The sequence below is a fragment of the Trachemys scripta genome, chromosome 1 (assembly GCF_013100865.1).
Source record: "Trachemys scripta elegans isolate TJP31775 chromosome 1, CAS_Tse_1.0, whole genome shotgun sequence".
Taxonomy (NCBI): Eukaryota; Metazoa; Chordata; order Testudines; family Emydidae; genus Trachemys; species Trachemys scripta.
This window is the reverse complement of record NC_048298.1, coordinates 311362357-311501221: the sequence shown is the minus strand read 5'-3', so window position 1 is coordinate 311501221 and position 138865 is coordinate 311362357. Positions and strand designations below refer to the sequence as shown.

Genomic DNA, 138865 nt, shown 5'->3' with positions numbered 1-138865 from the left:
GGGGGGGGGAGCTGCCGGGGGAGGGCGCCTCAGGGCAGAGGGAGGGGGAGCTGCTGCGGGCAGGGGTGCCTCAGGGCAGGGGGAGGGGCGGGGAGCTGCCGCAGGGCTGGGGAGGGGTGCAAGGTGGATGTTTCGCCTAGGGCGCGAAACTTCCTTGCACCGGCCCTGAGTACACAGACTTGATTCTTACACCACCAACTTCGGGGGTCTATTAACCTCTACGTAGCTTTTACAGATGCCTGTCTTATAAAACACCGACAGTTGAGTGGAGTGAGGCACTACCTGTAATGGGGCTGCTATGTGATCAGGACAGAATAGAGAATTTGAACACAGAGTGGAATATCATACGATGAACAAATGAAGATTTGATTTCAACTTCTTTATCATTACTAGTGGTTCAACCCAATTTTTGCGTTATGTTTCCTGGGATGAAAGAAGTAGGAATTCATCTCTTTCTACTCCCAGTCACAACAGCTACAGTTGAGCGTTCTTTTTCCTCATTGAATAGAATTTTGTGTTCTGAAAGAAGTCACCTTCTGCCTGATCATGAGCATATCATGAAGGACTGGAAGTACCGAACACATGAGAAGTCACCAAAAATGAATGCACTGCATTCGAGAAGTTCATTAACAGAGTTTTGCAAAATTGCAACAAGAAACCAAGAAGGATGTAGATACAGTGCTTCACTGTAGGCTTGTGTAGCCAACTTTAATTTGTGTAATGATTTAAAAACATGAGTTAAATCTAATGGTCTCACCCCTCATCGGTCCTCAGCCATCCTCCTCCTCCCCCCCCCCCTCCAGAGGAGGAGAAGGCGGTACATCTTCAAGCAATGGTGGTAGGAGGCGTGTTTGTGCTAGAGGAAGCCAGGGAAGCCCTGGGGCCAACAGAAGCACTGGGAAGTGAGGGTTGCCCTCACCAGTACAGAATAGGTGTAGCAGGATACAGTCCACGCAATGCATGGCTTTTCTGGGGTGCTCAGTATAGCTGGCAGTGCCTTCTGCTCCTACCCATTTGCCGCTACCTATTTGTAAGTATTTAGGCAGTAGCAACATTATGGCTTCCACATGCATGGGAGTGTTTTGGGAAGGCAAAGGACTTCTTGGCCTTCTTTCACCTCCACCACCACTAATGCCTCTGTGTGATTGCAGCCATTTTTTGACGCAGTAATAAATAGACAGGAACTGCTTCTGCCAGGAAAAATTTCAGGTGAGCACAAATGATCCTCAGTAAGGGAAATAGGAAATCCAAAATACTTCTCTCTCCTTTCTATCCAGCCCCCAAAGACTAAAATATACCTGCATGGAGACAAACCCATCTGGCTCATCTTTACCCTACAGAGTTCAAAATCTCTTTCTGAACAAGCCCTTTCATCTCCAGTGAAATATTACCCCAGGAGCTTGCTGGAATCTACGTTCCTTTTGATCAGAAACCTTTCTCAGTCAAGGCAACAGGACAAGTTTATTGCTGCCTGTGCCTGCCTGATGAGTTGATGAACTGTAATGGACAGAGATCGCTCCAGCATAGAAATATATTGAAGGCAAACCCTAAGGAAATTAAGAGTTTAAATTATCCTCCACATGTCCTGCATCCCACTAAAATGAATCCAACACACAGGTCACTTGGACAGAAGTATCAATGTCAGGATGCTATATTGTTAGCACAGTAAATGAAGCTGAAAAATAAATTACGTTTAATGACCTCACTCTATTTTTACAGTCCTGTATTAAGAGGTAATTGATACATATGTACTCCATGCAGGGTCATTTGAAAGCTGAAGACTTTATGTTTCATCCCACACTTCTGTCAAGTTTTAGCAAATTAGGACAAGTCAGCAAATAAGAACAACCTTAGGTATCAGTAACTGCTACTGGTAACAATTCACTACCTCTGTGCCAGAAGACAGGCGAGAGGTAGCAAATACATGTAGCAAATTCCTACATATCGCAGTGTCTTGCACCATACAATGTGAGAAATTGCGATCTGTAGGAATTTGCTACATCAGATAGCAGTTTTTTACAATCCCTTACATATTAGTAACTGCTACAGGTAGCAAATTCGAGCACCGGGGTGGCATAGCCCCAGTGCCCTGGGACACCCAGTGTTGGGTGGCCCCAGCCACCCCAAGTCCTGGCTGTCCTAGGCCCAGCACGCTTCCCTAAAGAGGAGCAGCCTGCCTGGGCTGGGGCCAAGGGGGAAGGGCAAGCAGGAGGGGGCTTCGTGGAGGAAAGTGGACGGGGCCACCCGGGGCTGTTTGGGGAGGCACCCATGCAATGTGCCACCCATGATGGGCTCCACCCTTCCCAGCAGAAGCAGATTTGCTCTTTGAACCATAAGGCCAGGTTGCTGCTGGAAACTGTGGGGGAGGGTCTGGCATAGAGCACCGCCTGCTGGCTTGGCCCACTCCTTCAGCACCCAGGAGTCAAAAGCAGAGCAGGATCCCGCTGCAAACTCTGAGTACCTTGGGTAGCGGCCTCATCAGGCCATGTTTTCTGTCTGCAAACCTACCCTGCAGCATCCCCCTCCCATTATTGGTAATCCCATTGGAGAACCTCATCAGTCTTAACCAGGAGCTAACCACTCAGACAGCATAGGGGGTTAGCCAAAACCTTCACAAAACACGGGCTGATCTTTAATGACCCTGAAAGAGTCAAAGATCTGCATTCCTGTAGCATAGTCTACCAAGGAGTAAAAGAGGCCACTCTGGAGAGATCAGTTTGTAGAGCCATACATGCCTGACACAACAAATCCTGCATCTTTGCAGAGGGTTAGACTAGACCCTTGCAGTCCCTTCTAACCCCATGAGTCTATACTTGTTAAACAACTGAATAATAGCCCACCTATGCTGATGCAATTGATATTTTAGTAATAGTGGGGAAATTTTGCAACATTTCCCTATGTAGACAGACTTACAAGAAGTCCATTATTTTAGTGGAATGCATTATGTCAGGACATGCAAAAAGTAAGGTTCACATAGAAAAGTTAGCTCAATCATTTCACACATGTGTACATGGAACAAAATAAAAAACAAATTACATTTTTAACCAGAGAAGCAGAAATCGAAAATATTATCTTTACATACATTTACATATATTTGTAATAATGGACATTAGGAACTGCTATTTATTATATATTATATACCCTATAACAAGGGTCAGCAACGTTCGGCACGCGGCTCGCCAGGGTAAGCACCCTGGCGGGCCGGGCCAGTTTATTTACCTGCTGATGCGGCAGGTTCGGCCGATCGCGGCCCCCACTGGCCGCGGTTCGCCATCCAGGGGCCAATGGGGGCGGCGGGAAGCCACGGCCAGCACATCCCTCGGCCCGCGCCGCTTCCCGCCGCCCCCGTTGGCCCAGGACGGCGAACCGTGTCCAGTGGGGGCCGTGATCGGCCGAACCTGCCGCGTCAGCAGGTAAATAAACTGGCCCGGCCCACCAGGGTGCTTACCCTGGCGAGCCGCGTGCCGAACGTTGCCGACCCCTGCCTTATAATTTAAAACCTCATTAAATAATTTCAAGTAATCAGATTGTGCACATAGCTGGTTTGTATAGCCATGTGCTCCTGTTATAGTTACCTTCATCTTCCCCTATTCCCTCCTTTTTTTGTTATTTTCACTCATGCCTTGTCTTAATATAGATAAGCTTTCTAAGGTGGTGACTGTCTTTTCTTATGTTTGTACATTGCTTAGCATGAGAAGGGCCGAATTGTGATCTGAGCCTCTAGGTACAACTGAGCAATAAATACAATAACAAATATAGGAGATCCTGTAATTGGATCTATGCAGATGGGCCCTTATTTCCATATGGTGTCACACTGAAATCATAGGCACCACAATCCATCTGCTATAGAATTAAGGCCCACATACATTATAATGCTAACTTAATGTTTCTCTAGAAACTTTACATTTTGCATTTATTTGAATTATGCAACCTGAAAGTTGTATTAATGCAGGATTTTTTGCATGTGAAATGTTTAAATAGTAAATGTTTTATTTATACTTATATTTAACAAGATGAAGATGTAATGTAAAATAGATTACTCTGATTTTAAAATGCTGCTTACCTGACCGCAAAGTGTCATCCCTTTAAGAGAATTTCGGTGAGCAAGAATGTTTTTGTGGAGATTAAGGTTAACAATCCTACAATGCTGCTGCTTTCCTTTTGTCCCCACAGCCACATCATATATATCTGGCATTTGCCCTTTGCATTATATTCTGTTGCCTTGGTAACACTACACTGGGTGCTGATTCTGTTGCACAGGGTTGTAACAAATCATTTATTTGATTAAACTTGCCTTATTTTCCTCTTCAAAATGGTCCACAAACAGAGCATGATTTGCACAAATGTATTTATTATCAAAATGATTTTCTCACTGAGTTCTGCAAATACTTTTTGGATGGTAGATAATTTTTAAATAGTCCTTTAAACACATGCAAAGTTTAGCATTTGAAACTGAAGCTGCTTTTATTGGACATGTAGGTTTTCTGATTGGATTCATCTGGTTTCTGGTGTGAATACTTAAAATTAATTAAAAATTGCTCTTAGTTAATGTTCTGTGGTGTTAGCTAAAAATGTGTAGTTTCAGTGAACAATCTGGAGAGTAAACTTGCCTGCTAGAATATTTGCAGAAAGCAAACACAGAAAGGGTATAAAGAATCATAATGTACTTCTTTATAAAGTTGGTGAATTATTTCTGTAAAACTTTTGCACCATTTGCCCACTAAATTCAATATTAGAAAAATACATTTAAAAAAGATAGCATGGCAAAAGTCGGGCTACCAAGAGAGGGTCACACTATTTCACATATGTGATGTTATGGCATTAATAAATGCATGCACCTAATTCTGCATCATTTCTCACCAATGGACATATATAACATGAACCAAGTTTTAACTCCCAGGTGTTATCTGTATATTTATAATGCCTTGAAACCCCATTCTCCTAGATGCTGTATAGACACATAGGATGCCAAGCTCCCCATCCCAAAGACCTTCCAAACTATTTAAGACTGGACACAAATGAAAATAACAGAAAGGTAGAGAAAGAGAGGATGTGGGTAACAGTAATTACATTCTGCTTCAGTCCATCTGTCAATTTGATTAATTGAATGGAGCATTTGAAGATACACTGATTTAATTGTAAGGCGCTTAGATACTAAGGTGATGAGCACCATAGAAAAGATGATAAATAAATAGCACATATTTGCATATAGTATCTATGCACATAATTTAAAAGGGCTCCTTTCCTCAGAAACTGAATTTGAGCAGCTGCTGTGCCACCATTGTAGAATTGTTTATATTATCTATTTGTGGAAGAAGCTGGTGCCAGCTTTCCGTGTGTTCCACAATTGTCTGCCTTCAAAAGTAATCTGCAGCCTTGCTGCTTACAGTACAGAACAGCAAATTATCATCACTGTGAAATTTGTTCTTGCCAAACTCAGTGACATGGTCTTTAGGGGTGATTTTTAAAGCTTTCTGCAGCTTTTCATGACTTTAATTACTCACATCTGGAGGCTGAAGTGAAATTTGAAATGCATTAAAACATGAACCCACTGTTGAGTAACCTCTATACACTGGAAGCAGTTTATTGGAGTATGTTTAGCTATGTAAATTTAAAGCACATTCAAATATCAACCACAAGAGGGGGAGATTGCATGCACTAAATAAGTGACACTGTTACCCTAAAATTTAGACGCCAATTAAATTATGTATAATCTACATATGATATGATGTTATCCTTATTGAGCATTTTATCCCACATCTTATTCACATGCCTATGACAAATAGCTGGGGAGTTATGAAAACCCTGGGAAGTTCTAGTGAAACAGAACTGTCATCTAATTACTGTTTTATTGCATGTATGGGACAAGCCCAGCCCAGTCTCACAGGAACAAAGGACACTTGCCTAGGCAGCAACAAAAGAATCTGTTAGACTCTTGAAGGAGTCACCCTACTCCCTTTGGTCAGTTTGGGATTACGGTGAGGTAATGCTCACCTGACTCTGAAGGAGAGGTAAAGCCAAGAGGGGAAGAAAGAACATGGTAAAAGGGAGAGATGTTTATCATGCTCTTCCTCTCTCTTCCACCTCCATCTACAGACATCACCACCAAGCGACTGACACGTTGATCAAAGGAGAGCCTGGCTGAAGGGCAACCAGCCAGCCTGTGGTGAGAAGCATCTAAGTTTGTAAGGGCACTGAAAGTGTTAAGATCAGCTTAGAATGCGTTTTGCTTTTATTTCATTTGACCAAATCTGACTTCTTGTTCTTTGACTTATAATCACTTAAAATCTATCTTTGTAGTTAATAAATTTGTTTGTTTATTCCACCTGAAGCAGTGTGTTTGGTTTGAAGTGTGTCTGAGACTCCTCTTAGGATAACAAGCCTAGTACATATCAATTTCTTTGTTAAATTGACCAACTCATATAAGCTTGCAGCGTCCAGTAGGCATAACTGGACAGTGCAAGACAGAGGTTCCTAGGGTTGTGTCTGGGACTGGAGACATTGGCTAATGTCATTCGGTTGCACAATCCAAGCAGCGGCTGGCCAAAAGTGCCCACTCACGTAGCTGGGAGCAGTTTACATGCCAGAGGCTGTGCGTGAACATCCCGGGAGTGGGGGTTCTCACAGCGGAGCAGGGTAAGGCTGGCTCCTAGAGTCCAGGATTGGAGTGACCTAGCAGATCAGGGTCTAGATAAACCAGGGGAATGTCACAGTGGCACAGCAAGCAGGGTGTATGTGCAGCTTGTTACTCCAAGTGGAGTTCACACTTTAAGCACTGATATTTGTGATTTTAAGTGAGTCTTAAGTGCAATGGCTAAGAACAGTCAAGAGGAGGTTACAGTTTTGTTATTTTCTGTTTGTTTATTTTGGGTGAGGGAAATAAGTACAAGAAAGCAGAAAAATGACTACCAGTGAGGCAGCTAAAAAACTATAGCTGGCCAGACTGGAAGCAGCAGAGAAGGAAAAGGACCGTGAGTTTCAAATGTGGCAGGCAGAGATGAGGCTCAAAGAAGAGGAGGCTGCACACCAAAGGGCTATGGAAGAAAAAGAGAGAGGAAGAGAGAAGAAAAAGAGAGAGAGAGAGAAAACACCAACTGGACCTGCTAGAACCAGAAGCCCCCGACCCCAACGACTCCCATCACTCCAAAAATCCACAAGTGGGAACACTTATGTCCTGCATAAAGTGAGCAGGAGGATATTGCTGAATATCTGACTACCTTTGAAAGACTGTGTGTAATACATGCAATCCCTGATGATAAGAGAGTTCCTATCCTGATTGCGAAATTAACTGGTAAAACTCGAAATGTATTCAATGGAATGTCTATAGAAGATACTTTAGACTATTATAAATTTAAAGATACTGTTTTGCGAAGTTTTCAGATTACCCCTGAAACATATATATCCCTCTTAGGAATGTTAAGAGGGATATTGGTATGAGTAATGAGGAATATGTAAACAAAATGAAAGATTTGTTGGGAAAATGGGTGAGGGGTAAAGAGGTGGCAAGTTTTGAAGGACTGCTTGATCTTGTTGGTCAAGAGCATTTCCTAAGCATATGTAAGGCTGATGTAAAGCAATGTCTATGGGACAAAGACGTAAAGTCTGTGGATGAGATGGCTTTTTTAGCTGATGCCTTTGAACAGAATCAGGCGTCTATTGAGGGCAGGCCACAGAAAGAGGGGTTTAAAACTGGTGGGAAGGGAGGAGCCCATTTTGCCCCTGGGAAGAGAGAACTGGGTTGGGAGCCTAAACATTCTCTTACCCAAAAACATTCCTCTAACCCAGTGGTTCCCAAACTTTAACAGCCCGCGAACCCCTTTCACTAAATTGTGAAATCTTGTGAACCTCCTCCTAAAAATGAATATTTTCAGGGATTTAAGTTTAAATTTCCTCAGTGTGATGGATGCCCCAACTGCCGGGCCCCGGAATCTATGAACCTCTGAAAAATATTTTTAATTGAAACTTTTTTTAATGAACATAGAAAAATCAGAAACCAAAAATGTTTCTGTAAAATGTTTTTTTTGGCTTTTGTTTAAAAAAAATGGTTTCGAATAAAAATAAATTCAATTTGGTTTTCAAAAATCAGAAAATGTTTCATGAAAACAGTTTTTGAAAATGGACCATTTTTCCGTTTCAGTTTTTTGTAAATTTTTGTTGGGGAATTTTGAAAAATGTGAAAAAAATTCAAAACTTCCTGTGAAAAATGCTTGGTATTTTTCACCCACCTCCAGTTTTGGGTGAGGTTGTGGCTGGTGGTAACAAGGAGGGCTGTGGTTCTGGCTTTAGATGAGATTTGGCAAACTACTGGGATTCGGGCTGCCGGCTCCCCCGCTGATGCGGGCAGGGCTTGGGCTGCCAGCCCCTACTGCCTTGGCCCCGCTCTCCCTGGGGCTCAGGCTGCCAGCCCCACGCGGAGCGCTGTGGTTTGAGCTGCTGGCTCCCCCCTCACCTGGGCAGGGCTCGGGCTGCTGGCGGCAACTGCCCAGCCCCGCTCTCCCTGGGGCTCGGGCTGCCAGCCCCACACAGAGCGCTGTGGTTTGAGCTGCTGGCTCCCCCCTGACCTGGGCAGGGCTCGGGCTGCTGGCAGCAACTGCCCGGCCCCGCTCTCCCTGGGGGTTGGGCTGCCAGCCCCGTGCGGAGCGCTGGGGTTTGGGCTGCCAGCTCCCCAGCTGACAGGGGCAGGGCTCAGGCTGCCGGTCCCAACTGCCCGGCCCCGCTCTGCCTAGGGCTCAGGGTGTCTGCCCTGCAACCGGGTCCCACCTGCTGTCCCCAATACCCGGGGTCCTCTGTCCGCCATTAGTGAATTTTTTCTGGCGAACCCCCTGTAACGTTCTGCGAACCCCCAGGGGTTCGCGAACCCCAGTTTGGGAACCACTGCTCTAACCCTCATCCCTAATCTCCTGTAAAAGCAGAAGAGCCCAAAAGGTGTTATCAGTGTAATTCCACTGATCACCTGAGGAATAAATGCTCTGTGCTAGGAGGAAGCAGGCAAGCAATAGCTCATGTTAGGTCTGCTGTCCTCAACACAGTAACCCCCCAAGCAATTGAAATCTATCATATTGGTTTTGTGAGGTTAGCCTCTGCAGAACCAGATATGGAGCATGTTAAGGCTGTCCAAATGAATAGCAGGGAGTACTTGGGGCAGAAGAAAACAGGAGCCCAGATCTCTCTGTATTAAGCAGAGTGTGGTCCAATATGTTAAGCAGAGTATAGCCAGTATGTTATCTGGCCAAATGGCAGAGATTGTGGGTGTGGGCGAAAACAGATTCCTCATACCACTAGCTAAAATCCATGTGATCTGGGAAGGTTTGCAAAGTGTTTTGACTGTTGGGCTAATAGAACACCTCCAGGTGACAAATTACTCACCAAGATCTTAAAAACCTGTCTTTAGGGGGGGGGAGGAATAGCTCAGTGGTTTGAGCATTGGCCTGCTAAACCCAGGGTTATGAGTTCAATCCTTGAGGGGGCCATTTAGGGATCTGGGGCAAAAATCTGTCTGGGGATTGGTCCTGCTTTGAGCAGGGGGTTGGACTAGATGACCTCCTGAGGTCCCTTCTGACCCTGATAGTCTAGCTGACCTGCTCCTTAGTAATGACTTTTTCCATGTAACTCAGATTAAAGTATTTGCCTGCAGCAAGAGGGAGTTTTATGCTGGGACCCCAAGGGAAAGGGTGAGGTCTCAGGAATGGCTGAGAGAATGAGAGAGAGTGTCCTTGATTCTTCTGCAGTGGGGGAAGCCACATGCTTCCAGGTGGGAGGTTGGTTGAGACCAACTCCTACACTACAGCTGGAGGCAACAACACATCAGGAAGGGATGGGGGGTGGGGGTGTAATGCCTGCCAGGGAGAGAACTGTCCAGGTTGTTAGCTGCCAGCAGGTTGAAGCTGAACCAGAGACAAACCTGGCTCTAGGGAGCATAGAGAACTGTGTCCCAGAAGAGAGCCCAGAGAAGGGGCAGGGAATCTCAGAAACCACTGAGGTGGGTGAGGATTCTTATGACTCTGTAACACAGGGAAGCAGTGTGCTTCCAAGTATGGGAGGGGCTGAGACTAGCTCCTTTCCAGCAGCAGGCAACATGCACTCAGGTGCAGGGGCAGGAGCGGTGTTGTCAGTGATTAATGAAACTGTCTCAGTTGTTAGCTGACAGAGTTTTGCAGATGAACAAGGTATAGAACCCTTCCTAGGGAGCACAGAGATATGTGTCTTACGAGGGGGCCCAGAGGAGGAAACTGGGGAAGGAATAGTAGGGGTACAAGAATGTCTCCTCACTAGTCGCTTGGAGCAGGATGCCCAGGACACAAGGAGGATGGCTGTGTCAGCATCTGTGCACCCAGGCACTCAGCCTGTGACCCAGGTTTTGAGAAGGAACTGTGTAACTGACCTCCTGGAGGGGAGCAGTCACACAGCTGACTTCTCAGGGACAGAGAAAGCGGTGGCAGAGGGTACACCAATCCAGGTCCCAATTTTTCAGGATGCTATTTCTGATAAGTTTTTGGAAAGTAACCGTGTCTCTTTAAATCAAGATGCAGCTCCAAAACCTGTGATAACAGAGGAGTTGGGACCAGGAAATTGCCAGGTGGTAGATTGCCAGAATACAAATGACCCAACTGAGAGAGAAGGGGGTGTTTTCCCCCACGCTGGTGGGACACAGAGAACAGTTATGGGAAAGCTGCTGGGAAAAGGTGGATCTGATCAAAGGGTAAACACACCTAGCCCACAGAGCACAGATCACAGCCCTCTAGGGGACAGGGAAGGACTCAGTGCTGGGAGGGGGAAACACAGGGTAAACCCAAAAGGGAAGCTGGATTTTCTGCATATGTACAGTCCTGGGGTGGGAGACCGCTCGCCAAAGGGCCAGCTAATGTGCAGAATTCCCCTGAACACCTATCTTGCCTGAGGCACCAAAATTCCAGAAACATGATTAAATTAAGAACCCACACAGAGGGGAACACTGGAAGGAAAGAAAAGCCAGTGACTGATTACATGGAAGAGAGTGAAAGGACACCATGGATAATGAACAAACTAGCCTCAGACTATAATATCTGAACAGAGGGTGTGGTATCATAAAGATACTTATAAATGCACATCTGAGATAAAAAATTTGGTATTAATGTTAAGTTTTGGGGATAAGAATTTTGACATGGATGTTAAACCTTATGATAATGTTACTTTTCAATTAATTCCTGTAAACAAGTTTAAAGCTTATCACAGCAGAGAAAGCATAAAAAACCTGGTTTCCTGTGTGTGAATGGGGAAACTGAGGCACACTGCCTCATGGCCTTAATGGCTGGATACCAAGAGAACTATAACACAAGCTGCCTTCAAGATAGTCAGTGACTTACCCTCTTGCAGTAAATTAAGGGGGGAGGTGTTACCCCCCCTTGTATTCCCTGTACCCCTATGTTCGTCCTTATAATATGACTGTGTGGTATCCAATGCAAAGTTTGTCATGTCGGGTATCTTCGGAAGGCTCATGATGAACTGAGCATGGTTGTTATAGTAATGTTATAAGTTGTAATTTCATGTATATAGTTATGAGGCTGAAAATGTGTCCCCATGGCTTAAAACAAGCTCAGGCAAAAACTCTCCAAGAGCAGAGGGGCAGTTCACACCTCATCAGGGCATGTATGGGACAACCCAGCCCAGCCTCACAGGAACAAAGGACGCTTGCCCAGGCAGAAACAAAAGAATCTGTTAGACTCTCGAGGGAGTCACCCTGCTTCCTTTGGTCAGTTTGGGATTACGGTGAGGTAATGCTCACCTGACTCTGAAGGAGGGGTAAAGCCAAGAGGGAAGAAAGAACATGGTAAAAGGGAGAGACATTTGCCATGCTCTTCCTCTCTCTTCCACCTCCATCTACAGACATCACCACCAAGCGACTGAAGCGCGGATCAAAGGGGAGTCTGGCTGAAGGGCAACCAGCCAGCCTGTGTGAGAAGCATGAAAGTGTTAAGATCAGCTTAGAATGTGTTTTGATTTTATTTCAGTTGACCAAATCTGACTTCTTGTTCTTTGACTTATAATCACTTAAAATCTATCTTTGTAGTTAATAAATTTGTTTGTTTATTCTACCTGAAGCAGTGTGTTTGATTTGGAATGTGTCTGAGACTCCCCTTAGGATAACAAACCTGGTACATATCAATGTCTTTGTTAAATTGAACAACTCATATAAGCTTGCAGTATCCAGTGGGCATAACTGGGCATTGCAAGACGGAGGTTCCTAGGGTTGTGTCTGGGACTGGAGACATTGGCTAGTGTCATTCGGTTGCACAATCCAAGCAGTGGCTGGCCAAAAGTGCCCACTCATGTAGCTGGGAGCAGCTTACATGCCAGAGGCGGTGCATGAACATCCCGGGAGTGGAGGTTCTCACAGCAGAGCAGGGTAAGGCTGGCTCCCAGAGTCCAGGATTGGAGTGACCTAGCAGATCATCAGTCCAGATAACACCAGGGGAAAGTCACAATAGTTAATATATGCTTTTATTTTTTCATGAAATGTAAAAGTTAAAGATTCTCTGTAAAAACACAAATTCCACGTTTTTCTGTGGCAAATGGATTTCTAGAATCCCTGGTAATAACAGAACTTGTTGGAACTAAGTGTTACTGGCACATATAACATGGGGCAAGGGAGGGAAATTACTTTTGTATCTAAATGCAGAAGTGACAATAGCAGAATACGAAGGACAAGAGAAGCAGAACATGTCATTCCCATTATCCAGCCATAAGTTTAAATGTGACAGAAAATGGGTTTAAAGACTTTTAAGATCATAGAAATATTTGTCAAAAAAGAAAAACAAGGTTTTTAACAATGAGAACATAGTACCATAGCATTATCAGTGATGACAGTAACTATCTCATTATTTCAAAGCAAATTGTAACATAGTACAGCAGTGCAGCCCATCTGCTTGGTGCCAAGGACATGTAAAGTCATATGGTCATGCAACAAATTGATGACAGAAAAGGATTGCTCTGTCCCTAAATGGCTAACTTAATTAACTATGCTGTAGGTTCTCTATATTCTGAGATGCACCTTGGAAGAAAGTCATACCAAAGGAAGATTCAAACGTTCAATGCTTTTATTTCACAAATGCATGAATATTTCAGCAAACATGTAGTATCACCACTAAGGCTATGTTTTAGTCATGGGTATTTTTAGTAAAAGTCATGGACAGGTTACGGGCAGTAAACAAAAATTAATTGCCTGTGACCTGTCCATGATTTGTACTATATACCCCTGACAAATCTCGGGGAGGTAGGATTGCCTGGGGGTGCTGGGGTGCTGGGGATGGGGGCTGCTGGTGCTGGGAGGGAGGGTGGGTGGCAGCGCACAGCTCGGGACCTCCGCTGGTAGCAGCAGAGGCAGTTGGCGGGGCTGTCTGGCTCCCTAATTGGCTCCGTGCCTCCCCGAAAGCGGCGACATCCCCCTTCACTCAGCTCCTAGGCGGAGGCATAGCCAGGCAGCTCTGCGCACTGCCACCATCCCGACTGCCAGCTCTGCAGCTCCCATTGGCCAGGAATGGTGGCCAATGGGAGCTGTGGGGGCGGTGGCTGCAGGGAGAGGCAGCATGCAGAGTTGCCTGGCCACGCCTCCACCTAGGAGCTGAGGGATGTCGCTACTTCCAGGGAGCCTCCCCCCCAAGGAAAGCACTGCCCAGAGCTCTCACCCCCTCCCGTGCCCCAACACCCAGCCGTGAGCCCCCTCCCATACCCAAACTCCTCCTGCTGTTGGGGGGTTGCAGTGACCAGAGACTGCCCCAGTAGCGGTCAGTGTGACTGGCCCGGGGGCCGTCCGAGCTGCTCAGGCAGGCCGGGCCTGGGCCAGCCACGCTGGCCGCTGCAGAAGTCATGGAGGTCCCAGAAAATCGTGGGCTTCCGTGACCTCTGTGACAAAGTCTCAGCCTTAATCATCACTAATATTTTTTCCATACAGCAGTGAGGCCCAAAGAGCAAATAAAACTATGGCATATTAGTGTTACTGACTTATACTCTTTATCAGATGTTGAAAAAGAATTGTAAAGTGAAAAAAAAGTTCAGATATAAATATGCACCAAATCTATTCCTGGTGCAACTTCATTGATTTTAATGAAAAAAAGTCTCAAAGTATTTCAATTTGGGTACCTAAATACTCAAGACACCCAGAATTAGAGGCCACCTTTGAAAATTTGCCAACATATCTTCCTTGTTGTGCCAGTCTCTCCCATCGATATACTGTGGTAATATGTACTTCTCATGGGAATTAAGGCTTAGTTCATGGAGTCACATGAAGGAAAATTGACCCAGTAAAGCTACCCTGACTTGAAAATATAACTAACCTTTAACTTGTAGTTAATGGATTACTAACATTTATTTATAATACAGAAAATAATATATAATTAAATAAATACAATAAAATACACCACCAAGGCTGTGCAAACATAATGGCTCAGTATAAAATAAATATTAAATTTTAATATTGACATTTATGATGACCACTAAAATATAAACCCTTTTATGCTGGCAACATGTCATAACATTTAAATATCATTCCTAAAATATTAAGATGGTTCAATAAAATAATTAATAGATATTAAAGAAATTACATATGTTAGCTTACTGTATATTATATTAATCATGTATGTTAATTTATTGTCGTACAATATGTCAATATTATAAATTACTTGTTTCGGTTGTACTGTTTAATGTTAAATACAAATAAGACCATATACATTTACATGCAATTGATATTCTTTCAGACATGATAGTATAATTCTGTGAAAATACAGGTAATGTTTATTACTCCTTAGAGCAATCACATTCTCCAGTTTAGTTCTGGGCTTTCTAAAAGAATGTGCTTTCTTCATAATGTATTGAGAGTCTACAGAAGTCAAAAGAAAATAATTACAAAAAAGTATTCACATTAATTTTTGTAATTTTTGTAATTAACAGTTTTATAAAGCATACTCTTACTCATAAAAGTAATTCCTATTTGAGTAGTCTCATTGACTTCAATGAGATTACTCACATGACTAAGGACTACTCATGAGCAAGAATTGCAGGAATGTGGTCCCTTATCTTTTGAAGCCATGTTTTTAGTTTAACATGCCTAACCATTGAGCTCAATTCTGCTCTCAGATATCACTCTCTGAGTGCAGGAATTGGGCCAATTAACCTTTTTCTCCAGTACCATTATAACCCTAGTAAATTGTACAGCTATATAAATATCACACCATATTCTAACAACTCTTTGGAGGCAAGGCAATGGAAACTGTAAAGTAACTGACACTACCACATTATTCCCTGATCATTGGATAATTCTGCAGTCCTTAGTTAGGCAAAGCCCCCATTGAACTCCATGGGAGATACAGCTGATTAAGTACTGCCAGATCGGTTCCTTTGTAATTATTTGTCACCAATGTACATATATCAGGATTCTGTGTACCATCATTGTTAGTATCTGCAGTTGTATTATTGTGGGCTGTGATTGTATGTAACCTCTCGGGGGGAGGGAGGAGCTATGACAGGTGTGAGACCAAGAGGGGTGGTGGTGGTATTAAAGGACTATATTGAACAATGTGCCAGACAAAACAGTCTTTTGGAACACATGTTAAGTGGTTTTCCTGGGCAATAGCTAGGAGAAGTGAATGCAAATTCCCCACTTCCTGTTATGCAAAAACCCAGTCTTTTGAAGTTATACCCTGAGGCATGAGCCATTGTCTGCTGATCAGCTGTTATATGAGGCCAAGATCAAAGGCCCAAGTTATTATAAAGGAAAGACTGAACTATTCACGGCTCTTCTGGTTCTGAACCTGGGACAGTTATGAACTTGTAACACACAGGGTAAACTCAGTTGTGAATTCTGAACATGTATATAGATTCTTTTATGTTTTTATATTTTTTCTGTAATGCTTTCACTTTAACAATAAATGTGCTTGCTTATAAAGAGCTGTATGGTAACTTATAATTTTGGACAATTATGCTGTTCATAACCTCTGGAGAGAAAGCAAAGTGCAGAAGTTGGCCTTTGGCCTTTTAGGTGGTCTGGCTTGCTGGGGATATCACAGTGTAGGCAGGGAACTGTGCAGCCTAGAAAAGCCTCAGTCATAAGTAAGAGAAATGTGGGTCTTTGCCTGAGGAGCTGGGAGCCTAGAAGGGGTGCTCTTAAGGGTACCATGGAGGGGGAATACAGGTGCTGTGGCTCTGACCTGTGACAGATGTATGAAATGTAAACATTTTAAAATAGTTGAGTAGAAATGACTGAGAGAAATGTTGCTAATTCATGGGATAACAGAAGTGGGGAAACTAGGAATAAAGTCAAGGCATATGTTAAACTGACAAATTATCTTAACTCACACATCCATTTTTATTACTGAAACATTGGTGTCAGAAGGGCAGAACAAAAGTAACTTCTTAACCAAGCTACATGTCTTACATTTGTCCTCTCCATGCCCTTGTGTAACACTGATGTCTCTAAAGGTAATTGCTACTCCTCTGATAGGATGCATTGTGTAATTTACTAGTTGTTTGTGCTTTAAGGACAGCAACGTGCTCGCCATAGATGAGGAAAAGTTAAAGCCACTTAATGCACAGGTGTAAAATGCTTTATGATCTTTAGGCAGCACATAGCATTGTACATGATTTAGCCTGGAACAGTGGGTCAAATCATTTTCTGGTATAACTGCATTAACTTCAGTGTAGCTGCAATAGCAGACAAATTGGCTGGCTATTTTAAAACAAACAACATTCAATTTTTAATGACTGCATCTACTACCACCTCTTTTTTATCTGTGCCTTAAATTTTGCTTTCCTCTTGAATTATAGTTATGAGCAAAAAAAATCATTTCAGTCAGCTCTTTCACATGGTTTCATTCTCATAAATTATACATAGGTTTTGTTTACAGATATTTTATTGGATTTAAAGACATTTCTTAGTCATTGTTAGATATGCAAAATATAGCACAGCTTTAAGAAAAAAATTAAAGGAACATATCTATTTTCAAATAAAAATCTGAGTGAAGCATCACTATATATATATTTGACGAAATACAGATATAAATAATGGCGAGAGTTTTACCATGGGTTATGATTCCATCAGATGCCCAAAGCAAAACAGGATTAGACTTAAACAGTGCTTGGAGAGAAGACCGCCAAGGAAAGTCAGATTGCTATAATAAACACTATTTGTGATTCTGTTGGTGTCGTTCTTTCCCCTGACTCAATGCTGACTGTAGCCCACCAAGTGATAGTTAAAAATACTATGGGCCTGATTCTCTATTCCCTTGAACCTGTCATTTACACCTTGATAAACTGCACATCCAACATGTCCTAGCATTTTACATCAATTTTACTCACTTTACATGGGTGTAAACTACTAGACAAGGACAAAGCAGTGGAGAATGAGGCCCTGTATTTTTGATGAGACGTGACAATTAAGTTGTAAAAAAAGACTCCACCCTAGATTTTGCAAGAATAAGTGTTAGCTTCAGTGTCCTGATCAAATCTGAAACTGGGTTATTATACTATATAGTTACTTATATTTTTTTCTTGCGGTTTCATTTTGATACTTTTCACTTTTCCTGAATTGTTCTGAACATTTGCTTTGCATTAAGAACAAACAGCTGTGTTCTAACCCAAGTGACGGTTGCTTTCAGTGGGAGGATTGTGAAGTACATCATATTTAAGCATAGTTTGTAAATAATTTGGGGATTATCTAGGGAAAAAAAGTAGTATAAAAGTAGATGTTACCTTCTTGACACTAAAATCTCTTGATACCAATAGCAAACTGTTTACTATTTTTTGTTAACAGAATTTGACCTAAATCTTATTACAAACTACAGATTTATTTAAAGAACAGGCTCTTTAAATTTACAAAATTTCATTTATGTTCTTACGAAAGTCATCTTAGTAAATGTTGGCTAACTTCATCCGGCTTGTCTAATACCAAATTATTAAGCCACTGCTGTTTTTGTCTTTATTTCCTTGTAATAGAGCAGGTAACATCTGAGAATACCTGGCACTGACTGGTGCAATCTTGATCTAAGACTGATATGTTAGGTTAAAAGTGGCCATTATGGCCTGCACATATGGGAGATGTCAATTGCAACTAGACTCATGGGGATCTGGTAGGTTTAACCATTCTATAGTCACATGCACTGTGTCTCACTAAAATCACAAGAATCCAACTGAAGAATTAAAATCTTATTTCTGCCATCTCAAATATTAGAGAAAGACAGTGTATATTAGGCACTTCTGGAAACACTTTCACTAGGATGTATGCATGAAAGCATAAGATTCTGCTTTTACCCTGCTCTTTTTTGCAGTTAGCACTGGACTAAAAATATTAATATAGTTCTATGAACTACCTGTGTTAAATCCCAATCCTAAAAGGCTCAGTTGGGCAGACCCATTCACCAGCACAGAGCCCCACTGACTTCAATGGTGTGTATGCATAGCCAATTGCAGGATTGGGGGCTTATATTGTATAGTGTTTGAAACAGAAATATTAGCCACAAATAATAGCCACAAAGAGAGAGTCAATTCCAGACATTAATACTGACTTGACTTTTCCAAAATGCCAGCCCAATGCACATGTGGTATTTTCTAAAATTATCCAGATAGTCTCAACTATCAGAAAAGATTTCTATAGCTTTTCCCCCTGGAATTTTAATTTTTTTACATTGCTTAAGAAGAGTACATGCTATAGCCAAATGCTTAGTATAATTCTGTCTAGCATAGCATGAGTTTACTGTTTCAAATATATTGTCACTACAGTATACATTATGGCAAATTCAGACCCCAGTGTTCGGACCAAGTAGCTGGGCTGAGCACTGGGAACAAAAGGAATCTTTCCCACCCATGTTGTGGAAAATTACAGAACCCTTCTGTGAAGGCTACTTTCAGGCCAGTACCCCTTCACAGGACAGATGTCTGTCTCCCTTCCTTATTTCCAATCTCCCCATGCTTGTCTCTGTGCGTGGAACCCAGCAACCCTAATTAGCACCTCTTCCTCTGTGAAAGATCCACTTTGGAGGTGGGGGGCTAAATTTGCCCCAGGAACTATATGTAGATGAATAGTAATACTAAAAATCCATTGCAAGTTTAACATTCTTATTATAATAGCTTACTATGTTAAAAAAATCTAAGCAATATACTTAGTCTAGTGGTTACCATATAGTATTTCTACACCTAAGGTGGATTGTGAGGTACAAAGTGAAAGTACATAGCTTGAAGTGTCTTTTAGTTCAGTTAAAACACGGACTATTTACAATTTTTTAAAAAAAATCCATTACTTGACTTTAGAAATACTTGTCCACTTTGATTTTAAAAGTGTGGGGTTTTGGGTATTTTTCAGTACTGTATTTGGTATTTTATATGCACTGAAACACACACACACTTCCAATTTAGTTAATTGAAGCAATAATATCTAGAATTTGTGATACAAACTACTGAAGAGGCTAGCCCAGTGACTTACGGCTGGTCTACACTAACACTGTAAGTCAAGCTAAGTTACGTTACTTCAGTTTAGTAAATTACGTAACTGAAGTCGACGTAACTTAGGTCGATTTACAACAGTGTTTACACCGTGCTATTGTTGACGGGAGACGCTTTCCCGTTGACATAGCTTCCACCTTTCGGGGAGGTGGAGTACAGATGTCAATAGGACAGCACTCTCCCATGGACTTAGCGTGTCTTCACCAGACTCACTAAATCAATACCGCTGCATTGATCGCAGCAATGCTGATTTAGCCAGTAGTATAGACATGGCCATAGTATGTAGCACTATACACTTGACAGATGGAAGACCAAGGTTTGAGAGCAACCTCAAGAATCTTGCTCTTTTGGCCTACTTATGTTTGGCAACACTACCGAGATGACAATCTGCAAAGGTGCAGGAGGTTGCTGTGTGAATCACACACCATACAGCAATTGCTTACTGAATGGTGTCAGTCTCAGAGGTTGTCTGACAACAGCTTCAGGATGAAGACAGCAAGTACAGGAGTAGGGAAAACAGGCCACAATGAAATAAAACTGTAAAAATCATTATTCCCTTCACACTAAATATCCAGAGTCAATGCTTTGTGAATGTGAAGGCCTCTTTGGCATTTGCTCTTGCTGTTGTCAATGCAGCAAGGGTAAACTGACACAATGATGTTTACAGCTCCTCTGCTAGGGTTAAACAAAAATTAATCATATTTCTACTCCATTAGTTATGAAGGAAAAATATCAACACAATTTTCTTGCTCAGTGATTTATCCACTGGGGCATTCATGAAGATACAAGTAACAGTGCATAGATATTACAAAATTAAACCCCTATTACTTTACTTCTTGAAAAGTGATGTTGCTCTGCAAATTATTCAAATGACATCTGAAAAGAAGTTGCATATAAACCCTATGTAAAAGTTGATATACATGATTACCATAAAAACAAACAATTCTACAACATAAGTTATCAATAGAACATGTTTATAATATAATATACACTTTTTGCAAAAAACTATAGCAACAGCTAAAAATAATATGTTTTAAATACTTGTGCATTTAAGTAGACTGTTATAACTCATAATGTTTCAAAATGCTCCAGAGTACACTGCCTTACAGATGACCATGGGTCTCTGTATTTATTAAACTGAATCATCTGACAATGAAACTCAGTTAAGGCTCTTGGCATTGGTGTGACTTCTTCCCATTCAGACCTGTTGCTATGGTAGACTTGTACTTCATCTGTAATTTCATCTGGAGCATAGTCACCACCTAGTATGTAAATTTTATCTTCTATTCCAACTGCTCCTGCATTAAAGCCAGCACATTCAAAAGATCCTTCCCCTTTCCAAACACAAGTTTCTGGACAAAAACTATAAACCTTGTAGGTGGAAAGGTCACATATATACAATGTGCAGTTCACTGGAACAGCTTTGATTAAAGTTGCATGAAAAAACTGCCCAAACTCTGCTACAAGCTCAGACCATTGATCAGTCATAGCATTGTACTTAAAGAAACAATCCAGAGATGGATTAAAGGCATCAGTAATCTCTACTTCAGCACCAAGGACATAAATTATATTTTGACATGCACTTGCTTCTGGATAGTATATGCCTCTTGGTAACGGGCTTACAGATTTCCATTCTTTGGAGAGAGGATTGTAAGATTCTACATCCAAAAGACTTCTGATGTCCTGAGCTCCTTTAGTCTTTCCACCTATTATAAATAACTGATTTAGAGTCACGACAGATGTGTGCATAGTCCTTGGTTTTTTCATAGTTGACACTATGGAGAAATCATTGCTGACTGGGCAGTAGCACCAAGTCTGATCAGTGGCATCATGAAAGGGTTCAACAATATGAAGTCTAACAGTCCTACAGCAGTTCCCTTTGCACCCACCAGTTATAAATATTTTTTCTCCATAACTAGATAAACTTGACCCTGGCAGATCAATGATGTGTGTGGGGGGCAGTTCTCTCCATTTATCAGTTTTGCTATTATAGCAAAATGTGTGTCTGTTTTCCCCATTTTCTTCAGTCTTGTGAACAAATATATATTTTTCTGTTGTTGAAGGACGAGCATCTGGAAATAGTCCACTGGAGTTTTGTACACTTTTAATTGCATCATTGATTATTCCTAAGCAGTCAGTGCTCTGAAGCAAATATTCTTCAGAATGCAACAAGTCCTTCAGTGTCTTTTCAGATAACTGATGTAATCTCACTTTTTTAATCAAGTGATGGAGATGCTTCTGTCTTGTTTCTAAATTATGTTTGGTCCACAGCAGGACAGCTTTCAACACAGATTCTTCCTCCGGGACATATAGCTCATCTGCTTCAATACATTTCTGTAATATCTCAAAATTCATCTCCAAGAAATCACTAGATTTGAGTAGCAAGGAAAAGCAGTGCTGTGCAAATTCTAGTGCATGATCAAACAAATGAACAGAACCATAACTTTCTGATATAGACAACAATTGTAAACAGTTCCCAAGATCAACACTTTCTATTAGAAATTCACTGCAAGCTTTGGAGAGGTGTGAAACTTGAAGAAATGATGACAACTGGAAGAACATTTCCACATTATCATTTGTTATCTCAGTTTTTCCTGTATAGGCATAATCGAGAAAAGCCTTCACTGCCTTGGGTGATAAATTACTAATAGTAACATTCCCATCATCTCTTTCTTTCATGTTAACCTCAAACATGGCTCTGCAAGTAAAATATAGGAGACATATACACAAATTAAATAACATTATAGATCTAGCAAACAGAAAACAAGAAAACACTATACTGAGAGGGAGAAAAATAATCTAGATCAGTGGTTCTCAACCCGGGGTACACATACCCCTGGGGGTACGCAGAGGTCTTCCGGGGGTACATCAACTCATGTAGATATTTGCCTGGTTTTACAACAGGCTACATAGAAAAGCACTAGTGAAGTCAGTACAAACTAAAATTTCATACAATGACATGTTTATACCGCTCTATCTACTATACACTGACATGTAAGTACAATGTTTCTATTCCAATTTATTTATTTTATAATTATATAGTAAAAATGAGAAAGAAGCAATTTCAGTAATAGTGTGCTGTGACACTTTTATATTTTTGTCTGATTAAGTAAGCAAGTAGTTTTTAAGTCAGGTGAAACTTGGGGGTGCACAAGACAAATCAGATTCCTGAAAGGGATACAGTAGTTTGGAAAGGTTGAGAGCCACTGATCTAGATGGTGTAATAAAATAATACAGGAGATAAACTGAGTGGGGCTAAAATATGAAGGGCCTCAAAGGTCAAGACAAGAAGCATATGTTAGATATGGTGGAAAAGGAGGAGCCAATGGAGGAACAGAGAAGGGTGACCTGATCAAAGGGATTGGCCAGGAAAATGATCTTGGTAGCAATATTTTCAATAGATTTATGGCGGGGGAGGGAAAAGACTGCAGCTGTCAAGACCGGAGAGGAGGAGGAGGTTGTCATAGCCAAGACATGAGATGGTAAGAACCAAGATGAGCTTTGACAGTGTGGACAGAGAGGAAAGGATCAATAGTTTAAATATTATGTTGGAAGAAGCAGGATTCAGGCAAAGCCTTGATGGTGGGTTGAAAGAGAGGGCTAATATCCAGGTTACAGGCCTGAGCAACTGGGCAGACAGTGGTGTTCTCCATAGTTATAACAAGGGGTTGGGGATGGTGGAAAAAATCAGGAGCTTAGCTGTGGCCTTGTGGAATTTAAGTTGACATCCACAAAGAGATGGCAGAAAACGAGGTTGAGATGCAGGATTGGATGGAGGGAATTAAACCTGATAGCAGAAAGGTAGATTTTGAGTCAGTGTAAAGATGGTAGTTAAAGCCATGAGCAGGTATCACCAGTCAATAGGGTATAGGAGAGAAAAAATGAAGGGACTAAGGGCAGAGCCTTGTGGAACCTCTCCTCTCATCTGATCCCATGATACATTATCCTAAATGATTTAAATGTAAAATGTCACTGCGACAGATGGGGCTGTTCCAGAACCCACACACTGATATACCCAGGAGCAAATACAATCCCAAAATAAAGCCCTTCTCTTCTGAGATACAAGCACACTCCCATGGTAAATGTTCTTACGCTGAGTTTCTGACTGACAGTCTCCTTCTGTAATAAGAACATCCTTTCCCCCATTCTCGTCCCTGACTTCTTTGCGACTGGTTTATAAACCAACTGTGTCTGGTTGTCTGACAGTCCCAGAATCTAAGCAACTTCCTGCGTAGCCCCTATATTCTGCCAAACAATGGAAGGGAGAGATTTTTTTAATATGATTCTTGTGTGGTCCCAGTGTCCTGTGTCCCCTAGAGAGGGAAGTTAGTATGGACCCAGTCACACGTATCTCATAATAAGATCACAGCTCCAGCACTGAACCCTCCATACACGCACACTTATTGTCACCAAGAGCATGTCTACACAGTAAGCCTCCCAGCCTGGGTCAACAGATTTGGACTCATGGGGCTTGTGCTACCATGGTCAAAATATCTGTGTAGACAGTGCTTTAAAGTCGCATCTGGAGCTCAGAAGCCTATACCCTTCCCTAGGCTTCAGAGCCCAACTCGCAACATTTATACAGCTATTTTTAGTGAAGTAGCATGAGCCTGAGTCCAACAGCTGAATTTGGCTCATGGTATTCTGCAATATTTAAAAATGACATTCTTCAAATTGTACTGTAACTTGTTTTGATTATATTTGGATTACTCAATACATACTAGCTATGGATTAGTGAGATGCTAAGGTGGGGAGCCTGGGATCAGTGAAGTTTGCATACTAATAACTGCTGGTGAAAAGACAATGCTGGTGACATCACACTCCCTGTAAACCAACAAAGAACCATGGAAATGTAGAGCAGGAACATATCTCAAGAGTCATCTAGTTCAGAGATTCTCAAACTGGGGTCAGGCCCCTCTGGGGGGGAGGCGTGAGAAGCTTTAGGGGGAAAAAAAACTTACTGAGCACATTTTACCCACAGCAATGAATAACTAGCAGAGCTGATTGCTCCAGACATATCAGACCCTCAGATGACACTGTGCATTTTGATGGATATCTTTTAAGCTTGCATAGCATTATATGAAGTCATTGCCATCTGTATGTTAATCCATTTGCTATGACATGGTGTGCACATTTCATTGTAAGCAGCGACCACAGTTGCAGTTTTGCTCTTTTTACAATGGATCATTGGCTCTGTTGGAATCAATGCCTTACTGTTTTTAATATTTAGAGAGAGTTGCATGTTGATTTTTTTGTATTGGTATATGTACTTGTGTGGTGGGAAGGTGTGTGTGTAAACTACTACAGACACAAAGAAGGGACATGTGAGCAAATAAGCATGAGAGCCACTGATCTAGTCTATTCCTCTTTGCTGAGGCAGGACCAAATATACCTAGACCATCCCTGACATGTTTGTCTAGCATGTTCTTAAAAATTTCCAATGAGGGGGATTCCACAACCTCCCATGATAACCTGTTCCAGTGCTTAATTATCCTTATAGTCAGAAAGATTTTCCTAATATCTAACCCTAATCTCCCTTGCCACAGATTAAACTGATAACATTGTCCTAACTTTAATGGACACGGAGAACAGTATAAACAAGTCATTGTCTATATGAAATTTTAGTTTGTACTGACTTCACTAGTGCTTTTTTATGTAGCCTATTGTAAAACTAGGCAAATAACTAGATGAGTTGATGTACCCCTGGAAGACCTCTGCATACCCAGCCTGCAGACCTCTGCGTACCCAGCATGCAGAGCTGCCTGGCCATGCCTCTGCCTAGCAGCTGAGCGTGGGGAATGTTGCTGCTTCCGGGGAGCCAACCAGGTAAGCACCGCCCAGAGCCTGCCTCACCCTGTCCCATGCCTCAACTTCCTGCCCCCTCATACACCCAAACTCTGCTGTTGAGGGCGTGGGGTGGCGTGCGGGGGCCTGAGACTGCCCCAGCAACGGCTAGAGCGACTGGCGCAGGGGCTGCCTGAGCTGTCCCTGAGCCAGGTGCACCGGCCGCTGCAGAAGTCACGGAAGTCATGGAAAGTCATGGAATCCGGGACTTTTGTGACCTTCATGAAACTCACAATCTTTCTTATCACCCTATTATCTTCTAGGTGCTTACAAACGGCTTAATAATTTGTTCCAGTATCTTTCCAGCAACTGAAGTTAATCTGACTGGTATGCAATTCCCCAGGTCTTCTTTTTCCCCCTTTTTAAAGATAGGTACTATGTTTGCCCTGCTCCAGTCCTCTGGGACTCACCCATCCCTGAAGAAAATCACTAATGGTCCTGAAATTGCTTCAGCTAGTTCCTTAAATACCCCAGGTGAATGTCATCAGGCCCAGCCAACTTGAATACATATAGCTTATCTAAATATTTTTTAACTTATTCTTTCCCTATTTTGGCTTGTATTCTTTCTCCCTTGTTGTTAATATTAATTGTGTTAAGCATTTGGTCAATATTAACCTTTAGAGTGATGACTGAAGCAAAATAGCATTAAACACCTCAGTTTGTGCTGTCCATTATTAGCTCTCCTTCCCACTAAGTAGTGGATCTACACTTTGCCACGTCAACCGCCTGCCCCACCTAGGTTCTAAATGAAACCATGAAAAACTAAGATATTTAGTGTTGCTCCTTTCTATCCAGGTCTACAATACAAACTTACATCGGTATAACAATGTTGCTCAGGGGTGTGAAAAATCCACACCCCTTAAGCAACGCAGTTAAACCAACCTAACCCCTGATGTAGACAGTGCTCTATAGATGGGAGAGTTTCTCTTGTCCCCATAGCTACTGCCTCTCATGGACATGGATTAATTACACTGATGAGAGAAGCTCTCCCATCGGCACAGTAGCATCTTCACTGAAGCGTTGCAGCATTTTAAGTGTAAAACTGCCCAGAGGCTTCTACTGCTGAGAGGCGGTAGGATAGTTTCAGGCAGTCACTGCTCCTGTAAGCAACTCAGCTGTAGGAGTGAAGAGGATCCAACTGGTGGAGAGAATAGAAAGAAACATCCCCTCTCTTATCACTCCTCCCTTCTTCACCAGTAGTTCTTGAGAAACATTACTTCCTTTGTGCAGAATTCAGGATAGCTGAGGGAAAGAAAAATATCTTGAACATCAGCCTTATTTTTGCTGAAAGGGGAAGAATGACCCATAGCTCCTTCAGCTTCTCATTCTCTCCCCATCTTTGCTTATTCCCATCACTAGCTTGAATGTAGAGAAGTGCAGGGGTAGCTATCTTAAGAACTGCTGCAGAAAGAGGCAGGAAGTAGGGTTACGGAGGCAACCTTTCTAAAGGTCTCCTGCTACACTTAAACAACAAGGAATCTGGTGGCACCTTAAAGACTAACAGATTTATTTGGGCATAAGCTTTCATAGGTAAAAACCTCACTTTGATGCATCTGAAGAAGTGAGGTTTTTACCCACGAAAGCTTATGTCCAAATAAATCTGTTGGTCTTTAAGGTGCCACCAGACTCCTTGTTTTTGTAGATACAGACTAACACGGCTACCCCCTGATACTTGCTACACTTAGTGTGACCAGCCAATTCCTCTTCAATCTTGTAGGAGCTGGAATGAGAATTTGTTTTCAGTTAAAGGAGCAAGGGGAGAAACTGGCAGGAGGGACAATCAGCAGTAAGTATCCCAGGGCTTGAGTTTATGCCATGGCAAGGCTGGGCAGCAATGTTACTCCTCTTTTGATCTCTGGGAAACGTAATCTCACTTGTACTAGTTTTGCTTTTCATAACAGCAGAAGTACTGAAATTTTCTGCCTCAGTGAACAGTAAACCTAGAAATCTTTCAGTGTAGATATGCAGGTTTGTGCCTTACTGAAGCACAGGTTAGCCAGGGTCTTTTGGCAATGAAGATCATCCATATTATAATGGAAAGGATTACATCCTATACATAGATGAGTGTTAGTTATTCATTAATTAATTTATGGCTCCAATTACCACAGGGAAGGCCACAAATTTGAGGCTGGATTTTGCGTTTAGTTGAAGTTTTTGAAAAATTGCTGGGATTTTTGTTTTTTTCAGTCATTCTTATGGCATTTATAGATCTATTCATAGATCATAAGGCCAGAAGGGACCACTGTGATCATCTCATATGACCTCCTGCATAACACGGGCCACAGGACCTTCCTGAATAAATTCTTATTTGAACTAGTGCATATCTTTTAGTAAAACATCCAGTCTTGATTTTAAAATTTGCCAATGACACAAAATTCAACACAACCCTTGGTAAGTTGTTCCAGTGGCAAATTACCCTAATAGTTAAAAAAATTGAACCTTATTTCCAGTCTGAAAGTGTCTACTTTCAACTTCCAGCCACTGGATTTTGTTATAGCTTTGTCTGACAGATTGATGAGCCCATTATAAAAATTTTGTTCCCCATGTACATACATCAAGTCACCCCTTAATCATCAGTCTACTGTCTACTTATCTGAGAAAGCCCTTGTGAACTTTATTCCATAATCTTATGGAAAAACGTATAATAATAAATATATTCATGATCTACTTGTGGGCATTCTACAATAAGAATGTACGAGGTATAGGGTTTGGCCCTCCCCACATTAAGTCAAACCATATTTTGTGTTGTGGGCATTCAAATACAGATACAGAAGACATGCACAGTCTTCCCAGTGCACAATATTTAATTAGGATTCTACATTTACATTTTAGAATGCAGACTACTGTATGCACCTCAGACAAAGGGTCACTCCGTTTTTTGGTAATATGCATGACTGGACCTGAGTTTAATATGAATGATTACTCTGCTCAAAATGCTGAGGATAGATATGTCACTTTGATTTATCTTAATTTCTGTGGTTATATTTTCCCACCAAGAATTTAAAAATATCCATTCTCTTCAAAATTACATTAGAAGTAGGCTTACCTGAAAAAGTCACTGCATGCTGCTAGTACACAACGATGACAGGGGATTATTTCATCTTTCACAAGTATTTTAAAATCAAAAAAGATATTATTTTTTCTGAAACTTTGCAATACATTTAGAATTTGCTGACCATGATCTTCAGCTACTAAGGAGTTGATTTTCTTTTCAGGAACAGAAATTCCACTGCAAGTTGAGATGCTAATGAAATCCTGTTGATTGTCCATGGTTTCTTCAATATATTCCTAAAACTGAAATGGAAAAATAAGTCACCGATTTTATAATGTTCAAAAACAACTTAATGCCACAAAAAAAAAAAATCTGAATGAAAGATTTAGTATGTAAATAATGTGCATCACTGCTAAGATTTGTCCATTAATGAGCTTTTTCACTGGGTTTAGATTGAATCTAATAATTTTACTCCACAGAGTTGATACATATTTCATTAAATGAATCAGGCAATAGTTCCTACATGATTTTCCTTTGTATTAGTTTATAAAGTTGGAATTTTCTCATTTCTATGGCAAATGAAAATGACACCGTATAGTCCAGATCATGACTATCTGCGCACCCATAGAGTAGAATAAGGTGGCAAAAAGAGCCCCTTACAACTCCGCATTTGCTAGGCTTATCATGCAGGTGGGTGCAGTGAGCAGCTGCACCTAAGCTACTTAATCCCCTCCTGCTCATGCAGAGGCAGGGAGTGGAAGAAAACTTATTTTGCCCTCATGTGCTAACCAGACCCTGTTAAAATCATCTTGGTTTTTGACATTGTTCTTTCCACTCAGCCCTGAGAAAATTCAAGCAAACTTCATGGCTATTCCAAAATTTTTATGTCATAAGGTAATAGCTATACTCAGTGTTTTGCCTGCAGAAATATACTAGGAAGGGTATTCCAGATTTTTATTGCCATTAAAAAAAAATGACAAACAGGCCTCTCTCTATCCTGAAACAAACTTTTGATTTGAAGAACACAATTCAGAATGAAAAGCTCCTTCTTCACCTCTCTACTGTTCAGATTTTGGAGAATCTCCTGCATATCCCAATCAAGAAATAATTCCTGAAGTTCACAGTGCACATTAATTTTATGAACTAGCCTATTGCTGTCATCCAGTCTTTGCCAAACTGACTGTCACTCTGATCTCCAAAGTAAGGTCGGGGGCTACACTGGAAGCTTACATCAGCATGGCTATGTCTCTCAGGGATGTGAAAAATTCACATCCATGAGAGACGTAGCTATGCAGACCTAGCCCCCCGGTGTAGACAGCGTTAGGTTGACAGAAGAATTCCTCCTTTCAGAGAGGCGGTTTAACTAAAGCAATGGGAGACTTCTTCCTGTCACTGTAGTGAGTGTCTAAACTGACGCTCTATGACAGCGCAGCTGCAGCGATGCCACTGTAGCATTTTAAGTGTAGACATAGCCTAAAAGATGAAGGAATACAGATACACAACTACTTGAATGACTAAGGCCTGATCTACACACCAAGTTGCACTGGTTTAATCACAGACATGTTTTTAAACCAATTTAGTTAAAATGGTGAAACTTCGGCCTGGTCTACACTGGGGGAGGGGGGGTATCAATCTAAGTTACGTGAATAACATAGCTGAAGTCAACGTACTTAGATCTACTTACCGTGGTGTCTTCACTACGGTGAGTCGACTGCTGCCACTCCCCCGTCGACTCTGCCTGCACCTCTTGCCAAGTTGGAGTACAAGAGTCGACGGGAGAGTGCTCGGGGATCGATTTATCACATCTAGACTAGACGTGATAAATCCCGATCCCCGCTGGATCGATCGCTGCCCGCTGATCCGGCCGGTAGTGAAGACATACCCTTTGTGTGTGGACTTGCTTAGTCTATTTAAATCGGGTTCATATTGGTTTAGTTGCACTGTAAAATTTAGAGTTGCAAGCTAAACAGCTTCCAGCAGTTTTAAAGTATCATAAGTACCATACATATAGATGCATCTGAAGAAGTGAGCTGTAGCCCACGAAAGCTTAAGCTGAAATAAATTTGTTAGTCTCTAAGGTGCCACAAGTACTCCTGTTCTTTTTGCTTTTGCGGATACGGACTAACACGGCTGCTACTTTGAAACCATACATATAGTGGTTTGCATTGGTTAAATTAATTTAACTTAAATCAGTGCAACCTCTGTGTAGACAAGTTCTTACTGGTGAAAGCCCTAACATTCAAGCAGAGTGTCCTTAACACACCCTGGGCTTGATTCTCATGGCAATAAGACCATTTTACCCCACTCTGGCAGTGTAAATGGTTAAATTATATTTATACCTACTTTAAGGCCTCTTTATGCTGCCAGAGAAATGCAAGATGGCCTTAGCGTAAGGGTATGTCTACACTACAGTGGCACAACTGCTGTGCTGCTATAGTATAGATGCTTCCTACATCAACGGAAGGGCTTTTTCCATGGATGTAGGTAATCCATCTTTCCAAGAGGCAGAAGAATTCTTTCATCAATCTAGCTGCATCTACAGTGGGGGCTAGGTGTACCCCAGGCTTAAATGAGAATCAGACCTCCTGCTTAAAGCTTAATGCTATAGATTTTTTCCTTCAAGATTTGCAGGAGACCTCCACAATGTTGACTGAAAATGACAACAGATAATAGCCCACCTGAATTGCCACAATGGAATAAAATATTCCAGACTAAACCTGGAACCCACAACAAATCTGAATATTTTGGGTGCAAGGTCTTATCCACAAGGTCATATATCCAAGCTAAGCCACCCAGCAGTCTTCTCAACAGAAGATATCTGCCACAGAAGAGGAGGAGTTGGACCAATCTATATTTTTATCTACAGTCAGTCAGGTGGCTCCAACGACAAATAGATCTCTGTGGCTCCTGGAACAGAAGAGATCCACTGATCTTGCTCCCAGCATTGTCACCCTTGCACTTGGAAAAAGGCATCTTCTCCTTTCCATTCTAAGCCTGGGTTACTAGGAAAATATAGAAGAACAAGACCACTATTTATTGTGATAACTCAGAGAGCCCAATGTCCACAAGCCATAGAGGCACTTTTTGTATGCTTGGGCTCTGGATACCCAGATTGTTAGAGGCTGAGATTGACAGCCTGCCATCTGAAAGACTAAATCTTCAGGGATGCAGGTATTCCAGTGAAATGATAGACTTCCCACTCAAATGTAGAAAACCATGCAAGCAAATTTGGAGGACTTGTATAGCCTGGAATAAAATACATCTCTGAGGTTGCCTGGTTATGTTCCTTAAAAGCAAGTGTAGCATTCCTTTTGACAAAGAACTTTATCAAAGTTCTTTCAGAGTTCAGGCATTCACAATACGATCCTTTCTCCCTCTGCATAAAGGAAATAGCCTCCTATTACACCCACACATACTTTAAGGCAGACTCTCAGCTACTGTTTTCTTTCACCAATAGGTAAAATATAATGGAGAATACCACTGGAACCAGCAGCAAGGAAAGGGAATATTCACTCAAACTAGTAGTATCTTTTCTACTAACAAAAGGTAAAAGAAAATGTTTAACTGCACCCAATATGTGTCCACTGATCAAAGATCAGAGGAAAAAATGGAATTCAAATACGGTTTTACAAGCAATGATTAAGCCACCATTTCAGCTCTTATAACAACAGTGAGAAACCTGAGGCCCAGGGGCTGCATGCGGCACACCAGAGTAATCTGATTGCAGGCCATGAAACATTTTGCTGATGTTGACCGTCCGCAGGCACGGTCCCCCTCAGCTCCCAGTGACCGCGGTTCACCGTTCCCGGCCAAAGGGAGCTGCGGGAAACGGTGGGCCACCGGTTGCCCACCACTGCCTTAGAAATACCCTTTTTTTTGCTGACACTCAAGTGCTCTTTTCTAAGCAGAATGACAACAGCTACAAGAGTCAGTGGTTTGGGAGCTCTTTGTGAAAGAAACTTTATTTTCTATATTTCATCACATCACTTTGCAGACAATCACTCAGATGTTCTCCTGATTTTATAAATATGAGGAACACAATTCTATTTACATCAGTTTATTTCTTTATGCTTTTTCTGTGTGCAAGCCAAAATACTCATTTGAATATCAACTTCATATCCTGGATAGAGATACGCTTTTAGATTTTACATTAACAAAACTTGAATATGATGAAAGACAGACACTCAGGCTTATACAGGAGTCAGAAAAAAGTTGAAAGGCATCTAAGACAACCATCTCCAGATAGATCACAATGGAAATACATCAAAGTTACAATTCCTCCATCAAGCCTCCTGCTAAGAGCAATGTGATCCATTCCACAAGGTCTACTACAACAGTGGAAATAAACAGAACTTTAGACTGAATTTTTTGGGGGTAGAAAATGTTTCTTATTCTATTTGCACAGAGCCTAGTACACTTGATCTTAGTTGAGCCATCCTAGGCACTTCCGTAATACAAACAAACAATCTGTAACTCAATGTTGTCTTTCATAGATACAGCTTTCAAAGGTTGGGCTCTTTAGGGTAGGTCTACATTACTATTAGACACCTGCAGCGTTCCCATGCCAGCTGACTCAGGTTCATGGGACTCAGGCTAAGGGGCTGTTTAATTGTGGTGTAGAGTACACATTTCAGGCTCAGGCTGCAGTCTGAGCTCTGGGAGCCTCCCATCTCACAGGGACCTAGAGCCTAGGCTCCAGTTTAAGCCCGAACGTCTACACCACAATTAAACAGCCCCTTAGCCCAGGCTCTGTGAGCCTGAGTCAGCTGGCATGGGACAGCCATGGGTATCTAATTGTAGCGTAGACATACCCTTAGACTGCCTTTACCCTATAATATACTACAAACAAACAACCCCGAAGGAACCACCTTTTCCTTTACCCCAGAGAATATTATAGCCTAGAATGTATTCTCTCTTTCCTGGTTGGTGAAAAAAAATCACTTTACTGCTTGAGAGTTCCCAGCAGCTGTCTGCTCCACACAGGTGGATATCTTCACTAAGAGAAACAAAATTTATTCACAAAGACACTTCCTCTGTCACTGAGCCTTCCACCAATCTCGGGGACCCTTCCTATCAGATATTAGTTTAATAAAAAGTATTCTTAAATGCTGATTGTGGCACTCTGCACCCCAGATTCATCATAGTGGTATGATTATAATGTAATTATAACATAATTATGATGCACCTTGTACATAATGTGTCATGTGAGGTGTCATTGGAAAAGTTATGATTTACTGAATCCTTCCTTCCTTGGTAGTCCATCGATCTGATGATGACAAATCTGTGCAGATCATCTATTGTTGGTCTCATGGTGTGCCCTCTGATGACTATACAAACCAATTCTAGAGGTGTACATTTTGCTGCAAATGGTGCATGGGAAGTTTGCAGTCAGTGGATTATGCGCTGCTGATGCTCTGTGATGTCGTTCGCGTGCCTCTTGTAGACACCGACAGCAGTCTTCCTCAAAGGCGATGCAGGTATTTCTGACTGTTGCATGCCACTCTGTTCTGTCGCTGGCGGCGTCCTCAAGGTCCCTAGGTTTGATACTGCTGTACTGCAGATTGGCTTTGATGGTGTCCTTGTAATGTTTCCGTGAACGACCTATATGCCGGATGCCCTGGGAGAGCTCACCATACAGAAGCTGACGGGGGATTCTGTTGACATCCATGCGGCTAACATGACCGGTCCAACGTAGCTGTGACTTCATGATCATCATTTCGATGCTTGTCATCTGAGCTCTCTCGAGGACCTCGAGATTGAGCACTTTGTCTTGCCAGCGGATCTTCATGATGTTGCGGCAGCAGTGCATGTGAAATGCTTCGAGCTGCTTGATGTGACGCCTATATAGTGTCCATGTTTCGCACCCATACAAAAGAGATGAAAGAACAACAGCTCTGTACACAAGAAGTTTTGTTGACATCCGGATGTTGTGGTGATTTAAAACTTTGACACGCAGTCAGCCAAGTGCCTGGCTTGCTTTGGATATTCGTGCGTATAGGTATTTAAAGTTCTCCACTACTTTCAGCTGAGTGCCATCAATAGAGATACTAGGGACAGAAGCATTTGATCCAGGTGCAGGTTGATGGAGAACTTCTGTCTTTCCGAGGCTGATAGTTAGTCTGAAAAGTTGCAAGGCCTTAGCAAACTTGTTGATAATGTGCTGAAGATCATTTTCAGTGTGAGCCACGAGGGCACAGTCATCAGCAAAGAGTGCCTCAAGAAGGAGTTTCTGCACTGTCTTAGTCTTTGCATTCAGGTGAACCATCATGCCGGTATTTCAAGTATATACCTCAGTCCATATCTTTCATTGCATGTTTAAGGACACATGCAAAGAACAGGTTAAATAGGCGAGAACACATCCTTGTTTCACGCCGTTGGTGATGTTAAAGGGAGCTGATATGGCTCCATCAGACAATATTTCGCCTGTCATGCTGTCATGAGAAAGGCGTATAATCTGGGCAAATTTTCTTGGGCAGCCAAGTTGTGTTAGAATGGTTCAAAGGGCTTCCCTGTTGACGGTATCAAACGCCTTTGTCAGATCTATGAAGACAGCATACAGGTGCATATTCTGTTCAATGCACTTCTCTTGTATTTGTCTGACAGCAAACACCATGTCGACTGTGCTCCGGTCAGGTCAAAAACCACATTGACTTTCAGGTAGATTTGCCTTGGAAATATTGGCTATTAGGCGGTTCAAGATGATGCGGGCGATGATCTTCCCTCCAACGGAGGGGAGGGATATGCCTCTATAGTTTCCACATGCTGCTTTGCTGCCTTTGTTCTTGAAAAGAGAGACAATAATAGCATCGTGGAGGTCCTGTGGTATGTTTTCATCCTCCCAGATGTTGATGATCACACTGTGGAACGCTGTTAGTGCTGCTGGACTTGCTGCTTTGTATATCTCTGCTGGTATCCCATCTTTTCCAGGAGCTTTCCCTGAACTCATCTGGCTAACAGCTTTCTTAATCTCAACTATAGTGGGCGGAAAGTCAAGATCTGTCAGAGCAGGTTGTTGTGGAATCTCATTGAGGACAATATTATTCACAGTTGATGGTCTATTGAGAAGGTTGCTAAAGTGTTCTCACCATCTTTCGTTGATGCCTTCTTTATCTTTAATCAGATAAAGATAAATGTTGTCTAATGAGAGCAACGGAGTGGTCCTTGGTTTAGAAGGTCCACAGCCAGTCTTAATAACACTGAAGAACATCTTTAAGTTGTGGGTCTCAGCATAGTGCTTTGGCTTTGCTCTCCCACCAGTTATTTTGTATCTGACGGAGCTCTTTCTGTGTTTTGCTCTGAAGGTACTTGAAATGGTCTCGCTTAGAGACTGAGGAGGGGTCATTCTGCCATTCGATAAGACGGATAAAATAAGATTTACTGAATATGATTATCCTATTTGTACGCGTGTATCATTTTCATATCAGGAATTATGAATATTGGTGATGTATCTGTATTTCAAATGTGGTTACACCTGGGTGACACCCACTAGGCAAGATGCTTTCAGTCTAGACAGCTGATTGTGAAGGACCTATTCAAGGTAATGGGCCATTAAGGGAAACAATAGGCCATAGAAGAAACTTATCCCCCACCTGGTGAGCCTTCCTGGGAACACTTCAGACAGTCTACGGATAACAGCTGCTATGACTCAGCAAAGCATATGACCAGATCACATGACACTGAATTCCAGTTTCATATTTGTATTTTTCTACAAACTGGGCTGGGAACTTAGCATGGAGGTAAGGGTTCCCACCATATGGAGAGACTATAAAAGATAGGGCGTGACATCATCTCTTGATCTCATTTGCCATGCAAGAGAACACTGGAAACACCTGAGGAACAATAACTGAACTGGGGGAGTGATAAAGGCATTTCTAGCCTGTGAATGGGAACTTGGTAGACTGCTTGTATCATCAGTCAGGGTGAGTTATTGCTAATTCAAATCCTATCTATCTAGTATATTAGGCTTTATTTGCTTTTTTGTTTAATTTCCTAGGCTTTGATCTGTTTGTTATAACTTGATAATTACCTGTTCTGTTCATTCCCTCTGGGGCACCTGCATTGGCTACTGTCGGAAGACAGGATACTGGGCTAGATGGACCTTTGGTCTGACCCAGTATGGCTGTTCTTATGTTATCTCCTATAATCACTTAAAATCTATCTTTCTGTAGTTAATAAACCTGTTTTATATTTTATCTTAACCAGTGTGTTTTAAGTGAAGTGAATGGGAAAAATCTCAATTTGGTAAACAAAGGCTGTTGCACATCTTCCCCACATGAAGGGGGGGAGCGAATGAATTACTAAGCTTGCATCATACAGATCTCTGTGCAGTGCAAGTTGGTATAATTCTGGGTTTATATTCCAGTAGGGGTTCAAAGCTGGGGAGCTGGGAAGTTGGGTAGGGGCCTCCAGTTTGTCCATGAGTGGCTTAGGTAAAGTACTCAGATAACTCAAGTGGGTATGTGGCGCCGCCTACTGTCGTGTTGAGTGATAACAAGGACTGGAGAGGCTGGCTGGGTCACCAGCAGAGCAGTGTGAGAAAGGCCAACCCAGTTGAATAGTTAGGGGGCACAGAGGTTCCAACGGCTCCCAGACTTCACCCCCAGGGTCACAACCTGTCACACAGATAACTTACAGTTTTCTATATCTTAGGGGAAAAAGAAATGCCACCAAAGAAACCAGAAATCTGCTGGGAATTTAGAGAAATATCTACACTTTATGTAAGATGGGGAGAATTTTAATTTTCTCTTCTTCTTGGTCCTCCTATTTTAATACCAAATATCATTGCAAAGTACAACGAAGGTTATTTAAACATATTTATTATCTTATTAAAGCATAACTGCCTTTGCTGCTGCTAAAGGTAATTTTATAGAAACCCGTAAGTCGCTCTATGGGACTCCAACACTTTAAAACCTGATACTAAAAACAGACTATTACTACAATTTTACAGGATATTTCTCTAAACTACAAATATTAAGTCATTTTTTCAAAATGTAAGTTTTTTAGAAGACTGATTTCCTTGTTTTGTGCCAAATATTAAAAATTGCTTTACCGTGGTATGAACTCAGTTACTTATATGTAAAAAACAGCAAACGTCCCCATCATCTCTTCATAAATAACGGAACTTTACAGGCAATTAATATTGTCAATCATTTTTTTCAGGTAACAAAACATATATTGGTGACATTCTGAGATATCTGAATTCACAAAATGGCATTTATCAATATTACATGTTAGATTTAGTATTAGACAGAAGGGAAACAGATACGCTTTAAAGCTTTTGGATATTTAGAACTGCCTGAAGAAAACAGCATGGTACCAGTATGAAGCACTGAAATCGCATTGATTCCTGGTGGTGTTGCAGAGATGGAAGATTTCCTCTCTGCAAGTAATGATCTTTAATTGCATATCCTAACATGATTATATTAATCCAATGGGACGAACCTCCCCCCTTGCTCCCCAAGTTAGACATATTTGGAGAGGGATTAGATTTGCTTGTACAGCTAAATTTTCTCAAGTTTAGACATTTTAGGGTTCCAGGGGGAGGAGTTATGCAGCAAGTCCAAGATCTAGGAATTAAGAGTATAAATATAATTTCACAAGGAAGTTCCTTTGTGGAATTACACCATTAGTTTTGGACTCCTGCTCTGAAGAAAAAAAAAACTCCTCAAGGGGGGAAACTTACTGTTTTTAATGGGTTTTGTAGTCTTGCCCTACTTCATTTGATTTAAATATGGAAATATATTAAAAATGTACATAAATTCACTATCTTTTTATAGTATTTTGTGCTCATTTTATGTGCAAAATGCAATTTACACAAAGTAAGTTTTTCAATGGATTTTCTTTAATAAAAAAGTATGTCCATAATTAGAGAGACAAGGTGGGTGAGATAATATCTTTTATTGAACCAATTTCTGTTGGTGGGATTGACAAGCTGTCGAGCTACACAGAGCTCTTCTTCAGGTCTGTGGAAGGTACTGAGGCCTTCTCTACATTACAGAGTTTTGTCAACAAAAGTTATGCCAATGACCAAAAAGTGCTAAAATTACATCATTTGTGCATGTTCACATTACGCTCCGTAAGCCGAGCAAGTCCACACTTGGTGCTCTAGCATCGACAGTGAGGGCAGTGCACTATGGATAGCTATCCCACTGTGCTACCTGCCACCTTCTGCAGCTAGGTGTTGTGGAAAGCGGAATGGATCACAGTGCATCATGGGTGCAGGCTCAACGTTCCATGATGCAGTTTTTTCTATCTCAGCATTCCATGAGATTCTGACTGCTTTTTGTGACATTTTTCAATGGCCCCCATTTACTGTTCACCTGCCACCTCTGTATGAAAGGATGGATCCCACACTACTCTACTGTTGTAGTCATTGTGTATAATCACATTGCAGATGGTCATGTGGTATATCATGAGCTCCCAATCTGAACAGGAATCAGAGTTGCCTAACCGGCGATGTGCCATGGAAAGAAACACCAGATTACTTCTGGCATTCATGGAGCAGCTGAACACAGTGGACTGACGCCTTTGGGCTTAGGAAACAAGCACTGACTGCTGAGATCGCATTGTTATGTAGAGCTGGGATGATGAGCAGTAGCTGCAGAACTTTTGGATGTGGAAAGACACCTTCCTGAAACTGTGTTCAGAGCTCGCCCCAGCACTTTGGCAGAAGAACACCAAAATGAGAGCTGCCCTCTCAATGGAGAAGTGCATGGTGATCACGGCGTGGAAGCTGGCAACTCTGGACTGCTACTGGTTGGTCAGTTTGGAGTCAGTAAGTCCACGTTGAGACAGCATTAACGCAAGCGTGCAGGGGCATTAATTGCATCCTGCTACGAAGGACCATGACTCTTGGCAATGTGCATGAAACAGTGGATGGCTTTGCTGCAATGGGATTCCCTAAATGTGGAGGGGCGATACACGGCATGCATATTCCAATTTTGGGCCTGGACTATCTTGTGACTGAGTACATAAATAGAAAGGGGTACTTCTCTATAATATTGCAGGTGCTTGTGAATCACCGTGGGCGTTTCACTGATATTAAAGCAGGGTAGTCCGGGAAGATGCATACATCTTCAGGAACACTGGCCTGTACAGAAAGCGGCAGGCAGGGACTTTCTTTCCAGACCAGAAGATTCCAGTGGGGGATGCTGAAATTCCTATAGTGCTCCTGAGAGACTCAGTATACCCCTTATTCTCATGGCATGGGAAACCTTGACAGCAACTAGGAGTGCTTCAACAATAGGTTGAGCCGATGCAGAATGTGCCTTTGCCAGATCAAAAGTGTGCTGGCACTGCCTTTATGGCAGGTTAGACCAAAAAGAGGAAAACATTCCCATGGTCATAGCAGTCTTCTGCGTGCTCCATAATATTTTTGTGAGACTAAATGTGAAAAGTTTCCCGCGGGATGAAGAATGGAGGCAGATCACTTGGCTTCTGAATTTGAACAGCCTGATACCAGGGCTATTAGAGGGGCATAACGGGGGGCAATTTAAATTAGGGAGGCTTTGAGGCAACAGTCTGACAATGAGGATCAGTAAAGTGCCTTTCCATACAGCACTCTGCCATGCTTTGTTAACTTGCCACCTTGCATGAAAATTTTGATGATTCCTAACCATGATTTGTAGTCAGCAAATTATCAAATTGCCACTGTGTATTAATTCCAGCCACAACCCACTGTATGGGGAGACAAAGACTCATTATCTGTCAGAAAAGGGAGATAATCGTGAAGGGCAGTGTAGCCAGCTATCATTTTGGAAGCTGTCGAAAAGGTGGAGTGAAAAGGGTACCGAAACGGGCTGGGTGATTGCAAGGAATGTGTAGGAAGAGTTTGGGGAGGGCATGGAAAGCGGTTCTATATCAGCTGCAGGGGGGACAAGCACACATCTCTTCAGCCTGGAGAGTGATTAGGGACTTCAACATCTGTTTGCGCCTCCAATACTTTCATCATCTGCTCCTGGCCTTTGAGATTGTGCTCCTCACTTTCCTTTCTGTCCTGCCTTTTTATTTTAAATTTATCCTTGAGGGTCTCTCTCCATTCCCTGCATTCTCTTTTTTTGCTCTCTAAGGATTGGAGGGCCTCTCGGAACATGTCCTCTTTGTTTTGCCTTGGTCGCTTTTTTATCTGGCAGAGGCGCTCCACTGGTATGTAGGGGGTTCCCCTGAAGGCCACATCTGCAGAAGCACAAGAAACAATATACAGAAGCCTGATTGTTGGTTCATGCCGGGCATTGACTCATTATAGTAAAATACACTTCTTGTAACATATCAATCACTTTCTCACTGTCCCGTGGTAAGCACACATCTCAGCAAACACCCGAAACATAGCAAGTTCAGCCTAGGTGGGGGTTGGGCATTCAAGATAGGACAAATGGTCCAAGTGTTTTTTTTTAAGTGGATCAGTGAAGGTGATTAGGGACAATATTGTAAACTCTACCACCATTTTCCACAGGCGGGGCATGGGGGTGGGGGGGTCACTGAAGCCGATATATCACTCCTGAGGGTGAGCAAGGATGCAAGGGTGTATCTACTATATGCATGTTCCTTCAGACACAGTGCCTATGTTGCTCACCTGTGTGCTGCTTTGGTCTGTGTAAAGTAGTGGGGGAAAGTTCCCTGCTCTGCCAAGGAACCTTTGGAAGAAGATTGGCAAGTACCACCAGGGAATTTTCCTAGAGATCTCTCTGGAGGATTCCAGTGAAATCTTGGTTTTAACAGTGCATTAACACACAGTTCCACTACACTTCTTATCTGCAGCAGAGAATGTAGAGCACGCTCAAACACAGCTAGTTATGCACATTTGTATTCCTTCACCCACTTCTACAACATACAGAGCAAAGCATAGCTACACCTCACATAACTGAGCAGCATCAACTCAAAAAGATCACTTACCAGGGCTCTCCTCTTCTGCATCATGTGCGCCAGAGATGGACTGTTGGGGCTGGCTAGACCCCTCCGGAGTAGAAAAAAGGTGCTGACTCACCATGCCACCGTACGACCCTGCCATGTGCTCTACATTGTCCTCCAAATTGACCTCCTCCAACTTGACTTTGTCCTTGGGGTTAGGTCTACTATCCGCCACCCCCAACCCTGACAAAGTATCCACGGGGCTCTTGGCAGTGGAGGTGGGGGTCGCCAACAAGGATGGCATCCAGCTCCTTATAGAAGAGGCAGGTCTTTAGCACAGCACCAGAATGATGGTTTGCCCCCCTTGCCTTCTGGTATGCTTACCTCAGCTCCTTTATCTTCGCATGACACTGCACCACGTCCTGTTCATAGTCCTTATCCAACAAATCACGAGAAATTTGTGTGTAGGTATCTAAGTGCCTATGGCTGGAGTGGAGCTAGGGGTGCACAGCCTCCTCTCCCCACAGTGTCAGCAGATCAAGCAACTCAGCTGTGCTCCAAGAGGGAGAGTGTTTGCTGCATTGAGCCACCATGGTTAAGATGCATTATGAGCTCTCCACACTGAGCAAACAGGAAATGGAATTTCAAAAATTCCCAGGCCTTTAAAGGGGAGGGGGCAGATGCCTGTGTATCTGGATGCACAGGAGCAGATTTCAAATTGCTGTCCAGAGCAGTTAGGATGGGCATTGTGGGACATCTCCTGGAAGCTATTAACAGTGACAAAACCAAGCGCAGCAACTACACTGACACTTTGTCAATCTAACTTTGCTGCAAAATGCTCTATGCCTCTCAGGTGGTTTTATTTTGTCGGCAAAGCATGAGAGTTTTGCCGGTGGGAGGAGCATTGTAGCGTACACCTCCAATGTTTTGTCAACAAAAGCTGCCTTTTGCTGACAAAACGGTGTAGTGTAGCCAAGGCCTTAGGCCATGTCTACACTGCGCACCTTACAACGGTGCGGATGTACCATTGCAGCTGCGTCATTGTAAAGCAAGCAATGAAGCCGCTCTTCATCACCAGAGAGCTCTCCTGACAACAAAATAAAACCACCCTGAAAGAGGGGCGGAAGCTTTGTCACCGGGAGAGCATCTCCTGCCGACGAAGCCCTGTGCACACAAACACTTTTTGTTGTTAAAACTTTTGTTGTTCAGAGGGGTGTTTCACACTTCTGAGCAACAAAGGTTTTAATGCAGTGAAAATGCAGTGAACAAAAGTACAGTGAAGACATAACTTCATATCTCTGCCAGAGATCTTGCGTGGGGAAAAAATGATCATACACTTGCATCTACAGAGATAGATTGTGAAGGCCAGAGTTGAAACACACCATGTTGCCAATGGGCTTCAGTTTCTGGAGCTGTCAATCTGGACCCTGTCAGAACTATTAAATTCATTCATTTTAAACAAAGAAACATGATCTTGAGAAAGTAGCAAAAGGTGCAATCATTCATCATCCATTTTCACAGGTACCTCCCTCCCACAAGTCCAATGCTGGCACTGGGCTTGATGAACGCTGCTTTTCTGCTCCCTCAGAAGGATGGATCCTGCAATAGCAGCCACTCGGGGGAGGAAGCAGCTCTGGGATTATCCATCAGTAAGGTTAAGTTTTTGTCATGGGTATTTTTAATAGAAGTCAGGGACAGGTTGCAAGCAATAAACAAAACTTCACAGAAGCCCATGATCCGTCCCTGACTTTTACTAAAAATACCCGGGGCAGGGGACAAACAGAGCAGTGCTGGGGTTTGCAGCAGCTCCAGCCCCACTGCTGCTCCTCCTGGCCCCCAGTCAGCTGTTCGGTGGCCCTGGGCTGACCACTGGTAAGATGTTTAGCACTCGGGGCTGACTGCTAGTCAGCTCTTCTGGTGGCCACTGCTCCAGCAGCACTGGGGCTGACAACTGCTCCAGCCCTGCCACAGAAGTAGTCCCGGAAAGTCCCAGAATCAGTGATTTCTGTGACCGAATCATATCCTTTTTCATCAGAAAAAACTGGTAGAGTGAAGCATTACAAGGCAAGATGGTGCAGGTGAGTGGGAGGGACTCTCTACACTTGCACAAAAGTAGGGAGCGAGGGTGGAGTGGGCAGACTAGAGACCGATATCCCCGGGACTTGTCGTGGTTGTGCCTCTCCCTGCCCCATGTTACAACAGCACTGTGTCTCATCCCCTCCCCACGTCCGTTTGGTGCCCAATCCTGGGGGCAGCCATGGAGAAGGGCAGGGCTTGCACACCTGGCCACGCACCCATGCTTGAGGACAGTGTGGGAGGCGGGGGTTTTTCTAGGCACTGGGTATTCCTGGGGGAATTCTGCACCACTGCACATGCGCAGAACTTATGTCCCCTACAGATTTCTTTGCTTCCCCACAGAAAAATGACTTTCTGAGAGGAAAGCAAAGGGAAACCACAAGAGCGGTCATACAACCCTCCCCAGCAGTATGTTTCGGATACCCAGGGCAGCCAGCCGCAAGGTAAATCACTGTGGGGCAGGGGGTGGGACTGGGAAAGACCTGGCTGGAGGCTCCTCTCCTGCGCTGGGCTCAGCTGCTAGTCCCGGCGGGGCTGGGAAGGATGGGACTTTCTCTTCCCCTGCACAGCATCCAGGGCTGGGTCACACCCACCTCCAGATTTCTCCCCTGGCTTCAGGAAGCTCTGCAAACTGCCCCCTCTACCCCGTGCTTCCTGCACCCATCGCTCCTCAATTGCAGGGGAAGGTATCACTGTAAAGGGAGCTGCTCCCCCATGCACCCAACCCCCATGTATCCAGACCCCCTCATACCCAGACCCTCCCACTAAGTCTTGCCCCCCGCACTCAGAATCCCCCTTGCCGAGTTCTACTCCTCCTGCACCTGGATCACCCCAATGAGCCATCCACACCCAGATCTCACCCCACATTGCCCCAAACAGCTGCACCTGGATTTCCACCCCACCAAACCCCATACCCCCAGCACCTAGACTCCCCCACACAGAATCCCCACTGAGCTCTAGCCCCCCCCCCGGGCCCCCCTGCTGAGTCCCACCCACCTTCACCTGGACCCTCTGCAGAATCCCATTACAGTTGCACCCAGAACCCCACAAGAAGCCCCTGTGCATCTGGTTCCTCCCTGAGCCGCCCATACCCAGATTGCCCCACACAGAACCCTCTCAGCCCACACCTGGATCCCCCCACTCTAAGATCCTGACTGCCCACACCTGGTGCATCTGGCACAGAGGGGGACAGGCTCTGTCCTTGTGTTGTGTCAGGGTTGGGAGCAGCCTCACTGCTGAGTCCATGTCCCCAGGGGAGCTGCACAGCGATCTCCCATCTCGGAGCAGCCAGTGGCCTGTGCTCCCCAATGCCATGCTGGAGTCACCACATTTATTTGACAAATAAAATATGCAGATTTTTTCAGAATTTTAAATTGGAGCAGAATGCCCTCAGGAGTAACTGGGCTAGATGCGTTGTGACTACAAAGCAGACAGCCTGCATAGGGGGCGCTGCAGAGCCCGGTCCTAGGAGTGTCTCTCCCCCCGCCCCCGCTTTCGCTGCCATTAGCTCAGTGAGCGGATTCTGGCCGGGCTGGCTTCAGCCGTTGCCACTGCGCATGTTCGCACAGCTCGCGCATGCTCAGTAACAACAGGGCGCTCATTCTGAAGGGAGGCAAATTTTGACGCTACGGGCAGGCGGATGCTGACCGGGCCTCACCACAGGAGCCAACCCGCTGGATGGGGTGACCTCCAGCACCCACCCGCGGCGGCTGACCTTTCAGAGACCCATTGCCCCATCTTCGCGCCTCCTTCTCAATAACGCGCAGACACCCACCTGCAGCCAAGAGCAGCAACGGTGCGGCCTGTCTTGCCGGCCCGCTATGCTGCCGCTGCACGCTGATTGGCTCAGCCGGCTGTCAGTCTCTCCATCCCTGTGTTCGGAGTGGCTTCTGGCGTTGTCCTCGGAAGTAACCCCGCCCTCTGTTAACGGCTGCTGGGCTCCTCCTCGCCCGCCCCATCACGTCGCAGCCGCCGTCCCTGGTAGGCAGGTGATTGGTTCGTCGTCCCGTCACTTACACTCTTGCTGGCCGGGGATGTGGTCTGGAAACCAGCTGAGACAGAGAGGTGCGCGCGCCGGGCGCTCTTCCCAGGGGCGGGGAGGCGCGCGCCCTGTTAAGTTTTCCCCCAGTACCAGGGACGCGCACGGCCCCGAGTGGCACGGGAGCGCGCTTTGTTGTCTGCAGGCTGGTGCAGTTAACTGGTCCACGTGCCGGGTGAGGGCGGGGCTAAGACATCCAGCCACTGACCCAGTCGCCTCCCCCCGCAGGGCCCCTGCCCCCTTCAGTCAGGGGTGCTGGGGCGGTGGCCAGTGTACTGCCCCCGAGTGGGAGGGCTGGGTTCCCCCCGGCAGGGCTAAGGGGATTCTGACACTGCAGTCCCCTAGTGGCCAGGCGCGCTCCCGGAGCAGCCGGAGGCCCGCGGGCTCACGAGCGCTGGGGCGCCCAGCGATTCCTTATGGGCAGCGTGCGCTGGGCCTTCCCCTGCGCCGCCTGGGCCCCGCGCCGGGACGAGTGGCTGCTGGCCGCGCGCCTGGTGCAGCCCGAGGAGAAGGACCGCGTCCGCCAGTTCGTCTTTGCCCGGGATGCCAAGGCTGCCATGGTAGAGGAGGCTGGTGCGCTTTATGGCGAGAGCGCGGGAGGAGCCGCGTGTAAAAGGAGTTACTAGTAGGGTGACCAGATGTCCCGATTTTATAGTGACAGTCCCTATATTTGGGGCTTTGTCTTATATAGGCGCCTATTACCCCCTCCCCGTTTTTCACACTTGCTGTCTGGTCACCCTAGTTATTAGAGAAGGAGGAAATGTGGGTAACTTATTTGACGCAGTGCCCGTTTTTGACCCTAGTGTTTATTATGGTTATTAAGAGCCATGCATGTGCATGGTGCTTTGCCTGTGTAAAATAGAAGGTCCCTATCCCCGTCTGCTGGAAGATATGGCAAATGATGTCTTTTTTACCAATTGAACCTGCCGCAGGGCGGCCAGAGTGTCCTGCTGCCAGCACATGTAGCCAGCACTCCGTGCCCTATACTGGCTTTCTGGGAGGAGTTCAAAGGGTATGTCCATACTGGCACTGCATTTAGGAACAAGCCTCCCCACTCAGGGCCAGAGACTTGCAGTAGCAGCACCCCCTCCCTGAGCTTGAGACCCAGACTTAACCTGAAGGCAATCTATACACCACCATTTTTCAGCGTTCTAATACAAGACTTACAAGCTCCGGTAGCACAAGTCTGTGGCCCTGGGTTGTGAGGCTTGTTCCTAAATGCAGTGCCAGTATGGACATACCCTTCAAGTCTCAGTCCCAGGTGTAGCATACGCATAACTGTCTTAGGTCCTTCATACCTGAGATACTGCCTGTCTCACCATGACATGCTGCCATAGTTTAAATCAGCTGAAGTTCTGGAGGCAGCTGCAGGCTGGGTTTTGCTTAGCGTGACCAGATGTCCCGATTTTATAGGGACAGTCCCGATTTTTGAGTCTTTTTCTTATATAGGCTCCTATTACCCCCCACCCCCATCCTGATTTTTCACATTTGCTGTCTGGTTACCCTAGTTTTGCTATACAAGAAAAGGGACTGCTGGCAGGGTGTTCTCTTGCTCAGGGCTACCTCTTTCCTTTAGAATGTACTTCTCCCTCCCCTAATCCAGAGTAGCCCAACTTTTGACCTTCAGTGTATGCTGCAAGGCACATCTTTTTCGGAGGCAGTTTGAGGAATCAAATACACCAAACAATGACCAGTCTCTGTTGTCTTAGTGGTATTAGTTATAGCAGGGGGAGGGGTTCTGTCTGTGGACTATTGACAGACAACAGGTCACAAGGGATTGTGAAAGAATTCTCTCAACCTTGTTTTATAATTTTATTTCATGAAATAAAAACCAGCAACAATGGGAGGTTGTATAACTAGGAAGCATAATGTGTAAGAATATGACTGTATCTTTTAAAACTCTGCAAAGGTGAAGTGCAAGCTTTAAATCAACAACTTGAGTAGTATAAATTATAACTAATTGTTTTATTAATGATAATTTTAACTGTTCTACTTCCACAAGCCCTTCATTTAGCTTTTAAATGATTTTTAACAAAAACAACATTAATAGGAAAGTCGAGAGAGAGTTTTAAATCAATGCAAAGAAATATTCACTGTTGGGGGTAGGGGAATAAAACATCCTCAGCAGAAAGATGATGAGCTGGTAAAAGGAGGGAAATCCTATTTCAGATAATATGAATCTTTAGAAGGGGGATTGTGTTGTACTGTGCTGCATAAATTATTGATACATCACAAATAAATGCTTGTGTGAAAATGTATCTGAGCTGGTAAACATTTTAGCTCTTTCATTTATATCATGCTATGGTTTTTTGTAAATAGCAGGTTTCTTTAAGTAACAAGTAAAACTTAGCCCTACTTCCCAAGTAAGTAAACTAACTGGTATTTTAGCAGTTACAAATTGTTCTTTGTACATGGCACAATGGTTCCATATGCATCGTTTTAAACTTTTTTTTATTTCATAGGCTGGTCGTCTGCTGATAAGAAAATTAATTGCAGAAAAACTATGGATACCTTGGAATGAAATAAACTTGCAAAGGACATCAAAAGGAAAACCCTTCCTGGTGAATGACATACTCAGGATCCATCCCAATTTCAATTTTAATGTCTCTCATCAAGGGGATTATGCAGTTCTTGCAGCTGAGCCTGAGCTTCAAGTTGGCATTGATATAATGAAGACTAATTTGCCAGGTAATGTATTACTGTTACCAAAGAAATTTTAGAGAGTCTAACTATTGAGTATTTTAAGGTTTCCATAAAAGTCAACCAAAGTCCCTGCAATTTAGTGTTGTTAAAATAGAGAGAGTTAGCCAGCACTTCTGATTTTTTTTTTTTTAACCATTGATTGAATTTATTTGCTTATTTATTGTTGTAAAGTCTCTGAAGTATATATTGGATGTTTCTGTTGCATTTCTGATTGTGGATCTTTCTATTTATCTTTCCAAGTTTGAAATACAACCATGGATCAGTAAGGCCTTGATCCTTCAATGAAATCAGTAGGAGCAGGCATCTGCAGAAATCTCATTGCAGGAGTGGACCCTAGAAGATTTTTAAAATACTAAGCCTCACAGAAGCTTCCAGTTAGCTCATTCATTGGCATAAATCTGAAAGATAACTGGGTTGTAGATTAATGAAATGCAGGACAAAACACTGTAAAAGGAAACAGTCTCAAATGCATTAAAAAAAATGCAATTTTACAAAGAGCACTTCATAAAGATAGCTCAGCTTTAAACGTGACTGGAGTAAAGGAGCGAGATATTGGAACTTTTACCAGCAAGTTGTTTTTCTGGCATTTATTCCCACTGTACTAAAAACTTCTTCAGAAAATTTACAAGCATAACAAAAATGGTCTGAAACTCTGGAAATTTTGTATCATTTCTTGTGAAGAAAGTTTTTCTGCAGTTTCTCCACAATCTTCAGTTTGTCCAGTATTTTGTGTCACAAGAAATAAAAAATAATGGTAACTTAGGTACAAGTGATCATGACATGATCACGTTTATAATATGTTAACAGAATAAAGTTCAGACCAGTAAAGCATATATACTCACACTCACAGACGCTTGGTGCTTTAAAAGGGCCAGTTTCATAAAGCTGAAAACAATTATGAGCCAAATCATTTGGGAGGAAGAATTTAATCAGAAAAATGTGAATGATGATTGGGAATTGCTTAAGAACACTTTACTAGATGCCCAAAAAGCCACAGTCGAGGAAGAAGGTTGTATTGTTTTTGTTTTTTAAAGAGCAACTCTAGGGGGGAAGTGAAGGCAGGTAAAAAAAATAATATATAGCAAATGAAAGAAAGGGGAAGTTGATAGTAATAAACATAAATCAGAACTTAGACATTGCAGAAAATTGATAAGGGAAACAGAGGGACTCAAGGAGAAATCTGTGGCCAGCAGAGCTAAGGACAATAAGAGAGATTTAAAAAAAAAAAAAAAAAAAAGTATATTAGGGAAAAAGAATCTTAACAAGGGTATTAGTCCATTACTAGATGGAAATGGTAGAACCAGCAATAATAATGCAGAATATGCTGAAGTGTTCAATAAATATTCCTATTCTGTATTTGGAAAGGGAACAGACTATGTAGTCTCATCATATGATAACACTCTTTCCATTCCAGTAGTATCTCAGGTGGATGTTAAACAGAGGTTACTAAAGTTAGATATTTTTAAATCAGCATTTCTAGATCACTTGCATCCAAGAGATTAAAAATCAGCTGTCTTAAAAACGTTTTGGAACACTGAGGAAGTTCCAGAAGGCTATAAGAAAGCTAATGATGTGCCACTATTTAATAAAGTGTAAATGGGATGACCTGGGTAATTATAATCCTGTTAGTCTGACATTGATCCCAGGCAAGATAATGGAGTGGTCATGCAGGACTTGATTAATAAAGAATTATAAGAGGGTAATAACCTATGCTGATTGGCATTAATTTTTATGGAAAATAGATTTTGTCATACTAATTATATCTTTTTTTTTTAATAAGATTACAAGTTTGGTTGAAAAACACAATAGTGCAGAGGTAATAATCTTAGACCTGTGTAAGGTGTTTGACTTGGTAATGCATAGTATTTTGATTAAAAAACTAGAATGATATACAAATAATTTGGCATATATTAAATGAATTAAAAACTGGGTAATTGATAGGACTCAAAACGATAGAGAAGCGTCATCTGGTGGGATCCTGCAGGGTTCATTTCTTGGCCCTACTCTATTTAACATTTTTATCAATGGCCCAGAAGAAAACAAAATCATCAGTGATCCAGTTTGCAGATGATACAAAAATTGGGGGAGTGGTAAATAGTAGAGGACGGGTCACTAATTTAGTGTGATCTGGATATCTTGTTAAATTGGATGCAAGCAAACAATATGGCTAAGTGTGTGTGTGTGTATATGTGTGTGTATGTATGTGTATATGAACAAGGAATGCAGGCCAAACTTACACCATGGAGGGGAGGACTCTATCCTGGGAAGTGGTGCCTCTGGAAAAAGTTCGGGGGTAGGCGTGGGGTGTTGGTGAGACACTGTGCACAAAAGGGCTAATGCAATCCTTGGATGCATAAATGGGAATCTTGAGTAGGAGAAGAGGTTATTTTACCTCTATATTTGGCACTGGTGCAACCGCTGCTGGAATACTGTGTCCAGTTCACAATTCAAGAAGGATGTTGATAAATTGGAGAGAGTTAAGAGAAGAGCGACGAGACTGCTTATAGGATTAGAAAACCTGCCTTACTGTGATAGACTCAAGGAACTCAGTCTATTTAGCTTAACGAAGAGAAGGTCTAGCAGTTACCTAGCAGAGAAGGTAAAACTGATCCAGTGGAGCTATACAAATTCAGACTGGAAATAAGATGTACACACCTCTACCCCGATAGAACGCAGTCCTCGGGAGCCAAAAAATCTTACTGCGTTATAGGTGAAACCGCGTTATATTGAACTTGCTTTGATCCGCTGCAGCGTGCAGCCCCACCCCCCGGAGTGCTGCTTTACCGTGTTACATCCGAATTTGTGTTATATCGGGTCGCGTTATATCAGGGTAGAGGTGTATTTTTAACAGTGAGGGTAATTGAGCATTGGAACAGTTCATCAAGGGTCATGGTAGATTCTCCACCACACGCAATTTTTAAATCAGATTGAATGATTTTCTTAAATATATGCTCTGAATGCTTCCCCAAAATAATTCCATGACCTGTGTCATATAGGAGATCAGGTTGGATCTTTTGGCATTGGAATCTGTGTTTATGTATAAGAAAATATTTTATTTATGAGAATGACACATCATCTATGCATACATAATTTATTAATTACAAATATTACTTAAAACAAATATCTATGCACTGAGATTGGAGAAGCAACTTATTATGATGGTCAGTTTGGGGTTTGAAAGATCTGGCCTTGATATACAGAAACTTTAAATAAGATCTGGCAATATCCGGGTTCTAACCCTGGTATTTGCGTGCAGCTAAGCCCTTGTTTGGGATTCAGTTCAGTCTCTCAAGACGCAGACTGTCAAGGGGAGGAGAAGGTACAGTAAAAATACACACCCCTGACCAACATAAGTTATACCAACAGAAGCACCGGTGTGGACAGCATTCTGTTGGAAGGAGATGCTCTCCCACTGACATAGCTACTGCCATTTGTTGGGATAATTTAATTATGTTGACAGGAGTAGTCTCTCCCGTCGGCATAGAGGGTTACACAGGAGGTTTTACGGTGGCACAGCTGCATAGGTACAGCTGTGCCGCTGTCAGGTGTCTAGTGTAGACATAGCCTTAGAAGGAACTGTGGAGGTGGGGGTATTCTGTCCTCTGCTGATTTTTAACACAGTTCTGTAAAGCAGGCACGATTTACTGCTTGGCACTTTGAAAGATTTTCCTTTAAATGGCATAGGTGTTCTTGCTCTCTTCTCTCTTTCTCTCTCTGGTTTTTACGTAGATACTGGTGTATAGCGTGGTTTTACAGCCATTTAAAATCCCTGTGTTTGCCACCTTGTGTTTAATTGTCCAAAACCTCTCCGTTCTCTAGCAAACGAAAAGATCAATATGAATCACTAACAGATGGTTGAAGTCTTTGTTTTTTCCCTTCCCACATCCATTTCTAGTATGTAATAGAGTAAAGGTATAAAAAGACATCTAGATGTCAGTTAATATCAGGATTAAAAAAATCCACACCCTGGAACACTTTCAGAAAATCATTTTAATAAATGACATGAAAAGAGTGAGAGCCAGATTAATGTATAATGATTGGCATAAAATGGCATTTTAAATACATTTCTGTACTCTACCCAACTGGTCTTATGAAACTAATTGAACCGTTTGATTCTAAAAGCAGCAGATCTTTCCCAGAGGGCAGATCATAGGTTTAATTTCACTTTTTGGTTTTTGTAAGACCATCTTCACCTTTTTTCCTGCCCTCAAATAAAGAGGGTATTCCAGTGTTTAAGGGGAGGTTTTATGAGCAGCTTCTCAGTTAAATAAAATTATATATTACTGTTATTTAAAACTGCAGGAGTAGCTGAAACTCCATAGTCTCCCTTTACCATCTTCCTTTTTACTTTTCTTATCTTTTATCTGTTCCCCCCACCACCCTCCTTTTGGATTTTGTGCGGATTTCTTCCTCAGCCCATCTTGTTACCTCCTTTTTGGAAGAGTTTCCTTATTTATCATCTCTCCCTTCCCTTAAAAAAAAGTATATGGTGAGGAATATCCATTTGGTTATGGAAGGCCAGATAAACCCTGGTCCATTGCTCATTTAATGAGCCAAAGGAAGTCACTTCAGATCAGCCTGAGGTGCTCCTTTGCCTTGTGGCTGAATGTTCTGACCCATGTTCCTGCCGTTCATGGGATCTGATATGTGCTTTCATGCACTCCATGTCTGTGCCTTCATTAAAGGGCTAAACCTGTGAAATAGCACCAATGTAAATACTAGCGGTGCATTGTATCCATACTAGCCATGCCGTGTTGGTTGCTCTTCTGCCTCATGTACATACTTGTGCCGTATTGCATCATTGCAATTGCACTGCCTTTTGATTACCTGTTCCTCAGTTCCCAATATAGCTACGTGAAGCAGTGGCTTGTGGGGATTTTGAAATCAGGGACACAATGTGAACCCCAAGGAATTGTTGGAGAAGTGGACAGATTTCCATATATTACTAATATATTCCTATAAATATCAAAGTAGTGGGTCCATTTCTTCTTCCTTTTCTAAAAATACAATATTTTAAAATTTCCCTTTGGTCTTCTAGATAGTGAAATCATCTGAGAGGAATGTGAAGGAAGATCTGTTGTTTGAATTATATTGAACAAAGTTCTTGAAGTACTGTAAGGGACAATCCTTCATTAATAGGGAAATGAACCAGAGATAAATCTTTCTTTTTAATTCTAAAATTCTGTGAAGTTAAATATTTATAGTCTGTCTTCTTATAATAACTGAGCTGTCAATAACCTTTACACAGCATTTCTTTTCACTGCCTCTCCCTGATAAAAGAAGAGAGCTTTAAAACCTGCTTTGCTACTGGCATTTAACTGAATAATAAAGATTTAATAAGTGAGAAACAAGATGTTATTTTTATTTCACATTACAGAAATTACAAAGCATAGCTTTTCGATAGAAATTATTTCTATAATATGTGAGTTCTCACCTAGTTTTATCATATTTTACCACTATGGATTTGCAAGGGGAAAACATATTTTTCAAATTAATTTAAAAATAATTAAGTTATTGCCATATCACAGTCCTTTCCAGTAGACATTTATAAATGAGATTTAAAGTAACTACAACAATATTTATTAACCTTAGTGGTGTAGTATATTTCAGTGGACAGACCCACAATACATATTCAGTATAATGCAGTTCTTCTGATGTTTTATATGTACGGTAGAAGATAATTAAATCAACAGTATCAAGGGTGGCGCTTGAAACTACAGCCACAATACATTGAGCCATTACTAATAGTTTTCCAAGTCACAGTTTTTCTAAAGACAATTTTCCTTTATCGGCGTCATACGAGGCATGTTGTTACTGCTATCTTCTGTGTTATGAATATGTGTCTTTCTCTTTAGCAGGGATTGTTGTAATTGAAAGATCCACAGAGTGGTGCTGTTGCCCTGTGATTGCCTTTGTTTTCCAGGTTCATCATGTCTCAGAAATTGAAGTCTTACATGTTGCCATCTATAATCTCATTCTCTTAGCTGACTAGGACAAAGGTTTTAATACAAATGTACAATGTACATGAAGTGTGTTAAGATGTTCTTTGAGTACTGTATACCTTGTAACTGAATATAAATTACATCATTACTGTATTCTAATGATTGCCATACAGAATCTTTAATGAGGTCAGTTGGCTGTCATTGTATTCAAGTTAGTGTTCCTATTTTTATAATATCCCTTAATTGTATAATATCCCCAGGTTGCACCAACCTGATATGATTTTGTTGTTGTACAGTCACTTTTGCACGAAAGATACTATACAAAATAAGTATCATAAAATGTTTGACACGTGTTTTGAGAACCGTTGTACACTTAACATGTTACTTACCGTATAGATGCTTAACTATTACTTTATCGCTGTGTTGTCTGTTGAGTCACTGGAATAACAAAATAGACTTTTTTCTCCTTCTTACTCTTGTTGCATTATAAATATCTCTGAAATGAGACTACCAAAAGAAATAGCCTTGTTAGGGAGTGCAATGAAAGAAAAAGAAATTGGTCTGCAAATGCAGAATAGTGATGATTTTCCAGTGCTTCAGGCTACGCAGGATTACCGGAAGACTGATCTGCAGCTGTTCTATATCACCATTTCCCTCCATTTAGGTTTATGTGTTATAACAATGTAACAGTAGTATTGATAGAGGAAATCTTTTCTTTATGCATTTTAGGTTGGGTTTTCTTTTTTTTTTTTTTTTAAATCTGCCTACTGATCTAGCACTTTATGGTTGTAATAGGTTTACCTAGTCTAGACTAGTTGAATACAATTGTTTAACTTCCTAAGGTTCTTAGATTCACATCGTGTTCCTAACTTACTTGATTCCGGACACTCACTGAGCTCAGTGCATTTTATTTTGTTTAAGATTGTTTTAAGATTAATTATGTAGCCTTTTGAGAAAAGGCATGCAGTTCTGTTCATTGGCTGATGGAAATGGAAGTAATTGCATACGGATCATTTTCCATGAGAGGCAATGCATCTCAAATGATTTTTAGAGTTTGGAAGAGTAGTGTGATAAGGGTTCTCAAATTGTTACTAACTACTGTGAAGAAGTTAATTGGGCTCTTGACTTGCCTTTTAACCAAGGGGCATGAACTTCTATAACAGCAAACATTAGCTTGGCTTCAATAATGTGTGGGATGCTTATAAACTGGGGTAGACTGTAACATACATCAGTTTTCAAAGACTTTTAAAATAATCATACATTAATAAAGAGCATGTTTATCATTTAAAATATTCAGAACTTTATTTCCCTGCTGTGATAGTGAATTTATTTATAAGTATTGCCATGTATTTGTTTAAAATGGAATTATAGAAGTAGATCATTTATCAGTTTATTTCTAGTCTTCTCTGGGCTAATTAGACTCTGCCCACTTCTCTTAGCTATCACATAAAAGTTACTTTTGATACTGAAATCTTCAGTCTCAGATTGATTCCAGGTGTTTGAATCATATAAAATTGTTTCTTCCTTCTCCTCTTCAATATTTTTGATTTATGCTGGTAAAGCTTATTAGAGTTCATGAAAACCTAGTTTTTGAAGTTTGGTCAGCCAACCAGGAGCAGGATTTGAAGTTTGATGTGAATTCTGCTGCCTGTAGAAATTTAATTTGAGACTCAACGTATTTCTTGAGATTTTTCTTTCAGTAACCAAACTATCATCTGAGAATACCTGATATTGCGAAGCTTGCCTTTCTCTTGTACGTGTACAGTAAAGTGAAATGGACACAAAATTAAATTCACTTTTTTTTTTTTTGATTTTTGAATGAATGAATGATTAATGAATAAGAATTAGGCCAAACTTTGTATAGAAAGAGTACAGAAGAATACTTGACTTCCATTCTTACTACTAAAGGAAAGAGAGCTTTATATCCAGCATGCTGAAAGAGGATTTTTGATTCCTTTAAAAACCCTAAAGTAAATTCAGAGGGTTGGACGTACCTGCAGTGTGGTCAAGGCATTTGGCATGAGATCCAGCACTGTGTTGAACTTCTGTTGAGTTTTTGAATTTCTAAAAAAATTATCACAATTTTTCTTTACTGTGGGTGTTCCTTGATCCTAGTAGAAATGTCAAAAAGAGAATTTTTTCTAAAGAATGCGTTTGTCCTCCCTCTGACTTTGATTCTACCTTCGTTAAAGTTTTAATTTGTCTTAGGACTTATTGCCACGCTTCAGTACTTTCTCTGCAGTTAGCATCTAACCTTTGCTGGAGGAGATCTATTAAAAAAATAGGTCAAACGAATATAATAGCAATGTATGCAAAGCTGGGTTATTTGGTCTCTTGCCTTAATAACTGGAGGGTTGAGTTGTAGAAGTCCAGAATGATTTATCAAAGAAGGAAATCAGAGTTTAAGAATATGTATGCAAATGATCACATTAATATCTACAGCAGCGTTAAATATGTGGCTCTTGCACAGTTTCTGGAACGAATTAAAAATCATATTTGGCATGAGTCTTCTATTGAGTAAGGAGGGAGAAATCTGTTTGTGTTCCATTGAAGATACAGAGAAACAGACATTTTAAACTATTGTACATAAAGAATATATATTACATACTAGCTTTATTATCATTACCTCTTAGAAACTTCATCTCTAGCTTACTGTAGCAGTATATCTCTTCTACCAATTAAATATTGTTTCTAATTATGGCATTAAAAAGAAATTTTCATATCATATTATGTGAGAGAGCCCCATGTCCCAGTATTTAGTAAAAGCAAAATATTCTTATATACCATGAAATGGAAAAAAAGAAAATAAAATTCATTTATCTTTTGTTTTTTCCCTTTAGAGGCAGTCCATGCTGTGACTTTTTAATAGTCATGAAGAATGACTTCATCTTAAGATGTTTTTAGAGGGAAGTAACGGCATTTAAGAGATTGAAATTTGCTTATGGGAACGTAATTGCAGCAATAGTGGAATAATTGTGGAATAGTTAGGAGGGTTGGAATGACTATTTGGAGAAAGGAAATGTTGAAAATGAGGAGTGAAATAGTATCAAACAAGGTAGGAGAGGAGCTGATGGAGAAGGCATTGAGTAAAAAGAAGAGAGACTACAGGGATACTTGTCTAGATTGTTAGTGAGGTTTTTCTTCTGCACACTGCATTTATAGTGATAATTTGTTGCCTCTAACTTGTCTTTTCAGTAATTCAGTTCTAAGTTTCAGAGTAGCAGCCTTGTTAGTCTGTATCCGCAAAAAGAACAGGAGTACTTGTGGCACCTTAGAGACTAACAAATTTATTTGAGCATAAGCTTTCGTGGGCTACAGCCCACTTCATCAGATGCATAGAATGGAACATATAGTAAGGAGAGATATATACACATACAGAGAACATGAAAAGGGCTCCCACCTTTTCATGTTATATATATATATATATATATATATACATACACATACACACACACACATACAGAGATCTCCTTACTATATGTTCCATTCTATGCATCCGATGAAGTGGGCTGTAGCCCACAAAAGCTTATGCTCATATAAATTTGTTAGTCTCTAAGGTGCCACGAGTGCTCCTGTTCAGTTCTAAATGTTCAGATTATCAAAATAAAAGCAAAGCTAGAGAGAATTGGCTCTGTTTTTTTTTTCTTACAGAAAGCTAACGATTATCAAATAAAGAATTTAATTTTTGGTAAACTGTTGGCTTAAAACTCTACTTGTCTATTTAGTGAAGTCGGCCTGATCAAAAAGATGAAACAGCAGAACCCCGGATTAACTCATATATGCTACAAATTGCAGTTTTTTAACAATACTATCAATTTCCACTAGGAATACTGGCTTCAGCTCTACAGACTTTATTTGTTGCAAGAAGTTTGGAAATAGTGAAGGAATCCTGCATTCTTAAAAGCTTCCTTTGGAAGTGATCTGTCAAGAGAATACAGTTTAGAGCTCTGACTTATAAATTTCAAAGTTAGGACACAGTATTTTAGAAACAACTGCTGCTTTGCAGGCTGACTTGTGAAGTGGCAGAACCATATCTTAAAGGTGTAGCATCCCTGCTCAGAAACTGAAAAGACTGAGCTTCAAACTGGATTCCCCTGACATACTTCATCCTAGGGGCAACTAGCAGAAGTTGCTAGATCACAGGCCCTGGTTCTCATGGGAGACTTTAATCACCCTGATATCTGCTGGGAGAGCAATACAGCGGTGCACAGGCAATCCAGGAAATTTTTGGAAAGCGTAGGGGACAATTTCCTGGTGCAAGTGCTGGAGGAACCAACTAGGGGCAAAGCTTTTCTTGACCTGCTGCTCACAAACAGGGAAGAACTAGTAGGGGAAGCAAAAGTGGATGGGAACCTGGGAGGCAGTGACCATGAGATGGTCGAGTTCAGGATCCTGACACAAGGAAGAAAGGAGAGCAGCAGAATATGGACCCTGGACTTCAGAAAAGCAGACTTTGACTCCCTCAGGGAACAGATGGGCAGGATCCCCTGGGAGAATAACATGAAGGGCAAAGGGGTCCAGGAGAGCTGGCTGTATTTTAAAGAATCCTTATTGAGGTTGCAGGAACAAACCATCCCGATGTGTAGAAAGAATAGTAAATATGGCAGGCGACCAGCTTGGCTAAACAGTGAAATCCTTGCTGATCTTAAATGCAAAAAAGAGGCTTATAAGAAGTGGAAGATTGGACAAATGACCAGGGAGGAGTATAAAAATATTGCTCAGGCGTGCAGGAGTGAAATCAGGAAGGCCAAATCACACTTGGAGTTGCAGTTAGCAAGAGATGTTAAGAGTAACAAGAAAGGTTTCTTCAGGTATGTTAGCAACAAGAAGAAAATCAAGGAAAGTGTGGGCCCCTTACTGAATGAGGGAGGCAACCTAGTGACCGACGATGTGGAAAAAGCTAATGTACTCAATGATTTTTTTGCCTCTGTCTTCACGCACAAGGTCAGCTCCCAGATTGCTGCACTGGGCAGTACAGCATGGGGAGAAGGTGACCAGCCCTCTGTGGAGAAAGCAGTGGTTCGGGACTATTTAGAAAAACTGGACGTGCACAAGTCCATGGGGCCGGATGCGCTGCATCCGAGGGTGCTAAAGGAGTTGGCGGGTGAGATTGCAGAGCCATTAGCCATTATTTTTGAAAACTCATGGCGATCGGGGGAGGTCCCAGATGACTGGAAAAAGGCTAATGTAGTGCCCATCTTTAAAAAAGGGAAGAAGGAGGATCCGGGGAACTACAGGCCAGTCAGCCTCACCTCAGTCCCTGGAAAAATTATGGAGCAGGTCCTCAAGGAATCAATTATGAAACATTTAGAGGAGAGGAAAGTGATCAGGAACAGTCAGCATGGATTCACGAAGGGGAAGTCGTGCCTGACTAACCTAATTGCCTTCTATGATGAGATAACTGGCTCTGTGGATGAGGGGAAAGCAGTGGATGTGTTATTTCTTGACTTTAGCAAAGCTTTTGATACGGTCTCCCACAGTATTCTTGCCACCAAGTTAAAGAAGTATGGGCTGGATGAATGGACTGTAAGGTGGATAGAAAGCTGGCTAGATCGTCGGGCTCAACGGGTAGTGATCAATGGCTCCATGTCTAGTTGGCAGCCGGTTTCAAGTGGAGTGCCCCAAGGGTCGGTCCTGGGGCCGGTTTTGTTTAATATCTTTATTAATGATCTGGAGGATGGTGTGGACTGCACTCTCAGCAAGTTTGCAGATGACACTAAACTAGGAGGCGTGGTAGATACACTAGAGGGTAGGGATCGGATACAGAGGGACCTAGACAAATTAGAGGATTGGGCAGAAAAAAACCTGATGAGGTTCAACAAGGACAAGTGCAGAGTCCTGCACTTAGGACGGAAGAATCCCATGCACTGCTACAGACTAGGGACCGAATGGCTAGGTAGCAGTTCTGCTGAAAAGGACCTAGGGGTCACAGTGGACGAGAAGCTGGATATGAGTCAACAGTGTGCTCTTGTTGCCAAGAAGGCTAACGGCATTTTGGGCTGTATAAGTAGGGGCATTGCCAGCAGATCGAGGAACGTGATCGTTCCCCTTTATTCGACATTGGTGAGGCCTCATCTGGAATACTGTGTCCAGTTTTGGGCCCCACACTACAAGAAGGATGTGGAAAAATTGGAAAGAGTCCAGCGGAGGGCAACAAAAATGATTAGGGGTCTGGAGCACATGACTTATGAGGAGAGGCTGAGAGAACTGGGATTGTTTAGTCTCCAGAAGAGAAGAATGAGGGGGGATTTGATAGCAGCCTTCAACTACCTGAAGGGGGGTTCCAAAGAGGATGGAGCTCGGCTGTTCTCAGTGGTGGCAGATGACAGAACAAGGAGCAATGGTCTCAAGTTGCAGTGGGGGAGGTCCAGGTTGGATATCAGGAAAAACTATTTCACTAGGAGGGTGGTGAAACACTGGAATGCGTTACCTAGGGAGGTGGTGGAGTCTCCTTCCTTGGAGGTTTTTAAGGCCCGGCTTGACAAAGCCCTGGCTGGGATGATTTAGCTGGGAATTGGTCCTGCTTTGAGCAGGGGGTTGGACTAGATGACCTCTTGAGGTCCCTTCCAACTCTGATATTCTATGATTCTATGATTTTATATCCGTTTGTGTGTGTGCTGGCATTGGCCTTTAACTTAAATAAACACTAGGCAGTTATCCCTCTGATGTATTTATAGAAAGCAATCATATCTCCCCTTAGCCTTTGTTTTGTTAAGGAGCTTGGCTTGTTTAGCCTAAGTATCCTCTTGTAAGGTAGGTTCTCTGTTCCTCTGATCTTTCTAGTAGCCCTTCTCTGCACCTGCTCCAGTTTGAATTCATCTTTCTTAAATTATTGGAGACTAGAATTGCACACAGTATTCCAGATGAGGTCTCACCAGTGTATATATCATTAGTATAAAGCTAATAACACTTCCCTATCTCTACTGGATATATCTCACTTGATTCATCCTAGGATAGTGTTGGTCTTTTTCACAGCCGCGTCACGTTCATGCCTCAGTCATCCTCTGATCAACCAATACTCCCAAGTCTTTCACTTCCTTTGTTGCCTTCAATTGATAAATCCCCAATTTAATCCCTAAATCCAAGATTTTGCTTTATTAAATTTCATCCCATTTCTATTACTTCAGTTTTCAAGGTCATCCAGATCTTCTTGTTTGATATTCTGGTCCTCCTCTGCTTTGGCAATACCTATCAACTTGTCGTCCACAAATTTTATTAATGCACACCCACTTTTTGTATCAGGGTCATTAATGAAAATGTTAAATACATTTGGTACCAAGACCGATCCCCGGGGAACTTCACTAGTAACGTCCATCTGGCCTGACAATTCACCTTTCAACATGACCTGTTGTCTCCTTTTTTTTAACTAGATCCTTACCTGCCTTTCAATTCTTGTATTAATTGCCATCTTCTCCAATTTAACTAATAATTTCCCATGTAAAATTATTAGTGAAATCCAGGTAGATTAGATCTGCTGCATTTCCTTTGTCTAGAAAATCAGCTCTCAAAAAAAAAAAAAGAGGTCAGGTTGGTCTGGCACAATCTACCTTATGTAAAACCATGTTGTAGTTTATTATCCCAATTATCGTTTGCCTTTGTCCCTAAACTACTCTTTTTAAAAAAAAAAAAAAAAAAAAGTAAGACCTTGCATTCAATTGAGGTCAAACTAATGGGCCTGTAGTTGCTGAATCACTTTTTTCCTGTTTCTTAAATATAGGTACTATATTTGCAGTTCTCCTCCCACAGAGTATGGCCCTGAATTTATGGATTCATTAAAAATCCTTGCAATTGGGCTTGCGATATCATGTGGCAGTTCATTTAATATGCATGGTATAAGATTTCCTTATTCGGGGGAAATGTTATTAATTGACTTCCCAGTGAAAGTAAAGTCTCACTATGGGAAAATAGCCTTCTCAAAAATCTAATGTATGTTCTTGGTTTTCAATATGCTTTTAGGAAGCTTGAATTTTACAAAACCTCAGTGATTCAGGCAGGGACACTTTATTTCCTTATTACACAATTATCAGATGAAATTAACATTTCTTTCATTACCTGCTAGAAAAATCCACTCTTCTGGCCTAAATATAACTGACTCTTTGTTACCAACTTTCTCAGTCTTAGTTGATAATTTCCAAGAAGTCTGAGCAAAGATTATACAAGCCGTATTCTGCCAAGGAATACTCTTAAGATGTTTCTTTTCAGGGACTGGATGGTTGAGAAAGCTGATAATGAGATACAGAACTTTTAACCTCTGGTTCATTAGTCTGAACGTGGAACTACAATTTTAAGCAACTGATTAGTTGTGGTGGGAAATAATTTCATTTTTGTCCAGTTTTGAATGGTCAGGTATATAGCAATATCTTTCTGTCATCATTTGATTGAAGACTATTTACACTACATACCTAAAAGATTAAATAGGGACAGGTAGGGTTTGAGCCATGTTATTTCTGAAGTTGTTAAAACCATGCATTATATAGACCCTCAGATGTTATATCATTGTCCTAAGTCCCAGGTAGTTTGTTTAATGCAATGGAGATACCACTGTACATTTTCCTTCCGTCTGGATTGATGACTCTAAAGTAGCAGAAAATATTATTTTATGGGTGATTAGTAAAGAAAATAATATTAGGCTTGTACTTTTAACGTTATGATCTTCAAAGAGAGACTGAAAGTTTGGAGTGAAGTGGAGAAGAGGGTTCTCTTCTCTGCTTATTTTTTTAAAACTTAGACATATCTGGTAGATCACTTTTTCCTGACTGTATTGCAGGAACTTTTGATTTTCTCCAAAGCATATTTTTAGGGTGCCCACTCTTTTTCAATGATTAACAAAAAGTTAATCTGACATTGAAGTTAGAGATGTTAACACAAACAGATTTAAACACAAAGCAGGTTTAAATAGTCTGATCAAATAAAATCCCCCTCTCCTCCCCTTAAGTTCCTTAACTTTCACTCTAGCCTCATATTTTCTGGATGGTAAAAGTTAAAGTGAGTTGGGAAGACCTTTAACTCAGTCTTTTCCAAGAAACATTTCAAACAATGAATGGAAAGAGAGAATGTAAAACTAGTAATGGCAGCAGGGAAAGAAAATCCTTTAAGCATTTTTTCTTCATGAATCTCTGCTGATTTAGGGCATGGCTACACTTGCAAGTTAGGGCACCTGGGGCTGCTTTAATGCGCTCTAACTCCCGACCTGTCCACACTAGCAAAGCACTTAGAGTGCCTGGACTCTACAGCCGAGGTGCTCCTGGTAATCCACCTCCACGAGAAGCATAACGCTTGTTGTGCCTTGGCTGAAATGCCCCAGCGTCAGTGTGAACGAGGTGTTGCATTACTGTGCTTTGATCGGCCTCCAGAAACATCCCATAATCTCCTTAAGTCAAGTGGCCACTCTTGTCATTGTTTTGGAATCGACTGTAAGAATGCGGATTGTGACGGGTTGGATCACAGAAACCCCCTTGGGAGCTGCCACCCGATGTGCAAAGACTACCCCTGCTTCTGTTTTCCCTGCCAGCTCAGGACTCCAGCACCCTGTCTTGCTGAGCCAGACACTCCTGTCTGCTCCCACACAGACCCAGGGTCTGAATCACTTGTCCCAAAGCTGCAAGTTTACCTGAAAACAGCTCGCAGTAGTGTGCTTGTCTTTAGCACTCAGATGCCCAACTCCCAATGGGGTCTAAACCCAGATAAATCCGTTTTACCCTGCATAAAGCTTATGCAGGGCAAACTCAAATTGTTCACCCTCTATAACACTGATAGAGAGATATGCACAGCTGTTTGCTCCCCCAGGTATTAATACATACTGTAGTAGGTCCTAGCCGGGGCTCGACCCTTCCGGGCAGGAGGGGAGCCACACCGACTCACTACTGTGGGAACAAGCAGTCAGTTAGTCCCGAAACTCCGGCTCTTGGGTGCAGAGTCGGAGCAACCACAGTTAAAGCTCAAGAGCCCAGGCCCTGGATCGGGGCGGGGCAACCACAGTTAGCTCAGACCCTTGCTTGCAGGGGCTGAGCGGGCAAATAGTTCAAAGCCCGGGCCCTGGATCAGGGCGGGGCAAACACAGTTAGGCTCAGGCCCTTGTTGCAGGGGCTGAGCGAGCAAACAGTTCAGAGCCCAGGCCCTGGATCAGGGCGGGGCAAACACAGTTAGCTCAGGCCCTTGTTGCAGGGGCTGAGCGAGCAAATGGTTCAAAGCCCAGGCCCTGGATCAGGGCGGGGCAAACACAGTTAACTCAGGCCCTTGTTTGCAGGGGGGCTGAGCGAGCACGCAGTTCAAAGCCCAGGCCCTGGATCAGGGCGGGGCAAACACAGTTAAGCTCAGGCCCTTGTTTGCAGGGAGCTGAGCCAGCAAGCAGTTCAGAGCCCAGGCCCTGGATCAGGGCGGGGCAAACACAGTTAAGCTCAGGCCCTTGTTGGCAGGGGCTGAGCGAACAAATAGTTCAGAGCCCAGGCAAGACACGCCTAGGCTTTCTGTAGCCAAGTGTTGGGTGAGGGGGAAGCCTGCCACCCGTGCGGAGGGTGGCAGGGGGGAACGCAGGCCCACCCACTCCACTGCGTTCCAGCCCGGGGCCCTAACAGCGGTTGCTGCCGCTGCTGGTCAGTGGGGTATCCAGACCGCAACACACTGACATAGGCTCACACTCAGTTGCAGCCGGACCGGGGTCGGCTACCCCCGGGCTACTTCCGTGATCCCCCTCAAAGCCTACCTCGTTCGTTGCGCCGGGGTCGGGCCAGTCCACCTGCATGGGCTCCTCTCTGCCCGGGCTCGGCGGCAAGTCCGGTAGCTCTGCCGGGAAGTCCGGCCAATGGTTCTCAGGCGGCTCCTCTGGATAGCAGCAGGGGCGAAGGGGTTCGGGTCCAGTCTCACCCTCAGGGTTAGGGGGGGTGCGGTTCCCAGGGATTCTCCCAGTGGCGGGCGTGAACGGGCTCCGGCGGCTCCTCCTCGTAGCGGGCCCGGGGTAGCTCAGGCCAGCTAGGGTCCAGGCCTCGGTCTTCGACGGTCTCCTGGCCGGGAGCTCCCGGCCGCACGTCTGCTCCCTTTGGTGGCTGGCCGCTGACTGAGCTCTGGCGGCCGGCCTTTATACTTCCTGTCCCGCCCCTGGACTTCCGGGGGGCGGGGACAGGCGGTGGTGGTCCCACCCACTCTGGTGCCTGCACGTGGGCTCCCTCTTCTGGGCAGGAGGGGAGCCACACCGACTCACTACAATACTCTGAGTGAATTACTAAATAAAAAGTGATTTTATTAAATACAGACAGTAGGATTTAAGTGGTTCAAAGTAGTAACAGACAGAACAAAGTAAGTCACCAAGCAAAATAAAATAAAATGCGCAGATCAAAGCCTAATCAAACTGAATACAGATAATTTCCTCACCAGTTCCAGAGTGCTCCCTTTTACAGGCTAATCTCCTTTTAGCCTGGGTCCAGCTATCACTCACACCCCCTGCAGTTACTGTCCTTTGTTTCAGTCTCCTTCAAGTATCCTGGGGGGGGTGGAGAGGCTCCTTCTTTAGCCAGCTGAAGACAAAATGGAGGGGTCTCCCACAGGTTTAAATAGACTCTCTCTTGTGGGTGGAGACCCCCCTCCTCCCTCCTATGCAAAGTCCAGCTCCAGGATGGAGTTTTGGAGTCACCTGGGCAAGTCACATGCCCCTGCATGACTCAGTCTTTGCAGGCCGATGCCATTGTCCACATGGCATCTTGCATGTCTCCAGGAAGACTTCTCATGTGGATTGGAGCATTCCAAGATGCATTGTTCCCTAAGTGTCTCCTGATCAGGTACTTAACCTGGCGAATTCCTTCCTAAAGAAGCTGACCAAATGCCTCCCAAAGCTTACTTAGAAATCAGGCAAGCATACAGCCCATATTCTTAACCTCGAGTAGAAAATGATATATATGTACAAATTGGATGAATAGATATAGTAGACCAGAACCTTTATGGAGATATGTTACATGGCCCAGGCAGCACAAAACATATTCCAGCTATGTCATCCATACATTTATAAGCACCCCCTCCCCATAAAGCCTTATAGGGTACACTGTCACACCCTCCCCCTGAACTTACTGCCAGAGACTTGGACACTGTCCATGGCGGAGGCAGTACCTGTAAAATTTCTGTTTGTTTCTGGTCACACTCCCTTTCAGTATCTTGAAACCATATGATGTCACCCCTAGGGGTTCTAGCTCGTTTTGGGGTTCCTGATCCCCAGATGCTTGCAAACAGGTAGGGATGTAGTATTGCTAAAATGCGGATATCCCCTTTTAAAGCTCTGTTTCTGACAGCGGACATGCTTATCTGCTCTGGGACAAAGCAAGCCATTAGTGTGGAATGTTGCTTGCTGTGAGTGTGCTGAGAGAGAGATGGGGGGATGGACTGAACTTACAAGACAGCATGCTGACACACACTCAGCCCCCCAAAAACCCACTCACTCTCCCCCACTTACACACAACACATTCCCCGTCCCCCACATTTGAAAAGCACGTTGCAGCCACTTGAATGCTGGGATAGCTACCACAATGCACTGCTCTTTGTGGTGTTGCAAGAGCTGCTAATGTGGCCACGCCAGTGCACTTCCAGCTGAGAGCGTAAACACTCGGCAGCATTTTCGCTGCTGTGGTCTCCGAAGGCTGGTTTAACTCCCAGCACTCGACATCTGCAAGTGTAGCCATGCCCTAAATTATAGTCCATAGTTAATAGATCCATAACTCGGCTTGCTGTGAAAGTTTCCAAATCTCTGCCGTAACTGAAATTAAGGACTTTAGTTACAAGATTCTTATTTAATCCTGTCTTAAAATAGAACTATGTTAGTGATCTAATACTGTTCTTCCATTTTCTTTGGCCAACTACCATAAAAATCTGTCAAAAGTCATCTTGTTCACTTTGCTATCGCCTGGAGAATTCTGTGATATAACTCTTCAGAGTCTGGTTTGCTGTCAGCTTTTCTATTTATTTCAGTTTTAACATTTCACTTCAAACCTTATCCCCAATGAAAATATATCAGTCTCAAGGATAAAACTTCAGCTTCTGTGAATACCAAAACAAAGAATTCTTTCAGACTTCCACTAATATCCTTGTCTGTCAGCAACTCACATTCTTTAGTGGCCTCGTTGGTTCTGCCTAGCCATTTTGCCTTTCATACTTATTGAGAAATATCTTATTTGCGTCTGGGCTTAGATTATTTTTAAGTTTATTTTTCCGTATAAAATCTTAACACTCTCCTTTAACTCTTTCCCTTTATTTTTGCTTGTATATATTTCCTGTAATTTTATCTGTTTCATGCAAACAGTTTAATTTTCCTTACCTTTAATTTTCAGTTCTGCATTCCTATACATACAACAGAGTTATTATGCTTATGGTTTCTGAGTGGTAAACAAGGATAGCAAGCATGGTTCTGTAGTTCTGAGTTCAATTACTAGCTCTGCTATAGACTTCTTGTGTGAGGTTGGGTAAATCACTTAATTTTAGTGGTGCTGAGAGAATAAAATTATCCATATCCTTAGTTGAAAAAGTGGTATTTCTATATAAAGTCTGAAGCTGGACTAACCAAAAAAGAAAATCACTTAAACCTGTCTTTCCCTTTAAATACAAAATCCAGGCACCTAACAAAGATTTATATTTTGGATGACAAGTGAACTTTAACATTTAGCTAAAACAGACCAAAGAGAGGATAGAGTAAAACGAAGTTCATATAATTTATAAAAAACCTCACCAATCACGATCAGTGTCACACCGCTTACATTCTGAAATCCACCTTCCTGGACTTCCTTGCAACAAACTCACTTCCCAGGTGCATATGGGCTCTCTATCCTCAATGGATTTTTTTAAAAATGTAATTACACACTCACAACACTAAGAGTCCAAGTCTTGGGAACTGGGTGGTTCTTGGAGGGCCTATGTGTGCCCTGGTGGTGGGGTACCCCAGGAGCCTCCAGCATGGAGGAGGGTTCTAAGATCTGTTTTCTCTGGGGGCCATGATGGTGAGCGGAGGCGGAAAAGCAGATGGATGGAGGACCCCAGTCCTAGTGGGTGGTGGAGAGAGGAGAGTTGTGGGACCCCAGGTCCTGATACTGCAGGGAGGGGGACCCCAAGACTGGAGAGCTGAAAGGCAAGGAGGACCCTGAGGCAGGGGGATGATAAGGGCTGGCCTTGGCCTTGAGCTGGCATTGGAAGACCCCACCCAGTGCTGGGAGAGGGGAGAAAGGGCAGTGGAAGGGGGAGGTGTGGGGTACTGGGAGGACACCAGTGGTAGGCAACGGGTGATGGAGACTACTGGCTAGCACTCACCTGTGCTAGGGGTGAGGGGGCCCCCCTGTGCTGGTGGAGGGTCCTGCTGGAAAGGGAAGAGTCCATCCGAGGCGGAAGGGCAGGGTTAGTGTCAGCCTGGGTCAGCCTGCCCTGGCACTAGTGGTTGTGGGGCACTAGGACCCTGTAGCGGCAGGCAACGCCAGGAGACGGAGCAGGCTGGGCCTGAGTTGCTCGCTGCTGCTGCGGCAGAGACTGAGCCTCCTGGGGGGCTGCGGGCAAGAAAAATAAATAAATGCCCAGGCCGGTGAGTGCGGGCCTGACCCCCGCTGCTGGTGCCAGGCCCCCCGCTGCTGGTGCCAGGCCCCCTGCTGTTCCCCTGAAGCATGGCACCCCCCAAAGTGCGGGTCTCAGGCTGGTTGACCTGGTCCGTCCTATGGACGGGACGGCTCTGCCCCCAGTGGTTGCCTCTCTTGCGGGGAGCCACACATCTCTCTCTTTTTTCTGACAGGGGTATCTCCAGGCTGAACTGTTCCCTGCCTTCACTGTGTATTTCCCAGCAAAGAGTCTGTCTAAACAGACTTGGTTGCTTTCTCTTCAGAGACTGGTAAGCAGCAGAATGATTGCTGCAGATATAAGATACCATGCAGCACTTCCCATGCAAGCCTACTTTATTCTTAGTTAAAAGCATTAGAGAAAACATAGTAGTTCCAAGTTCCATCAGAGCTTGAGCTCAAAACAAGCACAAACTGTTATGAGGCCTCACTAGGCCAAGTCTGTCCTTAAGGACTGGGGCATTCGGTGGACCAGGAGTTCTGTCAGGCTAAACTCTGGACTTTCATCCAAAAGTATTTTCTTTGTCTGTTGCTTTTCGGATAATTCAGTTTGAATTAGAATATTCATTTCTCCCCAGGGAGTGACTTGGAGGGCTGATAACAGAGGAAGTTCATTAGGATCCCCTTCCCTACTACAGAAGAAACATACAGTGCAGCAACAACACATGCTCAGTTCATTTTAAATGCATTGTACTCCAAAGGTATTAACCCCTAATTCAGTAAGGTTTCACTTAACTCAGTAAAGCTTATCTTAATTCTATGAGGTTTGTTCAGGACTCTACAGATATTGTCAGTCTGTCAAATCTCTTACTATGCATTCTTTTCCACTGCTTCTGCCCAGCTGAACTGGACTTTTCTCTATCTATTCACACAGTCCGGACACAGTTGGTAAGAACCTTCTCCTTTTCATCTCTTGCCCTCTGGAGCAAACTTCCTGTTTCTCTTCAGACTGTCATTTTTCAAGTCTCATAAAAAACATGCCTTACCTTCCTTGCCTGTGACTAAAATTACAAAAATTAAATTTATATCCTGCTGTAGTGTTGATCCCACAAGCTCACTAAATGCCTGACCAATCAGATAAATATTGTGCAGCTTCCAGATGCTTGTCAGTTTAGCTCTAATTGTATTATTTGCAAAAAAATATATATATATATCTGAAATAAATATTATATATTGTAGGAAAGAAAACTGTTTTGTCCCTGAGATAGACAAGATGACCATAAAGGTCTTTTCTGTCTCTAATTTCTGATCCTATGATTCATGAGCAACTAAAAATACATGAGTATCTGTCCAGAAGGGTTAGTGACCATTAGAGATGCAATTATGTTTTTCTAATTGAAGGCATCAGTAAAACCCTCAGCTAGTATCTCAGCCTGACAACTTCAGTGCTGTTTAATCATCCCGGAACCCTGAGAAAGCATCCCAAACTGAAACTCATGTAGAGTACTCCCAGTTGCTGCAGCTGAGACTACTTGTGTGAGTATGTCTTGTAGAAATGGACCCTGGATAATATATTCTGTAGGAGCTACTCACCTTGAGTAAGCGTTGCAGAATCAGGCCCACAAAAAGCAATATACCTAACGTATACATGCACACAGCTAATCCTTTAAACCATGTCGTATATGGTACTGCTTGGGAATTCTTAGTCCATTCCACATGGATGTTTGACATTCAGTTTGTTACTTATCAGGGGGTAGCCGTGTTAGTCTGTATCTACAAAAACAACAAGGAGTCTGGCACCTTAAAGACTAACAGATTTATTTGGGCATAAGCTTTCGTGAGTTAAAACCTCACTTCTTCGGATGCATTCAGTTTGTTACTATCACTTTAAATCTATGCGAATCCTTTTTCAGCACTGCTTTGAGTTAAGTAAGCAGCAGGAGTACTATTGCAGCCTTGATGATGCAGAACTTTAGCATTACTTTGCCAGCCTAATTCTTCAACAATCATAAAAAAATTCTCCAGTGTATTTCTACTGTATTTTTGCAGTATAAATAAAATAATTGATTCCAAAGGGGAAAGCAGTGGATGTATTATTCCTTGACTTTAGCAAAGCTTTTGATACGGTCACCCACAGTATTCTTGCCAGCAAGTTAAAGAAGTATGGGCTGGATGAATGGATTATAAGGTGGACAGAAAGGTGGCTAGATAGTTGGGCTCAACAGGTAGTGATCAATGGTTCCATGTCTAGTTGGCAACCAGTATCAAGTGGAGTGCCCCAAGGGTCGGTTCTGGGCCCAGTTTTGTTCAATATCCATTAATGATCTGGAGGATGGCGTGGATTGCACCCTCATCAAGTTTGCAGATGACACTAAACTGGGAGGAGTGGTAAATACGCTGGAGGATAGGGATAGGCTACAGAGAGACCTAGACAAATTAGAGGATCAGGCCAAAAGAGATCTGATGAGGTTCAACAAGGACGAGTGCAGGGTCCTGCACTTAGGAAGGAAGAATCCCATGCACTGCTACAGACTAGGGACCAAGTGGCTAGGCAGCAGTTCTGCAGAAAAGGACCTAGGGGTTACAGTGGACAAGAAGCTGGATATGAGTCAACAGTGTGCCCTTGTTGCCAAGAAGGCTAACGGCATTTTGGGCTGTATAAGTAGGAGCATTGCCAGCAGATTGAGGGACGTGATCATTCCGCTCTATTCGGGTTGGTGAGGCCTCATCTGAAGTACTGTGTCCAGTTTTGGGCCCCACACTACAAGAAGGATGTGGAAAAATTGAAGAGTCTCCAGCGGAGGGCAACAAATGATTAGGGGTTGGAGCACATGACTTATGAGGAGAGGCTGAGGGAACTGGGATTATTTAGTCTGCAGAAGAGAAGAATGAGGGGGGATTTGATGGTTGCTTTCAACCACCTGAAACGGGGTTCCAAAGAGGATGGATCTAGACTGTTCTCAGTGGTACCAGATGACAGAACAAGGAGTAATGGTCTCAAGTTGCAGTGGGGGAGGTTTAGGTTGGATATTAGGAAAAACTTTTTCACTAGGAGGGTAGTGAAGCACTGGAATGGGTTACCTAGGGAGGTGGTGGAATCTCCTTCCTTAGAGGTTTTTAAAGTCAGTCTTGACAAACCCTGGCTAGGATGATTTAGTTGGGGGTTGGTCCTGCTTTGAGCAGGGGGTTGGACTAAATGACCTCCTGAGGTCCCTTCCAACTCTGATATTCTAGGATTCTTAAGTTAAATAGCAGTCTCTTACTGTCCTGGGATTCCATTGCATAGATAGTAGGTTTTGCCTTGAGAATTCCTCTATTTTTAGTCTGGATTCATTACTATCTTTACAATATTTTATTATGTACAAAAATGCCATATGCATACATACACATAGCGCTGCCAAATTTAATTTGCAAAGCAGAGATTTTTTTTTTAAATATAAAAAGAGAAGATGTACTACATATGCACAAACTAAGTTTCAAACCCTCAAATCTTGGCAAATCAAAGACCTCTTACACTGGAATGTCAAGAGGGAATGTGTTTGGGGCCTCGTAAAACCAGAACATAGCAAAGCTTTGCCAAAACCAAAACATGGCAACATAAGGCTACATTTAGTTAAAAATAAACTACCTGTTAATTAAATAGTCGCTAGTGAATGCTGAATTTTGTATGGCTCTTTGTAATTCTTCATCTGAGCCTGTAATCCTTCATTTGCGAAAGAAGGTCCTCTTAGGATTTTTACTTTTAAGGCACTTTGTCTAGTAACTTCTCAAGTATCTGAGATGGTAGTATATGCTTAAAAACGTATGTTTGCCTCGCTTTATTTTTATTTTCCTTTAATGACAGGGTATCCTAAGTACTATAGTATTCTTTGCTCACAAACTCCCCACTATTTTCATCAAAACAAGAATTGCCCTTTCTTCAACATGTATGTCTTTCTCCAACAATGCTGAGTATGTCTAAAGTACCATGAAATTCTGTATGAACAGAACTCAAATTTTTCAAGTGTAGGAGTTAAATTTATTTTGACATAGGTCATGAAAATGTTTCCAAACAGTCAGGATTGTGTGTCTGTGAGTCATATGGGGTCAGCCTTGTGGTCAGATGATCGTAACATTTTTTGTGAGAACCAGCTCCACCTCCTGGATTGAAAGGAGCAACACTTTTCTAGGACAAATCTGCAGAGCTGCTGTATGGTCATCTGTGTATACATTACATGTATGTGACAGGGTAGCATGCATGCAGATGGAGCTTCTGGCAGAACTTTTCTAGCTTTATCAAGTATAGAGTAGGGTATAAACACTGCTTGTGTAGTAATGCAAGTTTAACCAAATAAAGGGCCTCTGTGCTGATCATACTTATTCAGAAGTAAGTCCTGTAGGAATCTGTGTTCTTCTATTGCTAAGTAAGAAATAATATGCAGCTATAAAGCCTGCTTGAAATGCACTATGCAGATGTGCAGTTTCTGGTTTGCTATAAGTAATAAACTTTCTGAAAATTCAGTTGCAGGAGAGAGAATTCTTTATCTGCAGCAGGATCTCCCTTCTCACCTGTCTAGGCTGGGAGGGGCTTCTCCAGAGGTTCTTCACTGCCCTCTGCCCCTTCCCAGGCTGGGTGTTGCAGCAAGGGTGGGGGTTGAGCAGAGGAGCTGTCATGTTGCTCACAGGATGGGAAGAATAAGAAGAGCCACACTGAGCTGTGTGTATCTTTTATAGTAGTTGTGAATGGCTAGCCAACTACAAGGCAGAGAGGGATATGAAGATGGGGAGGCATCAGAGGAGGAAGAAAGCCGTATCTGGGGCTTGCAGAGGAGAGTGACAGGATTTTGCAGTGGAAAGGAAAGGATTGTTGAGGATGAGAGTCCTAGGAAGCATGTCAGGGAATGAAACTGGGTAGATGAAGGAAACTAGGACCAAAGAGACGTAGGGAATCTGAGGGGTAGAGAGTGCATGGGGTCTGGATGGGGAAGGGACTATGAGAATGGGAGAGAGGGAATGGCAGGCAACAATCTGAAAATTGCATTGGTGTGGTGGCTCTGGACTGGTGAACGAGAGGAAGAAGCTCTGAGAGCTGAGGGGTAATGTTCTGAGTAATCCGATTGTGAGGGAGCAGGAGACTGCAACTCCAGCAATTTCATGAACTCTATAGGGCTGAATTTCCAGCCCTGCAATTTCTGGATTGCAGCCCAGTCCTTCACAGTTCTTCATCTGTGGAGTCTCTGGAGCAGGTATTATTGTAGTTTCATGATCATGAAAAGGATAAGGGGAGGTGAGGGGTTGGGAAAGGTGGTCCATAGGACAGTCTTTCCCTTACCTGAGGTTTTCAGAACTCCCAATAGGGGCAACTTAACTATTTCACTCCAGGCGCTGTAAGGAATAAATCAACAGGAACACAACAATTCAGTGTGCAGTTTATTAGATTTAAGCACACACAAACATAAGCAATAGGTTTAGAGCATCCCAGATATTCACCTAACATCTGGAACGGTATTGAATAATTAACAGCAGGTTTGCAGTGGCCAGTTTCTCACCCACTGGGGAGAAAAGGTGTCAGGAAAAACGTCTCAAGATGACTTCAGAGGACTGCTCCCAAGTACAATCTATTAGCTAATCTTTTATAAAACACCCCTACTATATCATCACTTTTCTAACTTTCCATAAACTTAATATCAGAGACGTCTAGACTCAAGGTTTTCCAACCACCAAGGTTTTTAGTCTCACTTGTTTACTTGTTTGTCCCTCCTCCTATTCTGATTAGCAGAAACTATAGCTAGTTCTGACCTTGCTTCTAAAAGCTTGTCTCCAAATTAACCCTTAAGTACGTGGTGTTCTATTTCATTACTTCAGAGTGGCTGAATACACACAATATGGTTGCAATTAGCTTGATCACATTCTGGGGTATACACACCCCTCAAATCCAGGGCAACTGTCCATAAGACAGTCTTTCCCTTAAGAGGTGTTGTTGTTGTTTTGTTTTAATTGAGAATACATTACCTGATCTAGGTGGATCCTTTGCCTGATGAGGCTTTTCACCATCACATTAATTTTTCTGTTAGTATGGCATGCCTCCAGTTTTAACAGCACTTTGCCCCCCATAGTAAGAACAGGACATCTGGCCTCCTTGGGTTGTTCTGGATCTTTCTATCAGTTGGGTATTGCAACTTCTATCTAGTTACCTGTCAGAGAAGAATTCTGCTTAGCTATAATCTATGCTTGAACCTGGTTAGGGCTGCCATTATCACCTTCCATCCAAAATATCACTCCCATGTAAGACATTTTGCAACTAATAATTTGGTTCTTACTAAAATGGAAAGCAAAATAACAGGTCAGAAAACCTAAATGTGTGTTTTAGTGTGAGGTATACTTTAGCCATATTAATTGAATACAAATTAGTGAAGACATTATGACAATGCCATAGTATTTATTAGTGGCAAAAGAAAACCCCAGAAATGAGGCTGAAATAAAAACATGTATTTAAAAATATACAACAACCTGTCAAAATACAGAAAATTCTACCTATTGAAGGTATGTAGATTTGGATTATCCCTGCTAAAGTAAATAGATTGCATTCTGCCATATCCATTTACTTATCTCTAAGACCTAATGGGCAGATTGCTTGGTTATGCGGATTAATTATACCTGTCATCAGGGCCGATTCCCCTGAATCAGGCCCCGCGCCTAAGAGGGACTCGCGCTCTTGCCGCCGCCGGTACACCGTACCGGGGCGGCCCGGCTTCCCCAGGGGACAATTTAAAGGGCCTGGGGCTCCCAGCAGGGGCTAGAGCCCCAGGCCCTTTAAATTGCCACCAGAGCCCCACTTCTGGAGCCCTGGGTAGCGGGTGGCTCCGGCGGCTATTTAAAGGGCCCGGGCTCCAGCTGCCTCTGCTGCCCCGGTCCTTTAAATTTTTAGTCATCCCTGCCGGGGCCCTGCTGAAAATGTTCGAATTGGGCCCCACACTTCCTTAAGCCGGCCCTGCCTGTCATGGCTGTGTAGCTAACCATGCTGTGATTTGCATTGCTTACAACATATCATTGAAGTGCTGTTAACCAATATAACTAGGGCCCTACCAAATTCACGACTATGAAAAACGCATTACAGACAGTGAAATCTGGTCCCCCCTCTCCCCACCATGAAATCTGATCTTTTGTGTGCATTTACCCTATACTATACAGATTTCATAGGGAGACCAGCATTTCTAACACTGGGGGTCTTGAGCCAAAAGAGTTGCAGGAGGGTCACAAGGTTTAGGGGGATCAAGTATTGTCACCCTTACTTCTGCGTTGCCTTTAGAGCTGGGCGGCTGGACAGTGGCAGCTGTTGGCTGGGTGCCCAGCTCTGAAGGCAGCGCCTCACCAGTGGTAGCACAGAAGTAAGGGGGGCAATACCATACGTTGCCCCCCACCCCCGCCAATTCTGCGCTGCTGCCTTCAGAGCTGGACAGCCAGAGAATGGCGGCTGCTGACCAAGAGCCCAGCTCTGAAGGGTGCAATCACCCTCTACAATAACCTTGTGACACGACCCCCCACTCCCCCTCAGCTCCTTTTTGGATCAGGACCCCTACAATTACAACACCATTAAATTTAAGATTTAAAATATCTGAAATAATGAAATTCACAATTTTTAAAATCTATGACCGTGAAACTGACCAAAATGGACCATGAATTTGGTAGGGGCCTAAATATAACTGCATATTCTGCAGCATCTTACTGCAAAGTAAAATTGAGACTGGCGTGTGGAGGAAAGTGTTTCAGCCACTGGAGAACTGCTGTTGAAAACCACGTCTGCACTGATTTTTAAATGAAGACTTTTATTTTAAATACATGTAAAATACTTTTTCACCTTCATGCTTGACTATTTAAACATATTTAAATGTTAACTTGAAGAGGCTTCTTGTTTATGCGCACATAACTGTATCCTGGACTTACTAAACTCGGCCTAAGTTAAAATTGATACCAGGTTAGCAGAGAGCTCCTTCAAGTTGCTGTTATACTGCAATGTGCTCACTATGCTGTGGCTACTATAAATCATTCTGCTCATTTGGAGACGTACATGGTGATACCAACTTCTGAATCCCACCACGCCAACACACGTTTGTTGTCCTTTAAGCAAGACTTACTTCCCCCCCACCACCACCACTTTCCCTCATAGTCCTCTTTCACTGTCCTTTCTCATTCCATTAGAAGGAACTACTTTTAAAATTAATTTTTTATATTTAACGAGAATTTGGAATAATGTGTCTCAGCCAGTCTGAGTACAGCACTTGCATATTGTATGATTACTGAGCTATCCCATACAATGATAATGCAGATCATATGCTGAGTGCAGGAGAATGCACATATGAAAAATAAGGGTATGTCTACACTACGAAATTAGTTCGAATTTATAGAAGCCGGTTTTATTGAAATCGGTTGTATACAGCCGATTGTGTATGTCCACACAATAAAATGCTCTAGGTGCTCTAGTCGGCAGACCGCGTCCACAGTACGAGGCTAGCGTCGACTTCCGGAGCATTGCACTATGGGTAGCTATCCCACAGTTCCCGCAGTCTCTGCCGCCCCTTGGAATTCTGGGTTGAGATCCCAATGCCCGGATGATGCAAAACAGTGTCGCGGGCGGTTCTGGGTACATGTCGTCAGGCCCCTCCCTCCCCCGTCACAGCAACGGCAGACAATAGATTCGCGCCTTTTTATCTGGGTTACCTGGGTTACCTGTGCAGACAACATGGAGCCCGCTCAGCACAGCTGAGCTCACCGTCACCATATGTCCTCTGGGTGCCGGCAGACGTGGGACTGCATTGCTACACAGCAGCAGCTGCTAACTGCCTTTTGGCGGTAGACGGTGCAGTAGACTGGTAGCCTTCATCGGCGATCTGGGTGCTGGCAGCCGTGGGGCTTGCCTTTTGGCAGTAAATGGTGTATTATGACTGTTAGCCGGCCTATTACAAGTCGAGTCTTCCCTGAGCAGCAGCTCGTACAATAGGCCTGAAGACCATCGTCATACACCGCCCCGTATTTGCTGCCAAGCACCCAGAAAGATGCCGAGGGCTATCAGTCACGCTGCACCGTCGTCTTAAGATGTAAAAAATAGATTTTCTCTGTATTCATTTGCTTCCCCCTCCCTCCGTCAAATCAACGGCCTGCTAAGCCCAGGGTTTTCAGTTTAATCTTTGGGGGGGACCAGTCTGTGACAGTTGTTTGTGTCTCTCCCTGATGCACAGCCACCGTTCTTTATTTTAATTCCCTGTGCCTGTACGCCATGTCGTCACTCGGCCCCCCTCCCTCCTTCCCCTAGGCCGTCAGATACTACGTTTGCGCCACAGCTCGAGCCGAGAAGCGGTTCGCGCCTTTTCTTTGAATTCTGGGTTGAGATCCCAATGCCCGGATGATGCAAAACAGTGTCGCGGGCGGTTCTGGGTACATGTCGTCAGGCCCCTCCCCCCTCGTCACAGCAACGGCAGACAATAGATTCGCGCCTTTTTACCTGGGTTACCTGTGCAGACAACATACCACGGCAAGCATGGAGCCCGCTCAGCTCAGCTGAGCTCACCGTCACCATATGTCCTCTGGGTGCCGGCAGACGTGGGACTGCATTGCTACACAGCAGCAGCTGCTAACTGCCTTTTGGCGGTAGACGGTGTAGCATGAGTGATAGCCGTGGGGCTGGCAGCCGTAGTGCTGCATTGCACCAGCCCCTTGCAGGCGATGGTATATTATGACTGGTACCCGTCGTCGTCGTACTGGTATGGCTGTCAATCATGGCCACCTGGGCAGACATGCTACTGTTTCGATGATGACGGTTACCAGTCATAATATACTATTTTCTGCCAATTGCCCAATATTGTCTGCTAAGCACCCAGAAGAGGCCGAGGGCGATGCTGGGTGCTGGCGGACGTGGGGCTGGCAGACGTGGGGCTGCATTGCTACACAGCAGCAGCCCCTTGCCTTTTGGCAGATGATGGCATATTATGATTGGTACCCATCATCGTCATACTGGTATGGCTGTCACTCATGCTGCAGCGTCGGCTGCCACCTTAAGATGTAAAAAATAGATTTGTTCTGTGTTCATTTGCTTCCCCTTCCTCCGTGAAATCAACGGCCTGCTAAGCCCAGGGTTTCCAGTTTAATCTTTGGGGGGACCATTCTGTGTGACAGTTGTTTGTGTTTCTCCCTGTTCCTGTACCTGTACGCCATGTCGTCACTCGGCCCTCCCTCCCTCCCGCCCTCCTTCTCCTGGTCCATCAGATACTACTTTCGCGCCTTTTTTCTGACCAGGCGCCATAGCTAGCACTGGGATCATGGAGCCCGCTCAGATCACCGCGGCAATTATGAGCACTATGAACACCACGCGCATTGTCCTGGAGTACATGCAGAGCCAGAACATGCCAAGGCGAAACCCGGACCAGGCGAGGAGGCGATTGCAGCGCAGCGACGAGAGTGATGAGGAAATTGACATGGCCATAGACCTCTCACAAGGCACAGGCCCCAGCAATGTGGAAATCATGGTGTTACTGGGGCAGGTTGATACTGTGGAATGCCGATTCTGGGCCCGGGAAACAAGCACAGACTGGTGGGACCGCATCGTGCTGCAGGTATGGGACGATTCCCAGTGGCTGCGAAACTTTCGCATGCGTAAGGGCACTTTCATGGAACTTTGTGACTTGCTTTCCCCTGCCCTGAAACGCCAGGATACCAAGATGAGAGCAGCCCTCACAGTTGAGAAGCGAGTGGCAATAGCCCTGTGGAAGCTTGCAACGCCAGACAGCTACCGGTCAGTCGGGAATCAATTTGGAGTGGGCAAATCTACTGTGGGGCCTGCTGTGATCCAATTTGCCAGGGCAATGAAAGACCTGGTGATAGCAAGGGTAGTGACTCTGGGCAACGTGCAGTCAATAGTGGATGGTTTTGCTGAAATGGGATTCCCAAACTGTGGCGGGGCCATAGACGGAACCCATATCCCTATCTTGTCACCGGAGCACCAAGCCACCGACTACATAAACCGCAAGGGGTACTTTTCAATGCTGCTGCAAGCCCTGGTGGATCACAAGGGACGTTTCACCAACATCAACGTGGGATGGCCGGGAAAGGTACATGATGCTCGCGTCTTCAGGAACTCTGCTCTGTTTCGAAAGCTGGAGGAAGGGACTTTCTTCCCGGACCAGAAAGTGACCATTGGGGATGTTGAAATGCCTATCGTGATCCTTGGGGACCCAGCCTACCCCTTAATGCCATGGCTCATGAAGCCATACACAGGCAGCCTGGACAGGAGTCAGGACCTGTTCAACTACAGGCTGAGCAAGTGCCGAATGGTGGTGGAATGTGCATTTGGACGTTTAAAAGCGCGCTGGCGCAGCTTACTGACTCGCTCAGACCTCAGCGAAAAGAATATCCCCATTGTTATTGCTGCTTGCTGTGCGCTCCACAATATCTGTGAGAGTAAGGGGGAGACATTTATGGCGGGGTGGGAGGTTGAGGCAACTCGCCTGGCCGCTGATTACGCGCAGCCAGACACCAGGGCGGTTAGAGGAGCACAGCAGGGCGCGGTGCGCATCAGAGAAGCTTTGAAAACGAGTTTTGTGACTGGCCAGGCTACTGTGTGAAACTTCTGTTTGTTTCTCCTTGATGAACCCTCCACCCCCCCCCCCGACCCGGTTCACTCTACTTCCCTGTAAACCAACCACCCCACCCCACCCTCCCCTCCCCTCCCGCTTGCAGAGGCAATAAAGTCATTGTTTTTTCACATTCATGCATTCTTTATTAGTTCCTTACAGAGGTAGGGGGATAATTGCCAAGGTAGCAGGGATGGGTGGGGGAGGAGGGATGGAAAAGGACACACTGCATTTTAAAACTTTAACTCTTATTGAAGCCCAGCCTTCTGATGCTTGGGCGATCATCTGGGGTGGAGTGACTGGGTGGACGGAGGCCCCCCCACCGTGTTCTTGGGCGTCTGGGTGACGAGGCTATGGAACTTGGGGAGGAGGGCTGTTGGTTACACAGGGGCTGTAGCGGCGGTCTCTGCTCCTGCTGCCTTTCCTGCAACTCAACCATACGCTCGAGCATATCACTTTGATGCTCCAGCAGACGGTCCATTGCCTCTTGCCGTCTGTCTGCAAGCTGACGCCACCTATCGTCTTCAGCCCGCCACCTCTCCTCTCGTTCATGTTGGGCTTTTCTCATCTCCGACATTGACTGCCTCCACGCATTCTGCTGTGCTCTATCAGCGTGGGAGGACATCTGCAGCTCCGTGAACATCTCGTCCCTCGTCTTACGTTTTCTCTTTCTAATGTTCACGAGCCTCTGCGAAGGAGAAACATTTGCAGCTGGTGGAGGAGAAGGGAGAGGTGGTTAAAAAAGACACATTTTAGGGAACAATGGGTACACTCTTTCATTACAAGGTCGCATATTTCGGCTTGCAGGCAGCCATCGTAGGCCACAGTGTTTTGGCTTATTTAACCTTCTTAACATGCGGGAAAGGTTGCAAACAGCAGCGCATTTCCCATCTCAAGGATGAATTGGGTTGTCCATTTAAAATGGGGTTTCAATGTAAAAGGAGGGGGCTGCGGTTTCCCGGTTAACATGCGGCACAAACACAAGTAAACCCCCCCCCCCCACACACACACACACGATTCTCTGGGATGATCACTTCACCCCTCCCCCCCACCGCGTGGTTAACAGCGGGGAACATTTCTGGTCCGAATAGCAGGAACGGGCACCTCTGAATGTCCCCCTTAATAAAATCACCCCATTTCAACCAGGAGAGCTTTCTGGAGATGTCCCTGGAGGATTTCCGCTCCATCCCCATACACGTTAACAGACTTGCTTGCTTTTTTTTTGTAATGTTTACAAATATTTACAAAGTTACACTCACCAGAGGTCTCCTGTGTGCCCTGAGGGTCTTGGGTGAGTTCGGGGGTTACTGGTTCCAGGTCCAGTGTCACAAACATATCCTGGCTGTTGGGGAAACCGGTTTCTCTGCTTCCTTGCTGCTGTGAGCTACCTACAGTACCTCCATCGTCATCTTCCTCGTTCCCCGAACCGTCTTCCCTGTGTGTTTCTCCAGTGAGAGAGTCATAGCACACGGTTGGGGTAGTGGTGGCTGCACCCCCTAGGATCGCATGCAGCTCCGCGTAGTAGCGGCAAGTTTGCGGCTCTGCCCCGGACCTTCCGTTTGCTTCTCTGGCTTTGTGGTAGGCTTGCCTTAGCTCCTTAATTTTCACGCGGCACTGCTGTGTGTCCCTGTTATGGCCTCGGTCCTTCATGGCCTTGGAGATCTTTTCTAATACTTTTCCATTTCTTTTACTGCTACGGAGTTCAGCTATCACTGCTTCATCTCCCCATATGGCGAGCAGATCTCGTACCTCCCGTTCGGTCCATGCTGGAGCTCTTTTGCGATCCTGGGAGGACTCCATGACGGTTACCTGTGCTGATGAGCTCTGCGTGGTCACCTGTGCTCTCCACGCTGGGCAAACAGGAAATGAAATTCAAACCTTCGCGGGTCTTTTCCTGTCTACCTGGTCAGTGCATCTGAGTTGAGAGCGCTGTCCAGAGCGGTCACAATGAAGCACTGTGGGATAGCTCCCGGAGGCCAATAACATCGAATTCCGTCCACACTACCCCAATTCCGACCCGCAAAGGCCGGTTTTATCGCTAATCCCCTCGTCGGAGGTGGTGTAAAGAAACCGGTTTAAAGGGCCCTTTAAGTCGAAAGAAAGGGCCTCGTTGTGTGGACGTGTCCAGGCTTAATTCGGTTTAACGCTGCTAAAGTCGACCTAAACCCGTAGTGTAGACCAGGCCTAAGTGTATAGTTGCAGGTCAGCTACTATACAGCATCCCTGCACTTCAGGTGACTCAGACAATCTCATTTTAGTACAGTGATAGGTAGATAGAAATACTATATAGCATATTGATTTATTAATATGACATTAAGCAATCAAATATAGAAAGCTGTGTGCCCTATGCTGACTATTTTCACAGGTGACTAATGACTGGGTCAACGAAATGATTAGATGCTGTCACTTTAGACTGCGCTGAAGGTGTGGGATTTTTTTTATGGCTTTATTCCTCAAATGTACCTCTTTTAAAGTTAGCACTTTAGCTGAGGGAAGACTTTTTTTGCTCTTTTACTTTCCTTAAAATGTATAATTTGTCATAGTAGGCTTTCATCAACATCTGTACAGTTTTAATATGCTGGCTATATTTACATTTCTTTGTATTGACTACAGCTGCATTTGCAGTCTTGTTTAGTTTTGAGATTTTTCAAAGCAGCTTAGTTCAGAAATATTTTTTCTAATGAATAATATGTTGTACTGTGACAGTTATTTCTTGGAGCAGTAATATAAGGCAATTCATTTGCTTATAACTATTTTTTGTATTAAAATATTTGTTGTAAATATTTCTGATTTTACAGGTAGTGGTTCAGTTCCGGATTTCTTTCGCATTATGAAACGACAGTTTACAGAGGCAGAGTGGAGGGTAATCAAGTCCATGAATAACGAATGGATTCAGCTAGATATGTTTTATAGGCACTGGGTAATATCTTTTTCTTTTTTAAAAACACAAAGTATAATCTCTCAGAGAACACACTTTATCAAAGCAGTACTTAATGTCATGATGTAAAACTTCATTAGCTGCACACACAGATACGATTAGCATTAGATTATATCCTTGATGCCTCAGAATATTTGTAGGTGTGCAAGATGGTCTGTGCTGCAGCTGGAATTCTTAGGAAGAACTGTGGTTGGTCTTATGCATACATGAAAATACGGTGGAGAGGTTCCTGGTTCATCCAGCAGAGGACACAATCTAGCCCTTGATTATTTCAGAGTTGTAGATCATGTTGTGTTTATAGATGCATTACAGCACCTGGATTTGTACTGTTCCTACAGATGAGTAAACTGCCTGTGGATAGATTCTGCTCTTAATAATTATACCAATGTAAATCTGAAGTAATCTCAGACTTACTTGTCTAAGAATAGAATTTTTGACCCACAGTTTCTGCTCAGAGATGACCTTTCAGTCTAGATTGAGTGATATGCTACATGTAATTGTTGTGTTGTAGGTAACAATTTTAGCCATTAAAAGCAAGAAATGTGGATTAAACATATGTCATTCTGTATTTTAGGCACTAAAGGAAAGCTTTATAAAGGCCATTGGGATTGGAATAGGCTTTAACCTGCAAAGGATTGAATTTAATGCCTCCCCATTGCAGCTGGAAGTAGGGAAGGTTTACAAGGAGACAAAAATGTTGTTGGATGGAGACAAGGAAGAAGGGTGGACTTTTGAGGTAAGAAATTTACCAACGATTTCTGTAATATAATTCTATCACATCCTAGTGAGCAGGCTCCCTTGCAACTACCCATTATAACTGCTTAGAGAAATCCATGCCACCTCCATGTGGTGTTTTCATGCTCCTAGAACCTCAGCAGACTGCAGCCCTGATTCCTTTCTTGGCCTCTAGCATATTTTCTTGGCACTGACTGTCTACTACCACTTCTTGGAAATGGGGCTCCTCAGCCCACCTATCCCAGGCTTCAGGACGAGCAGGCTTACTCCAAACTACCCCAGTTACTTAAAGATACCCCTCTCCCAGATTTCCATCCCAAAGGTGTGACTCTTCTGGTTCACAATTTAACTCTGTCTAGGGAATGCAACGGTTGTGAAGTAGTTAATGTACAGAGACACACTTTGTTCAGAGTTTAACACCTTTATGCTCTTTTATACTTATTTAGAGCTCATGTGAGTACAGATCATACAAAATGATAAACATCTGAAATAGCAATATCCCTCACTTTCTATCTCACCTTTCCTTTGTCAGTCCTTGGGCAACATCTGAGTTTAGGAAGGCAGGCAGGGGGTGTCGTCTGCTCAAGCAAGCTGTTGTGTGCTAGCTGGTCTCTCTCCTTCGTGAAGTCCCTTCCCAGCTTCAGTGACCTTGCTTTTTCCTTCCACACCCTTCTTTCTGACCCCTGCTCCTGTACATTTCTTTATCTGAAACCCTTTCTGGCCACCTGGCCTCCTTTGTTCTACTCCTGGTAAGTTTCCACTGCTCCTGTCTTCTGCTCTCCTTTCAAAAGAATCAACTAAACTGATTTTTCTAAGGATGCAGCACATCCACTGTTCCAGATGCTTTCACCTGAACAGGGGTACTTGCATTATGGCTGCATTGCAGCTGAGACATGCATCCCAAACAGGCATATAGCCTCCGAGTTAGCGTGCTAAAAATAGCAATGTGGATATTATAACAAGGGCAGCAGCTCGAGCTAGCTGCCTAAGTCCAAACCTACCTGACCCTCTGGGTCTGAGCTTGGGTGTCCTAGCCCGAGTCACCACCCATGCGGCTATGTCCACACGGATATCTCTAGCCCACTAGCTAGAGCAGAGCTAGTGCAAGTCTGTCTACCCAGGATTGGAGGCATATTCCCAGCTAGAGCCCTGTGCAGGACTAGTGTAAAGCCCTGCAATTGGACTGGGATTCTGCAGGACCCGTTGCCATAATAGCAGGAGAGAGATTAAATAATGGTCCCGTGCAGGGCAGATATACCCTAAATCCCAAGCTCCTTCTATAGTATCTGGTTCATACATGTTACAGGACTTGCCAGCCGTGCTGGATCCACATGTATGTAGGCACTCGTGACACAGTAGATTTTCATAATACAACTTCAGAATATCAAATCAGAAGTCTTAAATTTTACAGATATAGCCTCAATTCATCACAATAGTTATAACCAATCTCAGACTGTACATTATGGTTGTGTTAGAGTTCAGTTTGAACTGGAGTTTTAAACCTGATTGAAAACATAAAGATCAAAACATTAGAATATAAACATTGAGCACTAATAGAATCTTTCATGGTGGTTGGAGGAAAAATGAATAGATACAGAGAGAAAAAGAAACAACAACTGTTTTTGGTGATCCGCTCCCCTCCCTCTCCTGGAGCAAGAGAGACAGACTTCTTCATCAAATACCCTGTTAGCCTCGTGAAAAACTCCCTATGCTGAGGGGGAGACCAGGAGTTCATATCTCACTTCTTATAACACCTGAACTGTTTCCATTTTGAAGACATTACCTGCAGCTTTGTAAATCACGTGTGCGGGTGGAGTTTGCTGTAAACAGCCAACTTCTGATATACACCTGTTTTAAAATTAATTATATACAACAAGAATGAATGTACCAGTATAATTTTAAGCCTTGTGGGATGCCAGCTGGCCTCTTTGTATTCCTGACATGCAGACAACTGTTTTGTGCATTTCTAATAACATTTATGCTTGCACTTTTTAAAAACTCTCCTTTTGCCAATCTGTACCTACTGTATAGAGTGTCCTGGTTTCCAGAGGATCAGTATGTCAGGGATTCATAGTAATCTGAGCTTTATATAAATAGGAAAAATCTTAGAAAAGATTGTGACCAATTTTGTAGTATATTTACTTCCATGGTAGATCTAACAATATGTAACTAGTGTTCTGCAGTTATTTGCTTTGCATTATTGTACCACAATATGACTGTTATTTTGTAACTATTGCCAGTAGGTTTTGTCTGTCTGGGGATCTTTCCTTTTCCCTTAACTCACCCCCAACAGTATACCCTTTCAAATAGCCCAGAGTAGGGGCGGGATTTATTTTTCTATTTCTTTTAGTCTTTTCAGTCCCATTAATCCAGTTAATCTAATTTTAATTAATGCTGATAGAAGGAATAGTTAGTTTCAGCTACCAATCTCCAGCCTAAAATTAAGCACTGCTTTTCTGTTGTTTTTTCTTTCCTCTTGCATTTTTCATACTTCCTAAATGACATCTTGTTTTTGCCAGCCTGTCCCATTCTCTCCTCAGCTCCTTTCTTTCTTTCTTTCGTTCCTTCTTTCTTTCTGTGCCCCATTTCTTTATAGATAGAGGGCTAGGTCTCACTTTTTCGTTTGGCTATGGTAGAATTTACTAATTATATGTTGTCCTCAATACAAACTCTTAAAATAACCTTTTAACTTATAGCTTGTTGTATGGGCTTGTGAGAAATCTAGTGTGGTGTTCAAATCATTCAAGTAAAAGTCACCTGGCAGATGGCATAGTGGTGTGATTTCTTACTTTGTGGCCTCTGTTGTGTTGTTAAACTGAATCAACATCCTCTGTCAAATGAAAAGATATTTGTTGGGGAAATTACAGCTTAGCTTATTTTCTCTTATAGGAGATATATCTGGGAAAGCAAAGCTTGTTATAGTCTGGTTATTCTCATGGTGTGGGTGTTATTTAGTCCATTTTTATATTAGGTATAATTTATCAAAAATACAGAAGAAAAAGAAAGCTTGTTAATTTTTTTCATTTTATTTAAATTGTGTATTCTCTTTGGTAATACCTATCATAAAAAGCTACTTGGGAGCATAAAGTCAAGAATAAGTGGAGATCTCTTTTCTACTCGCAAAAAAAAAGTCAAGAGAAACAGAACTTTCTTGACTGAAATATCCAATGCCTCATGCAGAGAAGGATCTTCCCTTTCATCTTGAAATACATAATAGTCTGACCTACAAGTGGAAACCCACCCTGGATACATTGGACCTAACTGTTGCCTTGTGTCAAACCTTCCATTTCTGAGCAATGTCAGAGAAGATAGCAAAAAGCTGCCTGCAGGTTCACCTTAGTGAAGCCAGTATCCTAGCCTGACACAAGCTGGATTCAGAGCATGGAATGGAAATCCCACTAGTGGCGCAAATGGATGATTTCTTGCTGTTGATGGATAAAGGGCAGACCTTCACTCTGATTCTCCTGGACCTCTCTGCAGCTTTCAAGGTGGATAAAAAGCAAACGTTTTTTGAAAATTTTTGATTTTGTTGTTTAAATTTTTTTTAATAAATAAACCGGTTTAAAACAAAATCTGAGTTTAACATGAAGTATGTTAAGGCCTAAATTGCTTATTATAATCTCATGAAACATTTAAATAAAAATAAATACGCTGAATTCATGAGTTTTGATCAAAATTGAGTTAAAGGCTGCTGTTTTCTATATAAAGAAAGAAGCAGGGGAAAGACATCTGAATTTTGAGGTCAAGATTTAGGGCACAAAAGGTCAGCCTAAGTAATTTACAGTAACTCCTCACTTAAAGTTGTCCCGCCTAACGTTGTTTCATTGTTAGTTGCTGATCAGTTAGGGAACATACTCGTTTAAAGTTGTGCAATGCTCCCTTATAACGTTTGGCAGCTGACTGCTTTGTCCACTGCTTGCAGAAAGAGCAGCCCTTTGCAGTTAGCTGGAGGTGGCTTTGAACCAGGGTGGACCGGCAGCCCCCCATTAGCTCCCCGCTCCTCTAAGTTTCCTGTGCGGCAGCTGCCCAGCAGGCTATGAAATGCCAGCAGTTCAGCTGTCCCTCCCCACATGTGCTGCTCCTGCCCTCTACCTTGGAGCTGCTCCCGGGAGCCTCCTGCTTGCAATGTACTTAAAGTGGGGTCAGTATTCTTAAAGGGGCAATGCACCACAGGCGTGCGCGCGCACACACACACACACATTCTCTTCTCCGCCCCCACCATGCTGCTGTCTCCCCTCCCTCCATTCATGCTGCCTTGTAGAATATGAGGCTACATTAACAACAATGTGTTAACCCTTGAAGGCTCAGCTGAGTTCTAATTCATCATTTATCAGTAAGACATTCCCTGGGAAATATCCCACCCTCTGACTTCACCACCTCAACCAAGCTTCACAATCATCATTGCTGTGTACAGTATTAAATTGTTTGTTTAAAACTTATACTGTGTATACATACATACTATAGTCTTTTGTCTGGTTTAAAACAATTCCCTGGAACCTAACCCCTCCCCCCCATTTACATTAATTCTTATGGGGAAATTGGATTCACTTAACATTGTTTCACTAAAGTATTTTTCAGGAACATAAATACAACGTTAAGCGAGGAGTTACTATAGTAGACTGTCTCATTTACAAGAAGTTTAGAGGAGTAGGGACTTAAACTCCAGGCTCTTAGGCATATTTGAATATTTTCCCAGGCTGACCTGAAATCAGTTTAAATTTACTGACAACAGTTAATCCCTCTGTTTAATAAATCATTTAGTTGTGAACATGAAACATGTTTTAATAAGAGAGTTTTATGTATCCAAAACATATATTGTTTTATAATAAATTCATATACTGTTCTGTATTTAATTAAATTCCAGTTACCATCCTGATGGAGCTTGACACAAATCATGAGCAAAAAGTTAACTATTTAGTAAATAAGCAATAAATCATTCACCATTTTTAACATCCTAAAAATGTACAGTTAATAAGTATCTAAAAATATTAAGGTATATATTTCCTAGACAGTGAAAAGTACCAAATGCAAAAAGGAGATGGATTTATTTTCTATTACATTTCATAGACATAAAAAAACCCTTTAAACAAAAACTTGAAACAAATAAAGAATTTTCTCAAAATAAAAGAGTGAGGGAGGATGTAATTACTAAAAACTAAATCCATTAAAGACCAAAAATTTTGAAAATGGGATTGCCAGTGTGGAAAAACATGCCAACTAAGTCTGTGTTTAAAAGTCTGTGGTTTCCAGTTAATCAGCTCTATGAAGAGATTAGTTCCCAAACTAATATTTTGTTACAAAGCAACATTGGACTACACAGGAATCACAAGCAAATATAAATATATCAATCTCGATGTGATTTTTGTGGTGGGCTTGATATAGGTTAAATGTAAAAGCTACGTGCTTTAATCTCCAGTGTAAAAAAATAGTATAAGCTTAGTAAAATCTGCAGGTGGAAAACACAAATGTCTACACCTGCGTTTCCAAAGTGCTCCTTACTGTTACTCTAACTCCGAAATGAAACCTGTTCTAAACACTCCATTTAAAAGTGCCTATGGACTTCAGAGGATTCTGCTCTGGAACAAGCAGGAAACCTTGATTTAAATAATTGATTTTAATCTCGTTTTGTATTTGTACTTTTTAGTTATTTTCCAAAGAAAAGTTAATTCTCATTTGTTGGTAACCATAAAAATGTTTATTTGCAAACACATATAGCCTTTACACTATATTTGGTACTTTTGTGCTAACTAGGAGGATATGCTATCTATTTATGCAACTATGTATCTTACATGTATACATTAATTATGAACTTATACATTTATTTAAGCAACTATATAGCTTAATTTACATTTATTCAGATTCTTCATATTTACTTGTTAGAAAATGATGAATGATGCATTTCTCATTTACTAGTTAATTTTTTACTTATGATTTGTGTCAAACTGTTTGGATAGAGATTCAAGTTAAATTAAAAATTCACACAGAGCACTTAGTTTTTATTACATGAAACTATCTTAAATGTCCTGGGTAGATAAAAAGTTTTATCAAAAATGGTTTGCATTTAAAACTGATTTATTAAGCAAAGGAAGCATTATCTGTAGTTAATGAATGTAGCTGACGTTTTCTGGTCACCATTTCCTTCAAGATTTTAGAACTAGTTTTCTCATGCCTAGTTTTTATTCATAATATGGAAGAAGAAAGCAAGATTTCCTGTTTTTTCAGCTCCCAATTGGTTTCTTAACTTTGAAAGATGAACTAGTCATTAAATTGAATTAGCTGAATAAACTCAAATGAAAAAAATATTCTTTCTGCACCTGCAAAAGATGCTACTGCTATCAAAAGCTGGATTAGCACTCAGCAAACTCTGGTACCAGGCGCTTAGCTAGTGACTTCCACCAGTTCAGTAGTTTGACCTTCTTTAAAACTTCAGCAGCAAACATGTACTGCTTAATACTATTTTTTAATTTAATTTAAACTATTTAATGTATTCTAATGAATAGGATTTAACTTAAGTTGTCAGTTTCAACTTCAATTTTAAATAGATTTATTTAAAGAAAACTCCTGTATTTAATTTAGAAGTAAAAAAAAATCTGATTTAAATTAAATCCAGTTTTTCTTTTAAAAAAAAATCATTGATTTTTATCCACCTTGTTGTTGTTTTTTCTGTTAACTAGAATTTAAAGATACATTTTTGAAGTGCTTTCTGCATGTGGGAAGAGATAGAATGTTTCCAAACTCAAGTACAGAGGGGGGAATACCCGTCTGTTTGCACAGATGGGAAACCACAGGGGGGAAAAAAAAGCATCAATTAAATTCTCTTTTGAATCAAGCTCTAGCGTTCTTGGTAAATTCAGAAATGATGTTATGTGTAATAGAAACAGCAACCTCTTCAGGGAATGAGTAACAAAAATTGTTACAATAGCATTTGTTTACAATGACAAAAGCCTGATTTTGCCATTCTTAAGTTAAATAGTAATTTGTTGCGGAATTGGTCCTATTAATTTCAATAAGATTGTTTGTGCTAGAAATTACAAGTATAACCAAGATTTTTTTTTCTCTAACTTTCCATAATTGTGAAAATGTTCTTGTATTTTATATTTGGTGCCCCCTCCAGATACTCATCCCCAGTTCCATCTGCCTTTAATGAAGGATTCACTAGCAAAAACCTCTACATTTTGTAGTGATTATTTCCCAAGTACATTTCAGATATATGGATGATTGATTTTTAACTGTGCTGAACAGCAGCATAGAGGAAATTTTGAAAAGCTCTATACTAAATATTTTGTAACGGTCCTTCTTCAGTCTTCATTCACTGAATGCGTGATGCCAAATTCTGAACTTTGAGCTGTGTTTAGAAGCAAGATAGAAACTGCAGAAACACAATGTTGGGGCTGAATTAAAATAATAAAAAAATCTGATAATATTAATTCTGCTGATTGCATAGAAGGTATAGAATTCAGCTCACTCATTATTGTGCTAACACAGGTAAGTATCAGTGACAAATGTTTGTTGCTAGAGTAATCAGATATAACAGAATACACATAGTGAGCAGTTCTGTTGGAAGAAGGTGCCATTTTTATGTAAGCATTGCTCAGAGTAGAACTACATTTCGGAGTGTGCTGGGAATTGGGTTCAACTAACACAACATGTTGTGGTCCTTTTCAAGCCCCAGCACACACTAGAGTCAGAGCAGTTCACGGAGCATTTTGCTTCTGCTCAAAGGAGCAACAAATAGTGCTCCACAGCACATCTCCTGGTTTGTCAAGAGAATACTGACCTTCACTAGTAAGAGCTCTGTTGCAGAGGGGGACTCCTCTGCTATTCTCCCTATTCACCTTTGTTTAGTTTTAGTTTTATGCCTCCATCAAGGCAGGATTTAGCCTATAAGTTGGCTTCCTCTTCATACACATTAAGTGAGGTAACAAAATAAGAAAAGTATATATATTACAGGTAATACAGGTGGCATTGGACATCACTAACGGCCAGTTATACAGACAAGATATGGTAAATTCACAGATATTCGCTGAGCAAAACTTACATTGCTGTTCATTTTTTTTAAAAACTACAGTGCATTAGATTTGGGATTTCCAAATGGACTAGAGCAGGGGTTCTCAAACTGGGGATCGGGATCCCTGAGGGGGTCGCGAGGTTATTACATGGGGGGTCGCAAGCTGTCAACCTCCACCCCAAACCTCGCTTGCCTCCAGCATTTATAATGGTGTTAAATATATTAAAAAGTGTTTAATTTATTAGGGGGGTCCCACTCAGAGGCTTGCTGTGTGAAAGGGGTTGCCAGTAAAAAAGTTTGAGATCCACTGGAGTAGAGGTACTGATAAATACATTCTGCCATGTGTTCTAAACTCATCAGTCTTTCTCCTCGAGGACATGTAGGAAGTGAAAGAGGGGGAAAAATGAGGTGATAAAATGTAGACATACAGTAATTTAGCAGTCTAGACAAACATGAAGCTTTGCTACCTTATGGAGCCTGGTAAATTGTTGAGCAGAAGTTGCTCAAACAATGAATTCTCATAGACAGCCATTTCACCTTTCCAAGAAAATTACAGCAGTATGGGCTATGTGTGCTAATGATGAGGCCTGATAAATCTGCAATAGAAATCTTTCTGCTTAACTTATTTTTGGGTTTTGTGTTCAAGAAGGGAGTAGAAAACAGGAGAACATAGTATAACACTTCACTGTAGGCAAAATGGATCAAAATGTGGTGTTTTCATTCCAGAGGGCAAATTTCAAATACACTACAGCTCCCACACTGTTGTATGTATTATTGCAGATTGGTAGCCTTTTTTTCTTCCGTTTTAATCCTAGCCAAAATTAAAGCTCTTATTTTACAGATGAGAATGGCGGGTAAGCAGTTGCCAGTAATTTAGTCTTTAGGCCAAGAGTGGGAGATGCCAGAATTCCTACATATCTGTTAATAGAAGACTGTTTTCTGTGGGAATATGACTTTCAATTTACCCCGCCATCTCTACCTCACTGTTCAAACAACTTGAATACTTATTTCACTCTGAAGTATAAATTTTTAATATGGGTTTAGACCTTAGCCCTATAGTTTTGAAATGATTAATTGTATTATTTGTTGTTGAAGCATAAATACTTAAATTTACTTTGAAGTGTAGATTTTGAGTTTTTTAAAAGAAGAAAAATGTCACCTTGAAAAGCATTTTGTGAATCATATAAATTGGAATAGTCTTGAAATGTACTCTATCAGGTCCCTGTGTGAAGCATTTAATGTCTGAATTTGAGGATCTCTCTAGAACAGTGGTTTTCAACCTTTTTTCATTTGCGGACCCCTAACAAAATTTGAATGGTGGTGCGGACCCTTTTGGAAATCTTAGACATAGACTATAGGTTGAAAACCACTGCTCTAGAATAACAAACATTTTGATTCTGCATTAGCAGTTTATATTGGGACATCATGATATGTAAAACAGAGTTAATTTAAGATACCGAATACAAAATTTGCAAATTTCAATCTATGAAATTCTTAACTCTGCTCTGATAACAATGTTTAAGTAGACAAAATGAACCAGTTTCTAGAAATCAGTGTCTGTATCCTAGTCATTTAATGGGACAACCAAAATGATTAAATTGAGTAAAGATTTTTTGACAGGACATACTGAATCAGAGATTAATTGTTAAAGCTTCCTCAGTAACTCTTCCCCATTGTGCACATGTATTACAATAGGGTCTATTTGTCATCTCATAGTATATATGCAGTAATGCAAAATGGTAATATGTGCTTCCACAGTTATAGGAAAATGGGTAGCTTCTTTGTGGTCCATTCTGTTTTTCTGAATAGCATTTCTGTTCTCCAGTGTGGTATGTCATCAAACAATGAAAAAGTGTTGTTCTAATGCATACATGTAAAGGGGCAACGTTAAGCTGATTGAACTTGACTGAATTTTTTTCTTATTCAATTTCAAACAGAATACTATATTGGCAAGTATTGTTGCATACTGTTTCCTTTAAAATATATATAAAGGAGAAGTTAAATATATGAAAATATTTAAGTGAATTTACAAACAGTTTTTAAAAAGTGAGAAGTCTTGTAGAGACAGAAAAGTAAAACAAAAACCTTTTTTCAGCCTTTACTTATAGCACTGCTACTATAACAAAATCATTCTAGTGAGCATTGGATAGTGTCTGAGATCAAGGGTGTTTGCTGCTTACATCTAACCCAACTAATAAGGAAGGCAAGATGGATCTCAGGCTGTATTTTGCTCTCCTGTCAGCTGTCTAATCTTCCTTCCCCTCACTGGGTAAGGGCTTATTCCATGAGGGCACAACAGACATCAGTGACAGGTTTCAGAGTAGCAGCCGTGTTAGTCTGTATCCGCAAAAAGAACAGGAGTACTTGTGGCACCTTAGAGACTAACAAATTTTAAAAAAAAATCCATTCCATACGGCTAAATGCAGTGCCTTGCAGGTGCCACAAGTACTCCTGTTCTTTTTGCAGACATCAGTGACTTCACTTCAGGAAGTACCTCTGCTTCCATCCACATGATTGTGAGACATTATGCTCTAGTACAAGGGTTCTCAAACTTCATTGCACCATGACCCCCTTCTGACAACAAAAATTACTACACAACCCCTGGAGGGGGGACCAAAGTCTGAGCTCGCCCTAGCCCTGCCGCCCTGAGGTGCAGGGGGCAAAGCCAAAGCCCAAGAGCTTCAGCCCCAGGCAGGGGGCCTGTAACCTGAGCCCAGCCACGCAGAGCTAAAGCCCTCAGCCTTCAGCTTTGGCCCAGGGCTGCAGGGCTCAGGCTTCGGCCTCAGTAAGTCTAATGCCAGCCCTGGTAACCCCATTAAAAAGGGGTCCCGACCCACAGTTTGAGAACTGCTGCTCTAGTACAGGGCTCCTCCACTGATGCATCGTTTGGGATAGTGATCCTTCAAAGGGCTTTACAGCCTGCATCCTCGCACCCTCCTCCTATTTGAGTACTGCTTGTCAGTCACCCATCATGGAATACTTATAGGGACCAGCACTCAAAGAAGAGGAGGAAGTTACTTACCTTAGTAATTGGAGGTTCTTCAAGATGTGTGATCGCTATCTATATTCCACTACGTCCTCCTTCCCCTCTGCTTTGGATCATTCTTTAGCTCATTGTAGAGGAGGAAGTGGAGAAGCAGTTGGTCCAGTCCGCCATTTATCTCCTCACTCAGAGGCACAAGGAGAGTGAGGTCACACGTGTGGACCAATGGACACTGCTTTCAAAATCCTCTGTCTGCAGGCACATGATGCACATGTATACACACGGTGGGATACAGGTAGGGACCACACATCTCAAAGAACCTCCAGTTACAAAGGTAAGTAACTTCCTCTTTTCTTGCCATATCTTTTTGTGAATGGACATAAGACTGTAATTCTTTGCACCTTATAAATCTGATTTTAGTGAGGTCTCATATATCTATCCTCAAGAAGGTCAAATCTCTTTTCTTCCACTCCCTCCTAGTTTTACAGATTGGGGTAACTGTGGCACATTGAAGATAAGTGGTGTGCCCAGAGTTGCATAGAATATTTTTAGCAGAGCTGGGAGCAGAGTCCTGATTTTTTTTTTCACTATTGAATCATGTATTTTTGACCAAATCTGCTGAAGGCTGCTTCTCACTTGTGAATGTTGATGATTTTAAATGAGTGATGGTCCCATCTTTAAATTACTCCTTGTTTTGCCCTGAATTCCAGTATATATATCGCTGTATTCTATTTCAGACATACACTAATGAAAATTAATATACTATCTTATTTTTACTTTTTTAGGAAACCCGGTTGGATGATCTCCATCATGTTGCAGTAGCTCTGGGGAAACCAGAAGTATTTGTACAGAAGGATTCCAACGTAAGATGTTATGAGTTTTGGTCTCTAAAATAACTTTCCTTTATTTAATTTCATATGGCATTACACAATTTGAATAGAATACTAAGTATTTTGGTCATAAATGTAATTTTTCCCTATCCTATAGCATAAGCTTTATAATAAGCGTAATGGCTATCAGGAATCACGGAGAACAGCTAGTCAGAGTCCCTCCAAAGGAGTTAATCTGCCAATTTCACTTCATTTGGTTCATTCCTCCTGGAAACAGAATTCAGCTCATGTGGCATCTCTGGTTTGACTCACTTTTCCCACTTTCAGTGGATGTTCTAGAAGTGCAACTCTTTGGAGCCTTGTACTTTAAAAATTCAGCCATAAAAGGGCAGACAACTCTTCTCAATCCACAGCTTGTGGTGTTTGGTCTCAAATCTCTCTCAGTCATCACAGTGATAAAGTGCAGGGGTTGTATGGTCTTTTATGGTGCTCAATCCACCTCTTTGTTTCTATTTAGACCAATAAAATTAAAGGACTTGTATCTAGGAACAAAGATTGTAGGTCACAGTTATAAGATGGGGGCTTGTATCCATGAATGTAGTTACCCTGAAAGGGAATTAGAGGTCATGATAGGTAATCAGCTGAGTGTGAGCTGTCAATGCAGTGCTGTAGCTAAGAAGGCGAATGTGATGCTTGGATATATAAGCAGAGGAATGTCTAGTAAGAATAGGGAGAGGTGGTGTTTCTTCTGAGTATGGCATTAGTAAGGGCATTACTGGAATGCTATGTCCAGCTCTGATGTCCACCTTTCAAAAAGGATGTCATAAACTTGGAAAGGGTTCAGAAAAGTGCTACAAGAATGATTTCAGGTCTAGAAAAATATGGTTTATGGTGAGCGACTAAGGAAGCTCTCTCTGTTTCTCCAAGAGAAGGCTGAAGTGACTTGCTCAGTCTACAAGTTTTTACATGGGAGAGAGACTTATGATAGACAGACGTCTCCTTAATCTAGCAGAAAAAAGGCATAACAAGATTGAGTGGTTGAAAGGTGAAGCTAGACAAATTCAGACTGGAAATAGGTGCAGTTTTTTTTAATAGGGTCAATAATTAACCATTGGAACAACTTACTTCAGACTGCTTACCTAAGGATGTGGTGGATTCTCCACCTGGAGTCTTTCAATCAAGACTGAATAGCTTTCTCAAAGAGATGTTATAGCTCACGCAGAAGTTAAAGGCTGTTGCAGAAATTATTGGATGAGGTTCTTTGGTCTATGTAATGCAGGTGATCACAATAGATGATCATAATGGTCCTTCAGGTATGGATCACATGGCATGTAGGCAAGTGCGTCATGCATATGATATTGGATTCTTTTCAAAAACAGTGCCACATATGACCCCCTGTGCCTCTTCATCCTCCCATGCAAGGGCATAAAGGGTGGAGCATCCAGAACCCTCTCTTCTTAATGTCCATGACGTAAAGATGGAATCTAGTGAGTGTTCAACCCACTACTTATACAGAGCTTCAAACTCACCCTTTTCTTGACTGATTTGGTGAAAAGAATCTATAGTCCCCTTCTTATCCCCTTATTACATTAATTTGGACATTCTATTTTAAAAAAAAAAAAGTCCTCTCTGACCCCTGCACACACCCCTTTTGTTAAGCAGGGTGAGGTGCTTCATGCTAATATGGCAGACCCTAAGCCACTAGGGTTCAAACCCTGCTTGTCCTGTGATGTTCTCATCGCCTCTGCTGATGGACACAACCATTACCTTTTCTGCCCAGGGGTACACCCGCCCACTTAGCATCCAGGCCCACCCATATCTGAGCAGGGGTGTAGTGCAGCCCGGAACATCACTTGGGCACCTGAAATCCAGGACAGAGCTATGCGCCCATCCTTCAGAAAGCTACACGCTGGCAGCTCTGCTTTGCTGTTTTCTGAGCTGCCCCATGTGTGTGCCCAGCTTGGCAGGTGAAGCCCTTTGTCTGGGGGTACCAGAGCTAGGAATAGGGAGTGGCATCAGGGGAGAAGCTGAACTAGCACAGTCTGTCATTGCCCGTCCACCTGAAAGTCAGGGCCCACCGAAATTTCCACTCCTAGCCACACTACTGCTTCTGCGTGGGGGAGAACCACATCTCAGACAGGTGTGAAGCGTGTCAGTCATTTTCTTCCAGGATGCGCAAGCCCAGGGATGTGCAGCTCAAGTTGCATCATTTTGAGCAATCCATGTGTGTCAGTTCAGATCCTGAGGAAATGACAGCTGCCAAAGTGGAACCAAATAGTTTGGATCAGAAAGTGCTTCCTGGAATAGGCACCAGAGCCTGGGATCAGGCAGTGAAGAGGACACTGGCATCCTCAGCACGGTCAACCTTGGTGCGCTGGCAGCCTCACATCACAACTGGTGCCTACACACTGATCATGGACAAGTGATGCCAAGAAACATTCCCACCTGGAGTATAAGCGCAGCTCTGAACAACAAAAGGACCATTGCACAAGGAGCACATCAAATATCACTCCTCCAAGGACAAAGCCTCCAAATCCTCCACCAAGGCAGAAATGGCATAGGGGGGAGGAGCTCTGGTACCGCTCTTGGTATCCATGACCAAAACAATGACCAGTCCAAGACCCATAGATCCAGTGCTCCTAAGTGGTGATCAGAATTAGATGTGATGCAGAGGCCATATCACTACATGGCACTGTCATTCAAAGAGGGTGACTCATTGTCACCCTTGCCAGTTTACTCCTTCTCCCCACCTACAAGCAGGGTTGCCTCTTCCTCATCTTTGGAGAGCAACCCCAGTTACCTGAGGTAGAACCCCCTTGCCAAATGCTCTGCTTCAGGTAAGACAGGAGTAGCACTGAGCCAGCTGGCTAGCTGGCACTGGGCCAGTACACCCATGACATGCTCTCTGGGCCTTGCTGGGGACCATTGTTGCATATGTCTCAGAGCACATCTCCCCATTTGTGCATCCAGAAAGAGAAGAAGATTTCACTCTACGACATCATTGGCCAGATCTCCAATACCAGAGTCTGATGTCAGCCATCAGGAGATGGAGATAGTGGAAGGCCAGCACCAACCCCTAGTGATGGATTCTGCCCCCCAGGATGCCACCTGGTACTGGGGTACCACTGAGCCACCTGACCCACTGGCCTGGGCTCCTCTCAAACTGTACTGCTATGACAAGCTGCAAAGCTCTTCAGCCTGCACTTTCACCAGCATTCACACAGGTAGGGACACACCCAACTGCAGTTACACGCAGGCTCTCTAACCACTAGCTTCCCAGCCTGGGACCCCGGAGCAGTACCATCCTGCCCATGTCAAATCTAGTCAGTATAGATCCGGTCCACCTCTCCCTCAATGTGAGGAGAGATTTTCCCCAAGCACTCCAGTCAAAGCTCACTGGTTTAGGTTAAACCAAAAACAAGTTTATTAACTACAAAAGATAGATTTTAAGTTTTTATAAGTGATAGCAAATAGATCAAAGCAGATTATCTAGCAAATAAACAAAAAACACAAACTAAGCTTAATATACTAAATAGATTGGATATGAATTAGCAGATTCTCACCCTAACAGATGGTACAGGCACACTTGTAAATTCTTAAGGCACAAGGTACACTAGCTTTGCAGCTTGGAATCCCCAGGTGTTTCATACACAGGCTAGAAATGTCTTTAACCTGAGTCCAGCACTTCCCCCAGTTCAATCTTTCTTCCTCAGTTGTTTCGAGGAGTCATCTTGTGGTGTGAGTGAAGAACCCCAGATGACATCACTTCCGGCCTTGTATAGCTTTTGCTTATGGTGGGAACCCTTTGTTTCAAAACTTGGTTCCCAGATCAGTTTGTGGAAAAATACTGACATCCCAAGATGGAGTCCAGAATCATGTGGCCTGGTCACATGTCCTTGTAGAGTCATAGCACCCGTTACTTACAGTCTTTCTGGAGTGCTCTCAGGAAGGCTCACCAGGTGGGAGATAAGCTTCTCCTCAGGCCTATTGTTTTCCCCAATGGCTCACTGCTCTGCATAGGCCCTTCACAACCAGCTATCTAGACTGAAAGCATCTTGTCTAGTGGACATTACCCAGGTGTAACTACATTTGAAGTACAGATACATAGTATTTTTAACTTCACATACAAAAATGAAATGTGTGTACAAATAGGATAATCGTGTTCAGCAAATCATAACTTTTCCAGTGACATCTCACATGACCCGTCTTGCATAAAATGCATCATAATTATGCTATAACCATAACATAATATTACTATGAAGAATATGGGGTGCAGTGTCACACCCCTTTCTCCATCACAGGAGTCATCTTCATCATGTCACAGTGACACCAGCCCTTACCCCAGTGGTCAGGAACTTCAAATGCTTCCAGGAGTTCCTCTCCCAAATAGCAGACACCCTGGTCATCAAAACAAGAGTCATACCAAAGAAGACCCATATACGCTGTTTGACAATCTCAATGTAACTACTCAAGTCAGAATTGCCTTTTCCATCTATGAGGGTGTACTAGACCAGCTAAGATACCCTGGCCACTTTTCCTGCCACCTCTAAGTGCATGGAGAAAAGAGATCAGGTGTCCTCAAAGGGCTTTCAGGATATTTATGCCCACCCAAACACAAGGTTCCAAGTCGTTTCTGCAATCCAAGAGAAATCCTGGTTTTCAAAAGATACTCCTAAAAACAAAAACCCCAAGAAATTCGACCTGTTTACGTTTAAAGTGTACTCCTCAGTTCATTTCAGCTCCAAGTGGTGAACTACCAGGCCTTGTTCATGAACTATGACTTTCTCCTCTGAGAGTGCGTCACTCCCTTCCTATCAAACACCCTGCAGGAGCACAGGGAGTAGCTAAAAAGAATAATAAAAGAAGGCCAAATTGTTGTGAGGATGGTATTAGAGCTGGCCAGGGATGCATATGACATGGCTATGAGGTCAGGGCCATAGCCATCAGAATGAGATGGACATCTTGGCTGTTAGCTTCCAGGGTACCCCAAGAAGTGCAAGCTACCACCGAGAACCTGTCCTTTGAGAGGATGGAACTCTTTGATTAAAGAACCATCAAGTCACTTCTCTCCTTAAAAGACTCAAAAGGCTGTGTTAAGGTCCTTTGGGATTTGCACCTTGGTTCCTTACTGGAAACTTTGAGTGTCAGCCCCGGCAGGGACCTCATACTCTCATGGCCACAAGCTGAGTATCTGCCTCAGAAAAGATCTAGGTATTCCAGGAGATGCCCATTGACCTCCTCCATCATACACCTGACACAGTCACAAAGCCAACAGGCTTGACAGGAGTGTTGAGAGTCACACTGGAGTTGATCCTTGTCTGCCTTGTCCCTTTCCATGGTCCTTGATTGACCATTAGACAAATTGGTGTAAGACATAATTGCCCTTGGCTACCCTATTCATTTCCACACATTTCCCTACTTATCCCCCTTCCCCATCTCTCTTCCAACATCATTCTCGTAAGTTCCTGTTGCAAACAGAAGTGCCCTCATTGATGAAGCAATGAGCCATAGGAGAGGCTTCTGCTCTCCATAGTTCTTTATCCCAAAGAAGAACGGGTGTCTTCATTCTTTCCTAGACCTGAGGAGACTCAGCTAATATGCTGCCTCAGATTCAGGATGGTAATGCCTTCATCATTTCATCTCTGCAGGCTGAGAATTGGTTCATGGCTCTCGACTTGCAAAAGGCATACTTCCACATAGTCATCCATCTAGCCCACAGATAGTACCTAAGATGAGGCCCAATCATTAGCAAAACAAGGTACTGCCATTCAGCCTGTCCACTGTGCTGACAGTCATTACAAAATGCCTAGTTGTGGTTGCAGCACACTTGGGAAGGCAGGGCAGTCATATCTACCCTTACCTGGATGACTGACTGATCAGAGACCAGTCCCAGCAAGAGACAGCAAGGATCCCACTGTCCCTCCTAGTGAAATACAAAAATAAAAATAATCTTTTATCCTATTGCAAATGATAGACTTCATAAGAGCTACAGTAGACTCCAGATCACACAGAGTGTACCTGCATGAGAACCACTTCCTGTTGTTGCAATCACTGCTACCTGAGATAAGATCCAATCTGTCTACAATAATAGGGATGTTCCTTGTGGCATTCAGTCGTATGTCGGCGCATGTATGTGCCCCTGGAGCTCTGGGACAGGTCTATTTACTCCCCAGCAAGACACCAAATGGATAGGAACGTTGTGGTGCCAACTCATGCTCCACAGTGATGGTCTCCGCATCACCACCATGTGTGATTTTTTTTTTTTTTTTTTCCCCATGGGAGCATGAGCAGATGCAGGGTGCACACATTGCCATGACAGATACTGCTGTTTAGAAGAATCTGATCTCTAATGTATGAGGGATATACACACCAACAGCGGGATCCACACTAATGACAACATTTCAGAGGACCACAGTTACTGTAGGATAAATAGCCCTTCTTTATAGTCCTTAATATCTATGAATCTCAGATTCCCTGGCACTTTTTTCCTTTTCCATTTTATTCTTTTATTTTATTTTATTCACTGAAATGTAAGTCTCTAGGACTATATTATCTGCATTCCCACTACTGTGCATCTTAACGTATTTAAGGTTAATTTTTTTATCACATCAGTATCAATCTGAACATTTTAAAATTATTCTTTTTAGTATTTACAACAGTTTAAACTGATTGGGGCGGAGGGGAGGGAGAGGAGTGAAATTTGTCCATGCTTCCATCTAACTCTAAAATGTATTTTCCTTAGGTTTTTTCTAAAGACCTGACCCAGCCACAATTCCAGGTATTGACTTTTGATGATTTAGTTGCCGCCGGTGTTCCTATGGCACCTGAAGACCCTGCATACTGGGATAACTTTTGTTCCAAGCAGGAGTGCCCAGCACGCCAGAGTACTCATTCAAGATAAGACTGTGTTTCCAAGAAAAGAAGCTGAAATCTTTCACAGACCACACATTGTTCCTTTGCAAAGCTTAATTTGAGTGTGTGTATACATTTCCCATTTTAGACCAATATTCGTTTCCCAGCCTCACAAAGCTGCCACCTTTTACCCTCTTTACCCTATGCTGAGATCATTTCAGGCTAAAGAAACTGAAATAAATGATCTAAACTGATCCTGCACCTTTTTTACATTGTGTAATTTGCATCTACCTCTGTGATTCTCTTATCTCCATGATTACCCCCTGCCAATAGCAGTGAACAGAGCTGCATTAATGCTGCTCTTGATGAGCAACATGTTTAATATTTAAAGAAAATGTGTTTTCATGCTTAATTTCTGCTGATGTTTAAGTGATATTATTGCCTCTCTCATGAAATCATAATTTTATTCCAAAGTGGCTGGGCAAAGCCAAATTAAAACAGTTGGTTAATGATGATGGCACTATTTCTTCATAGCAAAAGTTCTATGTGAAATTATCAAACTTATTTGTCATCCCTCTAAGTGACGTTAATGGATCTACAGCTGTGTAAAACCAGTTTGAGAGTGTTCTGAGTTCTGGGCTTTTGGTGAGGTATATCCTCACACAGTCAGCCTCCTCCTCACAATTGTCTGTACTGATTCTCTCCACTAACAGTATACAGGTTTTCTGCCTCTCCTTTAGATAAGAGTCCTCTGAAGTGGATACGTGCCCTGCAGTAGTTCTGCATTTCTGAACCCATATTTGCATTTCTGTTCTCTTTATTTCTGGGGACCACTATTTTTTAAATATATAAGCACTGTCTGCCCTTTTCCAAGGAGGGCTGCAGAGCTGGAGCTGGGGAATGCAGAGTATTGCATTGTCAGAGAGACTTGGGAGAGAGCAACAGGTGCTGAAAGACAATTTTAGACTATTTGTCTTGTCCTTTTCAAAGAATACTTTTTCCCATTGTGTATCCTCCTTTTTAATCTAGGACGTGTGGATACTTGAGGTCATTTGAAAGGTGCAGGGAATGGATACTGACCAGAATCATTACCTCAGAATAAAAGGCTCAATTCTCTTCCCATTGAAGTCAAACAAAATTCATGTTGACTTCAGTGAGAGTAGGATTGTGGCCAAATTGGCTGTTGCCCTGCATTCTGATTAGGTGAAAGCCTGCTTGTATTATAACCATTAAACTTGCACCTCTGATGTTAAATAGAATTTGAGGCAGGAAGGAAATGGGTTTTATGGTCTTACAGAAGCCCCCATGCTGCTGATGCAGATAATCACTTTCTCACACTCAAATAATATCTGTTAAAATTATCCTTTTGCCTGCTTTTACAGCACGCTTTTAAATTGAGCATTAATAAATAAATTACATAATTCTCTCTCAATTATTACAGCTTTACCCTGTAGGTAGGAGTGAATTTTAAAATTAAGAATTTGTAGTACTAAAAGTGTGATGACTGTTGGATCTTGGGTTAGGATTCCCCCAGAAGCCAAGGTAATTCTGTTTAAAGTCAAGGGAAATTTCTTAATGGAGAAAACCAGCATTAAGTCCATTCTACCCTGCTGATTGTAAAATTTTATTTTATTTGCTAAAATAATAGCCGTCATAAGAATTTGCTTTTCTCCAGACTACAATAGATGTTTAAAAATAATCTTGTTTATTAGTTTTTGGTCTTAATTGTCCCTGCTGCTGGTGTTTCAGACCAAACTGAGAATCCAGTGCTTTTTAGCAGACCGCACTGCAAACACTAAGCCCCATTGGCAAGTGCATAATACATTTTATCATCTGCAGTGAAGTAATTTGCAGTGTTGTATGTGATCACATTTAGGCATGGGAGTTAACAATCCTGATAAATATGGCAAATAACACCTCTTTTGGCTGGCTAATGACTAATAAGGTTCTATATGTAACAAGAAAATTTAGAAACTTAAGGGTTGGTTCTCCCCCAAAGTCTCCCACCCCCCAAAAAAGCATTGATCCTGAAAGACCAGGCAGAATCACTAGGAAGACTGCAAATTTGCACAATAGACAGATTTCCTTTACATTTGGATTTCTGTTGCTTTGGGGAAAAAAAAACAAGATTAATCTAACTTTTTTGCAAATTTTAACAAGCAATAATGGTAAGAGATAATGTTGGCTTGTGGAAACTAAAATGAGTCATGTGTATCTACAATTTCAGATCTTGGCAGTATTGATAGAATTATTTTACATTCATATGCACAGAAAAGGAGCAATCATAAGGGTATAAGAGTTTCACATGTCTATCTTCTGATACCCTGGGAATGTGAACAGTTATTCTCATAAGCATAAGAATTGTTTTCTGAGCATATACTAGTGCTGTAAATAATTATTTAGAAAATAAACTGAATCTCCTCTTTAAGCAGTTATGCATGTGGAGCAGACAGTAAAATCAACATTACGGTTATGTATAGAAGAGTTAGTGTAATTGAATATCCAAGGTGAAATCATTAATATTACTGTAAATGATCTATCTATTTAATGCTTTAGGGACAGATTTTTAACTTTGTTCTTTACAGAAATAGCATGGTACAAATTGTGATAAATGTGTTTAACTTTGGGCATATGTCTGTGGTTTTTTGTGTCTTATGTAAAGATTATAGTTTAGTGACAGAAATACTTTAAAGACACTTTGCATCTTTGTGAAAAGAGAGTTATGTTGCTATTTGACATGAGTATATGTCTGTAGGCAGTAGCTCATATGACTCAATCAGGCTTACAATATCATGTGCAAGGTTTATCTTGTTACTATATTACAGAAGTACATGGGCTGAATGAACACGTTAGCTAAAGAAAAGAAAAAAGGTGTAAAGCACTGGTATGTTCACAGTTAATCACATTAACTAACAAATCAGTATAAAAAAGATGTTGCTAGAAAGACCTGGATATGAAAACAAATATAAGCTAGAAATGAGGCTAAAGATATGCACATGAGCATCATCTCTCTTGGAAAAAACTTCCTGTTGGATGACACTTCCCAGCTTTAGTGACCATGCACAACTCTGTTTACTTTGATGGTGTTTGTTCACGTTGTTTTTTAGTTTGTAACATCCTTAAGGCAATAATCATGTTTTTGGCATATGTCATGCACATTCTATACAAAATTTTAATATCCAAATATTGTATATATTCTACATTATTTACTCTTACATTAATGAAACATTCTAAGGTTTCTTTTTATTGAAAAAAAACTTCTAAAATTGAATTATTGTTCTAGCATTCTGTATCTGTTCTGCTGTTTTTTAAATAATAAAGGTTGTTTGTTCACAGCCAAACACCTAAGTAGGGTTTGACTTGTGTTGTTATTAGATAGAAGGTCTCCAAGGCTTGAACACCAAGAACCTGAGGCAAGTAACATTAGTGAGTCAATAGATATAATGCTTTGCCCTTAATCAGTATTGAATCTATGGTAGAGCACAGGACAGTATGATGCTGGAGGTGGCATCTTGCAGATGAGACATAAAGCTAGGATTCTGACCACTTGTGGTCATTAAAGCGTCCATATCACTTTTTGTAAGAGTAAGCATGTTATTCCCTTTCTTCTGGCCAAATACCAGTAGGATAATTATATTCTGTCTACCTAACTTTCCTCTGCAACTTTGATTGGGTAAGGTTCAGTATTCTTCACTTCCTGCTTAAACTGTGGCAGATGTGTGCTGTTGAACAGCTACTATTTTCCACTTCAGAGGTAACTGCATTTTAGTGTTGGGAGAAGTAACCCCCCATAGGGCCCTTGTTTAATTTGCAACACGACTTAATTTGTTAATGGTGTAAGGAGCTTTGAGTTCTTCTTTGGTGTGTACACTCTCTCTCTCTCTCTCTCTTCAACTCTTGGGCCATATGGTAGCTTGCACCTTTGTAACCAATCATATATGTCTACACCTCCACTGCTTCCAAGGTTGATACAGAACAACCTACTGTCCAAGCAGGGACACCTGGGACAGGCAGGCGACTTGCCCCTTTCGTGTAAAGAATTCCCTAAACTGGTGCAAAGAGCAACTCAACATTTGTGTGGGTATCCCTTTCTCTCGCCCAACCACATCAGTGACTAAGAACCGACATATCCTTATTAGGATGGGGAGCCCACCTTGACACCCTCACGGTTCAGGGTGGGTGAACAACCCACAAAGCCAGTCTCCACATCAGCCTATTGGAGCTCAGGACAGTCAGGAACACTTGCCTTCATTTCCTGCCCCTCATCCAGGGATAAGCCAGTCAGGGTCACGATGGACAATATGTCCTTCATATGCTACATCAACAAGCAGGAAGGAGCAAGATCCTGCTCCTTGTATGCCGAACCCAAAATGGTGGGTGCTGAGCGCACCCACTGGCAGCCCTCCCGATCAGCTTTTCCCTCTCCCCCCTGTGCCTCCCCCTCTCCTCCCAGCGCCTCCCACCCACCACAATCAGCTGTTCTGCGGCATGCAGCAGGTGCTGGGGGGTAAGGAGTAAGGGTGAGGTGTGCTTGGGGGTGTGCGCAGAATGGGGCAGGAAGAGGGAGAGCAGGGGTTGTGCCTTGGGGGAAGGGGTGGAGTGTGGGAGGGGTCTGGGGCAGAGACAGGGGTCAAGCCCCTCCCCCCCCGGCACATTAGAAAGTCAGCGCCTCTGGCCAAAGCCATAAAACTCTGGAACTGGTGTATAGCCCACCATATCCAGATTTCAGCGGTCTACTTCCCGGGCATCCAGAACACCCTGTCCAATGCCCTTAGCAGACATTTCTCCCACAATTATGAATGGGAGTTGGACACTCTCTCAGGTTCCCCACAGCATATTCAAGAGATGGGGACTACCAGAGATCGAACTTTTCGCCACCTCGGAGAACAGGAAGTGCCCTCTGTTCTGTTCAAGGGGAGAATGGGAGTCTGGGTCACCACTCCCTGGGGGACACTCCTTCTACCATGGAAGAAGAGTCTGTTCTATGCCTGTCTCCCAATGCTCCTAATTCTAAGAGTGCCAAACAAAATAAGGCAGTACAAGGCCAGAGTTATTCTCATAGTACCTACCTAGCCAAGACAAGCTTGGTACACTTGCTTGCTTCAATTCTGTATCCAACCATTGATCAAGCTCCCCACTATTCTTCATTTCCTGTCTTAGGATGTGGGTTGCGCTCTTTACCCCAACCTAGTGGTTCTATGCCTCAGCTTGGTTTTGGGATGGTTCTTTGGAATAGAGGCTTCCTGCTTTCCAGAGGCACAGTAGAAAAACAACCTACTTACCTGCAGAAATGGAAAAGCTTTGTCCATTGGTGTGGTTGTCGCTACCTCCACCCTGAATTGGTTCCTTTTTCCCTCATCCTGGATTACCTGCTGGATCTGAAGACATCCAGTTTATCTATCAATTCAGTCAAGGTACATCTGGCTGCCATATCAGCCATTCATCCCCTGGTCGAGGGATTCTTTATTTTTGCTCACCCAGTATCATCCCAGAATTATTAAGGGTCTGGGTAATCTCTTCCCATACATTAGACACCACACCCTGTCTTGGGACCTCAGCCTCCTTTTGGCCCACCTCACGAGACCTCCATTAGAATAACTGGCAACCTGATTGCTATTTCATTTATCTAGGAAGATGGTCTTCTTAGTTGTCATCATGTCAGCCCTTAAGGCGGGGAGATTGGAGCCTTGATGGCAGATTCCCACTGTACAAAATTCTTTAACTATAAAGTCTCTTTATGTCCACGTTCTAAGTTCCAACCAATGGTTAAGATGCAAATCCAATGTAACCTATCTATCCATCTATCAGTATTTTTTGAAGCCTGATAGTTCTCAGCAGGGATCCTATTTCTATACCCCAGATGTGAGAAGGGCCTTGGCCTTCTACCTGGATAGGGCTAAGCAGGTTAGGAGATCACCTAGACTCTGTCTCCCTCACAGATAGATCGAAGGGGACTCCCATATCTGCTCAAAGACTTTCAAAATGGATATTGAGTTGTATCTCTACCTGTTATGAATCTGCAGGTCCTCAGCGCAACCCCCCTCCCTCTGCCCCGGGGACGAGAGTACATTCAGCCAGGTCACAGGCAACCTCTACTGCATTTGTGAAGAATATTTCAATATCGGAGATATGTAGAGCTGCTATCTTGACTTCAACCCGTATGTTTTCAAAGCGTTACACCCTGCTCCGTGCCGTCAAATCTGATGCAGCACCTAACTCTGCAGTTTTGTCTTCGGTTCTGGACCCTGTTCTGAAACTGCCACCTCTTTCTGGGGATACTGCTCAGAAGTCACCTGAAATGGAGCACCCACAGGGATGCTACTTGAAGAAGGAGGAAGGGTTACTCACCCTGTGCAGTAACTATAGTTCTAGATGTGTATCCTTATGGGTGCTCGACTACCTGCTTTCCTTCCCCTCTGCTTTGGTTGTTGCCTAGGAGATGCCTGGGTAGAGAAGGAACTGAGAGTAGTTTGCCCGCATGCCCCATGTATAGCCTTGGTGTCTGCCGCAGAGAGGCTTAGGGTACATGTACGGGTTGAATGGACACTGCTAGCTAGAAATCTCTGATCAACGGCTGGAGAGGTGCATGCACACCTGAAGTGGAGCACCAATAGGGGGACACATCTCAAAGAACTACTGTTACTGCACAGGGTGAGTAACCCATCTTCAGATGAAAAGGGCTATAGGATTGCAAAGTACTTCTCTCCTGTAATGCTGTATGATTGAAATAAGACCATGTATATCATTGATATTGCCACTGTTAGACAATTGCAACAAATCTTGTACAAAATATATTATGTACGGTGTCAATGGAAAAGTTATGATTTGCTAAATAAGATTATCTTGTTTAAATCCGTGTATCATCACTAGGGCTCTGTGTCTGTTATGGAGGTCACAGATTCTGTGACTTTCCATTACCCTCCCATGATTTCTGCAGGGGCCAGTGTGGCTGACCCCAGGGCCACCCAAGCAGCTGGCCCCAGGACAACCACACCAGCCACTGCTGGAGTGGCCCGGGGGACAACCACACCAGCCGCTGCTCCAGCGGCCCCAGCCAGAGCAGCTGTGGTCAACAGTCCTAGCCTACGGGCCAGCTGGAGCAGTCTGCGGCCCTGGGCAGCGGTCTCAGGTCAGCTGGAGCAGCCGCCATCTATCGGCCCCGGGCAGGGCTGGCTCCAGGCCCCAGCTGAGCAAGCTGGTGCTTGGGGTGGCAGATTGTTTGAGGCGGCATTCCGCCCAATCCTAGGGCGGCACAGCTGCTTTTTTTTTTTTTTTTTGTTCCGCTCCAGCCGCCCTGTAGGGGGCGGCGGTGCGGAGAACCAGAGCGCCCTGCAGGGCAGTCCTCTTCCTTCCTTCCCCGCTGACCGGAGCAGAGCCCTCGTGGCAGGCAGCAGCGCAGCGGGAGGGGCCGTGTGGCAGCACCCCCGCTGTAGCCCTGGCCGCCCCCTTCTCTCTCTCTCTCCCGCCCGCTCCCTCCCCCTCCTCCCCCCCCAACCGAACCCCCTGCACCTGCGCTTTGGCTGCACCGCAGGTTGTTTTTTTGTTGTTGTTTTTTTTTGGGCTTGGGGTGGCCAAAAAGCCAGAGCTGGCCCTGCCCCTGGGCAACGGTCCCCAGCCCCCAGAGAAGCCATGGTCTGCGGCCCCCAACAGCTGGTGCCACTGGCCCTGAGCGCTCCCCTCCTCCAGCAGCGGTTCTTCCAGCACCCACCCCCCTCAAGATTTAATCACACATATGGACAGGTTATTGGCCATGAAATTTTGTTTGTCCATGATCTGTCCATGACTTTTACTAAATATACCCATAACTAAATCGTAGCCTTAATCATCACTGTATCTGAAGTTAGAATATTGGCTATATATCTGTTTCCCAAATGTGTTTGTTCCTGGGGTAACACCCACCAAGTGAAATCTGCATTGAAGCCAGACAGCTTTGTGTTGATGGTCCATTAAAGACATTTAACTCTTACAATGGGTCATAGAGGAAACTCATTCCATCAGGTAAGTCTTCCTGTGGACTCCTTAACACGGATATGGCCAATGGCTGCCCCTGTGAGTCAGCAAACCATGTAAAGACATGTGATATGCTCATGTTACCCTGGACTCCATCTTGTGCCAATAACTTTCCACAGACGAGCTGTGAGCTTTGTTTGGGACAGTAACATTTTAAGCACACGGCAGAGGATATAAAAGACCCATGAAACATTTCTGTGTTGCCTCTTTCCTGCTCTGGTTCTCTGGACTGTGGATTTACAACTAAAAGGAACATATTGGACGATGGACCGAGGAGCTTCCAAACTTTTGGAAGTTACCAGAGACTTTACAAGCCAGTAGTCTATAACGTCATTGCTATAAACCTGATACAAGAACATTTCCATTATTCTATGTACATGATCTATTAACCATTTTAATCCTCTTCTTTTTTTCTTTATTAATAAACCTTTAGCTTTTAGTTAGTAAAGGTGAAGGGTTAAAATCCATGTGCATGTTATATAACAACCTGGTATATATGGATTGTGCCAGCTCTTTTTCAGACCCGAAGTCCAGAGTTTGGTCTGGAGACCAGAGGCCTAACTAATAGTGATCAGCTAAGAGAAAGCTGGGGTAAACAAAATAACATTGCCTTTACTAAGATCTGCTTGGTCAGTAGAAATGCCAGATGTTGAAGCAATAACTGAATAATTATGTTTCATCCAATGTTTCAAATTGAACAAAGGATCCCTGTTCCTATTGTGTTTCTCCTGAAGGGAAAACAGTCTTCCCACAGATCCAACCTTGAGTTTATGAAATATTGGCACATGTCACTATAATGATATGGCACCCTTCCACCTCCCTTCCAAGGGACCAATGCCCTGCCTTAAGACATAAAGGAGACAATCTCTATTTTCATATGCTTTCACTGTTTCTTTGCTTTATCCCCTAGACATGTACCTGTCGGACAATCAAAGGAGTTACTCCATTCCTATGGACCCCAAATCAGAATTCAACATATATATTTTATACTAATAACATTTTATCAAAGTATTAATCAAATGTTAATTTGCTAACTTGAGACCATGGGCGGAGACATTGTGTAACCTTTTAACCATTGGCTATTGTGCTATCTTGTCTTGCTGCAAAACCTATCCCGGGGTGTGGAACTGCCTACCCCGTCACTTTCCCCCGCCCATGGAAAATCTATATATTTCATTGTAATCAATTAATTGACAGTGTCTCTGAGCCTAATAAGCCAGGTGACACTCCGCCAGCGCTGTGTGTAATAAACCCCTATGCTTTGACCTCTACACGGTGTGAATTTATGTCCTTCAAAAGGATTGGCAGGAGCATGATTATTGAGTAAAATCTGAGTTATATATTGATGTGGCTATGTGCCTGATCTCTTGAGATCAGAAGAACTCTTTGATGAAATTGGTTTTCAATAACCACTCATCATAAAGGCTAGCATCTGGGTGGTGAAATAAGGGCTGGAATGTATAAGGAGACTGCATTTTTGACTTCTTGTTCACCAGTTTGGTGAGACTGTTACTGGTGCTGTGTAATCTAATGATAAAATAACCACCAGGTTGGAATGAGTCTGCCCTATTTCTCAAGAATTTGTCCTGAATCTGACCTCCTCAGCTGTGACCCACAGAGGAACGGTGACACTTCTCCCCCCACCTCCAATAATTGATGTTCAGGTAAGAAAACAATAAATGAGCAGCCCTTCTTCTGACTTGCTTTTGAAACCACTCTGTAAAACAAAGACAGGAGCTTGAGAGTCTTGTAATAGATATTCATTCACCACAAAAATTACATGAAACGAATGTTATTTGTGAGCAATATCTAGGAGATGTATAGTTTAGCTTTACAAATACTATTTGTTCTGCATTACCTAAAAGATACCTATGCACCATATTATAAGCCATGAAGGGAGCACAATACTGTAAATAGATATTAGAGAACCTGCCTAATAGTCCACTTTATAAGGTTTAAATTTCTTGGTCACACTCAGAACTAGAAGAGGAGGTAATACTGGACAAATAGATATAATTCATCAGATAATTTACTTTTGATGTAGGAAATCTGCTTCAGCAAGGACAAAATCACTTGGGGGATCCACGAAGAGACTTGGGTATTGCAACGCTGAGCATCACAGCACCTAACTTTTAGGCACCTAGGAAATCACAGTCACAACACTGTGATCCTCAAAGCCAAGTTAGGCACCTAGGCTCCTTATACAATGAATGGGAAGAGATAGACATCTTAGAATGTGCTCCACAAAAGCCAGCCCACTAGGTGTTGAGCCACCTAAGCTAACCAATGCAAGATGCTGACAAGAGGAGGGTGTTATAAGCTCTGTGCCTCTCAGAGATAGGCACCTAACTCCAGGCTGCAGGTAGGTTCCTAGCTCTGAGTAGCAATTCAAGAATTGGAATCAGTCTCTTGTAGTAGGTTTTTGTAGGAATGACTTTGGAGCCTACCTCACTCCACACAAAACAGCTGGAGGAGGAGATGGTGCTGCTGCCCACCTTATAACTTTTAGCCCTGTGGTTACAGGCCATCCCCTCCAGGATATGGGAGATCCAGGTTGAATTCCCCACTCTGCCAGAGGGGAAAAAAGGATTTGACCATGGGTCTCCCACTTCTCAGGAGAGTGCTCAAGCCACTGAACCATGAAACAGTCTGATGTAGGTTCCCTCAATCTCTGCTTTTGCGTTTAAATAAATAAAAAAAAGGAGTGGTTGAAGCAGGGGCCTGGACCCAGGGGTGGGTCTCATCTCCATGTGGGTACCCTAAACACTGCATTACAGAGTCACTCTCTCTCTCTCTCTCTCTCTCTCTCTTTGGCCCTTGTAACTACTGAGCTAAAAGTTATAAGGTGAGCGCCACCATTTCCTCCAGCTGGATGTTGGCCTCAGAGGCCACATACAGGATTTTGCCCAGCACGGGACTTAGGTAGCCAAATGCCTATCTTCTTCTGGTTCATGGATCACTCTGGGCTTAGGCGGGATTCATAGAGGGAGGCAGCAGTGTGCATGCCCTGAGGCAGGAACAAAGGCCCCTAAGTAGCTTTTACTCTGGAAAAACATTGGCACCTACAGGGTTCAGTGGGTGTTTTGTGGATTGCAGTGAAGCCAAAACTGGGACTTAGGCTCCTAAACCCAATACTGGGTACTTTCATGGATCCCATCCTTGTTAATTAAAGAAATGATCGATGTTTCCCTGGGAACTTTAGTTATGATACATGTGCTGTGAATAACAATTCAAAAATATTGTTTCAGAAAAGTCTAAGTGCTTCAACAGCTTGGGAGAACATGCTTAGGCAGCCCTCTGATGGAAAAACTGCCTGAAATTGTTTTTCCTTTAACAGCGAAATGGATCTTCTTTGTTTGCATTTTGATTTTATTTTATTTTTAGGCACAAATAACTTTGTGAAGGGTTATATGAATTACAGTCATTGTAGAGACTTAACTAATAATACAGAAAAATTTAGTTTACAGCAGTTGTAATGTACTGTCAAAAGGAATAATGCATATGTTTTCCATGATGAATAACAGCAGTTTTGCTTCAAATCAGTTTCTTTTTTCATGTGGCAATTTTTGTGTCATTCGAATTGATCTTGAAGTGAAATGAGAACAGGCTGAAGTGCAGCTGGGAGACATGAGTCTATATTTCTTAATCCAGGGGAACTAAAACATGCCCATACACATAAAAAGATTAATTAGGGAGACAGGAAGGGTTCAGATCTCTTACAATAATCTCTTCTGTGACAGGCATCAAATATTAATTCACTTGTTCTATTCTGATGAAATCCAGCCCTTGTGATAGTTAATCAGGCACCCTATGAATTACCATGACATCTATATCCCGGTCAGATACTAAATCAGTTTTTGTGGTCAAGTGAAACGTGTTCTACTAACAAAGTTTATAAATCTGAGGAAAGAAACTCCAAAGAGAAATAGAATTTACCTAAAATACATGAAAAGAATATACAGACCACCCCTGAAAAATAATTTTAAATACAAGAGCAGTAAACCCTATTCTGCTGTGCACATTTTACATTTTCAGCAGCTTGATAAAGGAAAGGTTGCACTTAGACTTTTCTGTTAACAGTGTGTTTAGACCCAATCTGAATTCCACAGAGGCACTGAGATTTGCCTGACTTGGGACTTCAAGGTGCCTCTGATGGCATCATGTAGTATATGTGGACAGGCTATGTCCACATTGTTGTGTGTAGCTACACGTGTCAGTGAAAGGCTCTGGCAGGGGGGAGGCAGTGAGGAAAGGCTCCGGCAGCTCCCTGCTGCCAGTGCCTTTCCCCACTGCAGGAAGCTGCCGGAGCTTTTCACGGCAGCTTCCTCTCAGCCAGAGCCTTTCCTCACTAATGGGGTCTTTCCCTGTGATGAGGAAAGGCTCCAGCAGCTCTCTGTAGTGGGAAAAGACTCTAGCAGTGTGGAGCTGCCAGACCTTTTCCCTCCTGCCACCCTCCTACCAGAGCCCTTTCCCTTTCCTGTAGTGGGGAAAGACTGGCAGCAGGGAGGCAGCGTGACTAAAAATAGCAGTGTAGATGGGGGAGGTACTGCGTGGGCAGTAGAAAGCTGTGTAGGGCACATACCCCCAGGGTTCAGGAGTGTCTTTACTTCCCTAAGCAGTGCCTCACCATCTACATTGCTATTTATACCCATGCTGGGGAGGGCGGTGGCAAACTTACTGACCCTCTGTCATATGCAACTCAATCTTCTGACGTTGAGGGCCAGGGTGTGTCTGCTGGGTCTTGGGGCTTCAGCCCTGCTGGGAGGGGGGGATCTCAGGCTTCAGCCCCATGGGAGATGCCTGTCAGGGCTCAGGGCTGAAGCCCCACTTCTGCCAAAGTCCCAAGCCCCACGGGGCTGAAGCACCAAGACCTCCCTCCCCACTGGGCAGAATCAGAACTGACACATTGGGGAGGGGAGAGGGCACATGGGGTCATGTGCTCCTTCCCCCCCCTCCCCGATTTTTGCCAGGGTTTGCTGGCCCCAGTTGGTTACATGCACAGCAGCTGCTGGAGCCAGCAAACCGGGAGCTGCTGCTGTGGGAACTGCAGGGAGAGCGGCTGCTTTTGCTGCTGCCTCTCCCTGGGGAGCAAAAGCAGCAGCCCCTCCATGCAGCTCCCAGCTGTTTGCTGCTGCCTCTCCATGCAGTGCTAACATCTGGGAGCTGCAGGGAGGGGCTGCTGAGGGAAAGAGCTGGGCATGACTCAAGCTATTGGAGGAGCCGAATCTTTAAATTGTGCCCCACCCTTTTCAACAGGCACCAGTCATCTCTGGCAGAAGCTCCTAGCCTCACCACCAGGCAGAAGCCCTAAGCTCTGCCTACCAGTCTGTTAGGTGGAGAATGGGTGGGCGTGGGAGGCTCGTGAGCCACACTTTAACTGTATAAGAGCTGCATGTAATTTGCAAGCTGCAGTTTGGCCACCCCTGATATATATTCTACACCTGCAGTAAGGAGTGTTCAGAATAGACATGCTCTTTGGGTGAAATTTACTCCTATGCAGGGAGCCTGCTCAAGTCTTATGCACCACTTAAACTGTGAGTTGGAGGGCATAAATAGGGCAAATGTCTTGTGTTGTGTCTGCTGGAGAAGGGTGAATTTTAGCTGTATGTCCGAGATACAACTCCTAAACTAGGAGGCATGGTAGATACACTAGAGGGTAGGGATCAGATACAGAGGGACCTAGACAAATTAGAGGATTGGGCCAAAAAAAACCTGATGAGGTTCAACAAGGACAAGTGCAGAGTCCTGCACTTAGGACAGAAGACTTCCATGCACTGCTACAGACTAGGGACCGAATGGCTAGGTAGCAGTTCTGCAGAAAAGGACCTAGGGGTCACAGTGGACGAGAAGCTGGATATGAGTCAACAGTGTGCTCTTGTTGCCAAGAACGCTAACGGCATTTTGGGCTGTATAAGTAGGGGCATTACCAGTAGATCGAGGAACGTGATCATTCCCCTTTATTCGACATTGGTGAGGCCTCATCTGGAATACTGTGTCCAGTTCTGGGCCCCACACTATAAGAAGGATGTGGAAAAATTGGAAAGAGTCCAGCGGAGGGCACAAAAATTATTAGGGGTCTGGAGCACGACTTATGAGGAGAGGCTGAGGGAACTGGGATTGTTTAGTCTCCAGAAGAGAAGAATGAGGGGGGATTTGATAGCAGCCTTCAACTACCTGAAGGGGGGTTCCAAAGAGGATGGAGCTCAGCTGTTCTCAGTGGTGGCAGATGACAGAACAAGGAGCAATGGTCTCAAGTTGCAGTGGGGGAGGTCTAGGTTGGATATTAGGAAACAGTATTTCACTAAGAGAGTGGTGAAGCACTGGAATGCGTTACCTAGGGAGGTGGTGGAGTCTACTTCCTTGGAGGTTTTAAGGCCCAGCTTGACAAAGCCCTGGCTGGGATGATTTAGTTGGGAATTGGTCCTGCTTTGAGCAGGGGGTTGGACTAGATGACCTCCTGAGGTCCCTTCCAACCCTGATATTCTATGTTTCTATGATTCTATGATACCTTTTATAGTGGTAATTAACACAGACTGTTCCCAGGGCTTCGCACATTCCTGCTGATTAAAATAAATAATGTTGCTTTAGGCATCGCTGCGGAAAGTAGCAGAATGTTTCCCTAAATGACTGGGCAAAAACAAAACAGAAAAAGGATTTGTATGGTAAGACTTAAAGGTTGTATTATAAATAGTAAAGTAAACAAGGCATTTAAAAGGCAGGCAGAAAGTGTTACTATCTTCGTAACTCTGGAAGGGAAATATTTCTGGGCTTAGGTTTTGTTTTGTAAGCAGCTGAAATATTTTAATCACTTACTTTTTTGTTAATTTGCTTTTCATTTAAACAGAGGGTCTCATGCACTCCTTACTCCGGCACGTCACCAAAATTGTTGTAGGACTCCAGCTTTGGTTCTGTACTCTTTAGCTAATTATAATGAAAAATTGATTTATTTTACTTTGTCCATAAAGGACTTGTGAGAGAGTGTGCACTCCACAAAGGATTGGAAGGGGTTAAGATGGCCAGGTAGGCTTATTAACTCTACAGGCTGCATCTGGAGGGAAAGTCAAGGAGCAGGAAGAATCAGGGGTGGTAGGAAGCAATTTAGGGAAGGAGCAGTGAGGACTGGGAGAGTAAAGCCCAGAACTGCTGGATTGAAGATCCCTGGACAGGAACCCAGAGTAGAGGGGGACCCTGGGTTCTCCCTACGAGCCACTGAATGAATGGCACCTGAGGCAGTGAATGGAAAGACAGCCTGGGGCTGCTGAAGGAAAGACTTTGATATCCCGTGGAAGAGGGGAGTTCTGAATGACCTGGCTGGAGGGCTGAGTCATGAAGAGGACACGGTGGTTCCTGGAGTTGCTGCAGACCAGAGAGAGATGGTGTGATGCGGGCAACCATGGGAAGGGGTGTCAGCCTTGAGAGCTAATCCCCAGAGTGATCGGGAGAGGCGCCAGACAAGTGGTGAGTGGTGCGCCCTGTAATGGGGCTGAATACAGAACATAAAATAGAGCCTCTATGGCTTCAGCAGAAAATCCCCATGTGCCATATTTAGTCTCTGTCTCATGTGGGGAAATCCTGTTTCTGAAATGAACATTGGTTTCTCTCTGTGATATAGCAACTTGGAGAACTCCTCCCCTAGTGCAAATTAGCATAGCTCCAAGTTAATCGCAGTGGTGCTACACTGACTTACAACAGTTGAGGATCTAGCCCTAAGGATTTTAACCAAGTATGGCACATTATAAGCCTATGGTTGCTGGTAGTCATTTCATTGGGAGTAGAGGGAGTGAAATACGTTCATGTGGTCATTGTGCTGACGAAAGAGAGAATTTTAGACCTGACAGCAGAAGAAATTAAATACCATGCCTTGATGCGATTGAGGAAAAGAAGAAAAAGGAAAGCAGATGAAGACATAAAGGAATTGTTTTTTAAAAAGTAATATTACTATAACAAATGTTAAAAGGAGTCAGTGTAGTTAAACAATGTCTAGCTTTTCCTGTTGTCGTTTGATTGGTTCCCGTACTAGCCAATTTGTAGCAATAGAAACCAAGAAAGAGGATTGAGTTTGATTTTTTTTTTCCCATAAATTTTTAGTGCTTCTCAGATATAATGTACAGTGTGCCAGAGAAAAATCAATGCCATCATGACAGTGCATCCTTAAAATATATTTAGGCTCACAGTTCAGAAAAAGAATCCAGATAAAATAAGTGCTTTTAAAAACAAGACAGAGTACAGTAACTCCTCACTAATGTTGTAGTTATGTTCCTGAAAAATGTGACTTTAAGAGAAATGATGCTAAGTGAATCCAATTTCCCCGTAAGATTTAATGTAAATGAGGGGGTTAGGTTCCAGGGAAATTTTTTTCACCAGACAAAAATCTATCTAATCTATCAATCTATCTATTGTGTATATATTGGGGGGAGGGATAGCTCAGTGGTTTGAGCATTGCCCTGTTAAACCCAGGGTTGTGAGTTGAATTCTTCAGGTCCCATTTAGGGATCTGGGGCAAAAAAAATAGTTGGGGATGGGTGGTGTTTTGAGCAGGGGATTGGACTAGATGACCTCCTGAGATCCCTTCTAACCCTGATATTCTATATACATATACACACAGAGAGTATAAGTTTTAAACAAACAATTTAATACTGGTACACAGTGATGATGATTGTGAAGCTTGGTTGAGGTTGAGGTGGAGGAGTCAGAGGGTGGGATATTTTCCAGGGAATGTCATACTGCTAAATGATGAAATAGCATTTGGCTGAGCCCTCAAGGGTTAACTCATTGTTAATGTAGCCTCACGCTACAAGGCAGCAGGCATGGAGGGAGGGGAGAGAGCATAGCAGACAGAGACAGACACACACACTGTGTGTGTGTGTGTGTGTGTGTGTGTGTGTGTGTGTGTGTGTGAGAGAGAGAGAGAGAGAGAGAGAGGTGAACATTTCCCCTTTAAGTAGCTGACCCCAGTCTTAAGTACACTACCTTGTTAATTAGATCAGCTTGCTGAGACCCCAGCTGCTGCCTGGAAGCTCCCTCCATCCTGAACCCTGTCATGTGTCCCCCCTGCTCTATGGTAAGTGGGGTGTAGGGGGAAGGGGGACACCCTGACAGCCCCCCCACTTTCCCCCTCCCCCCATACAGCAAGCAGGAGTCTCTGGGAGCAGCTTCAAGGCAGAGGGCAGGAGCAGCACATGGCAGTGGGAGGAGGGACAGCAGAATGCTGGCAACTGCTAGCCTGTTGGGAAGCTGCAGCACAGGGAACTTAGGGGGAGCTGATGGGGGGCTGCCGGTCCACCCTGATTCCAAGCCCCCACCAGGTAGCTCCAATGGGCTGCTCTTCCTGCAAGCAGTGGACAAAGCAGGCGGCTGTCAAACGACGTTAGAAGGGAGCATTGCATAACTTTAAATGAGCATGTTCCCTAATTGATCAGCAACGTAACAATGAAACAAGATTAACTGGATGACTTTAAGCGAGGAGTTACTGTATTTGTTTTTGGTGGATTGGTAGGTGGCAAGAGAGATGCAATTTAGAAAATCTCATGGGTTGCATCACAGCCAAAGAACTATCCTGAAAACGGTACTAGGAAGATGCTCTGCTCAGAAAGGCAGATCTCATGGCCCTCTTTGAAAAATATGGGATATAATCTTCAGAAATCTTGTCTAAATCCCCTCTCCTAGTCAATGCTGCGGCTGGTCATTAGACTTGCACGCTGATATTTCTGCCTACCTGTAAAAGAATATTACTGATAAGTGGCAAGAGTATAAGCTTTTTTTAAAAAAAATAGTTTGAACTCCTCTGAACCTTCCCCCATGGTGTTGAGATCCCCTTAAGCCTGCCAGAGAAGAATCCCTGCTCCAGGGGAGCTGCTGATCTCTGCAGCAGACTCCTCCCCCCATGCTTGCCTGCTAAAGAGTGCAGGAGTGAAACTTCCCTCCTGTGCTCCTGCCAGGGCCACAGCTAGGATAACTCCTGAGTGCCCCTGGGAATTTGGGATTAGAGCAAACCAGGCCGGATGGCAGCCAGGATTCAGTCCACCACCTGATATGTAAATTGGTACTGACCTTGAAACTGAGGAAGGGCAGTTTACATTTGCTCAGGGAAGAAAACAGCAGCTAGTGGAGAGATTCAAAGAGGAATCCTTGTACATCAATATCAGCATATAACAATTTTGCACCAAGTACACCTCTACCCTGATATAACGCGACCCGATATAACATGAATTCGAATATAACGTGGTAAAGTGGTGCTCTGGGGAGAGAGGGGGGGCGGGGCTGCGCACTCTGGCAGATCAAAGCAAGTTCGATATAACGCAGTTTCACCTATAATGCAGTAAGATTTTTTGGCTCCCGAGGACAGCATTATATCGGGGTAGAGGTATACCTGCGTATAATCTTATGTAGAACAATGCTGTACCAAGTATAGGTGTTGTTATACAGTAATACTACACCCTAATACCTCTGTGCACCCTCTCACTGTACATATACATTTACGGACATATTGTAGTAAACTGTAAATATTCCTGTAAAAGTAACCAAAAAAGAGAGAATAAATACCCCTATTTGCTTGGGAGGCGTGTACATCAGAGCATTAATCAATGTCTAGTACACTGCCTAAAGGAGAATTCTGACTATTGATTTTTTGTTTTGTTGTGGAAGGAGGAATTGACTCATGGTGGATTTGCTATTTTTAAGAATTATATATAAACTGAGACTTTTTACAGCTCTATTAAAATACCTAAAGCTGTCGGTTAGGCTTTCTCTGTATAAACCCAAAGGAAAATATAAAAAGTAAATATAATGGTTATGGTACAGAACTGGGAGCCTGAGCTTCTAGGTTCTATTCCTGGCTCTACTAAAGTCATGCTGTGTGATGTAGGCAAGCAGTTGAAACTCTGGCCTTGATTCTCCAGTGCTTTGCATCTAATGTTGCCATTTACACCTGTGCAAAGTGAATGACTGGGTAAAGTTCTGATAATGTATTTTTACACCCAGTTTGCTCAGGGGACTAGGTGGAAGCAATGTCTCAATTTCATCATCTGTATAATGGAGATAATACTTCTCAACCACACAGGCGTGTTGAGAGGCTCGTTTAGTGTACGTAAAATGTTTTGGTGACCCTCAGATCAAAAGCACTCTAGAAATGCAAAGCATTAGTCTTAGCATAATCATTAAAGGAAAAGCTACAGTTATGAGAATAATCTGCTAATGGATCATGTGCCCTCGGAAAATGGGAAATCGTCAACCTTGAGAGATTCAGGGACCATCTCTCAGGGCTGGTTTAGAGAGGGAGCGTGTGGTCTAGTAGATCGGGAACTAGAGTGGGAGTCAGGAGACCTAGGGTATGTCCACATTGCAATTAGACACCCATGGCTGGCCCCTGCCAGCTGACTCAGGCATGCAGGGCTCAGGCTAAGGGGCTGTTTAATTACAGTGTAGATGTTCGGGCTTGGGCTGCAGCCCAAGCTCTGGGACCCTCCCATCTTGCAGAGTCCTAAAGCCCGGGCTCCAGCCGAAGTCTGAACATCTGCACCATAATTAAACAGCTCCTTAGCCCAAACCCTGCAAGCCCAAGTCAGCTGGCAGGGGCCAGCTGCAGGTTTTTAATTGCAATGTGGACATACACTTAAGTTCTATTCCTGGCCCTGCTGCTTAGGACTTTTATAAAGTCACTTCATCTCTCAGTGCCTTTGTCTTTCCACCCTTTGTCTGTCTTGTCTATGTAGATTGTAAGTGCTTTGAGGAAGGGACGATTTCATATTATGTTTGCACCATAACTGACACAACAGAGCTCAGATGGAGCCCCTAGACTCCACAATGATAAAAATACTAATAATTTAGGGATAATTAAAACTATCACATGACAAACCAAATATTCTAACTGAAGCTCCTTCAACTGAAATGGTGTTATTCTGTGATACAGGAGATCACCGTATGTCATTGTCATGATATAAAACATTGTTATTCATAGATAGGTAATGTGCTAAATGGCTCTGTACTTCCATTGGACGGCTACAGTGCGTAGACAAGCCACTGCTAGACGGTTTTGCCATCTGTCAAGGCTGAATCCCCATTCTGTCACTTCGAGTGCAGAAGGTGGGGACCCGCAAGGATTTTAAAAATTATATTTGCCACTCCACGCTTGTATTACACTCCCAGGGTTACAGCTTTTCTCTGACCTTGGCTTGGTAAATGCTGCCACCACCCAAATGCAAAAAAACCTGTTGGTCCTAGGAAGGAGCACTTGGGAATTCCTCCCTGTGGGGTCCTCAAGCCCTTTCACCCCCCCTTTGGGGAAGAGCTGAGAAAGAAAACAAAGGAAATTAGCTGTGGCCACCAGCTAATCAAACAACATGCACAAACTTTTTAGGACACCAAAAATCCAATCCTATTCTTAAAAAAGGTAAATTTTTTATTAAAAACAAAAAGGAAAAAATTACATCTGGAACTTAGGCTTTTTGCTAGATCTTAAAAGAAACAATTACAAAAATTAAACTCCCCAAATAGCTTTCTTAGGGGTTCAGCTTAAAGGTTACAAGCAAACAAAAGCATCTGGGGTTAGCACAGAGGAAATCCACAAATCAAAATAAAAAAAACTGATTGTGTCTAAACATTCCCTATCCAAATAATTACTTCCAGGTATGGAAGATGAATTTTCATACCTGGTTCAAGCCTTACACAGCATTGCTGCTCCGTCACTGCAGCCCAGCGAATAATAGTCAATGGGAAAGTTTCTTTCCCAATTTTAAATGTTCTAGCCTTCCCATTGGCTCTTTTGGTCAGGTGCCCACTCCTTTTTCTTTTTTTTTTTTCTTTTTCTTGCCTGTGGGCTTGTTAACCCTTTACCGGTAAAGCAAGCAGAGAACAGACCAAGAGGAATTTTACAGCTAACTGGCTGGCTGGGTGTCCATCAAAGGGAGCTACTCCTCCCTCCCCCTGACCCCTTCGTGTATCACACCATCACATGCTGCCCTTCTCTGCATAACCTACAGGTGGTTTTCAGATGGCATTTGTAAGTAGTTGCCTGCCTGCCTGCTCTTCCATTCAAATTAGTAGCGCTAATAAAATTATGGATTATGCCAGAAATGTTTACACAGTGGAAAGCATGCCAAAGGCTCAACAATAGTATCATAACTTCATTAAAGCAGGAGTGTACTGTACAGCCTAAATAATGATTTGTTTGTGCTACAGTGTGTGGTCCCTGCTTACCTTGCATCCTGTTTAACATACTGCCTCCCAGCCATAAGGCTTTACTCCTTTGCTTGTCAGGATCTCCCAATATGTGGTCTGGGCAGGAGTGGAGCGTGGAGCAAGACAGACCCAGATCACTGCCCCAGGCTGACCATGGGTGAGAGACACCCGGTGGTCCACTAACCCCCATGAGCAGCCAGGGCCTCAGCAAGGAGGTGGAAGCAGGACTGCTGACACAACTTTGCCTCCTCTCCATCCCAGAATGTTTCTGAAATGATGCACCTGGTGACTGAGCATATTACATCCCCTCAGAGCTCCTACATGCCCAGTCGATCAGTGTTATCCCCATACAGCGACTGACCAGGCTCCATCCCTCACAGCTCCTAGTGCTGACCAAACTGTACATATATCATCCCCACAGAATGACTGAGCATATTCCATCCCCAGTGCACAGGTGGGGGCTCAGAAGGACCTACGCTGTAATGGCTGTTCTCAGCTGCTCTGGGCCAGGGACGGGGTAGGGCTAGGCACCAGAACTGACAGAAGGAACCTCTCTCCTGTGCTCTCATGACCCTTTTCTGGGCCCAGGCAGCACAGAGGAGGAAGCCATCTGATTCGAATGTGGAGGGGGAAAAAGCCAGCCGGGAAGGAGGGAAAGGAGTAGATTGGGACAAGGAGTCTGGTGAGATGCGGACTGGTGAGGGGAGAAAATGTGACTAAGGCTTTGAGGGGGTGACTGAGACTGGCTGGGTTAGAAGTCTGGGGCTGGAGGGGAGGGGAGGCTGGGACTGCATGGGAGGGAAGCTGGCACTGGGGGCTGGTGGGGAAAATGGGGGTGGAGATACTCAGATCAGACCAGGAGCTGGTGGAGAGGTGAGACTGAAATTGGCTGGTCAGGGAAACTGGCAGTAGGAACCAGAGGCAGGGGGGATGAGGGCAATGGGGAGGAGAGCGAGATCTGACAAGCAGCTGGTATGCAGGTCCAGAACTGGATCTGACTGGGCAAAGGGACTGGGACTAGAAGCCAGAAAGGAGGTCTCGGGGGAGACTAAGATTGAATGAGCAGTGCTGTGAGGGAGACTGAGACAGGGAACCTGTGATGGGGAGGAATGGATAGAGAGAGAGAGTGGGTGGGAAGGGGGAACTGGGACTGGCTAAATAAGATTAGATCTGTGCATGGAGAGGGGAAGAGACTGTAATTTGAGGGTGGGATGGAGATTGGGATTTGGACAGTGAGCCCAGAGGGGGACAGTAGGATTAGCCAGGTAAAGAGAATGGGACTGGAACAAGGAGCTGGGAAACAGAACTGGGCAAGAACAGATTGGAGGGGTTGAGCTTGAGCGGAATGGGCAGAAGAGTCTGTGCCCGCTCGACACACTTCCCTCGAGAGCCTGAAATGAAACTCAAGATTCTTGAGTCCCACCATTCCTCTGGTGTCAGCTAATATCTGTAAAACCCACTGGGAACATGAGTGTCTCATTCCCTTCTAGTGCTGATCCACAGAAAGCACTAGTAGGTTATTATCCTGTATTAGCTCAGGTGGCAGAGGTCTGTGTGGTGGACATAGAGGTTCCAGTCCTGCTGATGACCCATGTGGGTGTCAATATGATACCACATGAGGGAATTTTTGTGTTTTTTTTTTCAGTTTGCTTTTTCAAAACAAGGAAGTTGTATCCAAAAATGTTAAAAGAACATTACTAAGGTTGCAAAGTCAAGCATTAAGAAATTAGGAATGCCAGAATTAAGATTGCCTGTGTAACCTTAACTCAGCTTCATTGTGCGTGTGCATTGTGATTGTCTTTAATGACATGATGAGGTACTATTTTTTTCCACAGGACTACTACCTCATTCAGTGCACAGGATGGACATCCTCTGGGGAAGAATCAGTTATGTGGTAAAGGAGGTTGTTGTCTGTAGGATCCCTACCTCATTTGTTACAGAAGTTGGAAGCTGTGTAGTGAATGTGGCAGGAAAGTGAAGGAAGAAAAGGACAATGTCAACACAGAATTCTTGTGTGATGCTGGGTAAGTAACTTAAACCAAACTTTTCAGAGGTGGTTACTAAATGTTCCTTATATTCTGGGTGCCCAACTTGAGACCAGGAATCTCATTTGCAGAAGTGTTGAGCACTCATAACTACAACTCAAGTCTATGGGAGTTGTGCTTGAACGTATAAAGTGCTGTATAATGGGAAGTACTCTGAAAAATCACAGTCCAACTTTCTCAAATTGGGTACCCAAAATTAAAGTGGAGACTTTTTTGATCTCAATCCCTCTGTACCTCAGCTTCCCATCTGTAAAATGGGGATAATATCACCCGCTCATGTCAGAGGAGTTTTGTGAAGATATTTAATGTTCGTGAATCACTTGGGTATTATAGTGATGAGTGGCATAGAAAAAAAGCCTGTGAGGAAATTAATAATTCTATCTTTGGAGCAGGGTTTGACTAGTGTATAGTAAATAGTAATGAATAGGCTGATTTTGGGATGCTGACATTTTAATATTTGTAACTTTTATCAATGAATTATATGAACAATTAGTGAACTAACTGAACGGCACTGATTCTGTTGAATAACTTCATCCAAGGAGTTTAATATTTTTCATGTCTGAGTATGAAGGAGGACAAGACAGTTTAACATTTGCATTGGACATGTTGACCCTGGTCGAAGGCTTTCAAGCTAATAAAAAAAGAACGCTAATGCCACAGTGTGTCAAAATGAAAACAAAGCTGCGTTCCAGTGTGTGTATGAACATTTTGAATATAATTAGAGCATGTGATGAGGTTATTCAACATTGGTTAAAATGGCACGTAAAGTGTAATTTATTATTAATTTAATAATTCATGCTTTGAAACAGGGCCGGCTCTGGCTTTTTTGCAGCCCCAGGCAAAAAAACCTCCCACCCCCCGCGGGGAGCATGGCAGGGGAGGGCGCCGAGCCCGGCCGGGGCTCCACTCTCCCCGGCGGCCAGAGCGCCGGGAGGAGGGCGGAGAGCCCGGCCGGGGCTCTGCTCATCCTGGTGGCCAGAATGCCGGGGGAGGGCGACGAGCCCAGTCGTGGCCCCGCTCTCGGGCCGGAGCGCCGCCCCGCCCCCCTCCAGGTGCCGCCCAAGCACATGCTTGGTGGGCTGCTGCCTGGAGCCGGCCCTGCTCTGAAAGTAGAAAGTGGTTTTATAGAGGGATCAAAGCATGGTTGATGGCAAGAGGCCAGAACTGCTGAGCTGCAGTATTTGGATAAATCCTTAAGTATCTGGCAAATAAGCAAACTATCATTTGTTAGGTAAATGGTTTTGAAAGACTGCATATTGTATCATTACGGCACATGAATCATTTATGTACAAATAAAAACAGTGACTTAATTACTCATAAGAGAAGAAAAACTTCATATTTCACTGTTTTCTTTAGAAAAGAACAAGTCTAAAGCATCTTCCAGTGAAAATACAGCTCTTTAGAAAATGTACAATGAGCAACTGCAACTCTGACTCCAATATCTATCTAGTAAAGTATGTACATCAATTAGCCATGCTATCTGTGGTGGTGGATTTTGTGATACAGACACTGACCTACTGAGAACTGAATTGAAATCAGAGGCTTACTTCATATGGACAATAAGCAGTGTGATGGTCATCCGTGAATGTGTAAGGTTGCTTTAGAGCTGAAATGCTGTGTACCCCATTGCTGATCTCCTGAGCCTTTTAGCCTCTTGACATTGAATCTGTTTATCCCTCACTCCTGTTTTAAATGTTCAGTATTAAAGATAAATTGGGTAGTACCAGCAGGCGTTAGGGGGATTAAGGAAGTGTGTGTCTGTGTGTGTGTGTACACATGTATCTCTATCTACATACATATATATGCACTAAGGATCAGGCGCTTAACTAGGCATCTAATTTTGGAGTATTTCTGAGCCCTCTGGCTTCCTCATTTACAGGAACAGTATTCAGATTAGTCTGTAGTAGATTCTCTGCTGCTGGGTGGAGACAAGGAAAGGAGGACATTGTTCAGAGGGGACGACTACAGTTAGAGTAGGGAAGATGGGATGGTATAAGCAGGAAAGTCTTTGTACAGACTCTGTTAGGTGTGATGCAATTTTTAGTTTACACAGCTGTCCCTGATTCACAATGGGAAAGGACTCGGTCCACAAAGATGTCAGAACACCCACCTGACCCACATTTTCAAGCTAAAGCACCCAAATAGGAGCAGCAAAGTTGACAACATTCTCTTTGATACTTTCTTCCTGTGGATTACAATGGGGTTTTTCTGTCACTACTGGAAGTCAAAATCAAGAGTCCCCACATTAAGCTTTTGCACAAAAATCTTTGTTTTTTTAAAAACAATCTTCCTGACTTGTCTCAGCTATAAAAGGAGAAAACAAACTAGACTTCTCTTTAATTTTTGTTCTAGGCTCAAAAGGGCTTTTCCTCTCCCTGACTAACATCAGATATAATCACAAAATCTTAGTCCCTGGAATGCTTTCTGGACAAAAGCCACCTAAAGTTGCTCTCCTCGTTCCATCTATTAAGCTCACAAGTATTTTATGGCTTCAACTTTTGTCCTTCATCTGCTTTTTGTAAAAAGTTCTTACAGTTGATGTCTCAGCAGGCCAATTGGCTTCTACACCCTCCAGTGCCTCAATAGGTTATTTTTAGGATGACTCTTCATTACCTCCATGTGTGTACATTCTATTCAGACTCTTTTTGGAAAAACAAGTTTACAGAGCTGATGCCAGATCACATAAGCCTCTCAAAGTTCATAAGTTAAGAGTGCTTCCGAATAAGGTCCCAGTGCTGCAAAGTGAACCATATGTATGGACTTGTTTGCCAACATAGACCCCACTGAAGTCAGTGGGGCTTTGCACAGGCACAGGTGCCTGCCCACACAGTTCTCATTGCAGGATCTGGAGCGACGTGTATGGATAACATAGGCCTGCTCCTAAGTGCACTGAAATTGCTAAAAAGACTCCTATTGACTTTAGGTATTGGATCAGGTCTATAGGAACTGGTGAGCTGTGTTATGCTTAAGATAGTGTTTATGGTTTGGGTTCAAGCTGAAATTACGGTCTGGATGTGATCGTGCCAAAATCTTGCCTTTCTCAAGATTTCAGTCTAAAATGGCAGAAATCTCATGAGAAACTGATGAAATGAGATTTCTAAAATGTGAGTTGTCTCCTGTAGGCTTCTAGTGCAAGGATTTACACAGAATAATTTTCCATTTTGTCTGAATGTAGTAATTTCATTTAAAAAATATTATATTTCTGGTAATTCCACCCACCTCCAAGGTTTAGGTTACCTATATATTTCCGTTCTTCCTACTCCTCTCTCTATGCAATTTGATGCTCTTTATTACTATTTATTTTGTGGAACTACAGAATGTTTGTTTGTGTGTGAGGCTTGTTTTCCTTGTTTGGGGATTTGTTGAAAACTTGACCTGTTTTCTCATTTAGTTTTCTTTTCCAAACAAATGAATAAATTATGTCCAGATTCTAAGACGGTGTAACTTGATGCAACTCCATTACAGTCAATGGAGCTACACTGAATTACACAGGCTTAAATCTGGCCCTATATTTCTTGAAATAATGACTTCGTTTTAAAACCAACTCCTTGTTCTGACACTTTTCAGATGGCTTTGTTTTGACTGAAATTACAATATACCCATCAAAAATCTAATGGGGAACATAAAACAATTTATTCCAGGTAAGTGGAAAGTTGTTTTTACTGTTAGAAGCCATTTAGGAATTCTGAGATCCATTGTTATTTAAGCTATATTTATAATGTTTATCTAAATGGTAATGAGACCATTGGTGTGTGTGTGTACATGCTTGTCACTTAAGTATTATTTTTCAGAACATTGTAAGGGGAAATGTCTGGATCAGCTGGTGATAAAAATTTACAGCTCTCTAAAGTAAAATTTCTAATCTGCCTCTCTCAACATCTAGAATTTTTTTCAAAAAAAATTCTTCCCCTCAAGGAAATGTTTAAGTCTTTGAGCAAGTACGGTCTGTATTATGCATCTAGTACATAAAGGAATAAATGGAGCCAAAAACTTACCCTATTTCCTTTGTTGTATAATGGGAGAAATTTTCTTCCTTGAGATATTTGTGTTCTATATTCTTAGATAGTAACATATTTCACATAAACAAAAGGTTAAGAAAATAAGGACGGCCATCCTGTGTCAGACCAATGGTCCCTCTAGACCAGTATCGTGTCTTCCAACAGTAGCTGATGCCAGATGCTTCAGAGGGAATGAATAGAAGAAGGCAATTTATTGAGAGATCCATCCCCTGTCGTCGAGTCCCAGCTTCTGTCAGTCAGAGGGCTGCATCCCTGACCATTTTGGCTAATAGCCATTGGTGGTCCTATCCTCCATGAACTTCTCTGATTCTTTTCTGAACCCAGTTATACTTCTGGCCTTCACAATGTCCCCTGGCAACAGGTTGACTGTGCGTTGCGTAAAGAAATATTTCCTTATGTTTGTTTTTAACCCTGCTGCCTATTAATTTCATTGGGTGACCCCTGCTTCTTGTGTTATGTGAAGGGGTAAATACACTTCCTTATTCACTTTCTCCACCCATTCATGATTTCACAGACGTCTATCATATCCCCCATTAGTCATCTCTTTTCTAAGACGAAGAAACCCAGTCTTTTTAATCTCTCCTCATATACCCCTAATAATTTTTGTTGCCCTTCTCTGTACTTTTTCCAATTCTACCTTTTCTGAGATTGGCCGAACATAACTGCACACAGTATTGAAGGACTGGGAGTACCATGGATTTATATTGTGTCTTCATGATAATTTCTGTTCTACTATCCATTTCCTAATGGATCCTAACATTGTTAGCTTTTTTTTGACTACTGCTGCATATTGAGCAGATATTTTCAGAGAATGATCCATAATGACGCCAAGATCTTACTTGAGTGGTAACAGCTATTTAGACCCATCATTTTGTACATATAGTTGGGATTATGTTTTCCAATGAGCATTACTTTGCATTTTATCAACATTGAATTTCATCTGCCGTTTTGTTGCCCAGTCACCTAGTTTTGTGAGATCCCTTTATAACTCTTCACAGTCTGCTTTGGACTTACAAACTTATTCAAGATAGTTATCATCTGCAAACTTTGCAACCTCACTGTTTATCTCTTTTTTTCCAGATCATTTATGAATATGTTGAACAACACTGGTCCCAATACAGATCCTTGGGAGCGCCCACTATTGACCTCTCTCTCCACTGTGAAAACAGACCACTTATTCCTACCCTTTGTTTCATATCTTTTAACCAGTTACTGATCCATGAGAGGACCTTCCTTCCTTTTTCCTGACTGCCTACCTTGCTTAAGAGCCTTTGGGAAGGGAGCTTGTCAGAGGCTTCCTGAAAGTCTAAGTACAGTAGGCCCAGTGGATCACCCTTGTCCACATTTATTTATCCCCTCAAAGAATTCTAGTAGATTGGTGAGGCATGATTTCCCTTTACAAAAGCCGTGTTGACTCTTCCCCAACAAATCTATGTGTCTGATTGTGATACAGCAGGGCCAGAAGACAGCAGGAGAATGATCAATGGGAGGTATATAAACCCTACGATGATCAGTCCACAGGAAATAAGGCTCTGAGAGGTTACTACAAGGTAATTAGAGCACCTGGAGTAAATTAACGCCCCGCCCGAGACTGATTAAAAACCCCTGCTTCAGTCAGACCGGGGAAGGGAAGGAGAGTTGACTAGAGTTGGAGGAGTACTCTTGTTAAACAGAAGACCAGAGTACCAGAGGAAGGGAAACCCTGCCCAAGCAGAGAGTAATCAGCCTGCAAAGCTGCAGGGGCTGGGACCGGGAGTAGGGGGCAGACCTGGGTCCCTTCCCCTCTCCTCTCCCTCCCCCACTGGGGCATGGGTGGAGCTCACAATGCCCAAGAATAGGGGCAAGGGGAGGCACCCTGACCCACCACACTAAGGAAAAATTGGGACCCACCACAGTAGCGTCGGCCATTTGCCACATGATTCTGTTCTTTGCTATAGTTTTCACCAATATTCCTGATACTGAAATTAGGCTTCCTGGCCAATAATTGGCAGGATCACTTCTGGAGCCTTTTTAAAAAAATTGGCATTACATTAGCTATCCTCCAATCATCTGGTACAGAGGCTGACTTAAGTGATAGGTTACATATCTGTTAGCAGGTCTGAAATTTCATATTTTATTTCCTTCAGAATTCTTGGGTGAATCCCATCTGGTCCTGGTGCCTTAGTGCTGTTTAATTTGTATCAGTTCAGCTCCACCAGTATCAGCAACATTAGGAGGCCCTAGTGTAGTCAGGCTGTGGCCACTCTTTTAAACAACATTGGCCAGATTTTTTCAAAAGGGCTGAACAGCCTCAAATCCATTTAAAGTCAAGGAAAGCTACAGCTAATCAGCACATTGGAAAACCAGGCCATGTATCGAGAACTGGTTTAGATGACATGGTGCTTAAAAAGGTGGTGGTGGCCAGTGCTCTGTTTATATTAGGGCTCTCCATATAGCTAACACCTGCCTTCAGGGGTTTCAGGTACACCCACACTGTAAGAGCACAGAGTGCTCTAGCTCTTAGCCTCCATGCTTTGCTCTCACTTCCTGGCTGCAGAACGAGGCCTCTCCTATTGCACAAGGAGAAGGATATTCTTCTGCCCTCTGTGCTTTCACATCTCTGTGGCTGAAGATTACTTTGACTGATTTCTTTTACAGGTCTCTAGGGAATGGTCACTTTGGTACCTACAAGTGGTGCTCTGGAGCAGGGACCTAAATCTACAATGGCTTGTTTTTGAAATTAGAGTCCAGAATGTGTTTCAGCTCCTACAACAATATTGTGTTATGTCTCTCTTCCGGCTGACCTCGTCTTAGAACTCCGACATCCTCCCAGGACGTGAAAGAACGAACGCCACCTGGAAATCAGAGATCCAGTTAACACTCTGCAGTTGATGTGGAAAGGTACTCAAAAGGGAGTGGTACTCAGCTGTCACAGAAAATGAGAATGACACTGTTCAAGTGATTTCAAAATATCCTGGAAGAAACACAGTGTCCAGCACCTCACTGTGAGAAATATTCTCAGTTCAGAGTGCTAGCAAAGAGAGGCAGAGGGTAGGAAACAACGCGCTCTGGGTTCTAATCCCTGTACTGCTTACTGATTTGTTGTGTGTCCTTGGGGAAGTTGCTAATGCCACCACCTTCACAGTTGGATGCCTAAAGTTAGGCTCCTAATCCCATGCTCAGTGGTTTGAGTTTTGGCCTGCTAAACCCAGGGTTGTGAGTTCAATCCTTGAGGGGGCCACTTAGGGATCTGGGGCAAAATCAGTACTTGGTCCTGCTAGTGAAGGCAGGGGGCTGGACTCAATGACCTTTCAAGGTCAATCTGCTTAATTACAAAGAATGCACACATAGTCCTGTTTCCCTGAACACAGTGGGAATCGAACAACAGGAGACAGTTTCCTTGCTTACTATTCCAAGACTGTTTTTCCAGCCAAAACTGGCTGGCCTTGCTTTTTTGTTGCTTTCTCTATCTGCTTCTGGTATTTCTGCCTGTGTATGCTCGTACACCAAAACAATACCCAGGAAAACTACTTCACCACATAGATTGCATAGTTTCTGACTGGCCTTGCATGTGGCCTCTGTTTTGAATGGAGGCTCCTATTGTTTCAACTATCTTACTCCATAAAGGAGCTTAACTGCTTCGTACATTTATCCTGAATGAGGGGCAGCTATTATGTCCACTAGTTTCAACAACATTTCACCCAAACACCAGTATAACAATGCTTAATTACTTCCCTAAGAGGGGCTCTGGGTACCCCTCTGAGCAGTTAAAGAGTAAAAGTTCGTACAGCCTTTTGAACATGTAAAACACGTAGCATTATTAATACATACTTTAATATTCCAGCTGAGTACAGTAACTGTGGATATGGGGAAAATAATTGTTTTAAAAGCCATTTTAAATAAAAGTCTTTACGTTGCTTGCAATATATTTCAATCTATCGGATAATGCTATAAATTATCCAAGACTCCGAAAATAGTCTGAGCAATGGATAGAAGCGTATTATGTAGTCATCAATGTTTTAGAAAGCAATGATTGCACAAGTGATATCTTTTCCCTTGCCTAGCACTGCATTTCATAAAGGGCATGTGATGAACTGTCAGAGGCATAGCAATAAACAAGCTTCAAAATCTGAACTTGTTCAGATATTAGAGTGAATTGCATACAATGGTGACTGAAAAAGGACTGAGGTGACATGATTTCACTCCTACACTTCGGAAGGTCTGCATGCTCCAGGTTGTCATGCTATGTATTCCATTGCTGTAGGAAATGAGTCTGCTTTTATAGGCTGTGAAAATTAAGGTCCTGTAAACAAAAGTTTTGTCATTGACTTCAGTGAGTGCAGGAATGGGCCCTACATTTGTATTCAGCCAGTTTTAAGGTATTGTGTAACTGAATTATCATCAGCTGCTTTAATATAAAGTGCTCCCAGGACTGAGAATTAGGAACTCCTGATTTCTAATCCCAACTCAAATGCTGATTCCTCTGTGGTATGGGCAACACCTTGTTACCCCAAAAATTAGTTTTGGGGCACTGCTACACTAACCTGCCTATTGCCCCCTTACTCTGGTTTTCCTGCGGTAAAAGTTCCCAGGATTGCTAAGGAAACACTCAAAGGACACAGAGATAACCTTCCGACAAAGTAATTGACACAGGCAGAATTCTTTCCAAAACAAAGTATCTTTTTATTAAAATAGCCAATAATTCCTAATACAGTATATCCTAAAAATCCTAAACAAGGCACAAAAATCACTAAGACACAGATCCCTTATTGCAAATTAAAGAGCACTTGAACTATAATAGTATATAGTTCAAATGATACTAAGGGAAGCAATTTGTTGCAAGTGGCCAGTTTGCAACAAATTGCCCACAGCAGGCAGGGCCGGCTCCAGGCACCAGCAAAGGAAGCAGGTGCCTGGGGCGGCCAATAGAAAGGGGCAGCAGTGCAGTGCATCCGTTGTCAGGGCGGCACGTCCGGATCGGCGGCGGCAGCGGCACTATCCATTTATGATTTGTGTAATTGATCTAAGTCTTCATTCTACCACAGGGCTAATATAAAGGCTTCATGGCACTTCCTTTGTTTACTTCTAAAACCTAAGAGATCTTCACATGTTCCTTTCAAAACGGGGGGGAAAGCAACACAAGGACTCAAAACCACTGAGGGTACGTCTATATTGCAAATTCAGGTGTAATTGGAGTGTAGGCAGCAAAAGTAGTGAAGACACTGGCAGAGGCTTCAGTGCAAGCCTGCTGGGGACCTGGGTAAATACTTGGGTTGCTAGTCCACACTGAAGCCTGTGCTGCCACATCTTCACTGCTATTGTTATCCATGGTAGCTAGATTAAAGCTAGTGCAGGTCTGCCTACCCATGTTACAGTCACACCTTTATTTGCTGTATAGATGAACCCTATGACTACATTGTTCAGGGAAGCGGCGAAATAGCAACTTTTCATCATTAACTGGAGAGCATTTCAATATAAATATTGGACAGTTATTATCAGTAACTCACTATTAAACCCTAGGACAAAAGAGTTGCCAAGCAGAGAGCAGTTTATGAAAATCTGACTTAGCTTATTTTTTTATCTGCTTCTAAACTACGGTATGTGGCAATTTTTTCTGCCGTGCCATGGTAAGGCTTAAATAGTGGGTTCTCATCACTTCTGAGAATCTGGCTGTTAAAGAGTTAAAACTAGTGGCTTAAAAAATACTGACTCTGCATTGCAGATATGCTGTGATTATTTATTTGAAATAAAACCAATTTTTCACTGCAAACTACTCAGTTTCAGCATCTTGCATTTTCAGATTAAACCATGGCACTTCATAATAGGAGGATTGTTCCAATAAAACTTACGATACAAAATGTTTCACACTAGTTTGAAACCAGTTATTTCTAAGACTGTACCATCACAAATACAAAAGTTCATGTCCCAGCCTCTGACTTAATCTTTTCTTGGGCATAACCAACAAATCTATTTCTAACATTATATAAATAATAACTAACATGAGAGAAAGAGAGAGAAGAATCCAGAGCAATAAGGAGCATCAAGAAAATCCACAGATTTATATGTTGCCTTGAAATAATTGAACTTCCTCTGCTGAGCAAGCAATGGCCAATTCAAGGAAATCAACATAGTACAATGATTAAAAACAAATTGCAAAGCTTCTTATAAAAGATATCTAATTTGGCCAACAAAATCGAATTTGCTTACTTGTAAACAGTATCTCCATAATCCAATATAAGAAACAAGTGGCTGCCCAACTTGTAACACTTTCTGGCAGTTCTAAACCCAGACAGCCTGCCAGAAACACTCTGTATTAAATTTTGAATGTGCAAGATAAAATTTAATGATACATCAAAAATAAACCTGATTATTAAAATCTCGGTGCACTTTTGGATGAAGTTTACTATCTGGAGTAAAGTATCAGAGGGGTAGCCATGTTAGTCTGGATCTGTAAAAAGCAACAGAGTCCTGTGGCACCTTATAGACTAACAGATGTATTGGAGCATAAGCTGAATACCCGCTGCATCTGACAAAGTGGGTATTCACCTACGAAAGCTTATACTCCAATACGTCTGTAAGTCTATAAGGTGCCACAGGACTCTTTATCTGGAGTAAAACACCATTACATGGGAAACAGTGCGCTACAAGGTAATCCAATGAACACGGTCTTGGTGTTTCTTGAGTTTAGCTGGTGGAGCTTTGGAAATGAATAGATAACCCTGACATCCTCTGGGAAAAGCTCACCTAAAAAAGGTTTGGTATTTTTCATGAACTTTGGTGCAATGCTGCTCATTTTAACCATATGTTAGATATTATTAACTATTCATATGGTGATAGGCCTAGTCATGGGCCAGGACCCCATTGTGTTAGGAGCTGTACAAACACAGAACAAAAAGATAGTCTCTGTTCCAAAGGGTTTATAATCCAAGGGTAAGAGACAGCGGATGGATACAGAAAGACAGACAAAAGTACAAGGAAACAATGAGACAATATTGGTCAGCATGATAGGCAGCAGTATCTGCACATATCAGTGTAACTAATTCTTGGCCATGCCCCTCATATACAAATTGGGCCCATGACCCAAGGAACAAAAGTCTTGCCAGGCTTTCATTCATGGGCACTACCACAATATAAATATTAAATAATAACCATAATTGAACAGAACAGGATGCTTGCTCATTGATAGTATGGATGTCTTCAAGGAAAATATACTAATCTAAAGTAGAACCCATGGCTGTAGATAATATTCAATGATCCTTAATAGTCTTTGCTAATAGTACAAAGTGGGCCAGATTCTGGGGTCTGGGTGAAGGGCATGCAACTCAATCTGGGTATAGTGTGAACATGTGCAAATATGACATTAAAGCTTACCTTTGTACTCTCCCATTCCTGTGCCCATTCTCTGCTAGGCTAGGCTTCGCTCCTTGCTTTAACTTATGCCAGTCACTCTAGAGGGGGCTGAAACAGCAACCAGCGATCAGTCTGACAGAAGGAAGCCTCAGCCATACCCCTTTGTCTCGGCCATGCTCCCTTAAACCTGCAGCATAGACATCTCTGTGCCACTCTATTCTGGGTGACCTTCCTGTCTCTGGTTAAGCCAGCTTTATCAGTATATCCTTTTGACAATGTAGGACAAGCTGGCAGCACCACTGCCCAAGGTCTGGCCCTCTGTGTCTGGATTTGTTTTGTCACTCCATTTTGTTTATTTCCATCTCTTTCTCCCCCTCCATCACTGGCTAGTCCCATTACCAATCCCATCTCCCATTTAGTCTTCCTCTCATTTCTGTCTTGTATTCTCTGTAGGTTTAGAATTTCCTCTTTTCATTCTGACCTTTCTGTTGTTTTCTTTCTTTGAGGACAGCGTCTCTTTCCTGTCCTCTTTCTTTGTCTCCTTTTTCCATTGCTCTCCCTCTTGCTGTCTTAGGATTTCCATTAAATAGACCAGATTTCAGTTGCCTGACACTTTCATATGGAAGTGTGGCCCATGGAGAAGTGTGACCCCTATAGCTCTAGGGTATGTCTACAATGCAATGTGAGCCCAGGGTTCAAACACAGGCTCTAGCCTAACCCCCTTCCATCAACGCAGTCTCGGATCCAGGATCCCAGGACTCCACAGGGATGGAGGGTCTGAGCCTGAGTCAAGACGGGACCCAGGATTCAAGCCCGATTTTGCAGGATAGACGCAGCCCAACTGGACTCATGCTCTGTTGGTCCACCAAATGTATCTCACAGTTCTACAGGCCTATTTTCTTTGTCCTCTGGACAGTCAAGTATGTTGGATAGTCAGGTTTTCCCAAACTGCACCATGAACAAAGGGCTAGAGTGGCCACATTTGGGGAAGGCACTAGGAAGTTTGGGATATGGGTGGTTGGACTCAGGCCTTTATAATGTAGTATGGACCCTGGCACCCCAGGTTGGGTCCAGGGTTCAACAATTACTAACCCGGGGTTACAAATAAGCATAGACACCCAAGTCCTAGGTGAACAAAGACAAGCTTGGTCTGTATACAAAGTTAGGTCAACGTGAGGCAGTTTACCTCAACCTAATTATGTCAGTGTACACACTACAGCCTTGCTCCCTCTGATGTAAGTGCCCTGTTACACCAACATAATTACTCTGCCTCCACGAGAGGTGTAGGGCTTATGTAGGTGTAGTTAGGGTGACACAGTGTCTGTGTAGACACTACATTACTTACACTGGCTGTTGGTCACCAGGGCGAGTGGGGGGCTCTAGCTCGAGCCTGGCTGCCCCTGGGCTCTCTGCTCCCAGCTGGGTTGTGCCCACCCCACTTGGAGCACAGCTGCCCTCCTTGCTCCCAGCCCAGCTCCTGCCTAGGCTCCCTACTCCAAGCTGAGATACGCCCACCTAGCTTCCCGCTGCCAGCCGGGCGGCTGTACTGAGGCTCCCGGCACCCTGCAGGGAGACCAGCAGCTGCACTGAGTCTCCCTGCTCCCCATGGGGAGCCTGGGATCTGCCTGGACTCCAGGCATGGAGCTCACAGCTGGGAGCCTGGCTGTGGCGGGGAGCTGAGAACCCGGGTTGGGGGAGCAATTGGGCTCCCCATGGGGAGCTCGTGTGGAGCTGAAAGCCCACTTTTTCAGCCCTCCACGCTGCTCCTCTTAAGTCAGTGGAAGCGCTACTGAGGAGTACACGCACACCACCGAAAGAAGGAGGGTAGTGTGGACATGAACCACTGCAGTATTTACTGCAGTGGTGGCAAGTCAACCTATCATAGGTCGGCTTATGCTTCTAGTGTCGACATGCTCCCAGGG

General features: G+C 43.1%; 2 protein-coding genes across 3 annotated transcripts; one reads left to right on the top strand and one right to left on the bottom strand.

The window, feature by feature from the left end:
• Positions 1-19516: 19516 nt before the first annotated feature.
• On the bottom strand, positions 19517-45202 carry KBTBD3 (kelch repeat and BTB domain containing 3). 2 transcript variants are annotated; one of them, XM_034758856.1, is made up of 3 exons: positions 44997-45202; positions 28355-28602; positions 19517-22162 (listed from the first exon to the last, which is right to left on the bottom strand). In XM_034758856.1, the coding sequence occupies exons 2-3, from the start codon at positions 28576-28578 to the stop codon at positions 20533-20535; spliced, it is 1854 nt and encodes a 617-aa protein (XP_034614747.1). In that variant the 5' UTR covers positions 28579-28602; positions 44997-45202; the 3' UTR covers positions 19517-20532. The 2 variants fall into 2 exon arrangements, with proteins under 2 accessions (XP_034614747.1, XP_034614748.1); XM_034758857.1 differs by lacking the exon at positions 44997-45202 and having other exon boundaries at positions 28485-28570.
• A 247-nt stretch (positions 45203-45449) lies between these two features.
• Positions 45450-104477, top strand: AASDHPPT (aminoadipate-semialdehyde dehydrogenase-phosphopantetheinyl transferase). Its single transcript, XM_034758858.1, has 6 exons — positions 45450-45820; positions 47723-47948; positions 82817-82938; positions 83531-83692; positions 95468-95545; positions 102255-104477. The coding sequence occupies exons 1-6, from the start codon at positions 45677-45679 to the stop codon at positions 102411-102413; spliced, it is 891 nt and encodes a 296-aa protein (XP_034614749.1). The 5' UTR covers positions 45450-45676; the 3' UTR covers positions 102414-104477.
• Positions 104478-138865: the final 34388 nt, after the last annotated feature.

Coding starts and splice junctions, on each gene's coding strand:
- AASDHPPT (XM_034758858.1), top strand. CDS start 45,677: ATGGGCAGCGTGCGCTGGGCCTTCCCCTGCGCCGCCTGGGCCCCGCGC. Junction 83,693..95,467: donor AAGAAGGGTGGACTTTTGAG/GTAAGAAATTTA, acceptor TTACTTTTTTAG/GAAACCCGGTTGGATGATCT. Junction 95,546..102,254: donor TTGTACAGAAGGATTCCAAC/GTAAGATGTTAT, acceptor TATTTTCCTTAG/GTTTTTTCTAAAGACCTGAC.
- KBTBD3 (XM_034758856.1), bottom strand. CDS start 28,578: ATGGACAATCAACAGGATTTCATTAGCATCTCAACTTGCAGTGGAATT. Junction 22,163..28,354: donor GCATGCAGTGACTTTTTCAG/GTAAGCCTACTT, acceptor TTTTACTTGCAG/AGCCATGTTTGAGGTTAACA.